The sequence below is a fragment of the Agelaius tricolor genome, unplaced genomic scaffold, assembly GCF_023055355.1.
Source record: "Agelaius tricolor isolate 1412-34295 unplaced genomic scaffold, bAgeTri1.0.p SCAF_8, whole genome shotgun sequence".
Classification (NCBI taxonomy): Eukaryota; Metazoa; Chordata; class Aves; order Passeriformes; family Icteridae; genus Agelaius; species Agelaius tricolor.
This window is the reverse complement of record NW_027269268.1, coordinates 495,775-639,953: the sequence shown is the minus strand read 5'-3', so window position 1 is coordinate 639,953 and position 144,179 is coordinate 495,775. Positions and strand designations below refer to the sequence as shown.

General features: G+C 42.2%; 1 protein-coding gene across 7 annotated transcripts; it reads right to left on the bottom strand.

The window, feature by feature from the left end:
- Nucleotides 1–38,995: 38,995 nt before the first annotated feature.
- On the bottom strand, nt 38,996–102,329 carry LOC139591958 (bifunctional heparan sulfate N-deacetylase/N-sulfotransferase 4-like). Of its 7 annotated transcripts, none has more exons than XM_071431166.1 (6): nt 101,231–102,326; nt 86,855–88,092; nt 67,405–67,488; nt 62,935–63,075; nt 59,046–60,558; nt 38,996–53,060 (listed from the first exon to the last, which is right to left on the bottom strand). In XM_071431166.1, the coding sequence occupies exons 2-4, from the start codon at nt 87,833–87,835 to the stop codon at nt 62,986–62,988; spliced, it is 1,155 nt and encodes a 384-aa protein (XP_071287267.1). In that variant the 5' UTR covers nt 87,836–88,092; nt 101,231–102,326; the 3' UTR covers nt 38,996–53,060; nt 59,046–60,558; nt 62,935–62,985. The 7 variants fall into 7 exon arrangements, with proteins under 7 accessions (XP_071287267.1, XP_071287268.1, XP_071287269.1 ...); XM_071431167.1 differs by lacking the exon at nt 38,996–53,060 and adding an exon at nt 54,404–54,949; XM_071431168.1 differs by lacking the exon at nt 38,996–53,060 and having other exon boundaries at nt 54,404–59,185; nt 60,412–60,558.
- Nucleotides 102,330–144,179: the final 41,850 nt, after the last annotated feature.

Sequence of the window (144,179 nt, the reverse complement as noted above, 5' to 3'; positions counted from 1 at the left end):
GAAGTATCAGTGTACCAGAATGAAGAGATTCATGGCGTTATTTACAAGCCTTTAAAAGACATCTTACAATCTCTTGATAAGGATTAAGAGGGACCTGTCCTTGTCACAAGCTTAAAAACAGAATTTTGGAAGTACGTATTCTCCATCAAACTGTTTTACCCAGATTTTGAAGCCAACTCTTCTGTTAGTCTCTTTCTTCTCCTGGAATCACAGTTCTGCTCAAGGGTAGGGACAGACGTAGGAATGGTTAGAAGAAATCCATGAGAATTTTTCACTCTCTGTCTGTTCTGTGTCCTAATTGTGCACAGAGTGGATTTAAGAGAGGAAAATGCCGTGTGACAGATGTGATGATTTTTGGAAATCCTGGAGAGGAAATCTCAGATGTTATTGGTAGCACAGGTAGATGGGATGGCAGACCAGAAGTTGACATCCAGTGGATCACCAGACATCCTGATTTCTCAGGACTGTGCAACACAGACACACCAGTGGCAGGCAGAGAAGCTTTGTGTTCCTGAAACTCTGTTCTGTTGTAGTTACTTGTTTGGTAGAGAATCAAAATACTGGGATGGTGGACTGCAGTTAGGTAAAATGATGGTAGATACTCAACTTCGATGGGAAATAGTCCCATATAAATTGTAGGTTGTATATTATGGGAGACACTTATGTTTGAAAACATGGCAATAGCTTCATATAAACCAAAACCTGATTGTATGTATTTTCTTATTTGTATATGTAATTTTGTAATTGTATTCCTATGTAGTCTAAGTGCACAGCAAAAATTTGGAAATTACCTGTATTGCTTATTTCTGTTTGGATCGACCATGACAAGGTACTGCAGTCCAAATTGAAATGGAATAGTAATGGTTAGGGAGGAAGAGCAAGTCATTATTTCAAGTGATTATTTTGGACTTGTACTAAGCAGAGAGGGTCCTTCCTTAAGGTCAGGTCAGCAAAACTGCTCAGAAATATCCTGAGATAATGCTACCAGTGCAAGTTGTACCAGGAAGGAATTTAATGCCTTGAAACAATTTGATATTTCCCTTCTGTAGAATAAAACAGCTGATGGGAATGAAAGTCTCAGGCATGCATTGTGCTCACACAATGAGCATTTGTGTGTGCTCACACACAAAAGGGAGCATTTCAGTTAGAATGTCAAATGAAAGCTAGTCAAGTTTTGGTATTTTTGGACTGTTTGCTGCTACATCGGTGTTCTATCCTTAGAGGAATTGACAATGAGGTAGTGGGATATGTTAAGCAAGCTCTCAAAGAGCTGGTTCAGATTTGTGAGAATGCCAGTTTTCCTTCACTTTGCTGTAAGCATGAGGGAGGGCTCAGGAGGGTAGGGTGCAGAAGTGCCTTTGTGGATTTGTTCTGTGTGTGTGCTTCACTCTCAACTCCAGAAGTTGGGAGTGGTTGGCCATCCTCATAAAGTCAGTTTTTACCTTCTCAGACTGTCTCCTAATGCTTTCCTACACTCACTTTAAAAGCAGTGACATTTACATTGGAAATCTCTCTGGAAAAATTTGACGGTTTGTCAAAATATTTTTCTTTGATGTGATGTGCTGTATTCCTTTTCTTATTTTTGCTATTACTGTAAATATAGAATAGAACACTAAATTCTTTATCTTCATCTCTCTGTGATTTTTCAGACTCAGGTCCTCTTTCTACTTAGCCATCATTTGCCAAATATGTCCCTGTTCTAATGGCTGTGGAATAATATTTTATTTCCATGTGGGCACACAGGGACCATTAGATCATCCCTGAAGTTCAGGGAGTGTTTATGACAGTCTGCCAGGCCAGGTACAGATCTGCATTGGGTGGCATGTGGTGAGCAGTCTCCTATGGAAAGGTATGAGAGATGGAATGCACATTGTGCTAGGAATGCAACTTACTGACAGTCAGTTTACATGAAAACACTTGGTGCTTTACATGCAAAAATTGCAACTTTCAATGTTCTTGGCTATCTTATGAGCAAAACTGTTATACTGGGTCCAGAGACAGAGGTGGTTCTAGTTCTGCTTTTTAGCCTCACACACAGTCTTAGGCTTTTTCTACCCTTTGGCTCCTTTTTCTGGTGTTTGCTTAAAGGTAGAGGCTACTGATGTGCAGCAGCTGTGCTTCTGTGGGATGGCTTCATCATCCTTGTACATCATGTTTTGTGATCTTTTTGTTGAAAAAATTAATCTCTTGTTTCATGGAGTTGGACTTCGAAAAGACCCACAAAGATCATCAAAGTCAGGATATTCTATTATTTAGTTGATTAAAACAAGGCTCACAGGCAATTCTTTTGCTATTAAATCAGATCATGTGTTAAAGCCACAGGGAAGGCCTGAGATGAGCAGGAAAGGAGAGTGGAAGTGCAGTTCACCTGCATACATTAGCATCTCATGGCCAGCAATCAAACCTATGACTATTTAGTATTTTATTCCAACTCTGAAGATAATGAGCTTGCTAATAAATCCAGCTGGAGATGATACCTGGTGTATTGTCCTCACCTGAGAATCTGTTCCAAAGTTTCAAGAGACTTAAGAACCTTGTGTGAATACTCTAGTAAAGTGTCTTGTAAAATTCCACTGTCAGTTATATTTAATAAAAGTAAAAATAAGAGTTAATGTCAGTATTAGCACTCCAAGATTTGGATTCACTAGTAGTTTGAAAAAATGCTGAAAACCTGACAGCTTGGAGGATAAGAGAATTTTCTCTTGAGTGCTACCCTGAAAATACAAATCGGGAGCACAAAGCTTTGTCTAAAATTTGCAATTTTAATTATTCCTTCTTCTCATGTCCAAATTCACATCCAATCAGTTAGCCATAGTAGACAAAGCTCACTTGCAAAATAAAGACTGTTTCTGTTAGAGGGCAGATTTACCACCACCAAAGCATAACACCTCTGGAATAATCCCAGAAATGGTCTATCACTTTTCTAGAAATGAGTCCTGATACAGAAACTGAGAGGGTCACAGAAAATAATTATCCCCCTAGAAAGAATAAACCCTTCAGGAAAAACCCTTTGCTACCATGAGAAGTCTGTTGAAAACAGCAGTGCTTCCATAAAAAGAGCCAGAGCACATGTTGTAAGTCTCCACTGAAATGGGAATGCTCTTTCAAGTGCCGTTGGCTTTGGGGGGGAGCAGAGCCGTGATGTCTTCTGGGAGCCTTTGCTTTCCTTCACTCATCTTTTGTGCAGTGTTTGAAACGTTCTCTCAGACACTGCAAACCTCTCCATTCTGCTTCTGAAAACGCAGGGTTTGCTTCTCAGTTCTGGGCAGTGCGCTTCAAAATGGATCAGGGCAGTGTTTGGAAGCACAAGGTATGTGATGATAAGGCTGAAAGCTTTCAGTCTTCCACTGCTCACAGGCAGTAAGCAAACTATTGTTGTTTTAGCCTTGATCCTCATTCTCTCTTTGCCATGGGAATTGCTTGAAAACACTGATTTAAAAAGGGAAATGCAAGAGCCATTTCATTAGCAGCCGTGACTCTTGGGGGACCTGCTGGTGACTCAGCAGCAATTAAACAGGTGCTATCCTGCAGTGGCTGGAGAAGGGTGGGTGCATAATCACAGTTTAATAGCTACAAAAATTGTGTAGAGTTTAAGGTTCTTTCTGAAATCCTGGAAATAAAAGCTTTGTACCCAGTCCTTCAAGGAGTTTCAGGTTTTGTCTCAGTACAGGTATTTTTATTGAATTCAAAACAAGGACCTACAAATGGCCAGCCAGCCATTTTCATTATGGTGCACTGAATCCATTCTGGGTACAAAAGTACTTTTTAATAAACTGCTCTGACTTAATACTACCAGGGTCTGAGATTAAACCTCAAGAAACCCAACAATTTTTGTTAAGCCCATAGCAAAAACCAACCAACCAAAAAAAAAATCTAACCTCAAAATGAAAAAAGTCATTACATTTTACTGTAAAAGTTCCCCATTTTCCCCTTCTGTTTGAGCTAGGGGTAAGAAATTAATTCCCTGTGCAAAACAGGAGTGAAATAAGTGTGGAGTGGAGGGAGAAATAGAAGAGGACTTACTCAGACCTGGAAAATAGCTTTTACAGAGAAAATTTAAAATGAAAGAAGAGGCAATATGTTATTGGAATAAGGAAAACACCTTTTCTTTGTCACAAAATTGGAAATAAGAGCTAAAAGTGCTCAACTTTGTAGATTGGATGCATGGCTGTGTATGGTCAGGCTGCTTTACCTCTTTTTTTCTGTATTGATAATAAATAAAGAAAATATATTTATTTGCATTGAAATCTGGGAGAGGCATCTTTAGCTGTTAACTCCTCTGTAAGGACTCAAAATAGTTCAATGCGAGGTGGCAGGTAAACCCTTGAATTCCATCTGAAGCAGCACCACAGGAGCTGGGTTGCTGTAATGGCTGTTTTTGAAGGAGCTGGTGTTTGTGTAGTGTGTTCCAGTACCCTGGGCCCCTGCAGGATTTCAGGTCTGCTGAGAGGACACGAGGGATGCAAAGAGCTGCCCCAGAACATCAGGTTCTCACTCCTGGGCGGCGCCCACAGCTCGGGGCAGTGTACTTGTTTAAAGAAAATACTGCTTTGTCCCCGCACTGCACCACCGGTGTAACTGCAAGGAACATCTTCTTACCAGAGTGCTAAGTGGAGCTTGGGTATTTTTATTTATGCAATGCAAGAGTGACTGCTGGAAATGCTCAGGGTGATGTGTGCCCTAACAACAGAATACATTTGACCTGAATGTGGACTGCACTGTGAGGTGCAGTATTGGTGCCAGATGATTTCCTCTGCTTTTCATGTTCTGCCCTCTTTTTAAAAGTATGTCCAGCACAATCAATGGGACACCCAGTGTGACACTGGAGTTTTTTCAGGCTTTTACAAGCTACAACTCTCCTGCTCAGCATCTCGGGGTATAGGCTGTCAGCATATGTAAATGTCCTGCAGGCATGATTTTAGTGGCAAACAGCATGGAAGCTTTCCCTTACTTCAGAGGTCGCTGGATATTTTGAGAAATACCAAGTCTGAAGGAAGAGGTCTGCATTCCTTCACAGGTTTGAGTCTTCCTCGGTAAATGTATGGGAGTGATTGGTGTGGTGAGCTGGCTGGAGTTTTTCATGTTTGGTGACTTTTCAGACATGAAAAACTAATTAATTGGCTCTTTTCACATGGACACTTTCTGAAATAATTTTCACATATTTTTCATGTACATGTGTTGTCTGCACACCTTAAGGAGATTTAAGAGGGCAGATTAATTATAGGGAGAATACAATTTGGCAATATCCACATCTTAATTTTTGCCTACTTTATCAGGGTAGAAAACTTGGTGTTTGTTAGAGGGACAACGAGGTAGAAGATTGGAAAAGTGCGCATCTAATGCAAAGAATATGCAGCTGTCTTTTATGTTTACCTCTTTATTGTCCATCTGAGTTTGGAAAGAAAACAAGTTACTGTGAATGTAAATGAAAAAGCATGTGAGGTGCTTTGTTTTTTCAACACGTGGCTTTATGGTCTGCAGAACACCCAAAACTGGAGTAAATATTTGAAAACAAGAGTTAGAGTATTGGCCCTAAAGTAGAACTCTGCTGTTGCGAGATATGTTGCATATTGTGATGTTGTGTCCACTCGGTGCTAGAGAAGTTAGGTGTTCAAATGAAGTTTGAATTTAACTTTGAAGACTAATTAGGAAGCTGCCACCTAATTAGGAAGCGGTCTCACCTTTGTGTTCATCCTGAGCACAGTAAACATCCTTGGGCAGGACTGGCTAGTCATGGTACTGTGTAAGTTACATCTACATGCAATAGTTCCTACATTAAAATGCGTGTTACTGTGCCATGCATGGAATTGAACTCTGGATCTCAACCCTCATTCAGAGTAGGTTCTGGAATGGGCAGTTTCAGTCCATTTTCTGAGGCAGAGATGCATGCTTTTTCTTGGCTTTTAAGTTTTGAGTAAATATATGCATCTCTATATACTTAGCACACTTTAGAAGTTCTTTTCACATTTGCTTAAGTTTTCCTGTCCTGTAGTTTGTCAGAAATTGGTTTCTTGAATATTATTTTGGATTGTGAAATATAATTCATATGCTACTTTAATTTATTCTTTTAAAGAATGCATTACTGCAGTATTAATACTGCTGAGTTATTTCTACTTCCCAATAAAACTAAAGGAATAAAACTGCTATTTGGAATATTTGTCAGTGCTCCTTTTGAGGTAGCATACCCACATCTCAATAGGGAAAGTTCCAGTAACAACTTGGAATTGCTATGGACTCCACTTCTGTATCAGTTACATTGGGGTTTATCCTGACTTTGGTGAACCCCTCTGATCAAAGCTGGAGCTTAAGGAGCAATTTGTATGGCCTAGTTACAACTGGATCTTAAAGCAAACTTATCTGGGATTATTTGTGCTCTTCCATGGCATGCAGAATGTGCTCTGACAGACTCCTGTGCCTAATGCAGGATTCTTCTCTTTAGGGTAAATTTACTGTGCTTATTAGTCTTAATTAGTTTGGCACAGGTGAAGAATCTTGCAGTGAATTAGACTCCATTCTCCTCTCACATGAGCTGTCCCTGTTGTGTTTCTCTTATTCCTGTTAAACCCTTCAAAGATGCCTTCCCTGAGCCACGAGCTGTGATGTGAGATTATCCAAGGGTCTTCACTTGATCCTGGCTTCTGGTCTTCGGGGCAGGAAACAGCCAGTGGATCAAAGAGAGGTGTTAAACCTTAATGTGGTCTGGCAGACAGATCCATGGCCCAGTGGAGACAAGCTGTACTGATATTGATACAACATGCAGCTATTTCAATAATCCATTCAGGCTAGCTTCTATTACTGCAACACAGAGCTGGGACCAAGTTTTCTTCTGGTCCCCAAGTTAGTTATCTAATTTCTGTAGGCACTGTGGGAGAGGATGCAGAGCTGATCAGAGCAGTAGATGGATAAATTAGATAAAGAGAAAAGTTCAGACAGATAATTAGGTCTTAGCAAAACCTAGTAGCAGAACTAATCAAATGCAGTGCATGTGTGCAGCTAGGAATGAGTTTAAGTAGCTGGATCCTAGGGCAGGTAAGGTGTTGGTGCAAAGCAATAACAATTTAGCAGAATGAAAACTGAGAGTTCAAGAAGTCAAGTGATGTCCTTGAAGCTATGCAGTGTGAAGTCAGTAGTTTTCAAGAAAACCAGGAACACCAGCTTTTAAAACCTTGTTCTGTCTATTAGGCCACTGGAGTATAGAGATGTCACTTCCAGGAAGAGCAGGGTTTGGTTGAAATTCAGCTCAACTCGTAGTGAAAATTGGTTGAAGAGTGGCAGATGTGAATGGATTTGCTCTTTGTGCCTTTGCTCTAAAGTGAAGCAATATTTTACATTTATTGTAATTTAGTGGCATAGAAAACTGCTGAAATACCCTCAAGTACTTTTGGAACTGTAACTCCAAAACATAGGTGGTCTTTTTTTGTGCCCTGCACTGTGAATTATGGAGCCATGCACAGAAAAAAACACTGCCTAATGGTGATCCATGGTCCAGACTGATCTCTGTAGAGCAGATGGAGTTTGACAAGGGAAGAGACAAGCTGACAGCTTTTCCTCAAATAAGAGTCATACAGTGTGTTTCCAGTGCCAAGCTGGATTTTGACATTTAATTAAAAATTTACCTCATAAAAAAAGACCAAAAAAACTCCACCTCCACAGCCCCCCAGAAATAGCCTTTCACACGCAGGCCCTGGTACAGCAAGAGAATCTGTTTGGTCTTATTTAAACCGGAGGCCTCAGTGCCCAGAAAGCCATCACTGGGGAGAGGGCAAACATGGAGATACTGTGGGAAATAGAGTCAGCATTAAAAATGGGTTTTGGCTGGTCACTGACCAAACTTGGCTTGAACATGCAGTGGTGCTCAATAAGCAAAATGAATGATGACAAATATTCAGCCTCAGCTACTGTAGTTAAAATATAATATGGATGGTATATATTCTGATAGGTTTCAGTACAGTTTTGTGTCTTTTTTTTTTTTTTTGTGGGTTTAAGTCAAGAATATCGAAGATATAAGAAGCTTAGTACTGGTGCAGGAAGTACTTGCAGTCACAAAGATGTTCCTGCATTTCAGTTTTCAGTTCAGGATCACCCCATGATGCAAACCCACAGCTGGCTCTTGTATCCTTTTGGTTCCCCACAGATTTTTAGGGTATATTCCTGACCATGAGCTGGTCCTGTGTTGCGCTCAGCTCTCCCCTGTTGCTGTTCTCTGCCTTGGCAGCAGCAGCTGCTAGCACTCACTTCCTTTCAGAAAATTTCTCACTCTCCAAGGGGAGAAAGAAACACAGGAATGGGTGTTAGAAAAGGCATGAGATTGTGAGGAGGGTGCCCTGAGTTCTCCCTGAGGAAACACCTTGGTTTTCCTCAGCTTCTTTTTTGTTGCCTGCTTATGCAGAGAACCTGAAGGTGATGAACCTAATGATGGCTATGTGAAAAAGGAACACAAACTAAGAATTCGGAGTTGTTTTTCCCTTTGCCGTTTGGCCTGGCTTATTATAATAACTGTTAGGTTTTGTGCTATTTTCTAAGGTTTAGATTCTGTGTTGAAAAACCTGATGGCTGGGGAGGGTGGAAGAAACACAACACGAAGATCCTTGATGTTTCCAGGTAAGTTGGCACATAAATATATAATGAAATTTGTTCTTTATGTGTGTACCTCATACTTACTGCTTTGGAAAGGAGAAGTGATGAGTTCATTTTCTAAAGTGTTTTTCAGTATGGATGAGAGATACACAGATAGTGAGAAAAACTATCAAGCTCTGACTTGGAGCGGTTTTCTTGTTTTCTTTTGTAGTAATTCCTGTAACCTCCTCACCATAGTAAGTTTAAGAAAAGATAGGTGCCTAATTTATGATTACAGTGGTAATGCAAACTACTGAAGTCCTACACTAATTGCTTCAATCTGGGTTGGAATGTAGAACTGGTGGTTATTCCTATTTCATAAAGGGATTTAATAACTTGAGTAAGAGTTTTTAAGTGTGGTGAGGTAGGCGCTTAATAATGCTAAGATTTTTTTTGAGGTGCTCAATAAAATCTGCATCATTATTTCCTAATGGAAATATTTGGAATTATCTGACTGATGTTTTTGGTGACTTTTTAAAGTCCTAGTAGCTGTTTATTGCTGGTTTTAGACATGAGTTTGTTTCAGCTTTTGTCTGTGTGGGGTGTGTACCTGTCACTCAGGGATGCACTCCAAGTGTGTGGATGTCCGGGTTCCTGCTGGCTCGGGAAGTCTGAGCAATTGAGCCCTCGGGCATCTCTGAGCACAAAGCAGGAGTTCCTCCTGCTGGAGCCCAGCAGGGTTTGCTGGAGGGATGGCTGAGTGCTGCAGGGCAGGGATGGGCTCTGAGCAGAGTGCAGGGAGATCCTGGGCCAGTGGTGGGAGGGCAAATTGTTCCCAGCACTGGCTGATCCCAGAGGTCAAGGGGGGGACTCAGGATCGGTGCCAGCATCCTCATTCTTGCTCTTGTGCGTTGAGTGCAGATCCTGAGCTCAGGCCCCTGGGATTCCCCCTGGGGACAGCAGTCCCAAAATGCTTTCAGTTGGCGCCATGCTCTGAGGAATTGGAATCCTTTCCTGGTGTTCTTTCCCTGGCTGCTTTTAAGCATCATAGTCCAAAGACTATTGTCTTTGCAGTCCTGCCTAACTTGGACTCTCTTGGAAACAAATTACACTTTTATTATTTGAGATGGCTGTTTCATAAATAAGTACCAGATTTCAGCTGTTTTGATAATTGTCTTAGCAGAAAGAAGCTTTTGGAGCTCTTGTTTCTACTTGGTTTAATCCAGGATGATAGCATTTCATACTGAGGAGGATTACTACTGGTTCTGGCTTTGCTGTCTCAAAGCACTAGGTGTATTGACATTTAACAAACCAACCACTAGCAACAATAATAACTAAAAATCTGCCATTTCTCTGGAGAGTCAAGATGAAGCATTAATATAATGTGCCCCTGAAAAACATTTGAGTCCCATTGAGCATATATCATGAACTTATTACAACACTTTTGACAAGAGCCAGTTAAGACAGTTTTTGTAGACAATTTTTTTCTCTTTTTATCATGTATTGAATTTAGTCCCTGTGGAATTTTAATAATTTTAGCTGCAGCAGGAACAGATACTTGTATCCAAGTAAAGGATAGGTTGTTTACAGTTCAGTGAGTCTTAAATTTATTAAAAGTTGAAATACTTTATAATGATAGTAAGATTATATGGAAACATTATTTATTGGGTCAAAGGCTGTGAACATATTGCCGGACGTTTGGCGAATGAGAATATCACAGCCTGTGCCCAAAACATGGATATACTTATATATAAAAAAGAACTTGAGCTGCTTTTACAGAAAGCAGTTTTGTTGGTAATCTGAAAATTGCATCAAATGGATTGGTGGGGTCTTTGCTGCGAAATAATTTAGGCACTTGTGTATTCATTGATACCTCTTGGTGTGGTAGCAGTGGTTGAATCAATGCTGGTCTGTAGTCCAAGCTCTGCGCTGGCCCAGGTGACCGTGCATCACAGCAGGGCGTCACTGGGAAGGAAATTGCTGCAACTGAAAAAGCACAGCTTCCTTTTGTTTTGTCCAGTGCTTCTATTCCCTGTGGATTAGTTGAAATAAGCTTCTTTCCAAGCTTGTATGAGACTTTAATTGGTAGCTTTATTTGTAAAGTGGAGCGGTGGCCGGTGGAAAGTAAAATGCCCAGGCTAGATAAGTGTCCAGCCAACCTCCAGCCACTAAGGCACTTCCCCAACCCTAAGTCAGGGCCTTGTGCCCAAGGCGATGTCAAGCCTTGCGGACGTGTGGCCGCAGTAGAGAGCTCCGAAGTCGCGGGATGAAATGAAGAGGCGACCCTCAGTTTCTTCAGGGAGGGTGGTTTTATTGGTAGGGAAACGTGGAGGTTCAGGTAGAAGGAGCTGAGGGCCCCGAGGCAGGGAAAGCCTCGGTTTTACAGAGGGTGGGAGGGGTGAAAGATAGCAAATCAGAGAAGGATACATTAAGGATTGGCATGATCGGAGAACCCATCAAACACAGTTGTGGGAGGGACCCTGGCCCCTAACCCAATCACTCGACACCCTGGCCCGAACTCTCTAGAAAAGGAGGCAGGGGTGTCGAGTGACAGGCAGGCTGCCAGGGGTGGGGAACAAGAAAGATAACCAAGACAACTGGGGAGGGGTTTGGGGATTGACACAAACTGGTAACAGGGCAGGACCTTCTGAGAGAACAATGGGGGGAAAACTGAACAAGCATAAAACACACCACAACAGTAAAGCGTTGAGAGTTTTGGGTTTTTTAATCTGTCCGAGAGACATAGCAAGGAAGAGTTCACAAAGGACCTTGAGGATTCCTATCAAAGATAGCAAGTTGTTATCAATAAAAGTGACAATGGAAAGCAGCACTGAAGTCATAAATAAAATCAGGACTGTCCTAAAATTCAGCAGTAACCTCTCTCTCTTTCCACACATGCTGTAAGGAATTGAAGTGATACAGTTCAGAGCATTTCTCTTATCTAAGCACTAAGTAGGAAAAGTATATCTTCCCAAAACCAAATGATGCTTGGATAATTGACAGCATTAGTGCAACCTCATGTAAACAGAAGATGAAAGGTGAGAAGAAGGAAGAAAATACCAGAATTTTTATGACTTTATCACTTCTCCTTGAGAACCTGGAGATATAACACTCATAAAACATTACAGACACCAAGAGTGCTAATGAACACGCATATAGCATCGTAAAGAGATGACATTTGCATTAAAGGGAACTTTATCTGTTGCATAACTGCACCTCAGCTAATATAGGAAGCTGAACATATGAGCTGCCAGCCTGACTCACTAAATCAGAGGGAGGTTATTCCGCAGGAACCCAATAATCGTGCCATGGTCGTGTTCTAATGGATCCAGGACATGGATTTGGCAGCAACAGCTGCTGAGATGGTGCAGTCTGGGGAGCCTGGCTTGCAGGAAGCTCCAGAGCTGTTCATCATCTACAAGGAAGAGAGAAGGGAGTAGGAGAATAACTTAGTAAGTGACAAATAATCTGTGTCTTCAAGGCAGTAATATACAAATAATTACGTATTTACCAGCTAGCTTTACATGACAGTCACAAATTGAAGAGCAAACGATTAATTCTTCGTTGGAGCTGTGATATGTATTGTGCAGTTCTCTTTTAGGTAGTGCTGGAATTGCTGCTCCTGGTTTTTCTGCTCTGGAAGAAAGCTGTTCTTTGTATGTGGAGATGACATCAGTGCTGCGAGGGGATTGTGCACCTCAGCAAACTGCACTGGCAGCCCCAAAATGTGGCACCATGCAGTTGGCTTGAGTCAATAATGTGCAGGAAGTGGCATTACTCACAATTCTGCCTACAGAAAATGTCAGAGAGCTTCAGATACGACACCATTTTTCTCACTGTAGAGTTGATAGGTTCTGTGGCATCTGCTGAGTGACAGTGCCCATTCTGTGCACTTAGAGCTAGCACTTGAATATGAATTCTTAACAAGGCAGTAATTTGTGTCTGTCTGTAGCTGCAGCTGACTTAGAGTGTAGCAGCAAATGGACTCCCTGTTGTGAAGGACCACAGTTGTCTGCTGCTTGTCTTCCTAGGGCTGTCTGCCTGTGTCCAAGTCATTTTTAAGATCTTGTTTTACTTAATTCAGATCTTTCTCAGACCGTGTCCTTGTCTCTGCTCAAATACATGGGTGATCTTGCCAATGCATTTCAGGCTGTTTGAATTAGATTCCCCTACTGTGACTTTGCATTTTGCTTCTCTGAAAGAAAACAACCCAGGGCTGTTATTCAGTCACTTCCTTTGCTGCTTACTCTGTCTTTGGGTCCTTCTGTTCAAGTAGATGTTTTGCTTTACTGTGGGGATCTGGGCTGGAGCTCACCAAGTTCAGGTTTGCAGTGAAAACTGGAAAGGAATATGCAGAAAGGCTTTGCTCTGAAAACATCCTCACTTTGTTTGGATTTCTCAAAGAAACATTTGTTTAAATAAGAAATATTCAAATCCTGGCATGTCTCTTTTCCTTATTTTAATATTAAATGGGCTCCCTCACTGAATTTCTGTTTTCTGTGTCACAGTTTTCTTGGCATGTGCTGAGCCATCTCCCAAAGGGACAATTCCCTTAATGTTATCAGAGATGTGAAAACCAACAGCAAGCTTTGCTCTTAGGGCTACTACAAGATACTTTGTGGGTATTCACTTGTTTTCAAGAATTTGTCTGTGCTTGCCAAACATCAAGCTTCTGTGGGAAGAAAAAAGTGGAAAATTCCTTGACACCTGATCTAATCTTTATATGCCTTTATATTTAATAAATTTTTATAATGGATGCTTACATGTGGGTGAGCAACCCAGCTTTACAAGCCAACGAACACCTGTAAAATTGTTTGTAAAGAAAATTCCTTTGCGTTTTGCAGTGTTTGGGTTGTGCTGCTCCCACGCGGTGGCAGCAGTGAGCAGCAGCTGCCCCTTAACCATCGCGACAGAGCCGTAATTCAGATTTTACTCAAGGCTGCGATAGAGCTAACTGACATCCCGCACACACACCTTGGAGTTGGATGTATGGGGAAGACATAAGGAGATAATAAGCCAAAAACTTCTTAAGCATTGCCATCTGAACCGTTCTTTCCAACTGAAAGAGAAATTGTATGAATGTAAACTGTGCTGAGAATCCAAGTGCTACAAACACAGTTTTGATGTAGTGTTAACTGTGTTAACAGTACTGATATTTGGCCCTGACAAGTTTGCTTAATTCAACTCCCTCTCATGATTTTTGGAAAGGTGGGGGTTTTTCAACTCCTTTTTCCTTGCTTTTTTTATTTAACCCTTTCTATATTCTAGGAAGAATTTGCTACCTGGAATTTGTATAGAATTGCAGGGAAGGGAAGAAGAGGTGAAGAGGCAATATCTATGTGCATGTTCAGTAACTCCTGCAGTTACTGCTTCCTTGGAATGCCTTGGAATGCGTTTCACTGTGCTTGGGATTTTAGTGCTTTGGATTATTGTAGTTAGAAAAAAGAAGGATCAGAGCTCTTTGTAGTCTTATGGGATGGGAGCCGGTCCTGTAAGCTCCGGAAGAGATCTGCCTTGTGATATCCTCACTGCAGGAAAAAAAGAACATTGAATGTTTAAAGTTTTGTTTTATTTGTGAACCTCTCTGAGTTGTTTTCAAATAATTTTGAAAGGGATTCTGTACCAATACTATTTTGACATGCTTTGAAAACACATGAACAGCAAAAAGGTTTTCTTTCCCCGTGGTCTTGTTCCTTTGCAGAAAGAATATGCTTGAAGCTTGCTGTTTTCACTTCCTGAAAGGACTTGGTCAGGATCACATTGGGGTGACTTGTTGGGTTTGGTTAGAGAAATGGCAGAATCCAGGCAAAGGACAGGATCCACCTCCAGTACTGCTGACTTGCCATATATGAGGATGAACCCCACATGTGTCAGTGGGACAAACAAACAAACATGTGTCACTGTTTGTAGCCCAATAAAGAAGGGATAGCTGATGGTAACAAAGAGGATTTAACATTTCAGTTATCAAGGTGCACATTATAATTGGGCATTGGGAAGCTTCACTCTTTTCACTTGTCATGAAGGACTTTCAGATAATGTGTTTTTTAAAATCATTTTCTTCCTTGAGGAACATTGGAGACCCAAATCTACTTTTGCTGTTACTTGGTTCGCACTGATTTGAGTATAAATTGAGTAACCATGGAAAACAGTCCTTTGTGGGTTTTTTTTTCCTTTTAGTACAATGATATCACTGTGGAATAGATAAGTGTGAGTAGAAACATGCAAAGCTCACAGTGGAAGCTACTCAGGTAAATAACTGCACATTAAATTTATTTGCTAGATTATATCTCTGGAGTTCAGTTAATCACTGAAGAACCTCTGCCTTGTGTCATCCTCATAATACACTCACAGAAGAGCTTCTCATTGTTTTGTAGTGCTGTTTGTATGACCCGGAGATGTTTGGGGTTTTTTTAACCTGGCAGAAAAGGTATCTGTTTGCTCTTAGTATAGTTGAAATCCAACAGGACCTGACTTCTGAATTTGGTTTTTTTTTTCCTTTACTTTGGGTTTTTTGCCCATAGTGTAAGAAATAAGACTTGATATTTATGGCTGTGTTCTCCTCTAAAATAAAATGAAAGTAAGTATTTTCTGCCTCATATCCCATACTGTAATAGTTTACTGCATCACGTTTGAGATGTTTTAGCTTCAGATGATGTGCTTCTTAAAGAAGAATTTCTTGTTAAGTCTCTGAGATTCCAGATATATTTCTGAGACATTGATTCAGTGGATGATGCATGATCTAATGTGTAAAACAACCTTGAACGTGAAAATCCAGCTTTGATGGGAAAGTTCTGTGGCTGTCATTGGACCGTTCTATGTGTCTTAAGAGTTGTTTCCAGACAGCTTGTCCAGGTCCTTGCCTAGGCTTTCCAGCCACTGTTTGGAGGTCTGGCTAAATTGCTAGAAAGATAGCAATTAAGAAAACATTAAATGGAAAACAATATAATAATAATTCTGATGTAGCCTTTGTCTCCCAGTGCAGACATTGTGGGCAGGGTTTGTAGTGTATTTTCTCCTACTGAAAAAAACCCAAAACCCCAAACTAAAACCTAGGGACTTTCCTGCCTAAAAGATAGTTTTAGTTGCTTGTAATTTTACCGCACAAGTCAGTTGGTTTAAAATTTTCTCTTTTAAGCTTTTCAAAATTCAAGCCTTTGTCTTTCTTGGCCCCTTACCCTTATGCCTGGTGCTGAGGTTAGTTGAGTATTTCACTCCTGCTGAGTGTTGTTTACCACTGTATGGCCACTGGGTAACCTCCTCTGCAGTCAGCCTCAGCAAGATACAAGAAGGAAACAGTCATCTCCAGAAATACAAAAGCATCAGTGGCTCCCTAATTTAGTGCAGTTACTTTGGTTCTGTTCAGCAGTGCCCCGGTTTGCACTGTGGTACCACAATCACAGGAGATGTGGGAGAACTACAGGCAGACATCCTACACTTGTGGCTACCAGATTTTTAGGAGATGCAATGGCAGGCATGGGGTGCTTCATGCATGTTCTGTAGCCTGCAGATAGGAGAAATCAAAAGTGCCAAGTTGTCAACTTAAACTTTGTCAAGTAAAAGATGAGGAATAGTTGTGTCACCCTGGGAGGTTCCCTCTTGTCTTCTGAGAGGCCAGCACATTATGAGAGAGGCATTAGGAAAATGTTTTTAATACGGCAGCTGTATGGTGTGACCAACATGGACTTACGAGGAGATGTTTTACTTAACTACCCTTTTTGACACCAGCTGTGTAACAGGAATTAATGTAAAATCTCTTCAGAGAGCAGAGGTGCTAAAATCCTTACTGAGCCAACCTGTTCTTGTTGGAGGAGAGTAGAATATGGAAAGATTTCCAGCTCTGCTCAGTTTTAGAGACATACTGAGTGGTGCTGGTTGATGTCAGAAATTGTTCTGTGCATTGTATTTTTCCCAATTAAAACATATGAAACAAACACAATCATGGTCATGAAAATACACAACTAGATGGTTGTCTTTTCTTTTTTTTCCTCTTTTCTCCCTTGGCATGATTTAAAATGAAAATCGTGAGGCTGGAGTCTAATAATTACTTAGTGTGTTGTGACTCTGAAGTAACTGCATTTGCATCAATGCTGAACATGAGTGATAAGAGAAATGAAAGGCTGACTCACTAGGCCCAGCATGGGCGGGTTGATTCTTACTTAGTTTCTTGTTCAGCAAAGTCAGAGAGAAATGGAAGCTTGCATTCAAGGAATGTAACCTCCCAATGCCCTTCATTAGCACTACAAAGAGCTCCCGTCTCTGTAGTTGACCTGTTACAGTCTGTAAGGGTTTGCAGCTATCAATGTTGTGGCTTATTAATGTGGTTTTGGTTTTGCCCAGAGATAAAGCAGGGAACATAACCAAGGAAAACTGGCAGCTAAGTAGGGAGACTGCTAGAGAGACTGCAAAACTGCTTGGATCCTTCCTTCTTTCTTTAGGTGGAAATGTGCTTCTCTAAGAAATCAAAGCACTGAGAGAAGTCACACATATGGCTGTTTTTGTACAATGGGTAATAGTTTCTAGAGGTCAGAAGCATTTGTGAGTAGAAAAGAACAGCTTTGTTCTTAGCTCTACTGGTGAAAAAATATGGGCACGATCTATCAAATTGGAATGGATTTCATTTATATCACTGTAGCTCAGATGCTCTGTCAAGCTGGAAAATTCCCTAGAATTGTCAGCCTGCTTTTGCTTAACTGTAAGCATTTATGTCTGCTAATTTGACCACTTAGCTAGAGGTAAAAGCTGTTCAGTTCTAGTTAGTTTTATAGTTAGTGATGATTTGAACTACCCATGACCATTTCTAGCCACAACCAACCTAAGGAGACAAAGATAAGTGGCTTACATAGGCACAGGTGGCTAAATGCAGATGGGATGGCTCCTGTATGCTTTAAAGTCCTGGTGAATGAATAAGCCAGACACAAAAATATTTGTGTGTAAGAGATCTGATGAGGCTTGGTTTAGATGAGGAAGGGAGATGCAGATGACTGTAATTTTCGCTTTGTTCACGCTTCTGCCAAGTGATGGTTTGGGCAACTTCTAAGGCCTGGGCTGTGTCCTCAAGATGCTTGTGCTTAAATGGCCCAACACCGGGGCTTCATTGTCCTTGTCTGTAAGACAAATGGGTACCATGGTTCCAGTTTTTTCCTTAGTGTCTTTTGTTCTTTGAAAAAGTCACCTGTGTTTTACCTGTGGCGCTTGGTGCTGATGTAGTCAGTCATGATTTCACATCACGTTTTGTGAACTGAAACTATAGAGGGGACAACCTCAAGTCTCTGATGGGCAAATTGGTTCTGAGGTACACCACTGGTAAGGCCACATTTTTTCCAGATACTGCGCTGCTTATTTATTTAGAGTGGAGGAAAAGTTTTGTATGTTGCCTAAGGCAGCCTACAGACCAAGTATGTGATGTAACCCATCCATGAGAGCCAACAGCCCTGAATTCCGTAGTTTTGACTAATTATTCAATCTGCGTCATTGTGAATAGACTATTTCTGTTGAGGTGAGAAATAAAACCAGCTTTCAGGGTAGGATTTTTGTTGGCTTCATAGGGAGTTGCGTGTCTAAACACTAATTGAGGTTCTGAGGTTTAGTGCTCATTTCCCAACAAACTCCTTTTGAAATTTCAGCTTTGGAATTCAAAGTTTCTGTACTGATTTGAAAAGCTCATCTGCATTTGTAATGCAGAAAAGTATGGATTTTTTTACATTCAAATTAATACTTTTCAGTTTCTGGCTATTCATCATAATTTCCTCTATACAGGCTTGTGCTCTCACTGGAAAAGTGATATTGGATGGAAACTTTGTGTTTGTGTCCAGACTGCTGCCTGAAAAGTAAAAAGTCAATCTGACTTTGCTCTGACCAGCCTCTGGGCTGGTCAATTCACTCTTAGGAGGCAATGGAGCTACCTCAGGGCCAGGCTAGATGAGAGATCCAGTCTGCAGTTTAGGTGTACCCAGATTACAGGACTGGGGCTTTCTTTGCCGCTTGAGGACTGAAATATTGACAACAGAAATGGCTGTGCACAGTCCTGGCTCTGATCCAGGAATTTCCTTAAAAGTTGGCATCCAGGATTGTTCCAAGTGTCAGCAATGACATGAGGAATAGAGAAACATAGATCTAAGTCTGTTTCTGCTTTTACCAGTAGATACCTAAGAGACAGGAATTAGTAATCTATCATCTTATTCAAGATTTTTTAAGAAAACCAACCTGAATCAATAGAAACTGATCTGCATAAGCTGGAAGTTCTCAGAACTTTTGCTGTGGAAATGGCATGATGTCATGGTTTAAAGAGTCAGAAAGGGTGGGGGCGGGGAGATGATTGTGAAGCAGTCCAGGTACTGCAAAAAGTGTCCTTTGGTTTCTTGGTGTGCAGTATTTGTCTCTACTGTTCCTTGATAAGGTAGACCTGAAGCTTGTAGAAAAACACGTTTCTGGTGGGACTCCATAGAATCACACCAGATTAGTGAATTTCATGTGACTTTGTAGAACAGTTTGGTTTGGAAGGGACCTTAAAGATTATCTCATTGTACTCCCTACCCTGGGCAGGGACACCTTCCTCTAGACCAGGTTGCTCAGAGCCCCATCCAACCAGCCTGTGGCCACTTTCAGGGATGGGGCAGCCACAGCTTCTCTGGGCAACCTGTGCTGGAGCCTCACTAGCCTCACAGGGAACAATTTCTTACTAATACCTAATCTTACACTTATTTTCCTCTCTGGCAATTGGAAGCCATTCCCCATTGTCCAGTCACTACATTTTTTTTCTGTTGGCAGAACCATAAATTACATGAAGAGGTATTTTCCATAGTCTAATGTTGCCTTGTATTTCTCACGTAGCTTTTGAAAGTATTGAGGAAGAGTATAAACAGGAAAGGGAGTACTGACTGTACTCTGAACAGCATGAGACACGAGTATGTTTTTTCTTTCTGGAGTGAAGGCATATAATTTTGCAGAGCAAAAGCTGCTGAACTAGGTTTATTTTTATTATGTATTTATCTTCTGAAATTTTAAAACTTCCTAGGAAAATGTCAGTTTATCAAATTAAATTATGCAACCTTCAGACTTACTAAAACCTTGTACTTTTCTACTTCCCACATGCTTTCTATATTGAAGAGGAGCCTTTTTTGCAGTAACTAGCCTTGACAGAGATAATTAGGAAAGCAGTTTGCTTTCTTCCTACCTCCTTAATCTATATTTTTTTACTTTTTAAACTTGTTCCTCACTTCAAGACAAAACACCTCCATCTTGAGAATATTTCAGTGGTCACAAGTGCTTCCTGCAGGAGCAATTGTTTAAGAGCGGTTTGAGTCTAGTCTGCAATTCATTACAATTCCAATGCTAGGTTGGTTTTAATGGCTTATTTTAATACACTACAACAGCAGTGATAAATACTGAGGAGGCATATCAGCCAATCCTCTTTTCATTTGTAAGGATTTTACACAGCTCTTTTCAGTGGTTTGTAGTTGCTTTAGTCAACTTGTCTCGCAGCATGAGGCTGTGTTCTTCCTTTTAAGTAAGGTAGTAACTGAGTGTGCTGGGAGGTGTTTGGCATTGTGAGAAGCACAATGGATGAATAATTATGACACAGTGTGGCACCTGCTGCAGGTGTTTGGACAGGTTTGAGGACTCTCTCACTGCTTTTATGCTTTGTGATTCAAATGGGATGGCCTTTGGTCAGAGGGTTTGATCTGGAATGCCTGCACATTGCTGGTTTGCTGTGAGGAATGTTATTTCAACATTGTCAGTTAGAAGGAAAGGTTTTACTTCAATTTGTTCCCAGAAAAGATAATGCAATTATAACTCATTGATAGTTTTACACTTAAATATAGACTTTAGTAACTGAGTTTTCCTTTTTCCTTCAGAAGGGCCCACTGCTATCAGTAGGATTGTAGGATTGGACATGACATAAATGTTGTATGTTTAGGGACTGTTTTAAGTAGTTTCACAAGAAAATACTACTGCAGATTTTGTAGGGCTTTCCATTTATGTCCTTTTGTATCAAAAATATACCTTTCTGTTTTATTTTTCACATGCTACTTCTAAGTACATTTGGACCAGCATACTTCAACATGGTATCTCCTAGACTACTTGGAGAAATTTGAAGTAAATGGATTTTTAAATATTTTTTCAGAATGAAGGAGATTAATAAACAACTACCATTATGCAATAAAATTCTGTCAGGAAATCTGAACTTTGATTAGCTGCTATTTAGAACTGAACTGTCATGATAGTAGAAAATTATTTCAATCATTCATTCATGTATATAAGTGCAATGTAGAATATTATGCATCTGACATTGCCTGTTCCTCCTTTGAAGACACAGGTGGACAACGGCCTTTGCAAAACATCACAAGGCTGTAAAAATACCAGATGATGGCAGTGGCAGAGACCAAGGTGGCAATGGCTGGAAACAACAAAGGCATCCTGAACTTTTGTTTGCTTTGGTCCTCGCAGCAGCTGTAATCTTGTACTGAGGAGGAGTGTCACAGCAGGGCAGCTCAGTGGCTGTAGAGCATTTCCTTAACATAAAAGGAATAGGCTAAGAAGGACATGTATTAATCCTTTCCTTCTCCAGAAGTTAAGTTAATAATTTGATTGTAGGAAAAGGAGCCCAGAATTCTGATGTCAGACCAGAATTCACAGCTGGGTGCATTTCATACAGTAACTGGTGAATATGAAATGTGCTGTCAGTCCTTAGGAGCAGGGCCAAGCTGAGCTCTAGTTCAGATCTCCTCTCCATTGGGTTACCTGTGTGATCACTGGGCTGCAGTGTCAAGCCCACCTGTGCTCTCACATATTGCTTCAATGAAGGATTCCTTTTAAATAGGGACCCAGAAAGGCCTCTCTTGCAGCAGAAGTGTAGACAGTGTCTTCCTGAGGCCAAGACAAATTACGTTTGCATGTGTGAAGCAATCAGTTAAGATGTCCTAATTTCAATGCTTTTGGATCAAAGAGAACAGTGTGGCTTTTCTGCATTCACTGTGGGTGCTTTATGCACTGGTGAAAGGGAGTACTCAAGGGCTGTGCTTTTTATTTGGGTGTGTATTCTGCAGGTGGGAAGGGTATCTGTGTGTTTGATTGGACTTAGAGGAAGACAAGCAGGTGGGCATCTGTGTTGATACCCACCAGGCTGCTCCAGGTCCATGAAGATGGAGTCAGCTCTCGGTATAGCATGCAAATTATCATTTTAGTCACACATGCAAGAACACTTAGGGACTGCTAAAAACATTGACCTGTAGAGGATTGATGATGGTTGGAGATTTACCTGCTGGGATATTGATGTCTTATTCCCTTTTAGCTTCTTTTCAGCATTTTAGTCTTCTTGTAGATCTGGGTCTAAGATATCAAAGTAATTGAATGAACTCCAGAATGCAGTTTTTTAAAGTTTAGGTTATTTTTCCATGGGCATGTTTTCAGAAATCTGCTCAAAGTGAAAAACCTGTCTTTGATGTAATCACCTGCAACAAAATAGTAAGTTGGGATATATTCAGATGTCATTGGTCCTTTGACATTCATTTATGTTTATCCTAAAGAAAACATTGTTACCAGTCTTTGTAAGAATATATTGATTTTACAAGGCTCTCTGAAGCAGCATTTTAATAACCCTGTCATTAACTTTGTAATTATTAGGCAATGAGTAGAAGTGCTTTAGTGAAACTGGGCCCCACATTGGAACTTTTCCCGAAAAAGAGAAACATAGAATCTTCAACAATCACATGACAAACATTTTCTGTGGCCACTTAACGAACTGTGTATTATTGTCATATATACTGAATTCTTAATAGTATTTACTGAGCTTTTCTAGAAATCAGCAGGACTTAAAATGAAGCACCTGAGCTCTTTGACCACACTTGATGAAATATGGCAAGCTTCACTTCCAGCTTTGAAGATACCTGCTGTTTCAGGGTCTCATTTTCCATCCTGGTTGCTGGGGAGAGGACATGCAGACTAGGACATGGCCATGGGATGTCCCTGTGCGTCTGAGTCAGGGTCCACACAGCTTTTGACCGATCCCATCCAGAGAGAGTTTGCAGGAGCACCTGATGCAGTTGGGCTCAAATTCATAGATGTTAAATGGCTGCATCAGCGCATGAGTCAGACTATAACTTGGGATGAATATTAGGTCCCTATCTGTTCCATTATGTAGTGGTTCATGTCATGTACCTCCCACTTTGCAGTCAGTACAATCTTGTTGTAACCAAAAGCAAGTTGGCTCTGGTTTCTGTTAAATTTTAGGAGATGCCCCGTCTCTCAACCTTTGTTTCACCGAAAGGCCAAATCAAGAGTTTTCTTGTTTGGTTTTTCCTTAAAAAAAAACAAGCCTTTCAAACGTGGAGGAAAGGGAAACGTTTGATGAGCGACCTGACACTGTAAAATCTCTGCTCATATTGTAAACTTGTCTCATTTTTCAAAATACAAAATAGGGAAAAGTAGTTTCAAGAGGCATAGAAAAACATATTCTAGGCAGAGTGGTACCATTTTCATTTTTCATTAAACCTAGCCCTTCTTTTTTTAATAAATTCTATCTAGAATTATGCTGTATTCAATTATGCATTTCAGCTTCAGGCTAATGAAAATCTAACATTTGTGATTGTATCAAATTAGTCCTGAAGACCGAGAAAGTATTTAGTAATCTATGCAGCTTGGCTTATATTCAGTGCTGATTGATTTAATGTATTAATACATTTTATAAATTGAATAAAATAGCAAGCCAAAACCTAAAATATATGAATAATATATTATCATAGATTGTATATTGTAATTACAGTTTGTGCTTTTTTGGAAATATATGTGGACTCTAAACATTTAGAAATCATCTGGGATTCTATCTTTCACCATTTCTGCCATCCTTTTTTCAGCTCATGATTTAGTTTCCTCCTTCTGTGGTTTGTCTGTCAGGTGTTTGTCACATGGAGCATGTTGATGCTGTTGGGGCAGCCGCATCCAGGAAAATTATCTGTGTGTGACTTGTGGATTTTCTTCTCACAGGCGTTTCTAGTTGGCCAAATCTTCTGTTTGTTACTGTGAAGTTTGTCAGTTGGATAAAACAATTATAAGAAGAGTAATAGAGAACCAAGTTGGTGACTTGAAAATAAGTTTCAAGTCTTTTGGGGTACATTAACTCAAGCTTGATTTTCAGCCATGTGAATTTCTTTGTATTATTAAGGAGTGTGTGTCCAAGCTGCTTCTGAACTCGAGAGCATTTACTGTAAAGAACTTGGGAACAGTTTAGGGCCTACCAGGCTGGCAGAGATCAAAGATTAAGGATGAGGACCTGAAGAGTCAAGTCTAGGTGTAAATAACTGGGTAATTCAGACAGGTACCATGTTACATTTGGCAACATTTGGTTTCTGTGCCTCAACAACTGGAACAAGGTTGTGAAGAATAATCAGCACAGATTTGCAGAGCACAAACCACATCAAACAAATCTAGTTTCTTCTTTAGATCAAAAAGGCAGCAGAACAGATAAACAGGAAGAAGGAAATGTGTTTTGAATTAGGAAGCTTACTGAAATTTCTCAGACAAAGAGTTGAATTTTCTAATCTTGAGACTAAATTAACCTCTCATTCTCAATTCAGTTCTATTCACCAGTTTCCTTGAAAAGGTCAAATGCCATAATGTTGGGGAAAACAAAGTGGGGGTCCTTCAGAGGGGACAGTCAGATTTTGGTGCCCCTTGGAGCATGACAAGGAGTATTTAGGAAAATTAGGGAGAATGTCTAAATATAACTATATTCAGAAGCACATATATATATATATATATATAATTAATCTATAATATAATTAATATAATTAATCTATATATAATTAATCTATATATAATTAATATATATATATATATGTAATTAATCTTGTCTTAGAGCTTCCAGCCATACATTTCCATGATTGTGTCACCAGTATTTAAAGCTCTTACATGACTGTGTTACTGCCTATCCAAAACCTTGCAATATATAAACAAAAAATAGCTCTATATCCTTCTCCATTAGAATTTGGAAGCACAGCTTTCCTAGCCTGCAGCAATGCAGACCAAAGCATTCTTCACAAACAGCACGATTAAACTACTCTGTGTGGCACAAAAAGATGTACTAAAACAAATACAGCGTATCGTTATCTGTCTAGATGAGGCATTGAAGGAGAAGGAATGCCCTGAGCAACACAGCCCTTTGTCAATCCCATTCAGTCCAAAAAAATAACCAGAGAGGAGAAACTGCCTCTTGCACATAAATGCATTTGACACTTTTCTAAATAGAATCTTTATGCCGACAGCTGAAATGAAAGCCAGGCCATAAAAAGGCTTTACCGAGAGCAATCTCCTGAAAGTCACAGCATATTAGAGAAATTTTAAAAATCACTGAACCTATGTTCAGGCCCTGGCATCTTGGAGTCTTAAAATTTATGACTTCTTTTTGGTGGAAAAAGGGAGAAGGAAGTATTTCTTGTACTGGGTTTGCTTTTCTCAATCCTCAAGTATAATCCATGCCTGTAATGCTTCAGTCAGATTTCAAAGTGGGATCTGAACTGTCCTTTGGGTTCCTTAGCTTAGGATAGATCAATATATTCATTTAATAGCATAAGTAAGGAGAGAGCCCCCAAATTATAGCAGACGTGAAATCAGATAGTGGGGAGAAGCTTACACAGACACAAGTTCTCTGTATGGAAAAAAACCCAATGTTCTTGCTGTTTTTTTCCCTTGGTTTCAGAAGTACTGAAATCAGACAATACCCATAAAGCAGTTTTTGCAAAGCGTTTCAATTTCCCGGCAAAACACAAAGCAGGAGCACCTTCTAAAACAAAGTCCTTATTCGCTTGGAATTAAACTTTGGCTCCAAGTGAGAATACCAGCATGAAGCCCGTTTTAGTCTTAAAACCAGTCAGAAAGGAATTTGGTGGAGCCAGAAGATGCTCATTGTGTTCTGCTACTCCTGCCTGTGGGAGAGGGAGCGTCCAGAACGACCTGCTCACAAGTTCCCAGGTGCTAAACCAAAGCCTGACCTTGCTTTGTACTCTGAGGCAATTTTGGTTACAGGAATGCTATTGCCACTTCATATTGCATATAGGGAAAGAACTTGCTGTGTAACATTTTTCAGTTATTAGAAGTGTTTAAACCAAAATGCAATCGAGTACTTAATGGAAAGAAATATATGTACAACTTGTCGTGTCTAAATACTGCAGCAGGCAGTTTGAGTGTTTGGAAGACTTAGTAGAGCTACTCTAAATTAAGACTGGGATAGTGAACACAGAACCAGTCAGTTGATCCAAAGAAGTGAGAGCTCTAGGAATTTTTTACATAGAAAAGGCAAACAGTGTTGGTATATACCACATGGGATTTGGCTAATCATAGTCCTAAATGCAAAACACAGCACTGCACCAGCTACTAGGAAGAAAACGAATTTTATCCCAGCCAAAACCAGGCCAAGTAGTCAAAATTCAAGTAGTGCTTATCAAGCCTAAGAAAGTCCTTCAGCATTTGCTTTATTCCATTCTTCTTGTAGAAAATGTCAAGTGCCACTTGAAATGGAGATGAAGTTTGAAACACCCAAATTAGGTTCCATTTTGTCCTAACTGTAGATCAGCTAGTAGGGAGTTACAGTGTTCTGGATTTCAGACAAGACTGTATCCTCTGGACAGAGTGTCTGCTGAACTCCCACCTGAAGTACAGTTTATGAAAAACCTAAATCCAGACTAGGGACTGTTTCAGCAGCTCAAATATGATCCAGTGCAAAAGTGGTGTTTGCAGTTTGTGGGAGAAAAAACAGCCTGTGTGGATCTGTTCTCTTTGCTATAGAGCACCTACCAAGTACTGGTGGCATTATAACAAATTGGGTTATTTCTGACTGTAGAGCAACATGCTGACCTTTTTGTTAAGTGTACTGTGGTGTGCTGCAGATGGGCAAGAGACATCTGCTTTCTCTTGCTCTTTCCATTTTCAGAAGGGAGGCCAAGTGCAGGGGCATTTGTTGTGTGTTTCTGGATCAGTGATGAGCATCACGCTGCCTTTCTGCCCCCGTGCTGGTTGTGCAGAGTTTGCCACCTGCGGCGTGTGGCCGGTGCCGTGTGTACAGACACACAGCTCCAGCCTTACCCAGTGTGCAAGAGCAGCTGCAGTGATGGGCTGGAGGAGTCAGTGAGCTGTGCTGCTTCCCTCCCAGCCCCTGTGCCTTTCCAGAAGGCAAAACATCCAGTCTGTGTTTCTTACTTGGTGCTGCTGTTTGCTGATCATGTTAGTTGAGCTAATTAATTATTGGTGGCACAATTGCACACATGCCTGTTACAGTTTTACCACTGGTCTTGTCCACAGACCATTTCTTCAGAGTCACTGAAGCATTTACAAGCACGATCTGACTTGTCATGAGATTTCATATCCTAGGGCTCTTGGTTGCTGTTGGATTGCACGTTTACAGACAGGTGTTGGTAGAGAGGAGCAAAGGGGGCAAGTTAAAATGTGTTGCTATATGTGTGTACAGACAAGTGCAAGGCACTAAAATTCAATGTGACTTGTTTCTATGAAGGCCAGTGAGTACATTCAGTGTCTTAAAAAGCTGAATAAGTAAACTGGGCTGTGTTCTGCTGACTCCTGTGGGGATAGGAATGGATCTCATGGATGCCCAGTTAGCAGCATCAATAAGAAAATTCCTTCTGCACCTCTGAGGCTGAGTTCTTGGGGGCCGTCTTCATCTCTTACGTGGCCCGCAGGAGGGAATAAGGATGCCCTCGTGTTTATTAAATGTCCACAGTGTTTTAATGTGTTTGCATTTATAATTAAAGCTTCTGTTCCTTAGTATTCCTCTGATGCCTGGAAAAATTAGCAGCCTGCCAGTGCATTTCTGCTGGAAAAAAATGTGCTATTGGGGTTTGCTGCACTTAACAGAGCTTGGACAGAATCAGATTAATTCATAATTATTATCATTTTTAGTTTGGCTTTTGGTTCTTGTTTTCTTGATTTTAGGTGATGATGGGTGCACATCATGTCCTGCACCTTGTTGTTCCTTAGAAAGTCTTTGAGCTGTTGATCAACAGGTTTGTGTTGTACAGAGAACACTTAATTCCATTACATTAGTTTTGCTAGAAAATGTATTTGGCTGTGTGAGGGAGAAGAGATTTTTAAAGCTTAAAGGATGAAAATAAATTTTGATGAGATTCATCTTCAAATCTCACATTTTGTGAGTGTTTACTTTTTATATCAGGTTAGTCTGTTTTGTTTAATTCCTTGATCAAAGCAGAAATAAGCTGACAAGAAGTGAAATCAGTGGAAAAGTTAGATCCAGAAGGAAAAAAATACTAACCAAGGAGCTGTCAAAGGTGAAAACTCTTGGGCTCCAGGCTGTTGGTGCTGTGGTTCCTGGAGAGGCAGAGAAGGTTCCCATTCCCTAGGGTGGGAAGTGAAATCAGAGTTAGGCTGCCTCAGGGGTGGATTAGAGAGCCCTCATGTGAAAAAGTGTTTGAGATTTGCTGATCTAAGGAAGCTGCTACGCTTTGGCTTTTTCCTACCTCTGTGCATGAAAGGTAACCTGTAGTGACTTTCCCTGTCAAGTGCTTCCCATTCTCTAGTCCAGATCCTACTCTGTGCTTTCCATTGTGGTACTGAATTGGGCCTCCAGCTGACCAGCACTTGAGAGTAAAGGCTTGTCAGCTTTTTGATCCAGTCCTGCTGCTGACTGCGATCGTGTTCTGTACTACTCACAGTAGTAAACAACAGCTTTGTGGAAATCAAAAACTTAGAAGGAGCAGTCACAGCAAGGAGAGAACTTGATTTAATAAATGAACAACACTGCACCAAAATAGATCAGACTGGCTCAGAGGGTCAGAACATTTCTTTCCCCTAAGGCAGTAATTTGTAAGTAAGGAAAAGAAGCAAACTCAAATAAACTGGGAGCAGAGTAGAAGAGAACCAATAACATCCATGATGCCAGTGATATAGAAAAGTCAGTAGCAGGAGGAGGGATGAGCTAATTAGAAGAAGCAGAGGAGGAAGGAGATGAAGGGTCCCAGCTTATTACAGCTGCTGGTGCTGCTCTGTCTCCGCTTGGCAAACTCACAGCGCGGCTCTGGGGCACCAGGAGCCCTGGTGGTGTTCTCAGTGCACACACACTGCTACAGCCCTGTGGCTTGGAATGCTTGGTGAGCTCAGAAGGAGCGTGTCAGAAAGGGGAAGGACAGCAGAGGAAACACCTCTGTTGTCCCTATAGGTGATTTTGGTTCCACTGTTCACCAGGAAGAAACAGATTCATCTTCCCAGAAACGCTCCTGGCGGATTTGGATGAGTTTATAAGACATGATAGGATTTTGTCAGCAGCGATGAGATCTTTCAGGGAGACTGGTGATTAGTGTAACAAGATTGCTGTTATTAGGAGTTGGCTGGCAAAATTACAGAATTACATGGGAAAAACTAATAGGAATTATTGATGTTACTTTCAAAGATGCTAAATTCCTCAACCAAGACAAATAAAACCTCAATATTTGATTGCTGGTTTTTTCTGTGGTGAAAACCATCTAAAACAGAATCACAAGTGATTAAGGAAAATTGACATCAGTGAAGGGAAAAATGGAAGCACATCGTAGGGATAGAGGCAGAAGGAAAATCCAGTGAGGAACAACTCTATTATCTCAAGGTTTAGATTTAGCCCTGAGATTTTTAGGGCTTTCAGATTCTCTAACAGTTTTGACATTTTAGTAACAATTACTGAAATTATTGGTGAGTTGCATGAAGAGACCACTGATAGAGGAGGATCCGGACTCCATGGTCGCAAATGTACATTCACAGTGACAAACACTTAAATTTTTCTTGTTCTGTCCTTGCCAGTGCCTTATCAGCACTCCACGTGACTACATCACTGTTCTTACTCCCTCACTGGAGTTATTTCCATAGTGATGTTTTCCATGGGATTTTTTTCCTCTCTGGTAGATGTCAAGCAGATATCCATCATCTGGAAAGGGACATCCCAGGTTTGGAAAAGAGTGTGTCGGAAAGGATGTGGGAAGTGTTTGCTCTTGGCAGTGCTGTAGTTATTTGTAAGTTGTAATTTATAGCAGGGAGACGCAGAATGCCATCTGGTCATGCCAGGGCCATTTGAAAGGAAGCACAGAAAGGCACGTTTGAGTTGGCCATCTGTCCTTGTGTCTGTAACTTCATAGAGGGAGGTGTTGGCATGGCCAAGGCAGGGAGCTGAGGCTTTGTTGCTTTCAGAGAGCATGGAAGTAGGGTCAGCCCTCTCGTGCTGCAGCTCCTTGGATTTTTTCAAACTTGATTGTGTAAGGTAGAAGGGGAAAAATGCCAGCTGTAGCCTGAGTCTTGGGTTTCTCACTCACATTTCCCAGCAAGAGCATGAGTTTGGGGGCGTGTGGATAGGTATATCCAGTTCTGGAATCACTGTCTTGGGAGTAGTTGCTTTCTCACTTGAGGCAAGGTTGTAACACAGAGTTAACAGTTCTGAGTGGTGAAGATACTTCTGTGGTTTCATCTGTTTTTTTAAGGAGTTTGGGGTTTTTTTTGGGGGGGAGAGCACTGGTTTGGGATTATTTGTGGGGCAGGGTTTAGGGCATGGAACTTTGTGTCAAGCCACTTTCTGTGAAGCCAAAGAACAATTTTGGCTGCCTACTGCAGAGCTTTGGTGCTTATACTGAGTTCTTAGTAGCAATTAGAGTTTGATGGATGAGTCCATCCATTTGTTACATTTACTACTAATAAACCAGTGCTAATCTCGTAATTCATTTATGTAGAAAGCACAGCGTGTGTATTTTGTATGAACTCTTTACACAGCCTTCATAGTTCAGGAAAAATGAATACAATTCTCGGACATCTTCCCTACCAATAGGTGGTTCTGCCTGCTAGGATAAAGGGTTTGGTTCCCTTTTATTTCACATCCTGAGTTGTCTGGTGGCCAGATAGCCACAGAAACTGCCCAAAATCCACCAACTGCAAAGGGTTCTCCAGAACACCAGAGGCTGAGAACTTCTTCAAGGGCTCCTGCTGGTTGTGGTGTGCAGAGCACATCTCCCACATCCTGCACAGTGCTCTGGGCGGGAGGTTGGGACCTGAGCTGAGCTGGGTTTGCTCCTAGGCTCGTTCAGCCCCGAGCTGCAGTGCATCAGGTGTGTTGTACTTGGAGGGCATGCCCGGCACACCGAGCTGGTTCATGGCTCCAAGGCTCTGGTGCTTCAGTTTGGGTTCAGCCAGCTGGTGGCAGTGGTTGGTACCTGGGCAGTTCAGTGCCTGCTGGGACAGCCTGGGAGCGCCTTTGTGTGTGTGTTGCATCTAGACAGGCTCAAGTGGGGCTTCTTTCAATGCTCTTCCAAGCTTGGTGTTTAAGAGCTGAAGGCTTGCTTTGATCTTTCTTCTGTTTGATGCTGCATCAGCAAAGTAAATGTGAGTTCTGTTCAGTGAACTCAGTGCTGAATCAGACTTGACTGAATTGAATCCTGGTAATACTGCTGTTGAGGCATGGATCTGGTAAATACTTTGTTTAGTAAAAGAATGCCTTAAATTCTTACCCATATCTCTCAATTACAGTCCTCAATTAGCACAGGGAAAATATGATGCATGTTTTTGTGATGGGGGTATGGGAAGGGGAAAGGAGGGAGACAGCATATTTTAGCCGAGAGCCTTTTTCATTTTTTTTTTATATATATTTCTACAGAAAGTAGAAATAGGTAGAAAGAAAATAAATTATAATATAGCCAATTGTGAATTCTGTACTCGTGGAGAGCAGGAGACTGTCCTGGCCTTTTGGGAAGCAAACTTGGGGAAATACAAAGTGCAGATCACAGCAGTAGTTCCCAGTGTGCTGTTTGATATGCAGCAACTCCAACATGCAAAGTCCTAAGCAGCAATCTTTGGAATCCATTACATTTGTTCCACAAAGTCACTCTAAACCCATTTAATCTCCTTTATCAGTGCTGCTGACATCTGCAACTTAGGCACCGAGGAGATGACTGAAGGAGGAAATTGATCAGGCAGCTCTGTCAATTGGTTCTTAGCAGGCCAGTTTCTGCGCTTTAAGAAGGGCAGTGCTTCATTTTACTTTAGCTTTGGCTTTGACCATCTTCCCCCATAGTGTAGAACACTGCTACTGCTGACCTAGCAACGCTTGCAGGTTTTATGAACAGAAATTAAATGGTGATTATCAATGCCACCTTCCCAGGGATTACCTTGCGCAGAACATAGGCCCCCTTCTCCACGTGTAATGTGGAAAGGCTTGGAGCACAAAAATGGTGAGGGACTATGGCTTTTGTGTTTATTCAAAGGCTTTTTCAAACCAAGTATTTAATAGCAGATTGGTCTTTTTTTCCAAATCCTTTTGAGGGCACAGCTGTGGTAGAAATCCTGAATGCAGCAGAAGGAGCAGCTTGTGTCACACACTAGTGCTGGCACCAGTAAATGGATATTGGCAGGGTGACTGAGTGAGGGACTCTGGACTGGGAAGTAAATCAGCAGCTTTTCTCTGGTTTATTTTCTCTTGCTTAAAAGGCCAGTGCAAAGGAAAGGGAGGCAGAGAAGATCGTAAACTTGCTGTGGAATTTTTAAAAGCTTTCAGTATTGATCTGACACCCTGAATTTACAGAAGCCTCTATCTGGAGTCAAAGAGTTAAGCCAATGCTTTGTGCTTAAGTTAAGAAATCTTTTAACTGGAGATTATATTTGGCTGAGTAAGGCAGACTCTTAAGGCAGGCAAATTCCCAGGAGCAGAGGCAGTTTGTCCCTGCATTAGGGTGTGAGCTGGATTTGCAGGAAGATCAGTATCACATCCCACTGCAAATCTGCTGGCGCAGCAGCAGCATTGAAGGTCTGTCTGTCCATGGCAGTGTCACAGCAATGGGGATTGCTTTACCCCGCTTTCACAGGGAATGGCTCATTCTCTGGAGGCACATGGGAGCTGGGAGTCACACTGGTCAAGAGCTATTAGCTCTTTCCTCAAGACCTTCTACAGTACAGAGGTCAAAAGTACAGGAAACTGAAACTGTCTAAAAATGCTATTGGAAGGCTAAGCAAAATTATCCCAGAGCATAAAGGATGTTGGAAGACATTTTGTAGAGAGAAACAAAATTGGACTGAGCTCTTAGTTCTCAGTAAATACTGCTAATGAAGTAGTTCAAGCCACTTAGACCCAGCTCTCTCACCTAGTTGTATATTGTTGTGAAAAGCAGTATTTCATCAGTTTAATAATGATCATAAATTATAAAGTTGCTCTAAAACTGTTAGTTGTTTCCCAGGTAAGTGATATTTGGGCTTCTTCAGCTGATATTGCATGCTAATCAGAGTAAGGAATCCAGTAGGTAGATGGTGTTAAATTAATTAGTAATTCCCACTTGGCTTTTCTTGCTAAAATCTTGACTTTTAACACGCATCCTTCACAATTCAAAATAGAAATGTGTCTCTGAGAGATCTGGGAGAGGTCAAATAGAATCTTAGTCACAGGCTTTGTGGGTCTATAATTAAATATGTTTCTGAAACATGGCATAATGTGCAAAAACTTGCCCAGTTGCTGTTCTTTGGAATTCCTTCTCAACAGAGAGCTCTATTGCTGTCTTGGAGGTTTCTGACTGCAACAAATTAAATACCATCTGCTAAAAGAACTGTGGCAATACTGTCATCTAGAGTACTTCCCTTCTGGTTACTGTGGGCCAAATACAGGGAATATTCAGAGAAAACAACAAAACAAAGACCAGTGTCATCCTTACTTTATTGTATCGTGGCCACAGAGATAGCCTTCATAAAGATCTGGGAACCCACCGTGTTAAATGTGAATTTGGTATGGCTGGATTGAGGTGAATTTGTGGCTGAGACAATTATGTGACCTTATTGAGGCAATTAGGGTTGTGAGAGTAGCTTTTCTACTTGTCAAGTAGTTCACTTTTATTTTTATCATACAAAAGAAATTAAGAGAGGGATGAGAAATGTGGAAGGGGATGAATGAAAGCTGAGAATTTGTGGAAATAAAAGGATGGATTGGAAAGTAGGTTACTGTCCCAGCAGATGTGAGGGAAGGAGCCAGGGAGCAGCCGAGGTACTACAGCATGAGTCGTGTTCAAGGGTTTGAAGGAGATCAAGTGATGCTGTCAACTCTGCTGGTGAGCTCTGGGTGGTACCTGCCATGAAGGCCCTGGAGATGAGCTCCAGTTTCTAGATCCCAGAACCAAAGACCAGGAGGCAAGAGGAGGGTACCAATAGCTGGGAAAATGCACAGGAACACAAATTGTCAAGGACAGCCTTTAGCTTCCGGAGAACAGTGAATATCTGCTAGATGCTTTGCTAGCTTGGGAGCTGCTCTGTCATTTCTGCAGCACTGTTTTCATTTAGGCCAGTCCTCGTCTGTTTACCCTAACTCATCAGGCAAACATGGCAAATATCTTCCGAGGAATATTCTCTCCAGAAGAATGAAATCTGAAGGCGCATGGAAGTCCCAGCTGATCTGTGTTAGTTTTGTTTATTCTCTTGTTCCAGACAGTAAACTAAACAATTTGTGTCTTCCATTAACTGGTTTCTCTTGTACGGAACAGCACACTTATTGAATAATTTCTATCACACAAGTTTCTTTTAATGAAAAGCTTTGAAAGCCCTTCCTTCTTTAACTGCCCCAGTAAGAGAATCAAAAAGGCTGCCCAGAATTATAATGAATTACAAAGGTACATACATAAAATAGTGCTTTTCTTTTTCGTCTTTGTCTAAAATTAATGGGCTTAAGGTTAAGATATACATTTTACCCTTCAGCACTATCCCTATATTGAAGATGCAGACAGAGAGCTTTCTCTTTCCCTGATCAGAGAATGAATGCTTTGACTCTATCTGCAGTTTTCTCAGGAAGCACCTGATTCTTACACTATTTTTCCAGTTGAAGACCCTCCTGAGGTGTGCATGGAGTAGCTCCAGAGGTGTGGGTTTCTGTATACGCTGCGATGCTCTTCCTCAAAGGCAAATGGATTTATTTTTTTTTTTTAATCATGTTTGCATGTCTGGTTGATAGCTGAAGAAACCTGCTTGAGACGTTTGTAATTGAATCAACAGATGTTTATATAAAGAAAGGAGATGTAAGTTTGGAGAAATAGTGGCTCATATCTATCTGTACTGCTTAAGAAGTTCAATTTGGGCTAAAGTAAAAAAGCCTTGACAATTGGACATCTTCTGTTTGGCTGGACTTGGTGTCTCAGCACAAAACAAGAAATAACACAGGTACAGGTATGAATATAAACATTGGGAGGCATCCTAGATAGAAGTATTTAAGCTATTTTTTAATACATTAATATATTATTGTAATCACTTCGCCTGGTTTAATCATTCCCTTTTGGCTGCCAGGAAAAATAAATTTGTAGTGTACAATAGGTCAAGGATCTGGTAGGGAACAGAATGTGCAGTCAATAAATCTGTACAAGCATGCAAGAAGCTCAGCCACAGCTGTAAGTGCAGCAGTGGCCCCAGCCTTTGCCTAAGGATGACATTTTAAGAAATTGTGACTACTTTCAGGGCATGGGTTGTTAGACTGGACTGCATTCATTTCTATGTGCTGCCTGTATGGACAGAAAGAATTGACTCTCTTCAGCCAGCTGGCACACTGCATTGGCAGGCTGGTGTTCTGGGCTGCTCAGGTGCAGTGATGACACTGCTCCATCAAAGAGGGAAAAAACCCCTGTGGTTCAATAACACTCAGGGATTGGGCTGGCAAAGGCAAGCCCTCAAGAGTTGAAGTACAGAGTCACAGTTTTGAATCTCTGAATTTAGTCTGGCACTTCTGTGTATGAAATTTACCAAACCCTTATTTCTGTCTCCTGTATCAGTATGTACCTCTTCTTTCTATGGTGCTCCTTCTAGGCAGCCCACAGATACCTGCCAGTGAATGTGGGGAAATCCAGTCATTTTTTAGTGTTCAATGTGAGGTGTACAGTTCTATTTACTATGCAGTGCCCTAATATCACACTTAGTTACAGATTTAATCCTGGTCTCAGGGGCTTTCTGTGCAGTTCCTTATCGCAGCATCAGAGTGTTTCTCAAATGTTAACAGGTTTATCTTCACAACTCATTCTGAGTGCTGGTATCATTACGGGCTCATCTGAGAATTTCCTTGCCAGTCTTTAATTATTTATCACTGAATATTTGCAAATGGCAGCTTCAGAGACTGCAATTCAGTGAAAATTGGGCAGATTTGTTGGACGTCAATAAGCATCCATAATTCCTGAATCTTTGCCAGTAATTTAGCAATAAAAAGTAATCCACTGCACATTGCAAAAGTATGAATGCTGGAAAGCTCCTTAACTAAGCACTTGTAAGTTTGTTTCCTTGTTTGTAATTGTTAAACTTAGATATTTTCTCTGGTTTTGTTTTTGGAAAAAGCTGAACCTTTTATTTTTTAAACTTCCTAAACCAGTTTTTGTGGACTGTTGCCCAAGCTGTTCAAAGCCTGCAGAATGTTAAGCAATTTATAATGAATTTTTTTTAAAGGTATGCCAGAAAAAACAACTGTAATTAATACTTATAAACATCATGCAGTTCAGTAGCTTCAATTTGTTATAACCCAATTATTAAAATAAGTCATGGTGTTTTAATATGATATAAAGTACATAGAAATTAGGACATATATATAACTTGTAATAAATGTTTCTAACTGCCTAGTGTTAAGTCAGCTCTAACTGAGGAGTTTCTCCAGGGTGTTGGTGTGAACCCGTTGTGTCTCTGTGAGCCCTCCCATTGCTCTCATCATGGTGCTGACAGCTGGTCTCCAAGGGACACCTCCTTTTTCTCTGGACTGCAAGTAGATCACCACTGCAGCAGTATGGGAAGTGGAAGGTAGAAAAAACAGAAAACAAAGAAAAGCAGCCAGGAAACTGGGAAAGGTCTGTTCAGATTGATAGAACCGGAATCATTTGTCAATGGGAAATCCAAAAGTACTTGGAGAACCACATTTTAACCCACATTATAAAAAGCTGTACACTGCACAGCCATAGTATAGTCTTTGCAAGAACAACTTAGTCCTTCATGCATAATTTTCTACTTCATTTCCATGCTGATTATTTTTTTTCCTTTTTTCGTTCTATAGAGTGGAGAACCTTGATTAAAAAGATATAAATTACTAGTGTATTAGGTAGATGAAGAGCAAGGACCGGATTTAAAGAACTTTAAAGGATCCTGTGACAGTGCATTTTAGCACATATCCACACACGTTTTTATGTGCTTTTACACTTAGTTATTGATGTGAAATGTAATTCCTCTTAGGTGTCACCTTGGAGGTGCTTAAATGGCTGTGAAAATCCCTTGGCACTGGTTAGCAGAATTAATGTGTGTAAAAGATAACATATCATGACATGACATGAGGCAGTCAGCTAGCCTCAGCTTTTTGTGTTGTAAAGCCCCCTGCAGGTCCTTCACTTCGAAACATGTTCTATTTTGCCTGTGTTTAAATGAGTTTTGTTTTTATTATTATTTATTGGTTGTTTCAGCTTCTGAAATGAAAAATCCTGTATATCCTCTATGTGTTGCCTTCAGAAATGCTGCTGACCTCTGGGGCCAGAGCTCCAATGTAATTTTTACCTGAGCATGCAACAGTTTTATGGGATTTGAATTGGGTGTGAAGAGGTGAGATAGATACAGTTTTAGAAATAGATGCTTGCACTTCTGATTTGTGCTTGAAAGGGCTTTGCAGGGTGTCAGGAAGAGGATTCTTCTGCCAAAGCACCACATGTGGGGAAGGGCAGCAGGCGTGCCATGCTGCATGCCCAGCCCTGGTGCGCTGGGCCAGACATGTTGTCATTGCCCTCTACCAAGTTTAGAATGGGGAATTGAATGTTAGCAAGAATGATGCTTATAGAAGTGGGAACACCACAGCTGCATTATCTCTAAAGCTGCTCTTGTGTGTACCTGTTTCCTTCTCTTTCTCTTTGCCTTAACATTTTGCTGATGCTCTCCTGCTCCATGTCCTGGGACTATTCTATTCAAGCAATGTGCCAGAAATTATCACATTTACTGAGGAAATTCCTGTGTTCTCTATTGAATCCTCACCATTTTCTCATTACAATGTTCAGTGGGATATTATGATCTTAAATGAGTCAGAATGGTTGTTAAATCTAATTTCTAATGCATATGTGTAAGTCTTATATATTTAAAATTTCACAGTGACCACTTCTTCCTGATTTACACCTTCTTACAAATGAATTTTTTTTATGCAACAGGAAGATGATCCTTGTGTAAAAAGGTTCACTTCCTGAAAGCAGAGGGAAGACACTTTAGGGGTGGTGTTACTCCTACCCATCATTGTCCCAAACAGTGGAATTAAATTGAGTTAGATAAGGGTCTATGGCATAAGCTGAACATGGGAAAGTGTGACTGTGGTCACAAGGGTTTTCAGGATGAAGAAGAGACGAGAATGTTGACTCCATGATCAGAAGGCCTGATTTATTATTTTATGATACATGTTACATTAGACTATACTAAAAAGCAATAGAAAGGAAAGGTTTCTTCAGCAGCTAGCTAAGCTAAGAATAGAAAAGAATGAATAACAAAGATCTGTGTCTCAGACAGAGCAAGAGCCAGCTCTGCCATGAGTGGTCAAGAAATCCAAACACCCACAGGAGACCAATCACCTGTTGCATTCCACAGCAGCAGATAACCATTGTTTACTTTGGTTACTGAAACTGCAGCTTCTCACAAGGAAAAATCCTAAGAAAGGATTTTTCATGAAAGATGTCTGCGACAGGAAAGATAAAAGGCTGTTGATGTTTCTGCAGAAGTGTATGATAAACTTTAAAATAATTTAGAGTTACTTAATGAGAGGAAGGAAATTAGGTTAAAAGAAAAATAATGTACATTTATACTTACGTACATGTATGTTTTGGCCATGTGTTTGTCATCTGAGGGACAAGAACAATTAAAGCATGGTGATGGATAAATGACACAAGAATGCAGGCAGATGCAGAGGAATAAATGTTCTGCTCTTGAAGTTAGTAAAAGTTTGGTCCCTCACATCAGCTTGGCTTTACCCAGCACATTCAGAAATACTCAGCGTCTAAATTCCCCATCCATTTGTGTAAGAAATTAGACACTGCTCCCTCATTTCACTACAAGCAGGTAGCAGATAAAGATGCTATTGAGGCATCTTTATCTCAGAATATTTCAGGAACTAAGTGGCTCTTGCCTTAAGAACCCCCTGGGCTGTATGTAACATAAATATAGCTGGTTCTCTCTGAATGGGTCTTTATAGCTTTGTTGGAAGTCTGTGAGCATGGGGATGTTAGACAGCTATTGATATGTTCTAATAATGAGGATAAAACAGCCAGAAGTGGCAGAAAGTAGCCTAGAAAGCCTCCCATAAGTTGGATTGCAAGCCTTTGAGCAATTACCACATTGTAGTCTACTTATGTTAAACTGTGGATACTTAAACCCATACTGCAACTACAAAAATCATGTGTACTACCTTGTTCTGAGCTCCAGGTTACTGTTACTGTAACAGAATGGTAATGTCATGGACTGGGACCAGAAATTATATTTATTTGGGGGGACTGAGAAGAAAATCCGCTAGTTGTGAACCCCCTTGAATGGTAGGGCAGTATACCGAGTTGTTCAATGTCAACGCAATTGGATGTGCAGATGCTGTTACTAACTGGGCATTCTGTTCATTGAGTTCTCATCAAACTGTGGTGCAAGGGAAGTTCTTTCAACCTCTGCTTTGAGGTTTGTGCAGCACACTTCCTTTGAAGTTTCTTAACTTCTTACTTAATTTTTCTTTTGGTTTGGTTACTAACCTCTGTCAAATAAAAGAGGAAAATCTCAGGTTTTGGGATAAGACAGCACAAGTTGATACAAATCTTCACTAGCTCTTTTCGTTCATCACATATTTTGTTCCTTTGAACATTATTGTGAGAGTCTGCTGGCTTTAATTCCCCTGCAAAGCTAAATCCCTGTTTATTATTTAATTCTGAAAAAGTCCCATTGATGAATAACACTTGTGGAGGAGTAAGATTCAAATTAGAAATTATTCTTAAATGTTTTTGAAAGGTATTTGGGTGACTCTTAAGTTGTGACCTGGATAAGTTCCTGTTTTCTTAGATGTCTTCAGATCTTGAATCAGTAACTGTCAATACCATTTCATTCAGCCAGAGAGTTGTCTGACTGTACCAGAAATTCCAGCTTTCTCCAACCAGCTGCCAACACATGGAGCCCGACCCCTGACAAGATCTAATAGTACATATATAGTGTAAAGGGAAAATTCACAATCCAACATCTGCAGTCCACAGGCATTTGGAAGCCAAGTAAGGTTGCCTGTGCTGAATATCAAGTTAAGGGAGATGACACAGAATATGTAACAGTTGTTTTGGAAGGAAATTTAGAGAATTTATTTTAAATGGATGGGGAAATATGTGAATATTGGGGCCCAGATTCTGACTGGGACCATTCAGAGCTAGTTCAGTTGCAAGCAAATTACAGCTTCCAAATACCTGAGCTGCTTTTGTTTTCTGTAATTTGCGGATCTCAGAGCTAAAACATGCACCTCAGTATGGAGTTTCAGTTATAATGAGCCAAACAGATTTTCAGGTTCTTCAATGAAGTAGCTTTTATCTCTCTAATGGCAACTATGATCTAAAAGGACAACCTCAGTTTCTGTTCAGTTCAATAAAATACTTCCTTTCTCCTTTAGTTTGGTTTGTAGGTTTCTCACAGTTTCCATCCCTCACCTTAGAACTATATGCAAAACTGAGTTATTAAACTTCAGAATCCTAGAGAGGATTTGCAAGTATTTGTGGTGTAGTGGTTGATTCTCCTGTGGCTGAAGCAGCTGATGCCCATCTGGGTTTGTGTTTCATCACAGCTTTATTACTCCTTTCTCACTCTATCATTTAGTTCCAACTCAGCACTCCATTGGCACTTATTTTTTCTAGAGCCATCAGCAAATCTATGGACCACATTAGGCCTGAGATGCTAAAAAATACAGATAGCTTTGGTAATCTTCAGCTTGGAATTTTTGCTGCAAGTGAAGTAATGGTTTCAGTATTTGGGTTCATTTGAGATTTCCAAAGCTTTGGAAGAAGATAATAGCCTATTATTCAAACTAGTTTTAACAACTTCATTAGTGCAGAACTCCAGCTTAGCAGGTCCCTGGAGCATTTATCTCAAATGGCATATTTTGAGATTTTTAATGTTGTTCTGTTGTCACTGAGTTGATGGCATAAATGGCCCATCTTAACAGCTTTGTTTGCAACCAGCAGTTTGAGAGCATTCTTCCGTGGTCTGTATTGAGTACTTTCTGCTTAAAAAATGTTGTTTAAATTTTAGCAAGTGTTATGCGAAACAAACCCATACCAGTTCAAATAAATAAATTATGAATTAAAGGTGAGTTTTAATTTTTTGAGTTGTTCAAAGTTGAGCTCTAAAGTAAAGTGTTTCTCAGTTTTGGCACAAGGGCAATTTGGAATAGGTTTTATGTATTTATGATTTTAGTGTTTGGCTGAAAATCAGTAAGAGGGATTAATGATGTCTATTACTGAAAGGCAAAGGAGTATTTTTAAAGGAAAAGTTTGTTATAATTTGTTGATTTCACATTTACCATCTCCTTGACCTTGCTTAAAAAAAAAACCAAAAAAAACAAAAACCAAAAACCCCCACAAACAGATCTAAAAATCAGCAGAATGGGAACAGCTTCAAACAACCACTTTGTAAAATCATGGTCTCTTCTGACTGAAATTGTTGATGTGAATGTATTTACGTGAATGTTTTGTTTTACCAAGGAGAATAAACTAGATCATCATCTGAAGTAAATAATTTGTTGTCCACTTCTCTCCCATGGGATTACAGTGATCAGAAAAATTCTTTCAGTAGCAGACCAGTAATAAATATAACTGTATGGAACATAGTCTTAAGTGTAGAGTAGAATAAAGGGTAAGGTGACCTAGCAACTCTGTCATCTCTCATTTTTATTGCTCCTTGGGGTAGGAAAGAAAAAGTCTTTTGAGCTAACTATGTTCGTTGTAGCAAAATTACTGTGAAAGATTCCTGTGGGACACTTGCATAACTGACCATTAGGAAAAAAATAGTCAATCAGGAGAATAGAGCAGATACATTTTCTGTTCTCACCATTATCTGCATATTTTTCTAATGCCTATATAGTTAACAACTACCTCACACAAACAATACTGCCTACCTTACATGATCATCCTAGGGAAAAGGTAATTAAGTTACCTTGCAGAGATTGGTGCTTAATTCAAGGTCAAACTAAATTGTACTTGGAAACCTCAGCAACATGCTCATGTTTATTCCTGTGCCAGAAAGTTGCTATTAAATGTGGCTCCCATTGCGGGTTTTACCACTTTTCATAATCCTCACCTGCTGCTGACCATTTAATCATCACATTTCTCAGCTGAATTTGACATTAATTGACACACCTTTTTCCACCACCACACTTTAACAACACAACTCAAAAAGTGAATTATTATTGTTAGCTAGCAATGCAATAGAAAATGAGAATAGGAAAAGACTGCAGTTCTTGCAAAACGAACCATGGTACGTATGTTTGCTTATACGTCACTCACTGTATTGTATGGACACTTACTAGCAGTTATTCTCATACTAAATTATGTTGATGTTGCTGACATGCAAGAATGATTTAGCTTTTGTGTTATATGTGGCTAAATATTGTGCATTCTTTGTACTAGAGCCTAAAGAAATATACATCACTACAAAAGAAAAAGCCTCAAATAGTAACCCTTGAATAAGTCAGGACAGGCTCTGTTAGCCAGAAGACTGCTTAGGAAATGTAAGTTTGTGTGTACTTACTTTCACAGCTATAAGGGAGTGTAAAATAGAGCATGGGCCCTGAGGTTCTCTGTGCATTTCAGGCTCTGCACGCATCCCACCTGATGCACTGGAGGACAGGGTATGTTCAGGTAAAGATGCAGTGAACCAAAACAAAAGTACAAAGGAAACCTCAGTTTTTTCTCTGAGAGATCAGGGAGGGACTATTAGAAATATCAAAGAAATGCTTGTGCTTTGGTGAAAAGGATTTACAAGCTGCAGTCTGTCTCATGCAGCCGAGCTTTGTTTGTCAACTTGCTGTTGTAAAATGAAGACAGAGAAGAGATTAAATGAGACTTAGGAGCTGGGGGAAGCTCCTGGCCTAGCCTTTTGTTTCAGTCATTTGCTGTTTACCTTTGCATACTAAGACAGTGAAACCGGGGCCCACGAGTAGGTCTCTGTGTCCTTTGTCCAGCTGGGAAGAAAAGAGATTGAAGTGAACTGATGAGTTTCTGTTGTTTTCCTGAATGTATATGCTGTGCTGGACTTTTCTGATGATTCAAACATTTCTATATCTGCATCTGATTGACCTCTGCTGTTACATTGACAAAAAGACTCAGCCTGGCTTAGACCTGACAAACACCTTCCCAAACAATTTTGAAGTGTGACTTGGGCATGCGTCAGCTTTCTTTTCAACGCCAACACAAGATGATAAATGGAAAGGATGTATCACTTAGGCTGTCACACGTTTTTCTTTTGAGCCTAGGTTTTCCTCTCCTCTCAGAGAGCAAAAGGAGCAACCTTGCTTCCACTTGCACTGTGTTGTGCATATTGTGAGTATGTATATGTGAGTGAAAGGTGTAGAAACACTGAAAAGCAGATGTGAAGAGCATCTTGGTAGTGTGAAGATGGTGGATATCACCAGTTAGAGCTTCTCTAGTACTGAAGAAATGTTTTTAAGGCAGACATAACCTGAGCTCTTGGCCAGGTTATTTCCACACACAGTGAAAGCCTCGCCATCCATTGTCCTGGCTTTGTTGAGGGGACTTGGTGAAAGGTTCAGATAGTGGAGGAAAAAAATGGATTGTGTGTGTGGTTGATCACTGCTTGTGGGATTTTGTGTGAACTTGCAAGTGATGAATAGGAACAGGTCAGACAGGGAGGCTGTGGCAGCAGCCCAGCTATTCTGCAAGGACTGCTCCCCCTGTCAGGGAAAAGATATGCCAAGCAGAAACCCACTTTGGGAATTGGCCAATCTGGATGCTTTAATTTCCCGGATATCTTTTAAGAAACTGTCTCCATTCCGCTCAATATGCCCCAAATTTGTTCCATGAAATAAAAACAAAGAGAGCTTTCTCCTGAAACATTCCTATGAAGCATCTGTTTTCAGTTAGACACAAAATTTTGCTTGGAAACATCCTGCTGGAGATGAACACCAAACTTGTTTAATAAATCATTGCCAAGAACCATCTGAAGAGACCTTAGTCAATAATTGGCTTGGCAAGATTCTTCTCCAGCATATTTGCCAAGCATTAGGGGCTGCTGATTCCCCTGCCTGGAGCAGTGGGGCCCTTTGCCCCTGTGCTGGCCCCTGTGGGGACCTGTGCTGGCAGGCACAGAGAGCCAGGCATGCCTGAGTGACACCTGCATGCTGATGAGCCTGGCTCTGCTTTTCCCTGGGCTCTGGGGTAATCAGCATTCAGGGGCATGGGCTTGTGCAGCCACCCCTGCCATAGTCTGCATATGGAAATGGGCACTTCTGCCTCGTCTCAGCTGCTTTTGGGAAGCGGCAACAAAAGGGCTCTTGATCAAGTGTACTTATTTATTTAACTGGATCAAATGAAACAATGTGCTTGAGAGCAAGACAAAGCCTTAGTGGTCTGTACAAGTTTTCTTATTTTCAAACATGCTTATGCTAGCTGTCTGACTAGTGTGCTGTAATCTGCAGTGTCAGGTAATCAGGATGGAAATACTTCAGGGTTTTTGCCCTTTTAACATTATTGTTTTCCCCATCAGGAGAGGTTGCCAGCCAGGATGGCACAATAGAAAAGCCTAGGGAAGCGCCTCTTGGCTGGCATTCTTCTACAGCAGCACTAGCTATGCAGTCATCATGTTTCATCACTTCTGAATTTTCACATTTTCATCTGAATCACTTCATGGCCCAAAGACATTAAATTGGAAGATTTTAACCATTTTGAAATAGAAGAGTCTTTCAACATTGATGGGGATGAACAAGAGCCCTGACTGTTGAATTCTATTTAGAAAATGCCTTGAAATATCCATGATCTGGAGTTAGCTGACAAAATGCGTCTTCTGAATACTGAAGGAAACCTCTTCTTAGCTTCTACCAGAGTTTTTTAAAGGCAGAAAAGTAAGAAAAAAAACCCCAACTGATTTTTCTCCTCAAAATATGGAGGAAGGAAAGTAAATTTGATTAAAGGGTTTTACTTTACTTATGATCATCTTCACTAAATATCATTCCTTACATTTTGTGCAATTAGCCAGCTCAGTTTTCTCAAATAAATGCAACGTTAACAACATGTTCATTAGAGCTGATATATCCTGGGTAAGGAAGTGGGTTTAGGTTTTCTTTTTCATCAGCAGCATTTTTTTTAGTGTCACTGACGCAGTTAACCTTTTAAGAGGCAGTTAGGATTTTAGCTGGCAAGTTATGCTCACTGGAGCTGTGCCGCTCTGTGGGACACAAAAATATGTCTGTGAGGTGATGACACAGGAGGAGGTTTGTTCTGGCCACACAGTGGGCAGTGTTGTGGTGAGTGCTGCTTCAGCTCTCTTTCCTAGTGCAGTGTAATACCGTGCTTCAATGGAACTATAGCAGAGATAAAAAATCCCTGTCTCACTTTACATCACCATTGGCTTACCTAACAACCAATTGCTGATTTCACAATTTCTTTTGAGCTTGATTGTGTGGTGCATTTGTTTTTCATGGAACAATTCTTTTCTGAAATGGCTTCTAATGACACATGGGCAAGCTATGGAAGAAATACGAGTTTTGGTGCCATTTTCCCAGCAAGACTCACTCACAGTAGCAGAACACTTGTGCATATAGTTCTTCCAGACGCATCATCTTTAGTAGAACTGAATGTTGCGCTGTATTTATAGAACTCCTCTTAAGCTAGAAAATTACAATCATCTACTTTTCAAATATGTGTGGGTAGAGGCTGCGGATCCAAACTGAAGCATCCTTTCTGCAGAGAGAAAATCAGTGACATGTTAAAATGCACAGCCAGCCTGGCTCCAGGGATTCAAATTCTTACAAACAAGCACCCTGAGCTTATGAACTTGGCAAGTCTCACTTCAAATTATTTTGAAAGACAGTTTCAAATTTTACTGTTTAATTCCCATATGATAATAGCAATTTCTGAAATTCCCAATGATAAGAGCAAGGACTTTTGAAGTACTGACTACAGTAGTTGGATTGCTAGCACAGGTAGAGCAATGAGGAAATAATAACACAGTGGGCTCTGCTTAACCAATATGTTAATGGACTGAATGTCAGCATACTTTAAAAAAAAAACATTGAAATTTGTAACATCACAGCCTACTGGTCAGGCGCCAGTATCTCAGATGCACATGACCAGTAACTAAGCACTGTCTTTAGAAAGGAAGATGATGCAGTGTGTAGAATTCATTGCTTATGGAGCTGTTAATTGGCAAAGTTTGAATTAGGCCTGGAAAACTTTCAAAATAGACTAAAATCAGATGGAAAACTTGGTTAGTCATTATGGATCATGTAGTCATTCTGTTTTATCTAGTGTGCAGCTTATTAAAGTTGACAAAACCCTCATAAAACTGCTGAGAAATTTCATCAGAACCTAGTTGTTAAAAAAACATTGAGATTAAGTGTCATAATTTGCTCTTCTAAGTCATAGTAACAACTTCCTTAGAACCCAAGGCAACTTGTCAGGTGTAGCCAGGCTCTGGAGAGCAGACTGTTAGCTCTTTGTGGTTTGTATAATGTGTATGTGTCTGTAGCATAAAATTGCATTAACTTTTCAGACTTACACACCCCACGACGAATAGAGCCCTAATTATCTTTCCCCTGTCACCCTAAGGTTTATTTCAAAATTACTGATTTCCAAATTTTCACATCTCTTGAATTACCCTTATATTGGATTTTGATTCTCCAGCTATTAGCTTGCATGTATTCCAGTCTGAATCATATTTTCCTGGGGGAACTCTTGCCTATTTTCTTTCATTTCCCTAATAATGTTTCCTTTAATCCACATTAGACTTTCAATTTCACTGAAACTTAATATTATGAGCAGATTGGTTGAAATAGTATTGCTGCTTATTTCCAGCTGCCTAGTGACAAAATTAATCACAACCAGGTATGTGGGCTGTTCCAGGTTCCATGTCCCTTCTTGCTCCATGCCTGGTATTCAGCCACAGTCTTAATTTATGGCCTCCAAACTGTTTTTAATCCAAACCCATGCTAACAATTTTTTTATAATTAGAATTATTTGAATATATGAAAGCTATCCCTTCAACAACCAATTCTGATTGTATATCAAGGCAAACCATGAAATCTCAGTGGTATAAATGTAAAGGCAAAAAATCTTGATTATACACTTTTTCCAAAACTTTTTGCAACATTAAGACAGGATTCAGCTGCCCAAGTGTAGGCATGTATTATATCAATATCTGAGCTTGTCATCTACATTCCTTTTATAGTAAATGAAGCAAAGGAAGCAGTTGCAGGCTGTCATTGATGGCATCCTATAAGGAAGCCTCAGTCTATGAAGCAGAGTCCTTCCAGTATCTGCCTCTTCACTAACCAAACAAAGCTCATGTAGACAACACTCTGACTTCTGTCCTTAATACCACATTATTAATCTCATTTATTAAATTAGGCTTCTAACCTCTTGCATTAACATTAGTAGCCTTTTCCATATGAATTTGAGGAATTAGAATCCCTTATTGTAATATGCCAGCTAGAGCCATCTCATGTACCATTTGCTAACACTGAAACAGAGATTTAGGCTTTTCTGTGTGCATCCATGATAAGGTTCTAAAAAAAACAACCAGAAGGTTTGCAACTGACTCTTCACATCAAAATCTTAACTTTAATCTACTGAAGTTCAGATACACAAGAGGTGTTTTTCAGTGGCAGCAGCTTCTGGATGTCACATTAGTCATTTGGGGTCGAGTTTTGTAGCTTTTCGTTAAGCCTTGTTAGCAAGTTGTTCCACCCCCACACTGGGGTCAAAAGGGAGTAAGTAACAGGATTGTTAAAGGTGTTGTTTTCTTCCAAGTGCACTTGATTCTGCTTCTTAGACCAGTTGGAATAAACAAGTGATCAGTGTGTTGTTTATCCCAGCAGCATAACCTCCACAATTCAGCCAGGGTTTTTGCAGACACTGCCTTCCACAATAAGCTCCAGGATAGGATGCTGGAGAAATCTATAAAAGTGTGTTAGGGAACTAAATTCTCACAGAAAATACCTTACATAATAAGGGTTAGGGTGACAAATCTGAGTTCTACCTCTGAGGATAAGTATCATGATAGCCTCATAAGCCCGATACATTGGTATAGCATAGAAAGCTGGAAATCAAGAGTCACTATTAATGTTGAAACTAATTTCATTGTCCCAGTAACGCTATTTAAAGGTTGGTGTATAAAGAGAAGTTTTTTCTGTGGTATTGAACTTCTCTGCATATCTTCCTTGTCCTTTTTGCAACCTTTGGGGACCAACAGGGAGCAATCTCAAAGGGTTTCTGCTGTGCTGTCTTTGCTATTCCAAGTGACAGACTTTGTTAGCACTGGAGTTTGGTCAGAGCTTGTTGGAACTGTGACCAGCTCTCCCAGAGGTCCCTGACCTGATTTGCAACATGTACATTGAGCAGATTGGAATCTTGCCCTGGAGGATTGCTGTGCCTAAATATCACTTGTGCGTGTCTAACTGCAAATAGAAAAGGGAATTATACCTTTTCATTGATTAGGAAGTCTGTCCATGTATTTTATGAACAATAAAAAACCCCAACAAACCTAGACACACGGGGTTGAATACTTACTCATTCCAGCTTCCCTTTCATTGATTGGCAAGTAGGAGGTAGATGGAGAATTTTGCAAGTCTATGACCAACAAAGAGGGCTGCAGCAGATAACTATGTAAAAACAGAAACCAAACAAACCACAACAAGCAGGAAAAAATCATCTGGAAAAAACCCTGGAGTTTTCACTTATCAGTTGTCTAAAGCTGAGGAGATTCTTCAGGGGATTCTGGAGTCTCTGGTCTGTTTGTGCCCTCGCTCGGGATGTGTGGTGCAAGTCCAGTGACATCAGTGGGATTTCCCTGCTAACACTGACAGAACCCATGACTGTGAGTGCGTCATAGGGTTCAGAGCTGGACTGCAATGAGGATAGACCCTGGCAACTTTTGGACTGTGAAGGGTCTTCTACCATTTCATCTTGTCATGTCATACCCTGTTGTTCATTCCAAGGCAGGATAACAGGTCAGAGCTACAGGGAGCCATTCCATCAGCTTGTCTGTGTAGGAGGTACTGGAAATGCAGGGAGACAAATGTGTAGCTGAGGCAGCCACACAGGAGAGTAGAACAAAAGGTGCAGCAGAATCAGGATGCTTTTGTAGCCATTGAATGTTGTAAAAAGCCTTGCAGAGAGCCTGCCTGCTTGAAGCTACTCAGAAAATGGGAGATAGAGTTCTCTCTGCTTTCTCATTTTTAACACTACATGATCTGCTGTTTCTGTGCATTCTTGAGGAGTCATTTTGGAACATACTATGTTGAAACCAGTAAAATATGTGCTTTGATTTTTATCTTCCTAATGTTTACTGGAGTCATTACACTGGCCTAAAGTCCACTGAGTGCTGTTTGGTGTCTTTTATTGGAAGAAAGCCCTGTGTTGAAAGTGCAAAAAGCATTTAAGCTTCCCTTTTCCTCATTCAGGATGGACTTAGGTGTTCTTGTCTTTTGGTTACGTGGTAAAGAGGTGGTGTGGCACATGGAATTCTTAGGCAGAGACACCAAGCCTAAATGATTGATGTCTGGTGCTGCTGTATACTGGTCCAAACAGCATTCCAAATATCTGCTGGCTTCAAAGTACAGGTTGTCTGTGTTTCTGAGCCCATTATTACCTCATTTTGCCAAAAGGAACATTCCCAGCCCTGCATTTGCTGTCTCCACAACTGAGCTCCCCCCTTGGCTGCTGCCCACATGCTCTGGGCACTTCATTGCACAAGTTTTGCTTTTCTGCACACCCGTCTGGGACCCTGTGCAACTCACTGAGCTGGCAGGAAGATAAAGCAATGTGTGTGTAAATAATTTTCCAGGGAGTTTTTTTCCTGCAGACTTGGGAAATTGAAACAAGTCAGTGGGGGATGCGAGAAGCCCCAAAGCTGGTGTAAGGGGAAGGAGGTTGGATATAAGGAACAGGATGGGATCATCAAAGCATAGGGTCAAGAAGCAAAAGGAAGGGAGGCAGAATAGCATAGGAGGGAGGGGAATGGAGATGCTTTCTTGGGGAAGCTTTTCCACCAGTCTTTCAGAATGGTTAGGTTATTGATAGGACAAGTAGCTGTTGACAAAAGCTGTTGTTGAGCAAAGGCCTGTGACTACTTTGAGGAATGAGAGGCATCTCCTCTTGTCACAGTATATGCCCTTGGGTTGTATGTTCTTAGAAGTATGAGTTTCTGAAGGTAAGTGCCCAGTGTAAATGCACACGACTCCAGTGAGCTCAGACAAAGCTGACCTGGAATCTTTTATCCTTGGCTAAACCATGTGCTGTGGCTAGCATTGTTCCCTGGCTCTGAAAGGAGTATTCCTGCTCCCAGTCCTCAGGCCAACTCCCTTCCTTGTGCTGGCTCCAGGCTGTTGCGCCCTGCTGAGCCACTTCAGCTGGCTACAGCTGGAAAAACCGAATTCCAGCTTTACTCACAGTCTAAAGCCAACTCAGTGCTTTTTCAGAGATGTGGAAACTGGTATAGAAGTGAATGTGTCACTTAATAGCAGTCTGTTTTAGTTCTGTAACATTAGGTCAGAGCCACTTTGAAAGCACAGATGTTTTTATATTTTATTAGACATCGGAGAGTTTAGTTTCCAAAAAGATTTCTGGTGATGTTGAGTTCTGGGGTAGCAATAATCTCATTTATTATGTAAGTGTTCATGCACAGACAGTTTCTTTAGAATCAAAGCTCTCTGTGCCTTTAACATGAAGGCTTCTGATAAGAAGATGTAAACTTAAACTGGTTTAAATGAGATCTTTCTCATATTTAGTAAGGATTAAATAAGATTTTTCCAGTTATGTATGATAGAACTGCGTAATGAGAACTAATGAAACAGCCAACAGAAAGTAATTTTGTTCCTGCTACAAAATGCTGTACGATAGAATCTGAAATTCACAGCGCTTCTATCAGTTTGATTAAAGCACATTTCGTTCTCTAAATAAAGCTTCTTAGGTGCTGGATATTGAAACTGAGAACTGGCATCTCTGGAGTATTTCCTAAGGATTGTTTAAAACCATTATCTGAATCAGTTACTATTACATTAATCAGCACTGAATTCAAAAAGGAAAAGAAACAAAAACCAAGCAAACAAAAATGCTTTGTGGGTTGCAACAATGCAACCTACAAAGCAGCCAAAACAGCCCAGGGAAAATGAGAATTTCACTTCATATAAACTTGAAATTCTGTAAAATTCCAGGACAACTGGATGTCATGCTGTAACTGATACAATGACTCTCTCTACATATAAGAAAATTCTGCAGTTTGTAGTCTCTGTAGACACTCTGTGTATAGCCTTGCCATCTAATTGGCAATTTATTTTGTTCAAAATGAAAGTTTCCTTCACCTAAAGAAATGTGTAAGTAGCTCCTGCTGGTGCAAAGTGTTACACCAGACTTGGGCCTCTTGCTGCTTGACTGCTCAGCCAGTCTGCTGGTGCTCGGCCTCAATTCTCTAGAGACAGTTTAGTTGTAACCATGGGACTTATTATGTAAAATAACTGATTTGGTGGAATTAAAAGTACATTTCTGAGCTAATAATTGGATAGCATGCAAGGTATATGGTTTGGTCTCTATTTGGGGACTGAGAAAGCAAATTGTAAGGTCATCTGAACTTAGAATCTATGACACTTAAAGGCTGGGCATGCAGGTTAGTAGTACAAATATTTGTTTAATGCATTTCTTTAAAATAATACCGTAATTCTCTGATACCCATGTTGTAAATCTAGGAACTGCAGGTGATGATACAGAATAATCAATATTATTCATTTGGATGACTTATGCATCCTTGAGAGAGGGTAAGTCATCTACTGTGTGGGGATTTTTCAGCTGCTGATAATGAGACTTCCAAAAAACCCAGTGCTTGGTGGAGAAAGAATTCAGGTATTGCAGTGAAGGACTGCAGGCTGTACTTCTGGTAATGAAAGTATCCAAAGGTGCTGTGCCATCTCTTTCAATTCACTAAGATTGTTTCTAGCTGTTGTAATCATTATGTTAGTCTCAGTTATTCTGTGTAAAAAGGTTTTGATAATGCTTTTCTCTCTCAGCCCTAAAAAAATAGTCCTTCAGTCTACAAAAGGATGCTGTCCTTTGTGCCATGAGAGCACATACCCAAGATTTGAAGCTGTGCATAATCAGACTTCTAAGTGCATTCGTTCATGTTCACCTTATGAGCATGTGAAGTAGGGATTATCTTTTTCTGATGAAGCCTCACTTCCTTCCAATTTAGGTTTCTTTCCTTGATAAAAATGCCACTACCATTCACACCACAAAATACATTTTCTGTGGCTCTACAGCAGATAATCAGAGAAATGAAGCTCCTGCAGTCCAATAGTCTTGGCCATATATGTGAAAAGTTTATTTTATAAAGGCTTTAGGTTTAAAGGGTTTGGCTGCTGAAATGAGCTTCTAGGCATTGAGTAAGAGTTTGATCTGATGGTGGAATGGTCCCAATTTCAAGAGTCTTTTCTTCATCGTGTTGCAGACTTCTTCAGTGTCTGCTAAAGGCCAGTGTCATGGTTCAGGCTGCCCTGCTGCTCTGAAGGCTAACAAGCAGAGGTGGTTCGGCTGGAAGCTTTGCCTGCTTCCCGCTCTTGGAAGTTAGCTCAGATGCCAGCCCTTGTTTGCTGGTGGAGAATCTTTTGCTGCCTATCATCATGAAAGAATTCATCCAGAACTTACTGGAAGTACAAATAAATTGGTGCTACCAAGAATTTCCTCTGTTAGCAGAAATCCAGGGTGCTTCTCCAGCACTGTCATTCTTCGGCTTCCAGCAACTGCGCAAGCACTGGCTGCTCCAAAATTGTTTCCAGTCTTGGTCTCAAGGTTCTAGCTCAGGTTGTGTCCCTGAGCCCCAACCTACTCAGAAACCTTCCCAGAAAAATCTAACCCTCCTCTCCAGCAAGGCCTTAAATTTCCTGCCAACTCACTGGATTGCCAAGGCTCAGAGGGTGAACAGCTGAGGGTTTTTCACTGTTAATTATGCAAATTAGGATCCACAAAATTTCCTTGGACTCTGCTCATTCATAAAAGACTCAAATGATCTCATTTATTTTAAGTGCTGAAAAGCACTTAAAGCTCTGTGTGTTTCAGCATTGCTTCCGTGGCCTCTTGGCTGGCCCCAGGAAAAGGAATGGAATGCAAAGAGCATTTCTCTGGAATCACAGTGCTCCTGAGCAGCCTGGTAACTCTGGTAAAACATGTGCTTCATGGTGCCTGGTGCCAGGGCTTCAGGAACTCTTCTCTGCCATGAGAAGTGACCTGGCTGTCTCCAGGCCACAGGTCTGCCCCTGCCCTGGGAAAAGGGCACAGAGGAAGCACTGGAAGAAACTGAAAAAAATTAGAGATTTTACCACTTTAAGTGAAGAAATCAGTCATTACTGATGCACATTAAAAAAGGTCAGGTTAGTACTGGGCATATACATTGTACTGCCTTTGTTTATCTTTCTTGTTGTTTCAGTCATTTCTCTAATTTTCTCTTAGGCCAGAAATAGACCTGGAGTTTAAAGGTGTTGGCTGTTGTGATTTTATGACCATACTAGCCACTATTTTTATTACATTTAGTGGCTTTGTATATTAGTTGATTGAATTGTTCAGTAGATTTGGTCTTGGTCTGTAAAAAAGCATCTTTTAATCTGAAATATAATTGAATATGAAGATATGTCTTCATATCTTTCATGTAAGAACTTGATGTTATTTGTTACCCATTATTTTCCAAGTAAAATGAGCATAATTCAATTCTTAATTAGCTGAAGCATATTTTTTATTTAATTGTGTCTTAATTCCTCAAAGAATTGCATATTGTCCATTTGGGGAATTGCTCCCAAAAGATTAGCATTTCTCATACTGGAAAACCCATTTTAATTGATTATTCAGGTGGCTGGTGGCCAGTTTGTATTATTAATGCTCTTACAAATGCTAAGGCCTGCATGCTAGAGAAGTATCTATGGGAGGTGGACTTGGATGTCAGAAACCCAAAAGTTTTTTGGTTTTTTTCAGTTTAAAGTTTTTTTATGACTGTATTTAGATAGGGTCTTTTTTGCGCATAGGAAATGCTTATTTCTGAAAACAAATGAAACTTTATGTAGGTAAGAATATTAGCATGAAATCTTGTAGATGTAAAAATAAAGAAAAATATGTTTATGTCCCTTAGGTTATATGAATCATTGCTAATTATTTTAATTAATAAATAATTAATAACAAATTCCAATTGGAAGGTGCTGGTGTAATACAAGCTGTTATCACTGGTTGTTTTGGTACATAAGTACCAATTAATATTGCCTACATCTAGGACTAATTGCTTGAAAAGATGTATTAATTAAAGGAAACAACCCTGCAATTTGTATAGATGCTTTTCCCTTCCAATAGGCTTCTGCTCCTACTGCACATAATGGGGGAAAGTGCAGGATCAGGCCAAAAATAGGGTTCTGTGCTTTTTTTCATTTCATTTGTATGTTTTTAGTCTCTGGTTGGCCAATGTTCACCAAAATGTTATGTAACATTCCCTCTTTGATTTCCAGAACAGTAATATAACCAAAAGAACGCCCCCCCCCCCCCCCCCCCCAAAAAAAAAAAAAAAGTTTTAGGATGTTTGTAGCAATATTTCATCAGGAGAAAGCTGTAATGGGGAGTAAAGAACTGTTAAAACCTAATCCATGACTCAATTTCCATGATTATGCTAAAGGAAATGAAATTGTCAACTTTAATTACCTTTACATTTAGAATATAACAATGATTTTGCATGAGCAGAACATTGTAATGTCTTTTCCTTGTGTATAATTATTACAATTAGAAGGAGTAGGGAGGAAGAGGTACATGGCGTTTAAGAGATGAGGACAGAGAAAAAAGCAAAATGAGATGGTATCAGGGACTACTGGAAAAACTTCCTTATGTCAGAGTAACATTTTTGGATATTGTGAAGATGGGAGGATTTCTCACATGGCTTTAAGGGAAGGTACATACTCAGGACAGCATTTGAGGAAAGCATAGATCATCATCTCTAAAGATTTACTGTCCTTTGAAGAGCCCTGGCATAGCAATTCTGTGGCCTCTGCCACACCTGTTACCCTTTCATGAGCTGAGATGGAGCTGGCCCACAGAACACAGTGATTTTGGATGAGGTCAGAAATTACTCTTTGTTCTCACAGGGGGCTATCATTCAAGGGCTGCTGAAATCTCAGTTACTCCTTAAACTCTGTGTGTTGATGGCAGCCAGAACTCTGAGTAAGGGAATAAAGAATAAATAGGTAATTGAAGGAAAATTCCTTGCCTCCGGCTGGATTTTTCTGGAGAATCTTTCACTTTACTGTGAACTTGAGTTTTTCCTTCTGCCCCTCAAACACCTCATTTACTGTTAGCTGGGCCAGTGTGAGAACAGTTGCTTCTCTAGGCCAGCCATTTCTTCATATCTAATTTATTTTTCTATGTGTTATGCCTTACTATTGTTTTTTGTGCCTTTCTGTATATAGATTACAGTAATTATAGAGAAATACCAAACCAGATCTCCCACAGGCTAGAGATGCAAGGTCTTGAAAACATTTCCTTGTGATGTTTCTCAGCAGGATCCATTTCATCATTACAAAATTATTGCAGGAAACCACAACTTTTTGCCCATGGCTATAGACAATAATATGTGATGAATACTCTGGTAAAAAAAAACCAGTGAGTTAAGACTGGTAAGGCAAAGTCTGCAGCTATGAAAAACAAAAATTGTGGTTTTCAATATTTTGGTTAGAATAGTAACTTGCTCTGTGCCAAATACAGGATAAAGCAAAGAATCAGATTAAACCTAAGAACATCAGTGTGTTTGCAATGGCAAAAGATGCACAAGGAGATAATTCATTTCTGAATTGCTTGATTTAAAAGGTACTTCATCTTCATATCAGAAACTTTGCTTTATGTAATGAAAAATCACACCATTTTCAAAGCAGAAAAAATAGGAAGGAGACACAGGTGTGCTGTTTATTTTGAGATATAAAAGCTATGGAAGGGACATTGAGATTGATGGGAAAGCAGAACAAGCTTTTATTCAAGAAAAGGTATTTTTCCTTGTCACACATCAAGGGTTTGTATTTATTTCTCCATTAAAACCAAAAAGACGGGACATTTAGTGGTAGAACAAAATAAGTGATACAGAGAAGATGTGATCTTGCTTTATGTGAATTTTCATTGTGTAGAAGTTCAGGCAGTGACAACACTTCTTCAGATTTTTTCAAAATTCATGTTTCATATTTGCCTTTAATCTGATGTCAACAGCGTGATTTCATTTGCTCTTTATCCAGGTAATAGGCTATTTAATATTTAAGCGTTTGCTTGTTGCTTTTTCCTTATAGAAAGCTCCAAATCTGATTCCAGATCCCTGTCTCAATTTTTGACACAAAGAGAAGCAGATTGTAAAAATAACAAATGAGCTTTCAGGAGTGTAAGAGTTTGAATGGTCAGAGAGGTGGGGTTTCCTTCTCCCATCTGATGTGTAACCTGTTGCTTAGCCTCACACTTTAAACTTTACCTGGTAAACCAGAGTGAATTATCCCAATTTCTATTTATTGGGACTTTACAGTTCCCATCTTGAGTGTTTGCATCATTCACTTATCTGTCCTGGCTGTATTTGTACATAAATCTGCCCGGGATTTGGTGTGCGTTTTGGGCAAAGTCTGCTTTTGATAAAAGGTATCTTTTGTTTGTGTTGTCTGGCAGACTTGAGTGCTAATAAGCTTAAGGATGAGGTATTTAATGAGTCCTGTGTATAGAAATAACGATGGATGGCTTATTTGGAATTCTAAGACACAACGTGGCCAGGCATGCTGAGGAGTGCCTGGAACTGCACCAGCCTTACAGTGGGAAGCTTATTGATTACACAGAGACAGGGTACATTTTAATAATTTTTGGAACACTATACTGCCTCAGGTTCTGAAATACATTAAAGGAGGACTATGAACTTCGTTTTAACCTGGATCCTAAATTATTTCTTGATGTACAGTCAACAGCAGCTCTGTGAGATCAATCACAGTTACTAAGGTGTATTAAAATCAACATGTTTCATTTTAATTGCTGGTATGCCTGATTCTCTGAGGCAGCTGTTCATAAAGTTAAATTGCTTTTTTGCCAGACAGGAGTTTCATTTCACTTCATGGTAGATTTTTGCCTTATGCACTTAACCAGCATTTTGCTTTCCTTTCCTCCTCCTTCCTCCTCGCCCATGATTTTCATTTGTCTCCAGATAATTTTCTCAGTTTTGCCTTCTGTCCTCATTAGCAGAAACTTCAGCCTTGCCAATGAGTCAGCTTTAATAAAGTAGTTGGATTGTTTGAATTATTAGTTGATGTAAAGGTGCAGACCTGGAGCTCTTTTTGGTAGTCTCTGTTAACCTGTGCTATATGAGTCTGCAGACTCCTAATCAGCTCATAAAATCTGCTGGCTCTGTTGATGGATATATTGTGAAGAGATACATTTATTTTCAAGTTGTATCCTATTTTCTGTTTAGCTGCCTGCATTTTCATTTTCTGTGCTCTGGTTTTGTTGGGGTTTTTTTGGTTGTTTTTTTGTTTTGTTTTGTTTTGTTTTGTTTTTTTTTGGTTTTTTGTAGGGGAATGCTATAAAGCCATTTAGTAATTTCATTCCTGGTTTTGCATCTCCTGTCACTCTGTGTTTTGATAGGGAAAAATGCATGTTTGTAACAAGTTATTTCCTTGCTCCAGTCCCTGAAGTTAATCATAGACTTTAGTATCAGAAAAGGAGGAACACACCTGAGTCTTGACCTCCTACATAATGTATTAAACATGGCTGTAGCTCTCATTTTGTTTCAGTAGAATGGGCTTATAAATAAACTTGCTGCTGCCCAGCATGGACACAAGATGCTGCTCTATTCTGAAGAGTATTAGATGCTTTCCCATTTCCAGTCAATTTGAGGATTTTCTCTGTCCTTTGAGAGGCAATTGAAGTTTCTATATCAGGTCAATACTTTCAGGCTCATAATAAATGCAGGGAGATAAGAATAAAATTACTGGTTTTCATTTATTTAAAGGCACACTTTTTGGAAAGAGAACAGGTGGATGCAAGAGACAGGTGAGCAAAAGCAGAACACTGAATTTTGGGAAAAGAGCAATGGTTCCAGCACAGCAGTTGTACAAGTGCTGAATTTGTGCATGGCATTACGGTAATGGCCTATTAGGGCAGTAAGTGGCAGCAGTTAGGGAGATTTGGACACGATGTCTGTGATTCTGGAGGCAAAGGCAGTCAGTGGTGCTGGAGCAAAGATACACGGCTTTCAAACTTGAACACAACATAGAAAGTAATGTGATATTATCAAGGGCAATTCCAGGAGTACACAGCACTGAGTAATTCTGTATTTAGATATGTTACTAAAATTTTTACCCTTGTGATATCCTTGACCCTGTAGATTTTAGATTTTAGCATGCTCTGTGGATTTTCCAACAGTTTCACTCCTGTGAAATAATGAAGGAGTTTTTTTTCATACGGATGATTCCCATAATTTCATGACTTAAGTTCAGATGTTACTTGTCTGTTTCTGCTTCGTTTCTCATTTTTCATTCGTGTATATTCTGTGCCCCTTCTGTAGCAGATTTTAAAATGCAGGTTGCAGGTGGAGAGGGGCAGAGGGACAGCACACACTGCTGGTGCTGGAAAGCTTAATACAAAGGGAGCTCTTCAGAACTCCCTTTTGCTTTTCTCCTGTCTGTATATAATAATTTGCACTGAATTTGGATTTTTGGGGGTTTTTAAGTCAATAAGAAAAGCATTCTACAAATACAGCCATATTGCAGATCTCTTGAGATATTCTGGAGGCCGCAGTCCACTTTAGTAGGCCTCAGCAATTCACATAAAGCCCATCCCTTGCAGCTGCCCTGTTTCTCCTTAAGCTCCTCTTGTCAAGGCTTCCATGAAAGCAGACAAAACCCAAAGTCGCCTCCCGTGGCCTCCTGTCTACTTCAAAAGGTTGTTAAAGCCACATTTCTCTGTTTCCATGCTGAATTTCTGGAGATATCATCACTTAGCAATGCAGAGCGTGCCTTAGCTTGTCCTTTTCTCACTTGCATGCCTGCTGAACACCTTCTTCTGCTGGGTCTGCCTTCAAAGGCAAAGAAAGTTTGCAAAATAGAGCCAGTTTACAGGAGAGCCTGCTGTTTGCAGAGATTGTTCTCTGGGGCTGTGGAATGCACTCCCTAGCTGATCTCAAATAGCCTGAATTTGGTTACATGGTTTTGGGATAAATAAATGGCTATCTCAGTGCAACTTAGCTCTTAATTACCTGGAAGGACAGAATTGTAAACCAGAGGTGTGTTGAGATTAACTTACCCTCTAAATAAAGTGCCAATTTTCTTCCTTTAAAAATGCCCGACAAGTGACTGGTGGTATTTAGGTAGATCTCTCCACAGAATTGCCAGATAGTAAAACAAAGACGTGATTTAACAGTTTTTCTCTGACTGGGCCAAACTCTGGAAAAGATATTTTGCAGTAAGAAGGGGAGCAAGAATTCCTTCTCTGTACATGTAATCTGGGAGTCGTTGTTATGAATAACGAGCCATCTGAATTGGAAGAGCCCCGTGGCTCCCATATATCAACCAGCTACCATGGTGATGGACATTGTGTAAAAATCTCAGTAAAACAGAACCCTAGGACATTCTCCCTAGTCTTTATTATAAGTCCCAGGCAAACACTCCCAGAAATGAAAATCCTCTAGGCAATGTTAAATGTAACTCAACCTTGACTTGCAGGAATTCATCTTCGGAATGGAAAAATTGTTTGTCTCTGTGTCCAATTAATTCTTGGCTTTCATTTGAAACTGCCAGAGACTTTGCCAACCCAGTTTTGATGAGTTTTATTTATGCAATATAAATCCTTGTCAGCTGAGAATTAGTCTCATATATTCATTGGAAAGGGATTTTTTTTATTCATCAGCAACCTGGATGTTGTACACAGGAGACCTGCAAATGCAAGACTCTGTCTCACCTTATGAGTCAGAGCTAAACCCTCTTTGAAGAGCTGCTGACCCAGCATGCCCCATACAGGCAGCAGATAAACCAATGAAACATTGATTATTAATAGAAAACAGATACATTTTCATCTTCCTGCCTAAAACCCCTGCTAAAAAATAAGCTTCCTGAGTTCCTCAGCCTTATTTATATGAGGGAGAGTTTTCAATTTTTCCTGCTTGCAAGGTCTCTCAATTTTTTCTCCAAACGAGAAACAGTAATGACTGTAATGCTTTTGATCAAACACTTAAGACATATTGATGAGTGTTTTGAGAGTTATTGCAAGTTTCCTTTGCAGATTTTTCTTGGATTCATTCCAACATTTGGATTAGATCTGTGGTTTCTTGCTGTTGTCAATTTTGTTGTTATGTGCCAGTACAGATTTCCCCACTCCTAGTTTTTCTTTAGCATGGAGGAAGATGGGGTGCTGTTCCCACTTGCAGCATGTGGACATCAATCCTACCTAGATTGTTTTGCTGCTGTCTGAACCTCATTCTGCGCTCTCAACTCTCTAGTGATTTGGCCAAGCCTATAATAAACAGAGTTCTCAGGAGCTGGAACCTGCTGGTTCACCATGTGCTTTGCCAGTATGTTGACCTTCCACAGCAGCCTCAGGCGTTTGCTTTGACAGAGTGCCTGGGAAAGGTTATGTGTGTCCAGCAGGAGTCAGCAGTGGCTCGAGCAGCTACCTTTTCTTAGAGACCATTTCATTTTTCTCATTGTAAGCATGTGACCTGCACTCTTCCCTGTTGCATGCCCTTCAAGAGTTGCATGCATTCCAGCTCGGGATTTTCACTGATGCGATGTGTCCGTGTCCTCCAGGAGACCTCTTAACTCTGTGGAAAAAATCAGGACCAAATCCATAAAAATCCATAGAAATCAGTGTTGTTAGGAATGTGTCTTGGTCATGCTTAAGGAGAGATTTGAGAGAAATTTGATTGATCAAAACCTCTTTAATGTTTTGCTTACTTATACAGAATTCTCCATTTTGCCTACCTGTTTAACTGCTTCCAAATAATTCTTTCCAAAACCAGTTGTAGAGTAGAAAATGTACATCAAAAAACTGTGAACTGCAGAAAAAAATGATGCTGACCTTTCAGTCTTCCCTGAACATAATTTGTATTTCTGCATTAATGTGCTTTATAGAAAGTGAATGTGGAAGAGAACTATAATTTAGTATATAGAAAACTTTAAATTCATTTGCATAATTCTATATGTACAGGCTTCTGAAGGACAAATATGGGCAAGCACAGCTAGCTGCCTCTTTCTGCAAATACACAAGTATCTGAATGTGTATAATCATATAATGTACTATATAGTTTTCCCATAATGCATAAAATACCTTAGAAGCATAAAATTGTTTGTATTTTTAATGCAAACTAATATCATCAATTGTAGCATGAAAATAATGGAAAGTTTAAAAGAAAGCTCTTATAATCTACAAATTACTGAACAAGCAAAAATAAAAGTTAAGCAATCAAAATGATAACATGAAGATTTTTAATTCTGAATCTTCAGTTTAAGACTTTATCCACAGGTTGTATGAAGTCTGCCCTGAAATAATGGAGCTGAATTTCCAGGATTCCCTTCATTAGAATAGGGTGTGGGAGTTTGAGCCCTCCTAAGGAGCCAGAGCAGGCTGTGACCAGTTGTTGCAGGGGGAATTATCTGGTAGGCAGTGCCCCTCAGAAAAGGTGTGCACTAATTCCTTTGCTCTGCTCAGTGTGGGCAGGATCTCATCCAGAGTCCCTGGGCAGAGTCAGGACACTGCACTGCAAGGCAAAGTCTGTGCAGAATGAAAGGAAGCCATAGGAGACCAGGAAGAACAAAGAGCTCCAAAATCAGCCCTCTGGGGAAAGACTTCTGGAGCTACTTCACAGAGAGAAGATAAAGGGATGGTACATGAAAGGTAGTTTCAGCGTGGTAAGGGAGAAATTATGATATGCATTATGCATTACGGATAGGAAAAAAAATACACTTAAAACACAATTAAATTTATCTTGTACATTATGAAAACTTCCTAGTGGAGATGTTAATTAAACATCGGAACAAGGTGGAGTTGAAATGAAAACAAGCCATTCCAAATAATGAAACAGCAGTGGTAAAATCATAGAAACAGCAAATCAGCTTCTTTTTGGTGTCCACACCAGGCAAATTCTTTGGCTGAAAAACAGGGGTCTGCACCTGACTTCCCCTTCTCCAGCCCTTGCTTTGAGGAATGCTTTTGTGAGCTTAAGCAGTGGGAAGGGTGGCAGGGAGGACCTAGAGCTCCTCCTCTGGCTCTCTGCTCTGGCTTGCAGCACCTTGTTCAGTCCAGACTGCTGTCACAGACCAGACACTGTGGCAAGTCAAGAGCAGACCACACTTGTCCCCCCAGGCAGGTTCTCATGGCCACATTGTTGGTATAATCCTAATGGATTTAATTAACTCCCACCCTGGAGAATTTGTGGCTACACGTGTCGTACCAAGTGTGGGAGATGCTGGGTTGTTTATTGAGATGCTCTCAAGTAGTTGATACCAGGCTAATAAGATTTGTTTTACATAAATAGCTGTATGGGTCATTAATGAAGAACCGAAACAGATGATTACTGAAAATAATTGATTTTCAAACTACAGTTCTTTTTCAATTAAAATTATCCTGAGGCACTCAAAAGCTATAATATAAAGTTGTAATAGAAATACAAGCAAGTCCTCACTTGATATTTTAGATTCAATAACCATTTTGAGTCACGTGAGCTGTAAAAAACTATCCCTTTTATAGTAAGTTGTCCAACTTTATTTTTTTTATTGGATTAGGATTGATTTTGATTTGGTTTTCAAATGTGTTCCAGATAGGAAATTGGAGGCCATTTTTCTTACTGGGGGAAAAATGGATAAAGAGCCCCACTGTGGTGTCATCAGCTCTAACTTTACCATTGGCTTGGATGACATCCAGTCTTATCTAGTGCCCTATATCTGAGATTTCACCTTAGAATGAGGGAAAAAAATATCAGCCCTGGCTCTCATGAGCTTACTGTGGGCAACTAGACTGGTCACTTTAGCTCCAGAGTGCTTTGTGCAGACCTGCTTTGTCAGTAGGAATAAGTCAGTATCTCTAATGAAGAATTTTAATGCTATGGGCATGGGGATTATCTTTTAAAACAAATCTGTTACACAGCAGCAATATCCACAGTATATGTGTGCTGGGAGACATTTCACCCAGGCTCTCTTACCCTCTGTAGCCCTTCTGCTTTGGATCCCTGTAGGATCATTCCAGCCCACTTTTAAGACTCCCACTTCTGTTCACTCTTCAGTCTCTTCTCTTTCCAACTTTGCATCTGACTTGGTGCAAAATTTTGTGTGGGCTTTATTTTCTGAAATGGAATTTGTAAAGGGTTGTAGTTATTTGACATGAGAACTTGAGAGAGAAAATTCATGTTTGTGACAGAAATAAATTCTTACCCGAGAAGCTCCCCCCCCTCAAATCTTTGCTGTGGGCTACATTGATAGAGTAACTTTGGTATCCCTATATCTCCTCAGTGCTTTGACTTGAACAGAAAATATAGATCTGTACCATGATCTGTCCAAGGGCAACAGCATCATTAATTGCTAAGTGATCTGCAAACAATTAGAGACCTCCTGGCTGGTGTACAGAGAGATGAATGGAGCTGTCTGCCTAATCAGATGGAGTTGTATCTATCTGTGGACCTAACTGTGTTGTTCCAAAATGCCAGCAACATCTGTCACTTCCTCCTTCTCACAGTAACATATGCTGTGCTCTGCTCTGCAGGGTCCTGCTCAGAAGCCTTTGAGGGGAATTTTATTGGGCTGGGACAGAATGGTTAGAGTTTTTAAGGAATTTTTTATCCCCTGTTTACCTGTTCAGATGTGCTTTGTGAGAGAAGAGCAGAATTAAGCTAGAGGTTCTACGCATTGAAGAAGCTGTAATTCATATCTGCATTAACAGCATGAAGGCAGGACAAATGTATTAGAAATTAATTGAGCCTGAATGCAGTGAATTTAGCACTTAAAGAAACAGAGAAGATCAATGGTTTTTGAGGCTGTGTTCTTCAGCACCTTGTGTTTCAAAAACTAACATAAGCACTGCATGCCACACATGGATGGTGCTTGTGTGTGATACTCAGTTTAGTGCCTCAATATTAATATCTGATTTCATTTGCTTTCTCTGTTTACATGTGTTACTGCTTGAAAGCTCTTTTTTAATCTGGTGATGAGATTTGTTAGAAAAGTTCCCGTGGCAGTCACTCCATCATTCCAGCTCCAATTTGAAGTTGGTTTTGGTTGAAATTCTATACAAGTTTTAGGGAGTTTGCCTCTCCGTGATACTGGTTTAACACAAAGCTAATGAGAAATATACCCAGTCGGTAGCTTCCAATATTTTTGTTGCTGTATCTGGCCTAATTTTGCCAGTAGAATTCTGCAGAAAAGCTTTTATTTCTTTCAGTACAGGCCTTGCTGTGTTCAGCACAAGGGCCAGAAGATGAGCAGGAGCAGGAGAGCTCATACTGGAGAGTGTAATCTGCTGCTTTATGTGGGATTTAGCACCTGCTTCTTTTAAGGAGTGGTTAATCTTTGTAAATTAGCAGCAGATCCATTGACCATCCTTCCAATCCCTCAGAAGGAAAAGGGATGAGGGAGTCCCTGCAGTGAGTGATTGAGTGCAATCCCCATTATTGTGTCTCTGGGCAAGGCACTAGGAAAAAGCCAAGAGGATTTATCTGGTAGATGGAAGGGTTGGAGAGGGAGAGTGAGCCTTCTAAAACCAGCTGAAACTCACCCTGCTTTTTGTTCCTTTAAGAAGCAGTTCATAAAAAACTTGAGCTTTTCTGTAAAAGAGGCTGGATGTTTCCTGTTCTTATTTTGTCTTATCAGTATTCCACGCATGTGTTCTAAATGATCAAATCGGTAGCCAAGTTTATGAAAAATTTAACAAAGATTTATTGGATTGATAACAAAAAATAGAATTTTGAAAAACCACCACAGCCAAGACAGCGTCAGCCCCGGGTGCAGACACTGGGTGAACCAAGGGTCCGACTGACAAAGTGACAGCGTTTCCCCAGGGGTTCACCCCGAGTGCTTCCAGCAGCTAGCTTATATACAGTTTGTTCTGCCTGAGACAGGGATGACCGCACCTTTCTTTGTGTCTCTTCACATGTAGAGCTGGCTCCATACATGTACAGGAACGGACAAAGACGAATCTGGAGATCCAGACAAACTAACCAACTAACGAACTAAGGCAGAAGCTGTATTCATATGTAGTAGGGTGATACCAGTTCCTGAACACAGCAGATGTAATCATTCCAGGTGCAGGTCTTGTGAGTATCTGAGACATTCCATTAATCATCTTCCAGGAAGGTCTAGATGCTATCTCCCAGGTGCAGACGCCAGCGAAATCATTGATGATGGCCCAGGACTGTCCCATTCATAGGGTAACAGACCTGATATTATCTTAACGCTGTCCAGGAACTGGTTGAATGAAAATAGAACTCTGTTCCCAGCTGGAGCGGTCAAAGACATAACTTTGGATCTTCACAATATTTTATACACACATATATATACACCTATATAGCATGAATTATCTCTACCATATACTACATGTGGAATACAATCAATGCTATTTTTACAAAAATGTTCCCAGTTTTGGTAGAATGGTTTTGTGATGCTTTCATTGACATCACATCAGGGGTTAGGTGGTGTAACAGAATAATAAACTGGCTTTCCACTTGTGCAGACAGGTGTTCACTTACACCACAGATCACATGTAAAAAGGAGTCTGGCACTCCTGTCCCTATTGCTCTGCTTTATAGCCCAAAAGGGGGAGGAAGAACACGAAAAATACTTAACTCTTAGCAAACTCCCAATTTAATTTTCATCTATATGTTCTGCTGCCCTCCATTCAAATTGAAAAAAAAAAAAAAACCAAAACAACACAGTTCCTAATGCTGCTCACAAAAAAAGGTACCAGAAAGTCTGAGACAACAGCCTAAACAGCAGTGAGGAAATTTTCTAACAGTGCTGTGCTGCAAAGGGGAGGTGTTTGTAGCAGGGGAGATTTGATCTTTATTCATGTATGATTTTAGTTTCCACAGTTACTGGCATGCTTGGAGGAGTTGGTGCTTGAGGAGACTCCCACAACTCAGCTGTGCTTTTCCTAGCACTGCTCTTGTGTTACTGGTTCTGGTGCATTTTGGAGCTGCAGCTCCAAAAGCATCAGTATGGGGACTTAGACATAACACAAGAATTTTTCTGGAGTACAGGGTGTAGGAATGGAGGGTTTTTAGTCAGTGTATTTTAGTCAGAATTGAGCAGAGATGTTACAGTCTGTGTAGAGATTCTCTGTAGGTCAGGCTCTGGATCCAGCCTGTGCCTCATGCAAAGCACTGGAAATAATCTCTCTCCTTGTGTCTATCCCAGCAGTCCAGAGCAGTGTTTGCTGTTGAGATCCCAACCCAGAAATGCAAGAGGTTTTCTGTAACCCTGTGTCATCACATCTTAGTGTAAAAAATCAAAACCAGATAACTCTACATTTTCAGTGCCCTTCCCATGGCATGATCTTTGCAGCAAGACCCCAGAAAGTCCCAGCCCTGGAGCTTTTCCTCTGGAACATCGGTGATTTGTCTGATGCTGACACAGTCAGGGCTTGGTCCTGCCACCCTTAGTGATGTTCTGTAGGCTTTTCCTATGTGAGTGAGCTGGGCTGTCTGTGGATTTCTGGTACTTACTCAGAAGCTGGGAATTCAAAACTTGGTAGTGGATCTAAAGTTTTAACTTTTAGAAACTTTTTTTAACTTTTTGAAACTTTTAGTTTCAAAACTTGGTAGTGGATCTAAAGTTTTAACTTAAACTAAACAAGAAGCCTCTGAACCTGCCTGGGGCTGTCCAGAGTTGTGTGCAGCAGCGTTTAGTAAGAACTCATTTCTTTTCTCACAATGATATATTTTATTGTAATTTGTACTAAATACTGTTTTCCTTTTTCAAAAATATTAATATCTGCCTTTGTACTTTACCATTTCTTAGGAGTCTGTGGAGTTTTCTTCCTCTCTCACACTCATTCCATTATCCTGGGCTCAAAACTACTCCTGCTACACTCAGTTACTCTATTTACATCTGAGGGATGAGGAAGGAGGAAGAAATCTCTATGCTAAAAAACTTTAAAATGGTTTTAAAAGTAAATCAGGCATCTGTTGTCCTTCAGGATTTTGCCATTCTGTCACTCCAGAACAGCTCTTTACCTCTCCACATTTTCCAACACACTTTAGGGGAAAGGGTGGGAATAATCTTGGAAACATTGACTTTGCACTTGTACTATAACAAAACCCAAACAAGATGAAGCATAATGCTTTCAGTTTTAAAGAAGAATAAATAGAGGTTCCACCATTTCAGTGTCCAAAGGGGTAAAGACACACTATGTATAAGCTGCTCAGGTACACAAGGATGCCCTTGGTGTTTTCCTGAAAGATGTGTGGTGGTAAATGTTAGTGTTATAAGGGAGGCAAAGTGATTGCAGAGATCTCTCTAATTCCTCAGGAGACAGAGTAAGGTTTTTCAGGTGTGATAGGTATGCTGAAATATAAAAGATTGGGAAGATCATGTCTCAGAGCCCCTGAATATTTAGAAAGGGAATGTTTAAAGCTACATTTTAAATTCTGTCACCTATTTAACTGCATGAAGTTCCTTCTTACCTGTGTGGTAAAATTTTCCTGAAAATCCAAGGTTGAAGGTAAATTTTGCAACCTGAGTGTGCAGTAAATTTTGAGTAGTAAAGCCTGAAATAAATAAGAAATTAAAATTTACTCTCTAGTAAAGCCTGAAATAAATAAGAAATTAACGTGGATTAAAAAAAATTAATATTATTTTGGGCTCATCTTTTTTTTATAGGACTATTACAGAGAGCTTAATTTGTTCCATGAGAGTTTGATGGGCTAGGAAAGGTAGTGGGAGTGCCTGAGTGTCCAAGGAGGTAATGGTTCTGTGCCTTGGCCCAGGATGTTTTCCCCTGGAGCACTGATCCATGGCAGGACTTGAATCCAGCCACTCAGAGGCAGCAATATACTGGCTCACTTCATTAGTGAAGCTTGAGAAAATATGCTTAAACCCCAAAATAAAATTAGGAGTACTACTCATCATCTAGGCATGAAGGTGTTGGGATTTACTTACCTGCAGCACCATTTTGGGCTTCGTCTGAATAGCAAATTCAGGCTTAGGTGGAAATGAGCAAAGCTTCAGGTTTGGCCTGTGGTAGAAGTTGTGTCCATGTCATAAATGCATTTTAAATTTAATTAATGTTTATGTTTAGTCTCTCATCCAAGCTAAGATAAGCCCACTGGAAATTAAAGGAAGGAAAGGGTGCTGCTTATGGAAGAAATAGTCTTGGCCACTTGTCTAATTTTTGTTCTGGACATATATTCCAGCTCCTAGGAAAAAGGAGATGCTTAAGCCTGTGTGAGCTTTACTTGATGTTTACTACTGGTTGTTAGCTCTGCACTGCTCCTGGAGCTGCTCCTTGTGTGCAGATCTGCTTTGGGTTCCCAGCCCCTGGAATTTGGGGTGCTGCATGTGAGATGGGGAGTGCATTTCTCTCCCTATTGGCCTTGCCAATGCTGAATAGGTTATAAATTCTGTTTCCATCAATTTTCTGTGCCTCCATTATGTGGCCCTTGAGAACTTTTCCTATTATCTATTAATAACACTCCTATTGATTGGACCTTCATGTTCTTGTAGAGTTCAAAGATAAAATGGTTGCAGTGGTTTACACCCTACCCCAGCCCAGCTAATATCCTTCATTTGAAAAAATTACATTCTGTCTGGCCGTAATTTCCCTTAATTTTGTAGGAAAATAGTTTTTTGGTCTAATTTAAGCAAGGACCAGCACCCCCTACTTGGGACCAGAACCCAAAAGTATCTCCAGTGCAGGATAAACCATGAAAGCAGGGTTTAAGCAGCTGAGGTGTGTGAGTGTAATACAAGAGACTTCCAGGCAGGGTGCGTCTGCCTTGATTTTTTAAAATAGAAACATGCTTAGGGTGGCAAGGAAGATGTAAAATTGAGATGGTGTTTCTCAGCTGCAACAGTCACCAAGCAAATTCCTCTCCTTGCTGAAGGAAATAAAGCAATCTTATGACAGTAAATCTTGTGCTTTAGCATTAAATATTAAGGTGGTTGTATGGTTTCCAGCCTATTTTGCCAGACATTTAGTAAGTTGATTATTTCAATCCTGTGACAATTTCACATGTGGGACTATATTTACACAATGTATAACAAGTAAACATTCACTAAAATGCAAAACCTCGGAGATGAACACCACTGTTAGCTGAGACATTGAGGAAAATCCCCAGCTGGTAAAAACCACCACTAAATTGACACCATTAAAGTCAGAAGCGTAGAATCAGAGTCGTTATATCTTAGAACATAACTTTCCAAGCTATCTAGAGCCTTTTAGATATGTTGAGAAAGACTTATGGGCTGAGCAAAATCAATTTAATTTTCCTTTGAGGGAAGAACATCTTGAGAAATTATCATCGCTTAAGGTGCAGTAGGAGAAGGGGCAGGGAACAAACATCATTTCATCACCTGGGCTCCTCTCCTGCTCCCCTCACATCTCAGCAAGATGACAGAGCTGCAGGATAGGCAGAGCCTTCCAGCCCAGCCAGGCTCATTAAAAACACAGAGCGAGGATTAAGATGTAAATCCTGGAACCTGCAGCGTGTCAAGCTTTTTCCTCTGTCTAAAGGGCAAATCTGTCACTCAAACTGGCTTTGGCTTGGTCCTAAAGGCTTTTTTCTTGCCATTTCAATTTCCATATATGCATATTAATTTATATAATATGCAGCTCAATTTTGCTATCATGACCTCCCCTCCTTTTAATGCTAAGAAGATATTGTCAACTAAGGCAGTCGAAACTTATTTTGTCACTGCTTGTCTGTGTGGAGGAAGGGCACTCATTTATTCCACACCCTTAATATGGAATAACTTTTTAGGTGATTAGGGTTTGCCTTCCCTATCTTTAATGAAAGAGTGCAGAAGCTGCATATCCCTGGCACCCAGAGCCAGAAACCTTCCTGGGATTTGCACAGGCTCCATGGGAGGCAGAAGGTATATATTTTATTTGATTCTGAAGGCTCTGCAAGGTGGAGAAGGGCTATTGAATTTTAACAGCTGGAAAGCTGTTCCCTTTCCAAGGCCAGGTGCCACACAGCTATTCCCACTCTGCCTGCTGTCCTTGGCTTCACAGGTATCCCCCCCTTCCCTGGGGGCTCAGTGCCCTCCATCCCACCCCTGTCGCCACTGCATGCCTGTGGAAGTAAAACCAGCATTCCCTGTTGAACCACAGGTGGTTATTTTTGGACAGCTGAATAGATCATGCTTACTAATTATCACTTTCCAGGGAAAGAGCCACGGAGTACACAGTGCAGGGACAAACAGGCACGTCTCTGTGCCTGGCTAAACAAAGACAGGGCTTTTTTTAAGGTAATCTAAGCTGCACTTTCAAATACAAGCCCTTAATTGCCTGGAATCTCTCAAAACTCATGGATTTAACTTGATTAATTGATTCTTTGCTTTGTCAGTGAAGCTTTTCTCTGACACTCACAAAATACAGTTTCTTCATTATATTGCATTCAGTAGCTTTTTACATTAATCCATATAATTACCTTTTCTAAATTTGAAGTTGCTGTGTCTTTATTCCTCATAACTGGTGCGTCTATTAGGAAGAAGTTGATATTTCCCTGCTATGTCCTTGTTAATTCTAACTCTATCCCTCATTTACGTAATAAACTTTTTGGGGCGATTTCTGCAGGAACATTTCATGCCTAATAAGAAGCAATTTGCTTTCCTTCATTAAGTACATTAAAACTTCATGCCCCAGACATTATTGACTGTAAACATTTGATTCTGCTCAAATTTAATGCACCAAGGCATTTTGCTCTGCCAAATTAAGTTTATTTACGTGCTATGTTCTGGATTGTTAGCTGCTAATGAGACTTTGGCTCTTATTGCTCTAAGGCCTGAACAGTAACCTCATTTTAATGAGTTCATTATTTGCTGCCTTCTGAGTGGAAGACAACAAATTTTCCTTTTAATTAAAGGTCAAAACACCTCTGGCTGAGGGAAGTGTAGAGGTTATCAAATCCTAAGAGAAGGCAAATGAATGACACTGTGTGATTTTGATGCCAAGCATGGGCTGGCCAGGCTGAGGTAGAAGGTGCCTCTCTAGGGAGCAAAACTCCAAATCTAAGTTAAGCGATAACAATGCTAAAATGCATACTGGATTTCTGAAGATATTGTTAAGGCAAAACAGAACTTGAAAATCAGCCAAAGTAATTAAAGAGGTTTTCCTCCCCACCCGAAGGTCTGAGTGGATCAATAGAGCTGCTAAAGCACGAGCCCTTCCTTGCATGGGCAGTGGTGTTTGGGGTGAGGGGGACAGATGCCACATGGATTGAGTTAGCACAATGGAATCTCATATTTTTATTGGGGAAAGTGAGGCAGATATTGGGGCTCCATGTTGGGGCTGTTTGTAGGGAGACAGATGTACATGCAGCTGTGGGCTGGTGTGTGTGCAACTGCACAGACAGGGACTGGTGCTCGCTGAAACTTCAGTTAAACCAAAAAAGGATTCATTATGGGAATTGATGCACAGATCCTTGTCCTTCTTCTAGTATTCTATTAGCCAGTATTGTTTCATATGCCTTTCATTCTGTTCCCACAGCAGGTAACAGCATTAGAGACAAGAAAGGCTCTTGGGAAAGAAAGGATCAGTGCCTGTGAGATCAGCTGGTGAAAACTTAGTCTAGTTTTGGGGGTAAAATCCTGAAAGTCTCTGAGATGTAGACATTGTTTAGCTTGAAAACTGCAGCTGTCAGAACATCTTTATGACACCTCTAAACATTATTTCTGCAAAGTAGAACCAAATTCCTGACACTCAGAGGTGTCTCAGGAACATTGCCAGAAACTGAGAGCATCAGGAAAAGCACAGGACGAATATAAGATTTGCAGGACTGAACATTTCCCCAGCGTGGAGCAGCCAGCCTGGCATTTCATTAGGGCTCCTGCTCATACCTGTGCCCTTCCAGAGACAATGCTGTGAATGTGAATTTTGGGAAGCAGCAAAACCTCCAGATCTTGGAGGTCCATGGCAGGATCTGTGTGGTTGTGGTGCTCTGGGGCACTCACGAGGGAGAGCTGCCCAAGGAAACCCCATCCCAATTTACTGCAGAGTCTCCTGGTGAGGATGCACAATGGGTAAGGCAGGTGAGGAAGTTCTTCACTCAGTCTGGAAGGAGATCTAGGCAAGGAGGGGAAGTTGGATATCCCTGCTTTGCAGTGTATCTGTAATTTGCTGTCATCCTGAGTTATTTGACTTGCACAGACTGTTTGGGGGAAGTGTTTCTGGCACAGGAGGATGTGCCAGTGCCTGGCTTCCCAGGGGTGCTGGCCAAGGTTACGCTGTCCCATCGCCTTCTGAGGGGTATGACTGAGAGTCTTGTCAAAAATGGGCTCTCTTGCCATTACTCAAAGTCGTTATTCATTTGGGAGCAGATCCTAGTGCTGGATAGTGATTGCACTGCTGCAAGTTTCTGCTCTTTGGTCTGTGTGTATAAAATATGGATATGCTCACCATATACACAATACTTTTTATTTATCAATACTGTGGGCAGAAAATACGTGCAAATATTTGCACATACATAACTTTAACATTACCTCTGCTTTGAGCTGGGGCTTAGATTAGATCACCTCCAGAAATTCCTTCCAACCAAAATTGGAACTTCCAGACAGTTTTCTCAGGCTTCTGTGGCACATAGTTGTTACTAATACCAAGAACATGGTATTAATAACAACTTTTTAATGCATTTATTCATTTTTGTCCCTAACATGTCCTTAATGTTTGTGCAGCTACATAGCCCTGTGGTTCATTCCCAAGCTGTTCTGTGCAGCAATTTGCTGCTGGTCTGTGCAAAGCTGGAGGGCTACAAAGTAATAGTTTTTACTCTAAATTTCCAGCTGAAATTTTTGGAAGGAAAAAAGAAAAAGCAAAGAGTACTTCCAGCAATATTTCATTGCACTGCAAGCAGCTGCTGTCAGGATGTGATTTTTTGATTGCCTCTTCCTGCTCTTGCTCCCTCCCTGAAATCTATGCTAGGATAAAAAAATCTGACTAAGTGTGCTGTGGTCTTGGCAATTTTCAAAGCTGGTGGAATTGGAATTGATAGGAATACCACAACGCAGTTAAAATCATAGTAATGACTGTAAGGAAGGTGTGAAATAACTAGCCACTGCTATTTTCCGACAGGAAAGCTGTCAGTAAAAAAGTGATGTCTAGCCTGACATTACTGATGGGGTCACTGCAAGACCGGGATTTTAAGTTCCATATTTTCAGCTTTGAGATTGGACCATAAATTTCTGTCATAAGGGGGACAATCAACTCAGCTGTATCTGCACTTGTTAAAACTCAGCTTGCTGAGGAATTTTTAAGCCCAGGGAAGCTGAGTTGATGATTTCTGTGTGGTGAGGATTTTAGCCAACTTCCCATGCTTATAGCAGATAATACCAGAGTGTAGGAATTAGCAAGAATCCACATTACTGACTTAGTGGCTAGAGTTTGAAAGCAGTTTAGGCATTGGTGTTAGTAAAATCTTTAATGGGATTTTGAAATCACTTGTCCTGTACCCTATGCCAAACCTGACTGGAATTGCAGGGCCTGGATCAGAGGGAAACTGCCAAACCTCACAGACCTGGAGACGCTTCTCACCCCGTCCTTCCTGCAAATGGTGCCACTCCCAGTGCTGGCTGCAGAGCACTGGGCACAGCCAGGGCTTTGGCCCTGCCTTCCCTAGGGCTGGGACTGCATTTCCTTCTGTTTTTATTCCTGTGAAGCAGCCTGCTAATCCACAGTGCCATATAAATAATTAACAGGGAGCTCTCAGCTGGGGCTGAACACAGCCAGCTCTGGCTGCAGATCTATTTTTCATTGTAGAGCTATTACCTGAGCCTGTTCAGCATTTCCCTGGAGTTTGCTGCCTTTGTGTGAGGTCTGACAGGATAGGTGGGTTTCTTTGAAGCAAGAAACAGGTGATGATTTGCAAATACTTGTGTAGTATGTTTATTGGAAACAGGAAAAAAGATGTTTTTACTTCTTGAATGGAATAACCCACTTTATCAGATCTGTTTCTGCTGCTGTGCTGTAACTCTGTCCTGAAGTCAGAAAACTGTCAGGAGCCTACCTGCATTTAATTTGACCTAGAGGAGTGCATCTGTCCCAGTAGAGGTTCAACCAGTTGCAGCAGAAGGAGATGAATGGGGGGATCCTGCAGCAAATTTACTACTTGCTGATGACTAAGTGGTGAATAACATCCCTGAGAACTCAGGAGGTGGCTCTTGATTTAGTATTAGAAGAGATGATGCTGAGTGTGACACAGCCTGACAGTGAGAGCACCTTGACCAACTGCTCAAGTGTGGGTGCACAGATATATAAAAATATCCATGGCAATCATCCAGTCTCTCTTCTTGGAAAAAGGATTTCCTGGCCTTGTTAACGCATCTAGCAGCAAAAAGCTCAAATGAAGAGCAGGGGGACAGTCTAACAGGGCAGAAAGTATGAATGGAAAATAGGGAGCATGACTAAGAAGCAGGGTTTATTTTAACAGGGCCACACAGATGAATTAAGGCAATTGCTCTCATTCTGGGGAGGATCAAAGGCATTAGGCCTGGCTGGGAGCATCCACAGGAGCTGCTGCAGGAGCTGCAGGAGCAGGGAGTGGCTGCAGTGGCTCCCTGCCAGCAGTGATTGCTGCTCTGTGTCAGAAGAGAGAAGATTTACAGCCTGTTTGGGGCAGCACTGAGGGTCTCCAGTATCAATCACTGCTGATGCTGAAGGATTTTCTAGGAATACTAACCAAATGTGCTGCCAAGTGCTCGGAGGGGAAAAGCCAGCCTGTGCCCAAGCTGAGAGCAGGGGGCAATCCCCTGGGCTCTGGGGAGCTGCTGGCACAAGCCCAGGGCTGAGCAGGATCCCTCCCTGCAGGTCCATGCAGCAGGGCCAGGAGCTGGTGGCACTTGGAGCAGAGCAGCGAGGGGGCTTAGAGATTATTTCTTATCAGTTCTGACTTTTGAGAAGTTTAAGCATCTCCAGTGATAGAAATCTCTTGAGGAATGGCTCTTCAGGCAGGAGAATCAGGGGAAGGCAATCTGCCAGTGGGAGATCAAGGATTATTGGTCCAGTTTTTGAAACAACATGATCAGGAATGCTTGTTTTGATTTCAGTGGCTCTGCTCCCTGTGGCTGCAGTTCAGCCTGGCCAGCACAACAGCTCTATGAAATAAAGAAGAGATGCTCTATTTCCCCATATCCAATCTGCACAAGGCAGGTGGGGTTTGTCTCTCTCTAATTCCACTGTAGAGCTCCCAAGAAAGAGGCCCAAAAGGCAGGGACAGAGTCCTCACGTCAGCTCTGATCAATCACAAAATTAATCCCTAAAATACAAATTGAATGGCAAAACCATCTCAAGGCTTTACAGGGACAACATCAAGGTCTAAAGTAGTACGTTAATAAAAAATGGTTGCTGAGCCATAGTGGTCCTGTGGCAGAAAATTGTGCTGGTGTCAGTCACTGTGCTGCATGTCACCCACCTAAAACCCACACTGCTCATTAGTTAGCTCAGGTCATGATTAGGCCATGCCCAAAAAAAAGGATCAAAGTCTCTCTCTCTCCTTGGCACAGTACAAATATAGGGTAAAAGACAAGTAACAGCAACAACTGCATTTTGGTTGAGTTGTATATTCTTTCTTTTTCTTGTGTTTTGGTGCTTCAGACTTGTTTTCTTAAGCAAAAAAAAAAAAAAAAAATTACAAATAAGCTCTACAATCTGTTACAGGTGGGTACTCAGTTGCTATAAATTATTTAAAGGCCAGACTAATGGAGGCTACCTTATTTATCTTCTTTAATTTATGGACTTGGATCTACTAAGGTTTAATCAGAGTGGTTTTCTGTTCCTTCACTGCCCTTGGAAATCATTCACTTGGATAGCTTGTCACAAAAATAAAACTTTCTTCAAGTTCTCATCATGTACATTCATCTCAAAATTCTGAGCACCTACCAGCAATGTCAAATCCCTGCCTTAAATTTACTGCTCAAAAACTACCTGCTGTATATGCTTTGTGGTGGGGAATTAAGGGGTTTTTTCTGCACACATTCAATCATAGAGGAGAGATTGGAGCAGGTGATACATCCTGAACTGAGGTGTGTCCTTCAGGGCTCAGAATGGGCATGCTGGCACAAGGATGGATGTGCCCTGTGGCTTTAAGAGAGTGCCTCCATGTTTGGGGCTTTTCCCTGTGTGAGTCTGCCCATTGCCCACCCTCTCCATAAAAATCAGCATCCAGGGAAGTCTGGAGAACTGTTTTCCTTGGTTATTGTGAAACTTTCATTTTGCAGAATCTTGATGAGTAAGGGTGTGCTTTAAAAACCACTAGGATTAAGTGTTGCTTTTTAATATTTTTGAGATGCTTGATACTTGTCTGGCAGAGCTTAACTTCTCTGACCTTTCTTCCTTCTTTGTGATGCTGCCTTCCATTATCCAGGGAGCTGGCTTCAGTGTTTTGATAACTAGAATTGGATGTTTCTGTGGAACGAAAAGGGAATTTCCAGGCAAATGTTCTTGCTTTACACTGCATCTCTTTCACCAGAGATCAGAGTGCTTCTGCCACCCCCTGCTCCATCAGGTTCAGTGCAGAGGGAACTAAAGCCTTTATTGTCCTTCAGGATAGGTTTAAAATCCCTCCATCCCAGAAAATCCTCCTGCTTACCACTGCTTTATTATCCTTCCCAGCATGAAGACAGCATAGTGAGCTGTCCAGAGGAGGAGGCTGGAAGATCCAAAGTTAAATGGCAATGCCCATGTTACACTTCCACTCAGTTCTCTTGAACCAGAAACATGAAAGGCCGGTATGTTGTCCAACAAAATCAACCCAGACCACCAGCTGAGGCTGGCACATTTGAAATGAGCAATTGCAGAACTTTCAGTAGGCTACTTCTTCATAAAATTAGGTGATTTCAGGTAAAATTGAGAACAAATCTCTTTAACAGTCAAAAAAATGTTTCAGGTTCAAAAGTATCACCACACCTTTCCTATATGTGGGAAAATTATACTCAGAGAAAAACTGAAGTACTGCTGCTCCTCAGATCACTCTGGAATAGAATCTGGCAAAAAACTCAAACCTGTGCCTTGAGAAATTCAAGTGGTGCAATGTAATTGTGGAAAAGTGATGGAATCTTTCAGTCCTTGCGGTAGCTTCCTAGGGAGGAAACTCCTGCTAACAGGAAGCCCTTCTACATGGCTTTTGCAGCCTTTTTCTGTGTGTACTGGAATGCTCTTCCCAGGGAGGTGGTGGAATCACCATCCCTGGATGTGTTTAAAAAAAGACTGACATGGCACTTGGTGCTATAGTCTAGTTGAGGTGTTAGGGCATAGGTTGGACTCGATGATCTTAGAGGTCTCTTCCAACCTCATTATTCTGTGATTCTGTGTGAGTGCCCACAGCAAGCCAGCTGCTCCCAAGCTCCCTGAGCACACCCTAGAGGAGCAGTATGTCTTCCAAGAGTAATAATGGCTGATGGCAATAATAACCCAGTGAAAAATCAGTGTTTGTGATCCTTTCCTAAGTCTCCTAATAGTTGAAACTCATGGCTTTTCTCTGAATTCACATCCAGGAGCACCCTGGTTGTGAGCCCTTGTGGTGATAGGTCTCCAGCACGTGGGAACAGGGCGGAGAGCTGATCTCACCAGCACATGGAATACTTGTATGGCATTGTCTTAAAAAAGACAATGCACATCATTTGAATAATGCCAAGAGTGCTAAATTGAGACAGAAAGGTTGGGGGGGAAGATTTGGTTTTTGCTTACAACAGATTGCTGTTTCAGAGCCATTCATATGCATTTTGGTGGCAGCCAGAAAGTGGCTGAGGCAGTTAACTTTTAAATCTACTTGCTTTTGATCTTAATGATTAAAGGCAGCACTTTTCCCTCTTAAATATTCCCATTGAAAACTGTAGCTACTTACAGTGTAAAGTATGAATTCATGTAACACAGGATCATTAAACTGGGAAAAATATGTTCCGCAAACTATCAAGCTTTTAATTATAGTTGTTACACTAAATTTCCACTCATTTCTGAAGTGAGAGATTCTGTTACTCTCACAGCTGAAGGGTAATGCCATAATTTTATTTTATATGGGAATAGCTGTTTAGAAATGAGAAATACTGAATTGCTGTGACAGGCTTTGCTTGGGTAATGCTCTGCTAGCCCAACAGGTCTATTTGGCAAGGTGTACATCCAGAGCCTGGATATAATTTGCACCTGTAAAATGAGAAAGAGCTAAAAGCTGGGTGCTTTTTTTCCATAGTGGAAAACCTTCCTTACACCTCAAGCTCTCCTTTGAACTGTGCATTCCCCTTGTTTGCCCCCTCTCTGCTCTGCTGGGGTTCAGCACACCCATGTGTTAGGTCACCAGTGAAATGAATAATCCAGAATATTTCTGTGGGTGCAATCTCAGCTGGCTTTGAGCAGTTGAAGACAGAAAGGTGGTTTTAACCATCCTACAGTGGGCTCTTCCCAGGCACAGGTTTCCTGCCCAAAATTTCCTCTGGTCTTTAACACTCACCTTGCAATATTTACATCAGGGATGGGTGGGTTTTGTTTCCTGATAATGTACTGGGAGCCTGTGCCCAGATACAGCAGAAATAAGAGGGAAAGCATATGGGAAACCATATTCCCTTTCCTAATAACAAATACAGAGGAATTACACTTGATAATACCACAGACATGTTTGTTTATGATGCACATAAATCTTGGGATGTGTTACTAGGAAGAGACATGCAGAGGTTTTTTATTAAAGAATTCACATTCTACAGATGAACCTATTTTTTAAATGTAATGCATTATTGTTGTTATTGTTACTATTAACCATGCAGAGCATAGCCTCAGCAGTTCACACTTGTCCCTGGAACTCCTAAATTAATAAGATTATAGAGTATTTAATCTCTATTAATTGTAGATTCATATAGATTAATGCTTATTTATGCATGTATATTCAATTAATTCCCAAACATGTGTGCTAATTTGTTGAAAAACCTACAGTAAATATTATTACAAAGGAGGTCTCCAGTCTTGTGACCCTCAGGGATTAAATATTACTGGAAAATGGACAAAGCACTTTGATCCTCATCCCCTGAGCCTGTCTCCCTTGTCCTGCTCTTCACCAGGCTGCTTTTCCCCAGGTACAACTTGCTGCCCTTGAAGAACAATTGGGTCTCCACCAAAAAACGCACTTGTGCTATCAAGAATCACTGACAGCTTGAAGAGCCAATATTTCATCAGGTTTGGGCCAGGCAGGCAAATACAGTCTGCTGTCAAAAATGTGAATTCCATCATTTTTTATACCATTTTTTACTAGAAGGGCTGAGGTTTTGGGGTGAAAAACACACAGGTGCTGAAGCCAATGGCTTTAGTGGAGTCTGATTCATCCCAGCAGTTCAAGTGGAATATTGAGACAACTTTTAGGAATTGCCTCAGTGTTGCTATTTTAGATTTAATATGTAATGTAAAAGCTGCGTTAATAATTCTGTCTTTCAAGTAAAATGAAGAGGCAGCAAAAACCTGAAATATCCATTTCCTGGGAAATTCTTGTATTAAAGGAGTGTCTCAGCAAAGCGTGAATTACTTGCATTTTTTAATTTCTGGAAGATCAGCAAGTCCAAGGCTACATTTAATTATGATCTTTGGATTTTTTTTTTTTTTTTATATTCTACAAATTGCCCCCTTTTCCTTTAGTCTGCCAGAGCAGAGGAGCTGGCAGAACACAATTTTGTTTGAATCAAATTCCAGTGAAACATTGTGCATTTCATAAATCAATATTTTGCCACGGGAAGCTGTTTCACTGGAGCAATCCAAGTTGATCAAGTAAAAGGAATATGAACTTAATTTTCCTCTGCCTTGTCACTTTGACATTAAATGGCTAAACAAGTAGGATGGAGGGAAAATTAAAATCCTAACCTCTAACTCTTTGAATTTTTCCATACCTTTGTCAGAAAGTATTGGGAGGGTGGTATTAGCTTTAATAGATTTAGTTTGTGTTTTTTCAAAACTAAATGCTAAAATTCAAATTAAATGATGGCATCAATTAAAAAATTAAACTCTGATATAAGGGATTCATCCTTTCCAATCAGAAGTGTTAAAAATAGCAGGGATATGATGTGCCAGAGAAGCTGAGTGTGTCCCACACCACAGATCCCACTTGTGTTTGCATGTTGTCTGGATGAAAAATGGGAACAGCAGACTAAGAAAGTGCTGGTACTTAGCAGAAAGAACAGAAACACAGACAAGAGGAAGGCTTACAAATATTTAGAGAAAATTTTCATGGCTTGGTAAGGGACATGTAAAATTTGCTTCTGAAGAGGAAAAAAATACTTGATCAATGGCTTTGTTTCCTAAAGAAAGCCATGAAGTGTTTTAACTAATACACTGGTTTGCAGGAAATTCTTATTAGCTTGTCCTTTAATTTTCTTGTAAGTACTGAAAATTAAATTCTTAATGGAATTGAATAAAAATGGTTTTGTTTTCTCCCTGACATTTCTGGAGAGAAATTGTTAACTAACTTAACTTTATATCTTAAGACATTATCTCTAAAATGGGTGTGACTATTTAAGTTATAAATTACCATATTTAACATTAGAAATTTTGTTGACACAAAATGACAAAGTTAAATTACTAAATAGTCTTATATTAGAATTTCCCATGAGGTGAAAAAAACTCTGTAGTACTTTTTTGGGGTTTTTTTCTGCCTGGATGGAAAGAAGACAGGTGGAGGTGTAGAACACTGGGAGTAAAAGCAGTCACTGAAGGGATCTTTGGCCATATTCACAGAAAAGACAAAGACTCTAAGACTTAATTTCTGTGACGATATGTATGTAAAGCTATAGAGGTGGGTGGATATGTCTAAGGATTTGAAGCCAGACATAGTCAAATATTTGGTTTTATACTTCATTGTGACACAGAGGTTGACAGAAAACTCCTGGTTAATTATTGCTAAGTAATTGGAGTCTCAAATTTCTCATTTTCTCTGGGAGATTTTCTCAGTTTCTCACCTGTTTGTCCATCCCTCCCTGTCCCCACCCTTTTCCTGGGCACTGCCACTTGCACATCATTTGAATAATGCCAAGAGTGCTAAATTGAGCTTTTGCTCCAAGTGTTCCTCCTGCTCCCATTTGGATGACAAAGGCTTATTTAAAGTCACTTAAGTAACGCTGCTCCTGAAGGAGCTGCATTATGGATGGGCTCCTGCTAATGTGTTTATTGCTGCTTCAAGTGCTTTTAAGGCAATAATTATGACTGCTCTTGCAGTCTGCACTGCCTGGCTCTTCTACAAGGCCATTCCATCATTGCAGAGTGTTGTTTTCTGCAGGAAGCAGCTGCTAGGGCTCCTTTTTAACTAATATGTGTTGTTTTAAAGCTCAGGTTAATGCAGGTCTCTGGAGGGGCTGATATTAAGCAGATGTGTTTTTTGGCTCCTGTGGATTCCCTAACTGAGGCTAAATTAAATAGAGTACCACGTGTATCCTGGAAATATATTCCATTTTGATATAACCTATGACTTCAGAATTGGTTTGGAGAAAGGATTCAAGAAATGAGTACAAATCCAGGAAATCAGTGCAAGTGTAGAAGAGCAATGTGACACAAGTCAGCTTGGCACAGGATGTGAGCACCAGAAATCTGAATTTGACCTGGAAGACCTGCCATTTCTATATTATTAAAAGGATTGTGATGTTTTTAAAAACATCAAATTTTAAAATGCTTTTCAAAATGAAGTTCTCTTGAGTTCTTATAGCCAGAATGAAGGATGATTTATCTCACTTTTTAAAATAATTCATTTGTTGTTTTGTGGAATATTAGACTTTTTTCCTTGGGGGAAAAACCCCAAACATCGGAGATTAATTCTGTGTTTAACAGATTATTCTGAGATTAATTGCTTGTACAAACAATACCAAATTGAACCCTACAGATCAAAAACCAATGTGTTCCCTGCGACAGAAGAATACCAAGTGAGTTTTTAAACATTGAGGAAAATCTTGCTAGGGAGATAATTGTTTAATAAATTCAAGACGTGGAAAATTTGAGCCACCAGAATGTGTTTTCTGGCAAGACTCTATAAAACACTCAGAAGACCACCTAATTTTGAGTGGGAAGCTGGCAGACGAGAGAACCCCAAATCTATTAGAATTCAGGAGGGTCCTTGGATAGACAGTCAATCCATCAGGCTGCCACGGAGAAGAATACAGGTTCTGCTGGTGCCAAGGGAATTGTGGTGTTTAACTACACTGCTACTGAAGTTCTGAATGAAAGCACAGGCCCTGTTGAAACAAAAGAAGTATGAAACATTCTGTCTGATGTGTCTTGACAAGGCACTTGAGCAGTATTCAACACTCAAATTATTACAGAAAGAATTGGGTGATTCAAGAGACCTGAACAAGGAAAATACTGAATTAACTGTCATCTCTGATGAAGCAGAATGGAGCAGGCACTCCCATTTAAAAAAAATATTATTAAAGTTTTCATGTAATGCCTCTCAGCTGCTTTTTGAATTCATTTTTAAGGACTTGGAGACTGTCCAAAAATGGGAGCTGCAGACTCCACTTCATTGTGTCACTCTCAAGTGCTTCAGAAGGTGACAGAAGTGTCACCCAGCCTCAGTGACTAATGCTTGGCTCTGCTCTGGGTTCCTGGGCTCAGCTTCTCCCTGGGCTGGCCATGGCCATGGCTACTTTACTGCAAGGGGCTTATTATGATTAAAAGGGTATCAGGGTGAGTGTTTTATCTCAGGACTGACCATGCTGCCATGCCTGGTGACGGGGCCCAGACATTTCCAGTAGTTCCACCCGAAAGCAGCTGTCCTTGCACAAAAATCAGGGATAATCATATGCTGGAGAGATGGAGTGGTTGAGCTCAGCTCCCTGCTGTGCCAGTACTTTTTAATTTGGAATTGCCAGGAAGGATGCAACTCCAACATGATTTTTTGTCTTGAAAACACTAAAACGAGCCAGAATTCACAGGCTTTAAGTGTTCCAGGCATTTTAATGATGGTGAAGGTCCAAGACAAAGAGCAGACTGTGGCAGTGAGGGGGTGTCAGAGACAAATTGTTATTTCCACTGAAGGAAGTGGAGCTCAGAGGGGGAGGCAGCAGGAGAAGGCAGACAGGCTGCAGGGAGAAGGGAGGCCTGCAGTCAGCACTAACAGAAATTACATTCCCAAGCATGGCTCCATCACTTTACTGCAGCTCAGAAAGTCCCAGGATCCTCCCATCCCTACAGTGACAATTAGAGGGGTTACAGAAAGGGGAAATGGAGCTTTTAGAGAAGGGGGCTCTGGGATATGGTGGTGCTGGGACAGGCAATTTCTCCTTGATTATCTCATCAGCTCCAGCTGGAAGAGTGGGATAAGACAGGGGAACAGGTAGTTCTGACTCCCCCTGGAAGAAGGCTTGTTGCAGTCTAAATCCTGGAGCTGAGAGGAGGGTACCAAGTGAAAAGCTCAAGATTTTTTCTTCATTTAGAGTAGTTTTTTGTTTGTTTTATTTATTGAAGGGTAAATGCCTTAGCTTGCACTGTGCTCTTGCAGGGCTTTTGGGTTAACAATAGGAAGTGTATTTGTGAAAGGTGCTGGAAAACCCTGGTGGCTGCGTGGAGCTCTTCCTGGGTGAGTAAATATTGTACTGGCTCATACTATGGCAACAGGAAAAATAGCAATACTTCAGCAAGCTCTTACTCCTTGTTTGGGAAATGCAGCCCTCTTTGTGCTCAGTTAAAAGCAAACTTTAAAGGTGAAAGCTTTGTATTTTTTCTGTGTGGCTCTCCCAGAGACAGCATAAAAAGACATTTCCAGGGTTTTTTTGCCAAATCACTGATGCCAGTGATACTGGACTCATGTAGCTGGGAAGCAGGATCATTTACAAGAGCACAAATTCACTGTTTCTGCAAATTAACTGAAGAATTCTTTTGCCTTTGAAAATCAAGCACTGAGATAATATATTGGCAGGAAAGGGAGAAATTCATTTGCAGAGGCTCGCTAGGCTCAAGATAGAACTCCACAAAGCTGGGAAAAACAGGTTTCTGTGGCTCTGCTGAGTTCCTGTTAATTACTTAGCCAGACATGACCTTGCACAACTTCTTCAACACCAGGGATTAGGAGATCTTCTGTGGTAAACAGAGCCCATAATAACCCTGTTCTCTAATCTCTGTTTCTGTAGCTGATGCCACCCTTTATAAAAGTGTGTGTGTGTCTATATATATATAAATATATACACACACACATATACGCGCACGCACACGCATGCACGCACGCACACGCATGCACGCACGCACACACATACACGCACACACATATACACACACACATATATATATATACGTATATATATATCCCTGAGGCACCTAATTGAGAAATGGCTTTGTGAGGGAATAAGAACATTTAGGTTGCAGGAAGTAATTACACAGGCACAGGTTGACTTGTTTGATTACTGTTACATGCCAATATTGTTATCAGGAGACTGGCTGGGTATTAAAGCGTTTCTGAGGGATTTGGGTGGGCATGGCACATTTGGAGAGCCTAGCAGAGAGTCCCTAAATCTCTGCTCTCTGTGAGCAGCCACAGCCCCGTCTCCCAAAGGCAGGGCAAGGCTTTGCCATCACTGAAATATCAGCCTCCTAAGTAGTTATTTTTGCCTCTCAAGAAAAGCTGCTGTGCCTTAGAGGGTGAAGGCAGGTCTGCTGATTCTTAATTGCCTCCTTCCCCAGTGACTTGGGAGATTGTTCTCTAACTGGTTGTAATTACCCTTTTCTGTAAGCTAACCAAAGTGCACTCTGCTTTCAGTGTTATGCTCATTATGTTATGCTCATTAACAGGATTCTGTTCAGTGGGTTAATGTATGCTGAGAATGTCCAGTCTGTAGGAACAGACTGATTTGTGTAGCAAGTGTTTGTGAGATACTCTGTCCTCAACATTATAGATTTCATTTAAAACCTGGCAGAGATTTGTTCCTCAGGGTATCTGTGGGTGCTCAAGTTGCAGGGTGGATTTATGTGTGAAACATTCACCTAAAAAGGGGAGATCAACTTTATATTGTCCCCAAAAGAGAGCTTGAGGAGAAGGTTGGTTCTAAGCCTGTGCCTGCAGAAGATTTCTCCCTGTGGTTGGTGTTTGTGGCGTGATTAATTGTGTAAGGTGAGGAGGGGATTTATCCTGTGAGTGGCACTTCTGCTGTTTTTGTGAGGAAAGTGGGCTGCTAATTTGGCTCTGGAGAAGTGTGGGAAAAATGAAAGCTTCCCTTTGTACCCTGACTCAAACATAATGAATGAAAGAAGGCTCACCATGCCTTGCTTGAAAAAAAAAGCAATTAAAAAGGTCTGAATCCCAGGCAGATGTTTTTCCTTGTTATTGTCTAGATATTCAGCAGTGTGGACTGGTTGGTTTTCAGATGGATAAAGGCAAGCAGCACATAAATATGATTCTGAATGCTTTTAACAGCATCCAGCTCTTTCTGCAGCCCCTGGATGTGGAGTTTTCTGCTGTGTCTCCTGTAATGAGCACAGAAGCGTGGCTGCTGTGCCAAGCACAGCTGGAAAGGTTTGCCTGGCAATGTTGTTGACTGCTGGATAGTAATGGGGGTGACTTGGGTTTTTTCCTGCATAATGAGGTGATTCCAGTGAGAGCTCAGCTCTGAATCTCCAAGTGTCCCTGTGTGGACACTGCTCTGCTGGTAGTGTGGGCTCTTGAACTGCTGTGGAACAGTACCATTAAGGCTTCCTTAGTGCAGCAAACCATGTCAGAAAGACTCTCTCAAAAAGGTGCAGGCAGGAAGCTATTGCTGAAAAACTTGCTTCACAAGTGCCTTTGGAGTGAATTTTCTCCTGTGTATGAGCCCTTGCTCAGAGCATTTCCCCATGTATTTCCAGAGAGAAAGCACTTTATTGCTGGGCTTGTGCACAGTGCTCCGATTTCTAAGGCACCAGGCACTCCACGTTCTTGGTGCTCAGAATCAGCCCTGAGGAGCATTCATACACCTGGTGTGGCTAATGCAATTACCCCAAGTGTTCTGATGTACAAAATTGTTTCAGTTGTATGTGAGACTACTGCTCTTGCTGGGTATTTGGCTACTGCAACAGTCTGGAGAGGAGGCAAATGAATATAGAAATTGTAGAAATGGAAATAAGGGTTTGGAAATTAAAAAGAAATCTGCTTTTAAAAACAAAAGGCTTGCTTATTGTTCCTGAAAGCATTGGGTATTTGCAGGAAAAACCCTCCAGAATAAAGGCTGGAGAATGTGATAGTGCATGCTTAGGGATTCAATTAATGTCTGAATATGATTCCCACATGTGGAAAATGACAAGAACTAACTGTCATGCTGCTGAGCTCTGTCTATTCTTTCCAAGCTCCACACATCTTTGAGAATTACTCTGAACAAATTTAATGGTGTCCCTGGATACAACAAATCAAGAAAATAAATGTAGAGGAGCCCCCAGTGAGTAGTCTGTGGGCCTTTCACTCTGTCAGATGGTTATGTCACTTGTTCAAGTGCATGCTTCCACCCTGTAACTGGTAACTTTAAATGCTTACCTGCTAGTCTGGTAATGAAAATTATCCTGCTAACTCTTAGGAGTCATGCTGGGGCTGTGACTTCTTCAGGCTCTTTTTTTCCTTTGGCTCTTTTTGGTTTTTGTAAATGCAGTGATGGTGAGGTTTTAAAAGGCAACCGTCTTGTACTGTTCTGGCTACTTGACAGCAATAGTGAGAGAAATAATACAGAACAGGCCTCTAGAAGATATTATATATGTGCAAGATATTATATATGTGCAACATACATGTGTATGCCCCTACATGTACACATCCATAAGTGTATCTCTCTGCATGTATGTGGGAAAAATGGCTTTTAATCTCAGGCTGTGGTTTATGTATCTGCTGGCTGCACTTGTGCACTTCCAGCCCTTACCAGGAAAAAGAGCTGCTGAGCTTTTTCAAGCTTTGCCTCCTTTTAAAACCCCCATTAGCACACACCCATGTTTGGGATGGTAGCCTCCAGTTCTTGCCTTACCTTCACGTTGTTGACGTTCATCCTCGTCCCCTCCTTCCCCATGAAGATGTCATCAATGTCCACCAGAATGTACCTCTCCAAGGACAGCATCAGCTTCTTCCCTGACAGGAAGGAGATGGCGTCAATGAAGATGAGCTTGTGGAGCCAGAAGGTCAGGTTGTTCCCAAAGAGGACTCTCTGGATGCCATCGTGCAGGCCCAGGTCCTGGATGACGGTCGCATGGAGAGCAGCGTGGGGCAGCGAGGCCGGGGTGGGCCTGGCGGGCTGCAGCTCACCCAGCAGCACGGGCTGGTAGGTGGAGTGGTTGAACTGGAACACCGTCCAGTCCTGGCCAGGCAGGGGGCCCTGCTCCAGCCTGGGCGCTTTTGTGATGCGCAGCAGGGGCGAGCGAGGGTTCACCACGCAGTCTCGCAGCGCCACGTTGTTGTACAGCTGCAAGGGCAGCCCTTTCAGCCTGCTGCTGGGGGAGCTGTTCTTGTTGGCTTTATGAAAACCAATTATGCTAACACTGTATTCCACACAGTATTTTTCCAGAAGCTCTCTATTCCATGAGTCCATGGACATGTACTTTAAAATATTCTCGTATATAACAATGGTGTACTTCCCTCTCCCGTTGTCTGTGAGAGGGGGAATGTCCCCCTTGGCTGGTGCAATGACCATGTGGTACTGAAACTTGCTGGACTCGAGGATGACTATGATGTCTTGCCCCAGCTGGGAGTACTGGCTTTCCACAAACAGGAGCACAGTGGGATCAGTCCTAGAGGGATCAATTGGCTTAGGTGTTCTCAGCTCCGCAGACCTGTAGGGCAGAAGTTTGAGGTCCTCGCACTCTGCTTGCCCAGTGCTTTCCACGAGGGCCATTTCCTGCTTGTAGCCAGTGTAGAGGAAATAGGCGGAGATGACAATACTTGCCAAGCAGAAGGTGGCCAGGAGAATGACCAGCATTCGGAAGCTTCTGCAGAGCTTCCCGATGAGATTCATCTTTGGCAGGGCTTCCAGCTCCTGCTGGACTTAGCACTCTTCCAGATGCGCCTCCTAATGTGCCATGGGAATGAGGAGTTGCAGAGGTGCCCTTTCCAAGGTGTTCATGTGACCATTGCAGTGCATTTATGGGGCGTTCGGGGAGGCTGTAAGGCTGTCAGAGCGGGAAGTCAAAGGATCCAGAAAGACAAATTGGCAGAGGTTTTCTCAAAGAGCAGCAGCTGCCAATAATCAATGAAGAGGACTCTTAACATTATCTGCAACAAGAAGTAAAAGAAGAGTAAGTAAAACAAAATCCATAAAGTAATTAAAACCAACATTAATAAGGCCGGTGATTGGTATTGGTAATGTGAGTAAAGAGGGAAGTTCCTGAGTAGTTCAAGGAGCACTCAGTGTCACTTTCTTTCTTGGTGCATTAAGATAAGCTGCATTAAACAGTTCCTCCGTGTTCTTAGGATACAGAAATTAATTCTGAAGAAAACTTGTTGAGGATGTGCATCTCCTTATCTGCTTTTCTTATCTAAAATGCATCATTGCTATTGCAGATGGGAACAATGGAAGATTTTAGGGGCAAAATTTGGACCAAGTCAATCTTTGATAAATCTGGGACCATATTGTACACTAAATTCAAACCGCATAAGAGATAAATTCTGTGTTGGGTTGGAAAACTAATGTGACCAAAGTGAAAGACATGACAGGAGCTTGAGGAGAGATTTGTAGGGCTTTCTCTGCCATTTCCATTCTGCAATTGGAGCAAGCAGAGTTCATGGTCCGGTTTAGGAACTATAAAGATTCTGTGGGGATTTTCCAAGTGAATGAGCAGGCTGCTACTAATGGGGTGCAGCTGTGCTTGGCTCTGCCTCCCCCAGGGATCAATGGGAGGTGCTGTGTAGCAGGAGATGTACCTCAAGGAAGCTGTTTTAGTGCTAGGTGGGCAAGTAGGTGCTGTGTGTGCTGGTCCATGGCACCTCTGGCTGAAGCCCTCAGCCTCTGGTCTGCCCCTGTGTGCATGAAGTATAGGGTACCTAAACCTCATTGCTCTGAAGCCCTTGTGCAATTCCGCCTATGTTCATGAGAAATTGCCACTGGTAACAGTAAACCAAATGACTCAGAGACAGTTAAAGCTAACTAAATAAATAGCCCATGCTTCTCTATGGATTTAAGCAGGAATTAACATCTTTGTGAATTATTGATATTGTTTGTCTGTTGGAACAATGTGAGACAGTAAACAAGGAACGATTTTGGAACTGCTGGGAAGAAATGCTTTTTCCAGGCAGATCCTTCCAGTTGACGTGTCCTCTTCCATTAACTCAGATTACACTTTTGACTTGTGTTCTGAAAACTATTCATTCATCCTAAGGTTTGTACCTGAAACTGGGAAATGCTTGTAAGAAGCATTTAGAAAGAAGGCGTTGTTTTCTGAGACTATTTGTGACTCTGGCAGGTTCAAGCTCTTATCTGATTTACCTTCCTCAGTTGGCAGCTTGGAAGGAGATATTGATACCCCTGGACTGTGGGGTGTTCCAGAAGTGATCCTGTTGTGTCACACAACTGGCCAAGAGGGGAGTGAGGTAGGGACAGAAATAGGAAACCTCTTCTGCATTTACTCATTTCTTATGTGTGAGAGAACAAATGTAAGAGGAATCACAGCTACCATTAGGAAATTGAAGTTGTCCTGATAATCTTAAGAGTATTTGCCCTGCTTTGGTGCTTCCCCTGTTCTACAATTGTCTGCCTGCTGGGATTTCACTTTTTATTAAACCTCCAATTAAGATTCCTTCAAAAGATAACACTGGATCGAGTGAAGCATCCTCTGCAAGACAGTGTTGGAGTTTGGGTGACATTGAGGACTCACTCAGGGCTTTATCAGATCAGGACTCCTGCTGTCCGTGAGAGGGGCAGCCTCCAGGGCTGGGTCATGTGTCCCCCCTCAAAGAGGTGACTGCAAAAAGCCTGTTCGGTCAGCACCAGACAGGCAGGTGACTGGGAAAGAATCTTGAACTCCCGCTCGCCGGGCTGTGCATCCTCGGCTTGCTTTGGGCACTAGAGGGCAATCGCTTCTTGCTTTTGCGAGGCAGCACCGGCTCTCCCCTCGCTCCGCAGCCCTCCCTGCCTGCGGCCACGCTCCCGCCAAAAGGCTTCGCAAATCCTCAGGGCACGTAAAACACCTTAATTAAGACTCCCATGTTTAAAATTAAATAAAAGCCAGGAGTTCTGCCCGAAGAAATGTGCCGCTGGATCACCCTGAATGCTTTGCAAATCTTCCAGCCTCCACCTGTGGCACAAGGGAATAGCTTGTGAGAAGACCTAAAATGGCACGGTTTTTCTTCAGTGTTTGGCCCTGCCGGATCTCCTGGGTACTGGTATTGCAAGCTGTCAAAACAATAAACTTCACGAATATTACAGCTTGTGTTACTAAAACAGGAGAAGCCCCTGACTTTATACTAGTCAAAACAAAACTATGGTCTTCATCCCTAATTATTTCCTCCCAATAACACTGGTAAAATCTCATTGAGATAAAATATTAATAATCAGATTTCATGTTAGCTACTATCTGTTGTATGTAGACATTGTAATTAAGTGCAAGTATTCCCACTTATTGAGATGTATTATTACATAAAATTGATAAAGAATTTAAACCTGCATAAGGAAACCTGGCACTGGAGCAGACCATGTTCCGTCTGCGCATTGTTTTTCAGCTGATCTGTTGAACTGATTATACTGTTCAGTAAAAAAAAGAATGGTGTGAGGTAATTAAAGGTTATGAAAATAAATCAGCTAAAATAGCCATTAGTGGAACTTTCTCCAAGACATAATTGGAAGTTAAGTGCCATTTGTGCCTTTGAAACTCTCCTCCTAAAAGTTCAGCAGCTTTACATTCACTCCAGAATTCAACTATCTTCGAGAGTTCCTGTGCTAGATGAATTTGAGCAACATGAAAATAGGCCATATTTCATAATTAGTGTTACTTACGGAGTTTCATTTTGGTAACTGGTATTTGAGGTCCTGTGCTCCTGTGGTCACTGATGAGCATCCACTGACTCTCCAGGAAGGTAAAGGCCAAAGCTGGGCACATTTGGTTGAGGAATCAAGGCTGCACTCATCCAGGGCTGGTCCTTCAGTAGATCTTGTCCATTCAGCTGATTTCCTCCATGTGGGGCCTTGGCCCAGCAAGAGCAGAGCACTGTGGTACAGCTCTGTTGTGATGTCAGACACATCTGCAGGGACTCTTAATTAATTTTTCTTTAATTCAGGCAGCTGAAGAAAAATGGAGGTTTAAAAATTGCTGCCTCCTTGCTAAATAACACTTCCTGCTTGCCCGCAGAAAGGCGTTTGATGGATGACTAAAGCGTGCTGCTTCTGAAGATGATTGATTGGGAGATTAGGACTTGACTATTTAAAACTGATGGCACAACAGCCAGGAGAAGCAGCCCTCTGGTAATGCCATGTGGTAGCTGTGCAGCAGGAATTCAAGCTGGCTCCTCGTAGGCCAGCTCCCACAGGCACAGCTTCCCCCAGAGCTCGGTGCCTGAGCCAGCACACTTGGTGTGTGGGCTGGGGGAGCTCCTCTTACCTCTGATCATGGTAGGCAGAGGATCTCTGAGCTCCTTGAGCTTGTGGGAAGTAGAAATATGGATATGAAGCCATCAGCTGTGCTGGCTCACCCTGAGGATGGAGCTAATGGGCTTGACATCTGCAGTGGGTTCAGAGTGTGGCAGTGCTGGCACTGCCCAGCAGAGCAGCAGGACCCTGGTTGTTCCACAGCACTGTGGCCATTCCCAATCTCCTGTCTGCACCACGGTGCACTGCTGGGAGCAATTGACCTGGAGGCAGGCCAGAGCTTTCCCTTCCTTATTCTGTCATAAATCAGAAGTCAGAATGTCTTTATTGTCTATATATAACACTTCCCTTTAGGCTAAAAACCTAATGTAAAGCCTTTCCTTTTTCTTTTCTTTCTAAGCTTGTATGACTCCTGTCATTTACTACCAGCCCAATGAATTATGACAGCTGCCTTGCTGCTCCTTGCATGGGACTCCTCATTTATTACAGCAACAAGCAGCCTAATTTGAGTGATAAATGACTCCTGGTGACCATTTACAAAAACTCAGGGTTTCTGTTCACTGAGGAAGGAGAAAAAGAGCATTTTTCTTTTCTTTCTCTCAGCAAAGTTTCCAGGAGATTTTTTGGCTGAGCTCACAAAACTGACATCCTCTTTGAAAGTAAATTTTTTTTTTTTTCAGATTTAACCAAGCTGCAATGTGTTTTGTGTTTGTAAATGTGGCTTTGCCTGAGAGGGGTGTCGGTACCAGCTTCTCATAGCCCATCACAAGGTATTAGAAAACTCTTTTTGCCTAGGATAAGGCCAGTTTTTCAGCTGATGAGGGCTGTTGCCGACCTTCTGACTTTTATTTTATCATTTCTGAGTGGAGAGGCTGCTCAGTACTTTCACCTCTTTTGTTTCTTTTCAATGCATAATCATGTGTAAGTTAAACGCCCAATTTTTTGGTGTTTTCATCTGCTTGATCAAGTCTATATTGCACACGTAATCTTGTGTGATTTCAGAAAGCTAAATGATGCCAGAGGGTGAAGTCAATAATCAATGAATATAAAGCAAAGAGTTTGAAATACTTCAACTTGTGCACTTGATGAAAGCTGGTGTGATTTTTTAGCATGAAACAGTACTTGGAAGGGAGCTGTTTGACCCTTCTGACTTCTGTTTCTCTTTGGCTTTGAGCTTTTCCAGATGATTTCAGAAGGTGGTGAAAAGGCTCCCTGGTGGAGCAGTGGTTGGAGGGTGATTTGCAGATGAGTTTTGCCCATAGGGATCTTCTCACACCTGTGCACATCCTTTGGTTCCCCAGCCCAAATGTGACATTTCATGTGGCTTAGCTCCTTGCAGAAATGTGTTTTAAGGCTGAGCCAGACCACCCTTGTGCTGAGTGTTGCCTGATGTTCAGCCTCACCACTTCCTTCTTGTGACCCATTAACTTCCAGCAGTCCCACAGTCATTTGGACCACCCCGAAATCCCATAAATATCCCATCTGGGATGTTTCAGTGAGGCTTCCTCCAAATGGAACCATTTATGGGTCTCTAATGAGTTGGTAGTTCTGAACATAACGAGTAGTTGCAATATTTCCTCAGGAATTTCTGACTCATGCTTTCTCTGGAGTGTCAGGTGTGGAAGCTCCCAGAAATCAGTAATTAAGGTATAGTCTGAGGAGAACGATGCATGAAGAGAGAACCTATATATGTGTTTTCTGTTTTTTGACAGAGTGGGTCTAGTGATCATCACAACAGATAAGTGTTAGTGACCACACTCACCCTCTGAGCAGCTCCAGATGTTGTGTGGTGGTACCAAAATTATCACAATACACATGATATTTTGATGTCACAGGCAAAGCATCTTAACTCTCAGGGCAGACTTAATTTCATGATTATTTTAAATATACCTTCTCAATGCATTTTCTAATGAATGTCTCTCTAGCATGAGTGATGGTGTTAAGATCTACCACTTCTCACCAGTAACTCACCAAAAATTCAGAAAGCTAAACAGCATTAAAGGGATCAAGCCTGGCTTTCCCAAGGTCACTCAGACACCCCGTGGCTGAGCTGGAAACAGCAGCCCCTTGCATGATGCCCTTCAGCAGCTGTTTCTTGATGTGTGTAGGACAGCAAAAGGCTGAGAAGGTGGTGTTGAGAGATGATCTGAAGGGCAGCAGCTTACAGCCAAAGCCACGATGACAGAACCAAAATGCCAGGGCAGGGAGTTGGGGCTGCAATCACAGATGTGTGTGCCCTGCAGGATTGAGTCCTTGCTTTGCTTTCCTGGTGGAATTACTGGAGAGAGCAGTGGAATCACCACACTGTCAGTGCCCCAGCCCAGGGAAGCACAGGTGAATAAAAGCAGGCTTTGCGTGGTGCTCTGAAGCAGCCCACAAAACATTGCCCTGCTTGATGCAGCAAATCTCCTGCTCTCACTTGGTTAATGGCTCTTCATCACTTTTCAGTTCATAGTTTAATGCTCCAATGGAAGCCAATTTGAATTCATTTAACTCTTCAAATAAAACTTCTGTGAGACGCTGTATCAGATGTTTTATTATAGTCCATCTATTCTGGTACTGTTTTCCCCTTTCCTAAGGCTGTCAATTAGCTATCCAGTTCCAAGAGAATGATTTGTGCTGTGAACTCAGCTGAGACACAACATTTGTGCAGTAGAATGGTTGCCTAACTAGGACTCCTAAAAGTCAATTAATGCAGTAGCCAAACTCTGTATGTGTTGCTTGATTGGGTAGACAAGCTAAGCCATTTAAAAAAAAATTGCTAAAAACCTTTCTTATAGTTCTATTAGAACCAAGTAGCTGCAGATTTTCTGTATTGATTTTGAAAATTTACTAAGGATTACAGGTTTATGGGTGATTACTAAAACTTTACTTTTACAAAAAAAAGAGATATAGTCCCAGGCTCTGGAACAGCCTGTTAGAAGCTGAACTATTTGGTCTTTATGGCTTTTTTTCTTTTAGTAGTTAATTGTTTCCCACACTTTGTTGTCCTATTGCTTTTCTGGGAGCTAAAAATGTTTGCCACCATGTGAGATAATTAAAATGTGTCCACTCTTATACCAATGCCAATATATTTCACTGAATAACGTGTTTTGTGGTATCTGTATCCTGTCACAGGGACTATTTGTGAGCAAGTCAGATGTGGTCTCATCTGTGCTAGGAATTAAAAGGAGGCCACTAACTTATTTCAGAGGGACTACTGCTGTCACATAGTAGTGATCTATTGCTACTGCAGAGGAAGTCTATTTAAACCCAGATAACAAAGACTTTGTACTTAAATCTCTCATACAGCACGTTTGCCACATGAAATTTAAACAGGGCTTTATTCTGAGTTTGCTCAAGCCCAGTTCCAGCCAGTCAGACACAGTTTTCAAGCTCTGTGTACATTGATTCTCATTAGAACAGCTTCCCTTTTTTATTCTTTGAGTAGTTTCTGCTAGGAGTCCCCTATCCCTATCTTTGTCCTCACTGGCTGAAGGATTTGGTTATTGTTGAGAGGATTTGGTAGAAAAAGAGGGAGAAGACACAGAGTTTGGTCCCACCAATCTCTGATCAGAGCAGATGTGAGGGCTGGAGCATCATCCAAGCCCCCAGTCCTGGTGACAACCTGGCAGGGCTTGGCAAGTAGTGGCTTCCAAGCAAAATGAAGCAAGGAGAGTAAATGAAGCCAGGGTGACCCACCACGTGTGCCTACTTTTTTTGTGTGTGTGTGTGCTTCTTGGACTTCCAAACACCTTCTAAAGGGGAAAATTCAGTCTCTTCCACCTTGCTCATAAATACTTGCATTTAGCACTGCTTCAATTGCATGGCAATTGGGGAGTGGCAACTTAAGTTTATAATATCTCTCCTGTCTCTTCCTAGTCTTGGTTCTACACTAGGTTCTAGGCAGTCCTCCAAGAAAATTTTGAGTCTTAGGACCAGTTCTTTACAGGCAAGATCAGCTTTTTATGGGGACCACTTAGGGCTGCACACATGACTGCTGTCAGTAAACCTAATCTAGACAGAGAAATGTGGTCATGTAACAAAAATACTACAGTATCCAAGAGACTTTCCCTTTAATGTTCTTAAGTGTTGCAGACAAGACAGTCAGAGGAAGTTTTATGTAAGATAATGAACACAAATTGAAATTCTTACCTTGAAATGACTGGAGGAGTACTGTTTGCCTATCAAGAGGAAAAATGTTTTATGGTGAAAAAATAAGGCAGGGAGTAGAACCTTTGATTTCTGTCTCTGCCACTATCATGCTTTGCCCTCTGGAGGCCAATGATTTTTTTCAGTATTTCATTTTCCCTGTCTTTGTTGAGGGAATAGTAGTCTTTTCTATCATTACATGGGCATTAGCTGTAAAATGCTCTAAGATTATTTATGTTTGGTTTGGATGTGTATAGCAGGGATATTGCAAAGTGTGCTTTTGGGAAAGCCAGTGCAAAATTCATGATGTGCAGGCAAATGTATTTGCTGTGCTTGCTTCCTGTTTCTTCTTTTTTGTTGTACCCTGGTTAAATTCCTTTGTGTTTATTCCTGCCACTGCTTTATGGGGTTTCTCTGAGAGGAGCCACTTTGTCAGCCAAATGAAAGATCTCTGTGGAGATTTCTGGTGTGTCATCTGTGACCTATAGATACTGTTTTGCTCTTGGTTCAAAATACAAACAAATGTTTCCTTTTGAAAGATCTATTCTTTGTTTTGTCTAGATAAAGTTCAATTTGGAAATGCCACTAGTAGGATAAGGGTCCTGCTTGGGAATTGAAGGGATTTTTTTGTTGAGTCACGCTCAGCTCAGAGACTGGAACTAGAACTAATGCCATTAGAGCTCTGTGATGGAATAGAGAGGCATTGATTAACCTCTTGCTTTCGTGAAAAAATCTGTTTATTGAACTACTGAGGCATTAACTGATGGTTGAAGGGGCAGAGTGTGGAATAAAAAAAAAATCCAAATGGTTGCCAGTCTTTCTGAACATAGTGCCCCTGAATCAGGCTGGAATTGTCTTTATATCCTTGTCCTCCTCTCCTGGGGGCTGAATGTATAACTCCACTTGGTTTTCAAAAACAATCTCCAGGGCGTATCATGGACAAGGAAATCCAGCCTGGCTTTCTGGGTTATGGAAGGGGCTGAGAAAATTGTGTCTTATCATTTGACACAATATCTTGTAATCCATAAAGCTCAGTTTTAGGTAACTCTATATACGTAGAGACTTTATTTTCTGCCTGAACACAAATATGTTTTTCCATGGGGGAGAAAGCCTTTTGGGAGGTCCTTCAGTTAAAAATCTGAGTGTGCGGAATGATTGCCTGTGGTTGATGCAGGCACATGGAGCTTGCACCAAGGCTGATGGGGAGTTAGTCTGATGGGAGCCTGTCAGGTGTTTGGAGGCATGCATGGCTCACTTTGCTTGCTGTGTGCACGTTAGATATGCCAGAATTCTCTTAGTCTTTAATTGTGATTTTTGAGGTACAAACAATGGTACCATGCCCTTCTGCAGGTGATTAATTCACCAGGACTCTGATGCATAGTTCCACTCTAAACGGCAGGACACTAAGGGGGCAGAGTAGTGGAGCCATTTAAAATTGCACCCCAAATAAGGTCTACAGAGTAGTAATAACTAAAAATGCCCTATAGTTATACCAGCTATTTAGGGGGTGGAGGGCAAGTAGTCTGGCAAAATATCAAGGCAGTGGGCCCTGCTTTTTTTTTTTTTTGATTTAAATTAAAAAACCCCGAGAAGCTCTGAGGGCTTTAAAATCAAATGTGATCAATAAGTCTAATTTCTGTATCTTACCTAGAAGCCTAGAAGAGTGCACTTTTCTCTCATTTCCAAACATTTCTCTGTGAATCACTGACCACCTGCCCTCCCTTCTGGTGCTTTTAGGGTGTGATCTATACCCCAGTGAGAGAGATTAAATTCAGGAATACCCTGAGGGTCTGGACCTTGAACTCTGGCCTCCTCCTTGCACAATATGGTCCCATGGAAAAGGACAAGATGTTGGCTGGAACATCCCCTGGAAGTAGAGCACAGAGGAGATGGGTGCATATTTCATGACAGACTGCTTTAACCTTCCAAACAGCCACCTCTTTTACGGCCAGCAGCTACCATTAATTATTTATTAGGACACTTATTTATACACTAAAAGCTAAATTCAGTCCTTTCAGCGGAGCCTGGCAGAGTGTGTAATAAGTAGCTGTGGATAGTCTTTCAGGAGGGGAGGTTTCGTGCAGAGCTCTGCTCATGGGAGAGCCTGTCCACATGATTCTCTCTGCTGTTTGTGCCTAGTACTGATATTTACATGTGGGAGATGAAAACCCAGCCATTAGTAAGAGTCTGGAGCTGTGGGGCATCAGCCTGATCCCCCTTGGCCAGGTTTAGTAAGGAGAGTTCTTATGCCACCAGCATCCAAGGAAGAAGAGGGAATCCCTTCCTTTGTGCTTCCTTCCTCATGAAGGAAGCCCACCCTGCTCTGGCTTCTCCTTCTGTGTTTGCTCTGGCTCTGTAAAACCCATCCTTGCAGCAGAGGAGGGAGGATGAATTTGCTCCCTTTGCCTCCACTTGGGGAGAGCAGCTGTGACCCCTTCTATAGCCAGAGGGAAGGGAATAGGTTTTAATATTTCTCTGTTCCTTTTGAATTGAGTTCAAATGACCATCCATGACTTGTGGTGCCAATGCATTTTCCTCATCAAATACTGACATGGTTTCTACACTGGTGTGCTGTTGCCATGTAATTCTGCTGGCATTGCTGTTTAGGTAATATATTATTATTTTTCTATAGCAACTGTTAGTTTCAGTAGGAATTCCAATTCCATTGTAATTATTAGAGACAGTGGTTGTAATAAATGTTTAGGATTGACTTGCATGATTTTCATTTTCTTCCAGCACCTGATGCTTTTAATGGCTCAATTTTTCTAATTTGAATGTTGACATAGATGGAGAATTGATTCTGAATTTCTATCTAGCGCTCTTCTGGGTGGCTTACCTTGGTGGGGGGCATTGCTTTAGCATCTCAATAGGAGAGAGAGACTTGTTGCTGGGAGCTGTGCCTTCTTCAGCCTATCTCAACGTGGGAGACAGGACTCTTTGATGTTCCACCCAATTTCCAGCAGAGACCCTTCTTCTCCCCAAGAGTCCAGCCCTTCTGCCTGCTCTAATGGTCCTCAACTGCATCCCAGGCAAGGGATGAGAACAAGGGATCTGATGGGCTGCCCCCATACACTGTGCTCCTTTACATGTGCAAACGGTTTCAACCCAGGCTCCCCTCCCTTTGGGAGGTGTGGAGAGCTCTTGGCTCTCACCCTAAGCTCAATGCCCTGTTCCTGAAAGACTCCCCAGGCTGGGCCAAGTGCAGCTTCCTGCACAATTCCAAGGTAACCTTTCCTTCAGTCATCCGGACCCCGGCTTCAGTGCCTTGCTGCTCTCAGCCCAGGGCTTGCTTTGTCCAGAAAAGCCAATGATGCAGGTATGGAAAGCAGTTTCTTGGATGCACCTATGGAGCTGCAGAAAGAGGGCTGGGATTGGATACTCTTTTAGGTCCCTCCCAACCCAAACCATTCTTAGATTCTGGGATTATGGAAGCTTTGCAAAGCAAACACTTGATGGAAGCAAACAGCAGATTATTCATGCAGCTGAAGCTCAGCCATCCCTATGGTCATAGAGGCAGTCAAAGCAAAATTGTTTGTGGGCAAATCAGGATGATTTGGAACAGAAATGATACTTTTTTTTTTTGGTAGAAGTTCATGATATGGCTTCCTTTACTGCTTGTAGAAAAATGATCAATCTTTCTGGGGACATAGAGTTAAATGCAGTTTTTTGTTTATCTAACTGAAAACTCATAGTCAGAATAATAGGAACTCATCAGCATTTTCTGTGCTCAGTATTGCCATGGGTTTGCAATATATGGTCACATTTTCCTTAAAGTATTTCATTACACTGCTGGGATAATTCCTGTACTGCAACCTTAAAAAAGCCCATCTTTACTATTAGCATATTTTTATCCTGCTCATAGTGAGTATGGCAGTTGAACTCTAGAGCAGCTCATGATTCCTGCATGGTGCTAAGGCTGATCATGGCCATTACAGAGAGTGATACAGCAGATATCACAGCCTCTGAACACCCATAAAGTTTTAATAGGACTTGCAGAACTTGATAGTGTGAGTTAATAGGGTGTTCAGGCTGAAAAGGACTTGTATGTGGGGTGTGTGTGTGTGCAAGTGGTCAGTCACTGAAGCACCCTGCTCTCTGCTGAAATGTAACCCTTTGAATTTGATTTACTCTCATAAAAGGCAAGTTACAGGAGCATTTCCCCAGCCTTGGAGAAGAGAGTGGTATCAACAAGGCATGAAGATACTCTGCTTTCAATTCTGAGGCTTTCAGACATTAGGCATCTATTATGAATCCAAAAAAAAGGGCCGTGTTCTGGGGAAATGGCACAAAACCTGAGAGACAGTTGTAGATTTGTGCACAGAGCAATGGCATGAGGAACATCAACCCAACTGAGCAGATATCAGAGGATCTGATTGATAAGATTCAGGGGGGAACTCAAAGCCAAGAATTTCCTTAGTTAAATGGACTTGGCAGTTCACAGCCCACCGCAGCCCCTCCTTTAGAGCAGCATTCCCAAAAGCAAGGCAGGCAGTGCAGCTTTAGGGAGGGGAAAAGGTGCATGGGGAGAGTGCACAGACAGGATGGGGCAAGACAGGGAGCCACCTGGAAATGTGGCCAGCTATTAAAACTTTGTGAACAAGGAGATCCTGCTGTCCTTGCACAGGCTGAACATTTATGGCAGGTGGATCGTGGTTCAAGCTACTCAAGAAATGGGGTGAAAATGAGTTACTTCTCTTTTTACCTTGTTCTCTGAGAGCATTCACAGCTAGGAGAGGGGGAGTAACCTGCTACAGGGGGTAGGCCAGATTCTGCAGCATTGATTCACACAGAGGGAAGGAGGGAGGCTTCAGCCAATATGAATGAGAATGTAGAAAACTAATGTTTTACTAACAGGAGTTAGTAAAAAATGACCTGGTAAATTCCCTGGGGAAAAGAGAACTTCCTGAGTGTGGGGTTTTGTTGGTATGTGTGGTTAGGACAGTGCAGGGCTTGTGGGAAGAGACTTCACCTTTGAGCATTTTCCTGTGTGTGAAAGGAAAGGAGTGACTTAGAGCACCCAGCAGCCGTGACTTAGAGCCCCTGTGCCAGCTGTGGGATAAAACCCCTGGGCTGCTGCTGGACTGGGCTCTGGAGCATCTGAAGAGCCTTACTGCCTCTAACAATCCTTGCTTCCACTCTATAAATGATCATGCTATTTAAAAAAAAAGTTTCAGACAGATATAGTTTGCTATCAAAGTGCTGGAAGAGAGCAAATCTGTAGGTTTTGGCTTCCTCACAGTACAATTACTCTTACTTTGGTGCAGATTTAATGTATCTCCTGGAAAGTTTCTACCAGGTCATTTTAGTCCAGTAGTTCTGCTGGACTTTACTGGATGGTAGCAAAAAAGGCAAAGGATGTGGAGAAGACTAAAGAAGCAACTGTATCTTCTTTTCCCCCTCACCTAACTTCCCGTGCTCTCCCTTCTGTGGTCTTTCATGCATGTAGGCCGACAGCTGTTCCCCTTGGGAACAACATCCCTTTGAATCAGGGGCACTTGCATGGCAAAGACTATCTCATCCCAAACTTCCAAATAATCCTTGGGATGCCAGGCTCCAGGCAGCTTTTGGAAGCACTGTGCAGAGGTTCCAGGCAGATCATTGGGCACACTCTGGGTATTTGTACCTGCTCTGAGTGTAGGCACTGTCTGTGTGCTGGTATGAGTGTATGCCCACAAGCAGAGGTTGAGAAGCTGAACAGCTTACCTAGAGAAGAATTTCTTTCCTGGTGTGCAGCAGACTCCTGCTATTCAAAGCTCTTCACAGGGCTCCAGGTGAACCAGGCAGAGTTCTCAGTTGCCAGCAGCTCTCAGCAGCATCCCAGGAAGGCTCCTCTTGCTCCAGCCCCAGCCACTGAACTCCACCGGCACAATCACATCTCATTTGTACGCAGCCTGTCCTTTCAGAGCGAGCAGCCAGCTGGAACGATTCAAACCTCTGCTCAGCACAGCGTTCCAAATGCAGCTTCCTTCCTGGGCACGGGGATGACGCCGGGGAGCCGCCAGGCTCCGGCAGAAAGGCTGCGAGAACTCTGGGATCAGCCCCGGAGCCGCTGCTCGCGGTCCTGCCGCCGGCGCCGCGCTCCGAGTGCCGGAGCCAGCCTCCGGCTCCCGCGGATCTCCGGCAGCAGCGAGGCGGCTTCGCGGGGCTGCGATTGGCAGCAGCGGCCGATTCCTGCCGCTACTCAGCCCGCAGACTTGCAGGGACTCGGAGCTGCTCTGATGTCATTCCGGCCGAGGGGGGGATGCTCGGCGAGGACGCCGCGGCGGAGGCTGGTTCGGAGATGAGCTGCGTTCCTCTCCCGCCGCCCCGATGGATTCCGCGCTCCGCGAGGATTTGCATCATCTGTCATCGTGCGGCTGGACCACCTCCCCTCCTGCCCGCCCCAAATGCGGGAGGGAAGTGCCTCTTCCAGCTCCAGGTTTTACACCTGGAGCCTGCAGCGGAAAGCCTTGGAGCAAGGCAAAGTTGGCAGAGTCATTTTTCTGGCAGGAGGATGCTTGTGCCCCCAGTGCCCCCCATCACTTCTCACTGTCTCCAGGCACTAAAAAAAGAGGCTTAACAAAATCCCAGCGCTGGAAGGTTTTTGGTTCCTACTCTTGTTAGGTCACTGATAAGATCACCTGGTACAATAAAAGGTGGGTTTTAGTGCATGACCAAAATCAAGGAGGAGTCACTCAGCAAATATTCCCTGGCACCAGCAAATATTCAGTGCCTGGAGATGAAAAGTATTTTCTTGCTCTATGTGACACAAGTTCCACCTATTTGTTGCATAATTTCTCATTAAAATCCTTCATTTCATCCAGCTAGAGACAAAACCAACCTCCACAGCCAAGAAACATGATTGCTATGTGACTTCAAATTATATTACAGAGGCAAAACTAAACACTTTCTATATTAAAAGAATTAGATTTCATTCCAATCTAATTTTCAATTTTTGCCAGCTTGACGTCTTTCACTCCAAAACTGTTCTTTGTACAATACACCTTGGAATTGAAATTCAGCCAGTTCTGTGCAGCAAATGTGAGGAGAAAACAGTTTTGTTCAAGGAGACGGGAACAGACCCATTCTGAGATGATGAATGATGCTGTAAACTCAGATTTGAATCATAGGAGGGTCAGCTCAACCTTTTGTGTTTCCAAAGCAGCGTGAATAAATGGTGTTCCACGCAGTTCAGCATTTACATCTTTCAGCTGGGACCTTCTACATGAAGAGCTGTTTGCTCTCTGTGAATATCCAAGTTTCAGAGATGGTAGAGATTCTGAACTGGGGACTAATTGATTCCTTCTGGCTAAATTGGAAACTGAGGGAAAATTAAGATTCAAACCACTGAGTAATTTCCTGCAATTCCTAATTACAAAGCACTTGCTGAGAGATCTTTAAAAAATGCCTTGCACCTATGGCCCGGCTCTGGATTTGGGATTTGTTTTCCAAAGACTGTTGGGAATGCTGGGCATGGAGATCCCATTGCAGCTGGGTGGTGAGCAGGTGCCTCCTTGCATTCTATGTGAAGGCCAGAGCTTTGGTCAGGCTGCAAACTAAAACAGCCAAACTGAGTTACAGAGTCTCTTCCCAACACGAGGAAATCTTCTGGTGCAGGTTGTCTGAAAAGTGCCAGAGCTTCCATTGCTTATCTGATGGTGTGAAAAGTCCAGTTTGTTGCTCTTGGTACTGCTGTCCTTGGCTCCTGGCTGCACTTGGAGCACTGCAGAGGTGCCTGTGAGCAGGAGGGTTTGGCTGAGGGACAGCTGTGCTGATCCAGATATGGTGAGAGCAGCACTCTGCCCCCCGGAAGCCACCGCTGCACCGCTGCGCTGTGGATGTTCCTGGGTGGGCCAGCGGCCAAGTGCTTGCACAAACTGTTGAGAGTGTTTTAATTCAGATGCTAAAGTCACTCTTTGAACTGAAATCCTTGGCTTAAGCCCTGCTGTGCTGGGTGAATTCAGCATGAAGGGACAGGGCTGCCTCTAGAGCTGTTTGCTCTGCTGGTGATTCATTTCAAGTGCAGGATCAGGAGAATGACTGTGCCAGGGTCTGCCCTCATGAGAAACATGTGGGAATCTGTTGGTGGAATTGCTCCAACTCAGTGTAGCAGAAAGAGCTCACCAACCCTTGGGAGACAAGAGTGCAGTTTGAATTTTCACTTCCCTCTCCTTTGGGTAGTAGAGAGAATTGAACTCTTCCAGCTCGATCATAGATGCACTCGTGGTACCTGGAATGTCCTGATCATGACATAATTCTCAAGCTCTGCTTGAGGGGAAAATAGACAAGAAAGAAAACAGGACAGCAAGAAAGAGAAATTGAGTGTGGATGAAGAGAAACAAGAAAATAAGAGAAATCCTAGTAATAAAACACTCTATTAATGAAGCAGCATACTTATGCTGAGATCCTTGCCCCAGGATATAAGTTTTTCTGGCTCTTACCCTGCAGCACAGATTTTGCATTGGGTGATGTACATTATTCTGTAGCTGTTAATCCTCATGTGGTTTGTTTCCTCCCTGTACAGGCAGGCAATTACAACAGCTTATTCTACTTATTTTGGTAGCGCAAAACCTAGAGATGGAATCTACCACTGCTTTGCCCAAAACTTTGTGGAAAACGTGACTTTCTGGTTCTGAACTGTGGGTTTGACAGTGGTTGGGTTTTTTGGGTTTTGGTGGGGTTGTTTTAGGTGGTTGGTTGTTTGTTGTTGTGCTTTGTTGGTCAGGTGAAAGTCAGTGTTGCTGTCTTGTGTCCAAATCTTCTTGCAGTTTACACACCTCTCACTGCCATGTCTGTACATATTTTAAAGTATTCATCTTCACATCAGCAGATGTGGAAAACACAATTCCTGCAGTTCTGTGGTTGGAAACACAGAATCCTAGGACCATTTAGGTTGGAATACACCTTTAAGGTTATGGAGTCCAGCTATTAACCCAGTACTGCCAAGCCTACCACTAAATGATGTTCCTAAATGTGCTGCAGAGTGGGCGAATCCTCTCAAAAGTCAGTGTGTGAAGATGTGGCATCTCCCTGGTTCACTCTCAAGACTGTCTGAAAACTGTCACAGGAATGTCTGGATTGATGCTCTGTTGCTTCTATGTTGAGTTTCTGTGGTCTGGCTGCTCCCAGTCTCTCCACCTGTTATTCCAGTGCTCTGAGGACACTGGAATAGGCACTCCCTTCTTCTGCTTTCAAAAACCCCCTCACAGCACCAAGGCCACACTTCAAAGCTGCCTGCAGGATACAGAACCTTTTCTTTCAGCTCAAGACACATCTATGGTCTTTAGTGAAAGAAAGATGACTTTTGACACTGAAGTTCATAATAAGGTTAAGAGAACAAGAAAAATTACTCTTCCTGGCAGAACCAAAATTATTCTTCCTGGCAGAACCAGGTTTTTCTGGAGCTGTGGAGATTCTTTCTGAACCTGCCTGTAATTAAATAGCAGTGTGCCTTATTAGACACACAGAGCAGTTCCTCAGATGGTATAAATTGTCAAAACCTCCCTTGATTTCAGAGGAACTATGACAACTTAGAAAAGTTATAGATTAGTCTTAGTTCTCCAGCAGCAGTTTGAGATATGCAGAACTTAATTAACATCAAAAGTGCAAGAAACACAAAGGCATACTGGAATGTGGTTTGGGTTTCTTTGAGTATTCATATATTTCATTAAGAAAAGTCTATTTTGTTGTCTTGATGTCTTAATAAATTGTTAGGGTTTTTCATCTGAATATTTTGGCTCTGGCTCAAAACATGTCAGAGGTTTTACAGAAGCAGAAATGTAGGGATGAAATATGGATACTCTTGGAGCTGAGGTTTGTGCATTAGAACTCGGTTAAGGCATTCATGTTTCTACTGGCCAGTGCCTGCCTTGTCCTAGACTGCTCTTGTTTCCCAGATGTCAGGGCAGAACATGCTGCTGGTGGTGCATTTAAGCATGAAGTGCTGATTTGCAACAACATCAACAACCAAAATGCTGCTCAGTCCTCAAGTAAAATTAAAGAATGTAAAAAATAGGTGGATTCCCTGACTGTTGACTTTCTCCAGCTACACAATCTCTTTTCCAGCTTCTATGATCCCCTCTTTTTGTCTGGACACACTTGTACAGATGATAAAGGCAAATCAGTGCATACCAGTTCTGTAATGACCTTTATCTTATGCTTTTATTCCTCTGTAAGATAACTTTGATATCCTAGTGTGGCTTTGTTTCTGTATGGCTTTGGGTGTATTAGTTTCAGAGAGGGTGCTGATAGAAACTGATGTGGAAATATCTGTTAAACCAATGCACATTCATTTACATCCAGCATTAGAGCTCTCCACATATCTCTAATTACAGTACTGTTTTATGTCTTAGGTGCTTATTCAGCTATGAAAATATAAACTGCAGTTTTAAGTGCTTCTATTGAGATACCATCAAAGCAAAAATTGGGTTTGTGCTTAATTCACAGCCTGACCTTTGTCACCACTTGTGACACTGAGCCAAGGGCTCCTGATGTGTGAGAGAGATGGATGTCTGTGTGCATCCATGGAGCCTTCTGGGCTCTGCCCCACAATTTCCTAACAGAATCCTTCCCAGGATCTGCTTTGGCCTGAAGGAGCTGACAGCTCCTGGGAAGTGAAAGGGGGCAGGACTGGAGCTTGGAGAGAGAAGAGCTTTTTTCCCAGGCCACACTTGAGTGTAGCAGCAGAGACTAAAGCAGCGAGCAGGTTTAAGCTCTGCTCAGCCCCCTTGGATTTGTTGTTTTTCCCTGTAGCATGTGACACTGTCTAAGAGCTGTGTCCCCTTTGCTCTGTTTCCATGATGACTCTTTTTGTGACCTCCCTGCTGGTAAGCAAGTCAGTCTGGTTTTGTAAATCCTTGCAAGAACAAGACTAAAAGCAGGTGCAGGTCCCATTCACCTCACTGCCTCACCCAGAAAAGCTGGCTGCTGTCCCCCTGCATGGCAAACTGTCACAAAACCAGATCTAGGAACTTTGGCTGTGCCCCCATGTCCCCTTCCTGTGAAAGCTCAGGGAATCATTTGCTGTGTGACTCACAAAGGTTTTGCTTCACCAGGGACCACCACAGGGTTTCTCTGGTCCCCAGTGCTGCAGACAGAAGTGGGGTCACCCCGTTGTACAGCTGCTCCCAGCCCCAGCTCAGGCTGGCCAGGGGCTGGCTTGGGTGGTGACACATTTTGTACAGCTCTGCCCCCAGCACTGCAAGGGGCTCCTGACAGGGTGGGCAGGGCTCTGCTGTTCCCTGCAGGAACTTCAGCAAGGCCATTCCAGCTCCTGCTGATCTCCAGCCAAGCCAGCACCAAAATCTGACTGATGATCTCCATGGGTCGGGTCAATGATCTCTGTGTGACAGCAGCACTCTGCTGCCATGTCTGAGCTGAGGAGGGCTGCTGAGGAGGGCAGGGGAAAGGGGACTGCTGACAGACAGCAATGCAGGCCAGCTGCTGGCACAGCAATTATCATAGAGAGTGTCATCCATAACATGAAGTGATGGCTTACAAATCTCAAACATTTCTTCTTTGATTCTTAAAAACAAAGGGGCTTGAACTCTCAGTTTGATGTATTAAGTCATTACTTTTTAAAAGAAATTGAGTTAGTCAAACTGGAATGATTCATAAAGTAGCTTAATTAGACCAGAGCTCCGGTGGGAGTCCCCTTTAACTTGTCTACAGAGACTCTTTTAATACTCTAATCCACCTCTGAATTAAAGGTGAAACCAGGAATGGTAGTTTCAAAGGAGGAACTAAAAGAACATTTATCTTTCTCTTTTTGCTCTTCTGTCCTTACCATCTAGATATCAAGCTCCCATTGCATTCTAAGGATGACTCTTTTCTAGGTTAGCTTGCACAAGCAGAGCTTTTTATATCCCATCATTTAAAACCTAAAAAACCCTCAAAGTGAAAAATCCATTACTGACACACTCTCAAACTGGTATTCTAGAATTGCTGTAATAAATGATCCTGTTGTGCAGGGTTTTGTTTCACCTCCTAGCCATGTTTAATTTTTAATTTTTTAGGTCATCCTATTATAATTTGTTTTCTGCTTTATCTGGTGCTATAGGAGGAGGCCTCGTGCTCATGCTCCAGTAGGGTGGGAAATCCTCAAATGGAAGTGTCTCTTTTTAGACTGATGTGACTAGGCTGTGCTTCAAAATAAAATTTAAAAAACGCACACAAACCTGTGTTCAGCAAAAGGGAGGCTAAAGACTTGAAAATGCTCTAGTCTGACAAGGGAAATCAAGATCACAATGTTATATTTACTTTGAACTGGCCTTCTCTAGAGATGTGAAATCTCTCTGCAACATCTGCTAGAACAGAGTTAATAAGCTAAAGAAATGCTTTTAATGTCTCCCTGCTATTGATTCCCTTTGCTGGAGGTAGGAATTGCTTACAGACTTGCAGCACTAACCCTAAAATGTCAGGATGGTAGCAGAAGGAATGGTTGGGTTTTTGTTTTGGATATGCAATACAGTTCAGTGTGAACAAGGTCCAGTGATCATTGCTCTCCAGCCATCTCTTGACTGAGGTTTCTTTTTAAAATATATTTTTCTCATGGAAAGAAAACAAAGGTGACTTCATTAAAATAAGCAAAGGAAAATATGGATGGAATAGTCCAGAGAACACTTCAAGTGAATAAGAGCTTGATACTTAACCATTGTACTAGTTAATCATGCTCATTCCTACTTTACTCATGGCACTTATGTTCAGCAGGTTACATTTGAAAATATCTGCAATGTATTCTGAAGTTACATCTTGTCTCTCTGAAGAGTTTGAAAGCACTTTAGAAATAATATTCCAAGTGTTGTTTGCCTGTTCATGCCAGTGATGAAGCTACTGCCTTGTGTGCACTTGGGTTTAAGTTTTGTTTATTTATTAAATGTGACAGAAATGCTGACACACTTGGAGCAGGGCTTCTGTGAACTGAAATTATCACATAAAAGCTAAATACCAGTAATGGAGATATCTGTTACAATTTGAAGGGTAGGCTTGAAAGAAATAAATTACATGATGAGATGATAGTAGGTTGATTTCTCCTGGTGGCATAAAGCTTTTATGTTCAAGAGAAGTGTTTTAGGAAAGTAGATACTATGCTAAAAAAATGAACAGGACCAGAGAGCAGCAGCGTGGTGTTTCTGTTGTAAATCTGTTACACCTTGGGCTCCCATAGAGGGCAATGTTGTATCACAGATGGTTTTAAGCCCTGGATTAGGGGTCTGCCAATTCATCTGTGCTGATGTACCTTAAGGAAAATCGCTGTTACAGTAAATTTGATGGTGCATTTCCCTTCAGCCAGGCTGTGACTAACACACACAGTAATGCACGCCAAACCACATCACAGAGCCTCGTTAGACATGAAGGAGATTAATTTTGTAGATTCCCTAATTGTAGGTTGTAGGGGGAAAAGTCCCATTTTAGCTTACAGTGTTCTGTTCAGTAACCAGGTCACAGCAAGTGTGAGCCCTCCTTTAATACAGGTGCTTGGACAAAGCCATAAGAAAAAGGACCCAAGTTTGTGGTGTCTGTCCTGGACACAGCATTTGTAGACATGTGTCTGGGGTGCATGGAATCCTCTGCATTTCTGATTGTATCCCCTGTTCCCTTCCTGTGGGACACATGAGCACAGTTATAGTTATGCTTTCCTTTTGTGCTTCTCTGGTTTTGTTGTGTTGTTCAGCACAAGGCTCTGATTTCCATCTGTCTCAACCCCCTGGGTAGTTGGAACACTGAAAGATCCATGCCCCTTTAAAACAAGTTCATATCCTAAATTTCTCTCCTATACTTATTTACTGCCTGAAATCTCTCCTATGTTATCCTGCCTAAGCTGTGGAAGTACAGAGATGGTTAAATTATTTTTATTACATCTCTATTCCAGCAGTGACACTAAGGACAAGCCCCACTGTAAATGTTGTACTCAGCCCTGGAGCTCAGTCAGTGAGGCTGAAATCCGTGGCACTCCCTGTTTCACTGTTTCCCAACAGAACTGATCCAGGGAGCCTCACAGCAGCTTCTTGTTGCTGGTATCTTGGAATTCTTCACAGAATAGGAAAGAAAAGTAACCAACAGGAGCAGAAACCAGAGATACAAAAAGGAGTAGAAAAAACCCCCTTTGTCCAAGACGTGAATATGGGCTATCAAATAGTTGGGTGTATGAGTGAGTTTGGGTTTTTACTCTGAATTCAATTTTCCATCCAGGTTTTTTACCTGAAGCCAGGTCCCCTCCTGGGCATCTAGATGCATCCCTAGGGGCTCTCCTGTTGCTGATGTGGCAGTCTGTGCTGGCAGCCTAGGCCTCCTTTCTGGAGCCATATGTCTCATTTTCTGCTCTCTGCTACTTCAGGAATCTGGAGAGAGTGGGAAAGAGCAGGTTGTGGCTGGCTGTACTAGCCAGGGTCTCAAAATAGGTGGATGCAATGAAAGAGAAGAATTACAGGAAACTCACAGTTAATGCAGGGGTCTGTGCTCTGTAAATGACCATTTCCAGCTCTTAACTAATGTGAGATTTGGCAGAGTGGGTTTCTCTGAACTTCTGTGCAGTTTACATCTCATTAATTCACACATTCAGGGGTTATTTAAAAATGAGTTAATGACACCTCATGGCATTTGTAGCCATCAATCTGTATGATCCTGATTTAATATGGAGCATAGAGTAGGGAAAAGCAACACTTCCCAACACACCCCTATATTGGTGAATACAAGAATACCTATATTAGACCCAAAAGAACAGTTAGAAGGGAGCTCTGATAAATTTATTTGAGGCTTTCTAGAATGACATGGACACTTGACATTTTTAATAACACATTTTTCAATAATCAGTAACTATCCAACACAGCTGTTCTTTTTTGCTGTTGTTATTTTGCTGCTAATAAGTCATTGGCAATGACATTCCAATGCAGAATGTTTATGGAAAATGAAGATGAGTAAGCAGCATATATTGAAAGCTGATGTCAGTCATAAATAGGAGCACTGATTATGGCAGTGGATCTGTTTCCTGTCAGACAGGAATGAGGTGTGGAGTAAGGACATGAGTATGTTCTCCAGAGCTCTGCTCTGCATAACTACAGCCAATTTGCATAACCTCGGGGGTTTGGATAATCCCCTGTAACCCTGATGTAAGAATTTTAGGTTCTTTCTAAAGCTCCATAATTTGAGAGGCTTTGCACATGTTGATGAGAAGAATTATAACACCATTTCTAGAACTATTGAAATGCTGCCAACAGAGTTATTATTGGAAGAGGAAAACTGAATGTTTGAGTGACAAGTGGAAGATTCCATAGTAAAGGGCATCCTAGAAGCTTAGTCATGCAAAAGATTGACTGGAGTTTTAAGGTTTTATGTCTAAGTGGTAGCAGCTTGCTGCTTCTCAGTGGTGGGGTTCTCTTGAAGAACTTCTCATTTTGACTTTTTGTGGAAAACTGGGTACGGAACAGGCAGGAGAGGAAGTGAAGATTTGCATGCAGGGTGTAAGAGTAGGGAATTATTTCATTGTGCACAAGCCTGGAGGTGGAAGCTCGTTTGAGTGCACTCCAGCAGCTCTCCATCCTGCCTCGTGGCCCTGCCATCCAACCCTTGCCTTTCCCAGGCACCGCAGTGGGACTGACAGGATCCAGGTGCCCTGGACACGTCTGTGCCACCTCTGGCATTCCCAGAGGATCACACCCAGCTGCACCATCTGCACTGGTGTGTTGGGAACCAATTTTGGCTATTAGAGGTTTAGAGTCTTCCTGTGTGTGTCTGTGGGGCTGACTGCTCAGGAGAGAGCAGGTGAAAATGCACTGACCCAAGATCCCCTGTCAGTAACTGCACTGTGGGGATAGGGAGATTGCAGTGGGGTAGAAATCATTTCATTCCAGGATGAATCCAGGCTGGAGGGTGTGCCTGGTGTGAGATACCTCCCAGGGGATCTTCTGTGTCCATTGCAGTTAATACATCAGCAGGAAAAATCACCCTCATTAGAAAAAATAATGGAGAAGGCAAAAGGCTTCAAGCCTAACAAAGATGCAAAACTGGAGTTCAAAAGTGTTCATTGATTATTATCCACTGCTTTTCTGGCTGTGTGCCTGCATGGGCATGCAGATGTTACCAGCTGGAGATGCTCTTTAAATCAGCATTTCACATCCACTTCTCCAGGCACCAAGATGTTTTCAAACAAAGATGCAAAGCCAAGACCAGTCATGGTTTTAAACTCAGGTTCAGGTGAACAGGAAAAGTCACCAAGGTGCCAAAACTCTGAACTCTTGGTCCCTCAGCTGTTCTGACAGAGTTCATGTTATTGTGCAGACAGGGCACATGTATAACCTCAAAACTGATTTTTAAAATCACAGTGGTGAATGTTTGGGTTTATTTGGTTTTCCTGAGTCAGCAGGAAAAAGTAGGTTTATTCTTGTGCCCACTCTGGGAACAAATTCTGCTTCATGCACAAAACCACCCTTCTTCTGTTTCAAGGAAATGATAATTTAATTTAAAAACTAAATTAGTTCCTCACCATTGACAATTCAGTTTTCTGTTTGTCCATGACCAAAGAATATTCACATAAACCAGGTTCATTTAATTGCAGTTCAGTAATGCCATGCAGCTTTCTCTACTGATAGAATGAAGCCCAGTCAGCTGAGATAGATACAGGTGTTTCAAAGCCAACAAGAAGATATGAATATGAAAGCTCTGCTATTAGAAAGCTAAAAGCTCATTTTCTCAGTGTTTAAACTCACTTTGTGGTGGTTGCTATGCTACCATCTCTGCACCTACTTTATGGAGCTTTGAACTATAGCAAAAGAAGCCTTTGAAAATGACAGACCTGAACTAAACTCAAATCCAACGTGAGATTTTATAGTGTTTTTTTAAGTTTTTATAGTGGATAAAACTTTATATTTAGCAATATTTAAATTGGTTACTCTGAGGATTCAGCTAGCCTTTTCTTCCAAACCTACTGGACTTTTTTTATTTTTCCAACACTTTTTGGTAAGTTTTATCTGTTACTAAGCTTATACTACCAGCATTAACAGTGTTAGTTTCAGGATATGTCTAAGTTACAGCTACTGATAAGAGCACTAGCTGTTATACTCTTTAATGTACATGGAAATAGATCAAATTCTCAGTAAAAAATATATTTCCATAATGGGAAAAAAGAGCCTGCATTCAGATGATCCATCAGAAAACTGCTAGGCAGGTACTATGGTGTTCAGGAGGCAGAAAGGTAATACCAGGTAAAGGGTCTGAAGATATTCAAAAGCTGTGACAAGGAGATTGGTGAGAGAAGGAACATGGCAAAGAGAGTTTTCTTTTTGGAAAACCAGGAAATGCAGTCAGCTGTGAGTGTAAAACATTGTGGTAGATTTCTTTCAAGATCACATCTGCAAAGTCCTTTCAGGGAAAACACAGGTACCATTACACCAGGAGGAAGCAGGGCCACGTGTGGATGATAAATTCCACCTAAGGGAAGTGGTGGTGGATAACGTGGGTGCTGCAGCTGCAGAAGACCTAGAGGGGAAGGGGATGAAGCTCCTGCTGGGCACTGGCAGGTCTCTGCTCCTGGTCCAGCCAGTAAGGAAGCATGGCATGGCTAAACCTCAGGTGCTAATGCAGGAAGCAAGGAGAGCCTGTTGTTTAAGGCTTGGGCAGCTGAATTCAGGAAACATGAGGCATTATTCTGCAGGGCCTAATGGCAAAGAGATGGGTGGGATCCCCTCATGTGACTTATTTCACCCCCAGAGTGATTGTTTCTGTGAAGTGGAAAGAGATGAAATTGCATCCCAAGAGATCCATCTGACTGCTCTGAAAGCACCTTAGGAGAGCCATTCCTGGAGGAGGAATATTGGTCATGCAGCAAATCCCTGCTCTCTCTGCTTCTGCCTTGGCACACCTGTGTGTGCACACATGCTGGCACTGGGGATTGATAATTCCTCTTCATGGCTCTGAAAGGCTCCCACGTGGTTCCTCAGCTTGGCTGTTTGTTACATGGCTGTCACTTCTGTGCCTCCATACTGGAGCAGAGAGGGAGGGATGTGCTTGTCTATAAATACCTGCACTGTAGTGACTCTAAAGATGCTGAAGAATTATTGGGTATTTAAAAGATGGACGGAAACCAGAACAAAGAAAGTTCTTTTTATGCTTTAGGAGAAAAAGGCCCTCTTGAGGGAAGGTCAGTCTGACAATTACCTAGCTAGAGAAAGTTCACTGTGAAACTGTAGAGGTGATGATGTGAGTAGTTGATAAGGTACAGGAGAAAATAGAGAGGCATAGAAAAGTAAATAGGAAGTAGTTTGTTGTAGTAAATATCTTGTAGAAAATGTTAATGCACTAATGAGCAGCTGGAGGGGAGAGCCTGGCATTCCTTCCCCATCCCTGGGCTGTTTAGGATTCTGCTCCAGTGACAGCAGCAGCTCTTCATGGCCAGGGGAAGGGAGGCACACCAAGATGATCTAGGAGGCCCCTCTCAGCTTTAACATCCCCAGGATTCATTTGGCTCCCTCTTGGCACAGGAGTGAACTCGCCCTACTCTGATTTATATATCCAAAGTTTTCATTTTAATACTCTTGCATGGAGGGGAAAATATTGCAGCCTGACAGGAACTTGAAAAAGTTACTTGCCATGGGAAGAAGTGCATTTCTGCTGTTGTCACCAGGGATTGCTCATTTTCTGCCCACTGGCCACAAGTGCATTAAAGGCTCAGGAATAGTAGCACCAGTAATAAATAATTACCCTAAGCTGCAATATGTGCTATGCAGAGACTTTCAGCCATCATAAAGATTCCTTTCTGTACTGTCAGATTTCTGTACTGTGGAATTACAAGGATGTGTTTTACTGAAAAGAAAAAGCTGTCTGCTGATAAGATCACATATCAAAAATATGCAAAAATGTTCCCTTTACATTGACTAAGGCAGGGACTGCATTCTTTTTTTGCATCCTAATTTGGAGACCCAGAAAGTGTAGTGCTAATATTGAGTGTCTCAGCAGTGTTTTCCTTCTGTTCAACCACACAGCCCCCACATCTCATTCCTCCATTCAGGAAGTACCAAGAGAAGGGGGGGTTGTTCTGTAGGAGCAGAGTGCAATCTCTGTAAGGCTGGTGTGCAGTCCTAGGTACTTGCTCCTCTCTGGAACTTCAGGAAGGAATAGAACTCGGCCTCTTTTCTTACTGATGTGCACAGAGAGCCCTATACAGCAGGGAGGGAGGTGGAGAGCACGTGGTGCATCCCTCTGCCTTTCCTTGAACAGCTGGAGGTACTTGTTCTCACTCAGACTTCAGCAATATATAAATGGAGTGGACAATTTCCTTGCTCTCCTCTTTTTAAGATTGCCATATCTGGGAAAAGCTGAGCTTTGATCACCAGGGAAGGCATCTCATCAGGGGTTCTAAGTGATCACAGCTTTGTTGAGTACACTCCATGAAAAGGAGGGGAATGCTCTGAGGTTTATGATCTCACTCCCCTGCTTTCCTGGCTTTCCCCTAGGATGGTAAACAGCAATTATTTGTCCAGGGCAGACAGATGCATCCAAGATGTTCAATTTCCAACTGCAAGGCAGCAGGTGGGGGTAATTTTTTTCTGTTTATTTCTTGATTTCAGTCTTTATTTTTCCCAGAAGAACTTTGTTTTGTGCTTTGATTTCCTCAGTGATACGCAACATTTTGGGAGCTTTATCTGTACAAAACAGACTGGAGTCTATTCCACATTGCAACTTGAGTGAGCGAGCTTCTCTTCCCTTTTAGAACTGAGATAGCCAAGAAAGCACCCAATACAGAGTTGGCAAGATCCTTGCACAGGGACCTTTATATCCTAACTCTTCATCCACCCCTCTCTAATTTTTAAACTCTCTGCTGTTGAGTTGCTTTATTATGTGTTCCTTTCAAGTCTGTGCAGGCTGGTCTGTGCAGGCTGCTCAGACTTCCTCCCAAGCATTCTATAGAAAAGCACAGCAAATACTCTCAGTCTTAATTTCTTGCATCACTGACTAAACTTGGGACTATATTTTCTTTTTGGCTTTTCCCCTGCTTTTGACCCCAGGTTTTAGGGCTGCTGCATTTCAGGTGACCTGGCTGCTTTCTGAACTCCCAGTCCCCATCTTTGAACCTTCTCTTCCTCTTCCAAAGCCCTTAGTATAGATGGATTCAGGCAGGAGATCCCATGACACCTGTACATAATTTATCCTGAGGTTTCTCTGCAAACAGGACTCCTGTTTGTTTGGTGCTCTCGATGACAGCACCTTCCTGCCTAGAGCCGTGCCCAGGTAATTAATTCCAGCAGTCTGCGGCCAGGGAGGGATGCTGCTGTGCTGTGCTGAGGAGGTCACTCCCAAGCAAGCTCCTCCTCTGTCAGTCCTGCTCCTCTCAGCTGATGATTTGGATTGGAGAAATTTAAGAGCCAGTCAGGAGAAATGGTGGAACAATTGAACACCAAAGAGGGATGAGTAAGGCAGAGGATTTGATTTTTTATTCTTAGGCCCTACTTCACTTATTCCACATTGCATGAAAGAATCCCAGGCCAGGCCCAGAGTCAGGAAAATCCTTCTGAATCTCTGGGGTTTGTTCCCATTTTTCTTTGTAATATCTTTCAGTCAATTAGAACAGAATTGTCAGATGAAGTAAAAATCTTGTCTTCATTATAATGACCTCAGCAAGAAACAGCAAACAAAGAAGGAAAAATCTCCAGCGCTGTGGGAGCATCCTGCAGCACCTGTGATCTAGCCTTTGATGAACACAGAGAGAATCTGAGGTGCTAATGATACATTGGACACAGAAAACAGGTGCCAGCAGGGGATTTTTTTTACCTGTGTTTTTCCCACAGAACTTTTGAAAATAATTATGCCTTTTTATACTATTTCAATTGCTCCTCACGCCTACTTGTATTCCAGTTGCACAATTCCAACTATGAAATCACTAATTAAAATGTATTCACAGCAAGGTCATTTATTGCAGTGAAATAGTTGGGGTGGACACAGAACACTCTTGAGACTGAATTAGCCTTTCACCTATCAATAAAGCACAATGAAGAGAAAGGGAGGAAAAAGAAAATAAAAATAAGGGATCTCTGTTCCAATACTTCTGCTTTACTTGCATGTCTGAATAGTGATGGGTGGGAGAAGTGTGGTTGATTGCCATCCAGCAAAATTATTTATTGGTATTTCACTTTTCCAGTAGCCAACAGGAGTCCTGTTCATATTGGAAATCTCACAATGCAGGAAAGGTAGATGGAAAAAAGGTGGAAACAGAGTTGAAAAGCTGTTAAGCAGAGAAGCTGCTGCTGTCCCAGCCATGAGACAGAGCAGCTCCCAGTGCAGAAGGACAGATGATCAGTTGGTGCCTTCCCTGCCTGAGCAAAAGATGCTCACAAGTGGGAAACAGAGTGAGAGCAAAGTGCAGGGGGTGCACTGCAGGGGAGATGAGCCTGTCCTTGGAGCTGTGGGAGGGAATTTCCTGTGCCAGCCCTGGTGCCTGTGACCCTTGGACTTTGATTGAAGAAACCTGACATGAAAATGGATGGAGAGAGCTTTTGTCCCTCCTGCTCCATACCAAGGTCTTTTGTATTTGAACTGTATTAGTTCACCTTGTGAGACTATGAGCATTGGTCAAACCAGAGCCTTTAAAGCAACAATTGCAGAACAGTTTCAGCAATTAAATTTGGAATTGTGAATACAAGCAGCATGGCTCTGATTTTCTAAGGGCTTGCATACAATCAAGAAGCTACCTATATTGAGAGCACCAAATGTTCCATCAAAATGTTCTTCGTGTCAAATGTTGGTTGCTCAGGAATAATCTGAATCCAAGAAATTAAAAGTTTTATCCAACAAATAAGACAGAATATTAAATATCTAACTTTAAATGAGCCTGGAAATACTAGAGATGCTGTGTTTTCTCAGTGTGTGATTTAGCACAGCTTACACACGGAGTAAATCAGGGCTTGGGTTTTAGCTGGTTTCTGTGTTCTACAGGCTCTCCAAATATAACAGAAAAAATCCTTGTAAAGACTGGAAAAGCTTTGTGTTTGACATTCTCCATGACAAACCTGATGTGTTAAGACAGGTGTGGTTTTGGCTCCTCAATTTGGAGCACTTTCCAAGTAGCTGGTTTTCAAGAAATGAGCACTCAGCACTTGGGAAAGGCTTCTCCAGCATCAATACCTGTGGGACTCCAAGCCATCCCTTGCTGCAGGCAGTGTTGGTTCTGTAAAATGAGCCAGAACATGTCACAGCAGTGGGGAAATGCTGAGTGTCTGTAAGGAGGGCTGTGCTTTCATTGGCAGGGTCTCTCTCCTTTGGCCCGGCACTCCTTGGGAAGCTCATTCCTGGCTCAGTTAGCTGCAGTAGGATGCACTAAGGTCTGCTCAGTCTGTAGGTGCCCTTGCCGTAAAGGCAGTTTACTCATCCATTTTTCCCAGAGAAACTGGGACTACAGTAAAAGTCCTCTGGTGTAGGAGGAGCTCCAGCTTTAATTCCAGCTGAGGCAACAGCTTCAACTCAGCCAATGCTGTTATTTTGGATGAACCAGTGTTTTAAACAGCTTGAGGCACAGAGCTAGATGGGAGGGGTTCCTGACAGCTCACAGCTCCAGCAATTAAGGAAATGCTAATCCAAACCTTCAGTGTTTTCTTGGACACGTTTTAAACCTGTTACAACATCCTGTTCTTCTGCTCATGTGTTTTCTGGTGACAGTGGCTCTCATAATTAATCTGAATAGGTCCCTAAAAGTGGATAAAAATTGCCTTGGTCATACTCATAATCTGTTATAGGTAATGCATCACTTCTGACCTTCCATTTCAATTTGTTCTAGCTAATAAATTTTTGATGGGCACTGTGAAATTTTTTTGGAGACTACCAAGGCATTTCAGGTAACAATGATGTTTTTCAAGTGTCCCTTACCGACTCTGGTGAGCAAAAACAAGGAGTCACTCTTTGTACACTACATAGTATCCTTTGCGTGTAGGTGTTTTGCCAGGCACTCATAACAAAATCCCCTTCCCACCTCCAAACCTCATGTGAAACAAGGACTGAGATGAAATCCCTTACAGCACATCACTCTTTTGGACAGGCTTGTTCAAAAAATAATTGATATCAAATAGGATCCAAAGGGGCTGTGCTTTCTTCCCACCACATTTTTATATTTCCATTAACCACATGCTGATAACCACAGGATCCAGCAGTCTCATCCCATGGCAGCAAATCAACATCCCTGAATACAAATACCTGTGTGCATGAACAAAACTTCAGGGCAAGTGTTCAAAGATTGAAATTGAAAGACTACTTTTTGTCATCAGAATTTCTGAGCAGTAGCTGTGTTGTTTACAATGATTGAGATGTTTTGGCTACCTGCAATAATTTTTTTACACCAGAAATTTTGGTCCTTGACCTTAACAAAAGGAAAATTGTAGTCAGTGTCCCACATCTGTTCAGGCAATTGTGCTTCTGCCCAGGCACAGGGTGCTGTTACCAAGCATCACCCGAAATGGCAGCTGAAAAGCTGCTCCTGGAGAATTTGTATCCACACTTAGGGCTGCACACATCCATTTAGCAGGTAAATGGGCATTCCCATGGATGCTTTAATACCCTATTATTCTGCAAAACCAGACACCACAGTGCTTTCATGGGGGAAGCTCAGAGTGGCTCCTTAATTATTTTGCTGGATGCTCACATAAAGTCCTGTAAACTTCAAGAAATATGTATAATGTTCAATCATGTGGCAGTAATCCTGGTGTTCTGCAGACAGAAAAGGCTATTGGTATCCATCTGGGAATGTAATTTTCAGCTTATTTATTGGCACAGAGCAAACTCTCTTCTTTTCTCTCCTTCTCATTTTCTCTCTCCTGCCTTTGTTTCTTCTTTATGGGTATTAATTTGCCCTTTGGTGCTTGAACTCTTTGTCTGCGTCCACCCTTCTACTGCTCTTGCTTTGAATATGTTCTTAATTAGCATTCCTAAATGTGCATTTATGGGTATGCCATGGTAGGTGGGGAGGACTGAGGGAAAAAGGGCATAGTTCTTTCCAAAGGAAAGAAAAAGTGAAACTTCAAATCTTGCACTTTCCATTCGGTTTTACCATTGATTTCTGCATTAGCTCATTCATAGTGATCCTGAGTGTAAAGTTAAATTATGTTGTCCATTAGAAGTAGGGAGCTTTAGACCCCAGTTCAGCAAAACAAGGCCACTTAAATGTTTACAGCTAAGCCTGGGCTAAATTTTGCATTCAGCTGGGATTTTAATAGGCTTATAGAATTTCCACCTTTGTTTCCAGCCTGTCATGGCTTTCCCTGGCCTGAATCAAGAGTGTCTTGTCTTACAAAAAACTGGAAGGAATCAGCAAGCAAAACTGTAGGCAGGAATATTTCCCTTTTGGAGCTGGTTTTGGAGTCAAGAGTGCAAAGGGCTGAGTGGCTGTGCCACTAAAGCATTCTAAACTTGGAAAATAAGGGAAAATAAATGCAGCATAAAGGAATATCAAAAAAGCACAGCATGTACCAAATTCTGATTTGGATAATGGGAATTTGCTCTGACACTACAAAAAAGCAGAAAGATAGAAGAGAAAGTGTCTGTGGTTTACTGGCTGTCCTGCCTAAATATAAACTTTAGTTAATTTTTAATTTGATATTTGGAGCAGAAATATTCTGAACATTTCACGAAGTAAACCCTACAGGAATCCAGGTGGTAGCTGGATTTCAATATGGATGTGATGAAAGACTGATAAATTTAGATGTCCAGAGTAGGCTGGAATGTGATGTCTCCTAGACAGAAACATATTTAATGTGGGTGTTGACAGAAGCACTAATACAATTGATGCTGCTAACTTACCTTCCAGCAAAAGCAGGAACATCACAAGAAACAAGCCTGCTGCTTTGAGTCAGTTGAAGGAACGAATCTTATTATTACCAGATACTAAGGCTAAGAGGAAAAAATAACAGATGTGTCTTATTTTATCTTTCTGGGCCTAAAGCTGTTATTTAAACAACATAACTTTTCACAAAGGGATGTTTGAGAAAGAATTCCTTGGTTACTTAGGCTCTGGCATAGAAACAAGGCAGAGTGTAGACAGCCTCTTGTCCAGCTGCAGGTGTGGGGTTCCATTCACTTTAGAATCCCTGATGAGCCTTGGCTTAGAAATCATAAAAAAGGCTTAATAACAGAGTTAGGCTGAGCTGGAAAGTTTTATCACCTAGCACTTTCATCACAGTCAGTGTAGAGCAAGTTCTCAGCTGACAGGTTCCACAGTTTAGAGATCTGCAGCATTGAAGGTTATTGATGCTGCCAGAAGGAAGTCTCTGACTGGCCAATATGGACTACTAAAACTCAAAACCTTGTCCTTTGAAATCTGGAACTTTCTAGAGCAGCACTGTCTGTGTTCATTAGGAGACAGGGCGATACAATGAAATTATCTGGTGATTTTCTTTTCAGTTAAAGAAACTATTCACAACCACCAAAATTAGATCAGGGCCTGGACTCCAAAAGCTGAATGCAGCTAGGAGTGAGAAATAATAAATCCTGTAGTTCATGGATTCTTTGTGAGAGCAAATTTAAAGACAAAAGAGCGCAAAGGAAGATCTATTGCAAACCTGTGGACTTGAACTTCTCAGAAGGATTTAGAGCTCATCTTTCCAGTCATGTACATGCTGACAGTGCTGTGTGGATGTAATGGAAGGCAGATCTGATTTCAGGTGACAAAAATTGCAGTGTTTGGAGAAGGTCAGATATTCTTTCCTTCTCCCTCATAATCCTATTTTTCAGTTCATGACCAGGAAAACAAAACACATCTTGTTGCAAACACCCAAATGCTTGTAAGGCCTGAGGAGTACTAAAACAATTCCACCCCCCTTGAAATCTTTAACTCTTTATGAACAGATGCATCAAATTTTAAGGAAGTCTGATCTTTCCTAACACTTTAGGGGCACATTCAAGGGTTAACTGCAGGAATGATGCAAACAGAGAAATGAAGAATGTGGGCTTACCTTGCATTAGGCACTGCCTGTGTGAGAATCCTTGCTCAGGGGTAGATATGAGGTTGTACAGATCATTTTGGAGAACCTTATTGCCTGTGAGATTAAAATTGTTGTATGAAAGCAAAATCATAAAATATTTATAAACTTCTTTTAAAAGCATAACTTAAACCAACATATTTCCAAAAGCTATAATTACTTAATAATGAGAATTCATGAGAAAAAGGCCAAGAGATAGTTTCTGTTTACCCATGTCAGTCCCTTGGGAAGGTCACAGAGTCACAGAATGGTTTGGGGTGGAAGGGACCATTAGAGGGCACCTGGAGCAGCTCCCTGCACTGAGCAGGGACATCTGCAGCCACATCAGGGTGCTCAGAACTCTGCCCAGCCTGGAATGGTTCCAGGGTGGGACATCTGCCACCTGCCAGGCAGCCTCTCAGGCAGGCAGGGCAAGAGGAGAGCACCACATCTATTTGCTTTGACAGTCAGCTGGTTCCAAACTGACCTAAATACAATTTGTAGTTATTTTGTAGGGAACTTTTGTCTGAACTTTGGCTGACTTATGGCTCATTTATACATTCCTATTGGGAAAAACAACATTGGACTTGTTGATTTGCTGCAGACATTTCTTTTCAGGAACCCCTCATGTGTCCTTTATGCCCCTAAATGATTATCTGGGAGAAGTGTATGCACATGGGACAAGTTGAAACAAAGCACAATATTTGTGTCTTTGCAAAGTAGGGGGGTTATTTGCTGGATAAACCTGTGAGGTCATGCAATGCTCAAAATAAACTCTCCCTACAGCATTAAATAGAATTGTTATGTGGCTGATACAATATCCTAATCAACATCTTATTTTGGGTTTATAGAGATGTTGTTATAAACAGGCAGCTTTAACCTTCATTGATTTCAAGGACTCTGTCATTATCCATTTTCCAGGGTGAGGTCTCTAATTACTGAGCATTCTGGTGCTTAATTTCATGTGATAGGCCTGAAACTCATGGATAAATGGTCTCACATCATTCTGAGGGCAAAATCCTTTCTAGAGAAAACACTTTTGAAAGGAATATCTACAGGTAATAGCTAAAAACACACATTTCACATGGCAAAATATCATTTAAGCAAGGCTTGCCTACTATTAGGCCACCAAGAAATTTCTTCTGTCTCATTTGTCCAGTACTGTGCTAATACAGCTCCACCAAAGGAGGTGATTTTTTCACCCTTTCAGCCAAACCTCTGAACACAAGGCACACTGCACTACAGGAGTTCATGATTCACTGAGGAGTTTTCTTTGTGCCCTTGGCTGTTTGCTTTGAAGAAAGCATGTGGGCTGTAATTTCCAAATGCCATTTTTCTCTGTAAGAGCACTGCACCTGCTAATGAGAGCTTCTCACCTGGTCACAGAATGAATACTTGGGGTTTTGCAGCTCACATCAAACTTGTCTCATATCTTTTTTTTTTTTTTTTTTTTTTTTTTTTTTTTTTTTTTTTTTTTCCCAATACTTTTCTTGGTGTATAAGCTAAGTGGCTTTCCCACTCTGGAAAGATTAGGCAGGGGCAGACATCCCTACAACTGGGCTCTTAGTGGGGAAATGGGCAGGAAATAAGTCTTCATCTCATTGAAAACACATGCAAACTCTCATTTTTTCATAATCAAGAGGATCTTCCAAACATTTATTTATTCCTGGTTCCATTTTGGAGCACATGCACAGCCAGAAAAGCACTCTGTCCATTAATTTATCAATGAGGTAGTTCCCCTCCACCAGGTGTCAGGTTCTTGGCTCAGGCACTACTTGTCACTCCCAAGCACAGATTTCCACCAGTGAGAAGTGGTGGAAATGGAAAGAAGTGGAGCCAGAGGAACAACCAGCAAGGCTTTTTTGTGGCACTTATAAAACTCCTTTTCTTCATTGCCCTGTGCCTGTGAGCAGCTGTGTTTGCAGCAGCTGGTCAGCCCCAGCCTAAAGAGCTTTGAGGGCCATTTATGTCCCTGCTGTTCATTCTCACCTTTCAGCAAGAGGACTCAGTTGCAAAACTGGGGATGCCAAATCAGAAGTAAGTTTCTGTTTTGACCTTTCTCCAAAGGTCAGCCCTTAAAAAGCTGCACTCACACCTGGCCACTCCTCAGGGGTACCCTGTAACCAGGAGGGTGTTACTGCTCTCTGTCCCAGCCCAGCACACCCCCTGTGACATTGCACAGGCACAGTCTGTAGTGCCACGGTGTGACAGGGGCAAAGGGAAAAGGAGCGTGTGGGAAAATATGAAACAAAGAGTTTTGACCTATGAATTGTGCACTCAGTTGTGCATGAAGTTAAGATAAAAATCTTACAGGAAAATGCTCTGACAGTGCATCAAGCTGAGAAATCTCCTTGCCTGGGAGAAATATCTTCTTAAATGGACTTTGGTTCTGGAAGTCAGGCTTTGTCTATGTATTCATCTGATATCTTTGTTAATTCATCTTTATGAAGATGCTTTCATGGTGTATTGCAGTGTAATTGGGCAGGTTTCTTAAAACTAGTGGAAATCCAACCTCTTGGATCATGTACAAAAGTACAAAAGGATCTCTGATTCCAGAAACAGCAATTTAGCATTTAGGAACTCCCGAAAGATGTAGCAACATTTTACCTGCTGATAAAAAATGTATGAGCTGGAAAAAGTCCATAGGTATGACAGGTATCACTGAACTGTCTAGATGAATCAAACCCACTTGAAATTCCTTTAGTAAGGACAACAATGCAGCCTTTCTGACAAGAAAAATTCTTTGATACCAGTGGTTTTTATCCTTTCCCTCTTGTTCTTGCATCAAGAGAGAACAGAAACTACTCTTAGATGCCGCAAAGATTTGTGGTTCTGTTCCTTCCCAGTTAGCAAGTGTTTCCTGGTTTTTTAATATTTTTTTTCCTATTAATGGTGTAGGGCACAGGCTTTATGATCAAGATCAGATGTTTTGCTTCAGAGAGAGAGAGAGGGGGCTGTGATTTTCTGACAGCTAGCAGGAAATTACTGTTTTGTAAGTTAGTTACTGCTCTAGCTTGAGGGGCTCAAAAAGAGACAGATTGATTCCTCTGTGAGTGTCCCCTGACATTCCAGGCATCTGTCCAGGGTCCTGCCATTCCTTACAGAAAAAAGCCTACTGTGGAACTGGAAGTGTTGGGTCCTAAAAGCTCAAAAATAACTTGTCTGGCAAATGACATGATGCTGAGTATGCTGCTAACAGTGCCCCACTGGTGTCTGACCTGTGCCCACAAATAGGAATGCGGGCAATGGATCTGTGTGGGATTGTTCCTTCAGGAGCTGCCATGTGCCTTTGCAGAGGTGCAGCTGATGTCACAGAAATGCAGAGCCCTCCCAGCAGCAGCAGCAGCCACGGGCAGGGCCCTTTCCCCATCAGTATGGGAGAGAGGGGAGGGCTGTGCATCAGCAGAACCTGGAGCATGGCTGGGGTTTGCTGTTAATCATTGATCCCTGCACAGAATCCCAAACAGGCTCAGGCTGCAGTGTGCCTGGGTTTGGGGGCAGCCCTGGCACCAGCACTCAGAGCCCGGGTGGGCTGGCTCAGGTTTCACGCAGGGCAGGGTGACAGCAAAGCTGTGCCTGGGCTGTGTCCCATGGCCATGGCAGCAGCAGCCAGCTCAGCACAGGCAGCATTGAGAGAGGCCCTGAACCCAGGCTGGCCATGCTCACCCACTGGGGGCTGCCAGAGCTACAGCACAGGGTGGCTCTGCTGTGCTGGAACTCCTCCTCAGGAAAGTGCCACCTTCCCTTGGCTGAGCCTGGAAGTCACCTCCAGAGGGCTGAGGTGGCTTCACCAAGCTCTTGGCAAAGCACATCTGCCACAGGGAGAGGACACGTCACAGAACTCTCCTCTGCCACCTCTCTCTTTACAGCATCTCAGTAATCACTCACAGAAAAGTTCAATTATTTTCATTTTCTGCTTTAGGTTTTTAAAATCTTTCTTGTTCCCCACACTCTAAGCACAAGGGGCCAGGGTCAGTGTGGGAAAAAGGATCCAATACCTTGCCCCAGGTAGTTTTACTTCAAAAAGATGATGCAAATAACTGGGACAGAGGGACTCCATGGGCAATGTAGTGTTTAGAGGTTCTGGCAGAATTATGGATGGACTGCAGAGCAGTTGGGTGAGAGCTCTTTTCATTGACTCTGTGTTGTAATAAGGAGCCATAGATTCAGCAGCACATCCATCCTTTTAAATTAGAAGATGCATTACTTTTGAAAATGTGTTATTCTGCTTGCATACATACAGCAAGCAAGTCCTGGCTCTGCATTTCAGTCTGACTGAAGTGATTCCTGTGTATGATATTTTTAAGAGACACATATCAGCTGTTACAGACCTGGGGGATATTTGAGAGGAGAAACAGTAACTAATAATGTACTGCTGGTAAACACTTGGTCCGCTAATGCCATTTGTTCCATGCTGGCATTCCAGCCATGCCTTTCATTTCCCATTGTGATTAAAACGAGGAGAGTGTTTAGCTGCAAACAGGCACGGTGCTAATGCTCAGCACTGTTTACCTAAACATGCATGTGCATTTCATTCCTGTAATGTGCCAGCCAGAGAGTGATCAGAGCCTCGGTCCTGGACTGCAGGCTCTGATTGCGATTAGTGGCACTTACACACTGAGGCAGAGACATTTCTTATTATGTGAGCTACGTTTCAACTCCATTTGGCATAAAGGTAAAATCATTTTTCCATGCATAAAAACTGTAAATCAGATAAGAATTGATTGTATTTGTTGGTTTAATGAAGTAAGATAGTGGATTTCTGACTAATGCATTGCAAAGTATTTATACAATAGAGTGTTCTGCCATCATAAATCACTTTGTGGCAAATGCAACCATTTCTTATTGGAGGTCACCAGAGTTAGCAGCAAAATCAATTCAAATCAAATCACAGAGCTGCTGTATACATCAGGAGACTGCAAAGGAATTAATGCACTCATGTGTTTGCTCACTGGGCACACCTAAATTAAACATTAGCAGTGTGCATGAGGATGAAGGTGTCTTGCCTTACAGCCAGGCCACGTGCTCTCATGCCAGGCAGTCCAGGGGTCCTGCTCCATGGAGACTGGAGGAGTTTGCATTGAGAAAATCAGAGCATGTCCCTTTGGCCAGAGAACACATGGATGGTGTTTGTCCACTGCACCGACCAGGAGTTGGTTTTGGAAATGTGAGGAATTGCTCTCACAGTTAAATTCCTTCCTTGGGCCAGAGAAGCTCAGCCCTGAACTTTTCAGCATTTTTTTCATGTTGTCTAATTAATACCCACAGAGCAAAATTGCTGCAGTGGGTGTTGTCAAAGCCATTTCTGCTTCCTCTACAGCTCAGGTTCAGAGTCTGCTATCTCATAATTCTGGTTAATGAGCAAATCTAAAATACAAGGATATTTTCCCTCTTTAGTGGAACCAAAACCTGGCAGAAGGATAAGTTGCACGGAGGCATAGAATGATTGCTCTTAAACTTCCTTTCCTCAGTAAAAACAGGATCAGTTCTCTGAAACTGAAAAGTCAAATGTAGTTGGGAGGCAAACACTAAATAAGCCTGTTTCTCCTGAGATCCTTTTTCCATTTGGGAAAAATAAAGGGACATTTGCTCCTCTGCCCATCCATGAACAAGGACCATCAGGTGAGTTCAGCACAGACTCACACCTTGGTGTGCTTGTGCTGCTGAAGAGACTCAGTGCCCTGCAGTACCTGAATTACCAGCCCTTAATTGCCAGTTCATGGATCAGCAGTGCTGCAGAGCTTCTGAGCCACAGCCCTGCCTGGCAGGAAGGTTTCTGAGCAGGGATTTCTCTGGAGTGCTCTGCTCCAAGGAGAAGCTGTAAACTCGGTGACAGGAGGAATTATCATGTCAAACAGATCAACGCTAAGTCAGTTCCTGGCCATACAACTACAGGATGTATTTAACGAGCCAGTGATCTAAATTTAAAAGCAGAAACTCCAGTCACAGGGACTACATGTCAGTCTTTTCCTAGGTTCTGCAATTACATAAATGTAATTAAAGAACAGGATAGTTACTAGGGGAATTAAATAAGGCAGGAGCTCAGTCCACTTTTTCCTTTCTCTTACGAGTTAGGCTTCAAGTCCTGCACGAGGGACACTGGGAACCAAATCTGCTCTTTATTTACACCTGTGCAGCTCCATTTGGCCTTAAGCCTGGAATGCCACGAGCAGAACAGAACCACTTTCCCCTGAGCTGTGGCCCCTTGAGCACGTAACACCATACAAGGGGAAGAAGCTACACAAAATTGGATCAAGAAAGCCTTAAACCAATTCCTGAGACCCATGGACTTGCATGAATTAAACAAAACCACTTTGAGGTGTGCTGGATCCTTCCTTGCACTCCACATCTCAGGGGACACTTGCTGCCATCCACTCATTCCATAACCAAGCTGAGTCAGAGTGGATCAGGCTAATCTAAGCATTCCCGTATTTCTGGTAGGTGCCTGGTAAAAATGTAAATGAATTGTTCATTTCAGAAGTTAAACTTGATTATATCATTATATAGTATGAATTATAAATGCATATACTTTATACACGTCTAAATATAGGCATTAAGTATAGAGCTATATATTCTGAATTATATAGAGGCACACAAATAATGTTTCACTATTAATGGGTGATTAGAGTGAAACAAACCCCCATTTAACAACTACAATGGGTGAACCTTTTCCTCCAATTACTGTTAACCCCTAAACTCCTGCTTTGCTTGCAAGTTTGGATTGCTCTGAAGGCTGGGAGAAAGCTGTGCTTAGGAACAGGCTGTTAGAAATTGTTTAACACAGGGATAAGGCAGAGGCCTGCTGGGAGCTGACTGATGGAATGTTTCCTTGCACGTCCCCACAGCCAGGGCAGGGCAGGCTGAAACTGACTGTGGTGCCTCATACAACAAAAAGCTGATTATTACTGCTGCAATTAACCCGACCTGTGTGAAACATTCATGAGCTGCAGCCTCCTGCACGGTGTTCTGCTGGAAAAGCCATGCCTGGTGTCTTCTGCTGTAACACATTGAGCTCAGTGTGACTGAACTGGGCTCTGCAGAGTGGGTGGGCAGCATTTCTGTGCTGAATTTACCTCTGACAGAGAGGGTACTCAGACTCAGCCAATATAACTCCTCATATGATGCATTATTCACAGTAATGGATTTATTCTTAATCCTATCAGCTTTATCGCCAAAGAAATGGGATGGGCCTTTTGAGGGAAGCTAATCTTCAAGTTGTTCACAAAAACTGTGCTGGTAATGGCCATGAAAAGCATCAATGGAATCAATGGAAGGCTTGGTAAAGCCTTCCTTCAAAACTGGGCCTAATTTTTCTAATCTTCACATAACACATTTCTCTCGGTTTTATTTTGGCCTACGTAACCCTGTTTAGCTTTTCCACCACTGATTTCCAAGATGGAAGTTTTGGAAACTGGTAAACATTTTGCTCCTCTCCAAGGTTTTGTACTCTGTATTTTGCAGCACTTTGCGAAATACAGAGTACAAAATATACTGGGTTTAGCACTGGTGCAAAAACCCTTCTATGTTCCCCAAACTTTCTCTGCTAAAGCTATGAGCTGTTTTGCTGCACGGAGACTTTTTGAATTTTTGTGGGTTATCAATTCTTTTGCAATCAGCTGCCACTTACCAAACTTTAATTAGAGATTGCTCACACTTCCAGGTCATATAGGTGAGGTTACAGGTACTAAGATTTGGATTACTGTTATTACTAATTACCACATGGTATAACAGTCTAGGAAATATGATTTTAAATCTATCTGGGATTTAATGGAACAGTTTGGTGGTATTTCCTGTGATCTACAATTAGAATCTCAAAGACCTAGTGGCAGCCTGCCCACCACACCTGCTAAGTCCCAGGGACAGCGCTCTTGGAAATCAACCTGAGCCAGCAGCTCCTCACCAGGTACGGCCTGAGCGGGAACAGTTCGGCTACAGCCGACAGCGGGGGCTCAGGGACGGGGCTCCCTCACCTCCATCTCGGGTCACCGCTGCTGCCTCTGGTCTTCGATCGCTCTCCTTTGCCCAGCTCCTGTCACCGACCTGCCCACTTGTGCCCCTGAGGGGAGCGGGGCCGGGCCCGCCGGGCTGGGAGCACCTGAGGGAGAGCCCCCACGCGCGGCGCCTGAGGGCGGGAATTGGTGGTTCGCGCGCGAGGGTGGCTGAGGGCTGGGGCGGGGGGCGAGCGGGAGGAGCGGTGTAAATTCGAATTATTTCCTTGTAAGAGCCTCCGGGGTAAGAGATGGACACGAGGCGGCTCGGGGCAGGCGAGTATTAAACTGCGCCAATGACCTTCGCCAGGTCTTGGTGAGCTCTGGCCTTCGATAGGGCGGCGTGAAGGACGCTGAGGGCGGGGCGAGGTGCGAAGGCGGCGGGACCGGGCGCTGAGGCGGAGCCCCTCGGGGGTCGGGGCTCTTCCAACCCGGGGAAAGGGAACTGATCCGAGGAAAGACATGGATGGACGGGACTTTTTGCAGTGCTGAAGGTAGATGTGTTTGATTAGCCTGATGGGCGAGTTCTGTCGGTGTTGAGCGAAGGAGGTTGCTGTGGGGAGGCCATGAGGGCTCGGCAGTCTCTCTGGCGGGCACAGCCTGGTGGTACCGCAGGGCAGGGCCCCACAGGGCTGCCAGGGTGGTGAGGACAGGTCTCTTGCGGTTGTGTTATAAAATTGACTCAAAACGAGCAATTTCCAATCAAAGAATTTATTAATTATTGAAGCAGTTATACTACGTAAGCAAAGGCTCAGCGCTGGGCGACAGGGGAGTCTCAGCTCCACCTACTGCCGCACCAACTAGTTTCTGATTCAGTCCTTTTATCCTCTCCATCCTTCAGGAGTCCATGTTATCTCGGAGTTCTCTGCGCCTGTGCTGGTTGTTGCTAGGGGTTCATCCTTCTGTCTCCTGGTGGTCGGTGATAAAAGGCCGCGGAGTCTTCCTCAGCCGCGTCCTCCTCACCCTATGTCTTCATTTGGTGACTTCTCCGTGGAAAATTACCAAAATCTTATGATTAACGCAATATGTGCCCTATCAAGTTTCAGCAAGCAAATATCCTGCCTTGCAGACTGTTTATCTCCCCCTGCCCCTTCCCCAGCTTTTCCCTGGTCGTTATCTCTGTGAGTTATCTGCTTGTACCATTTGTCAGCGGGAAAGGTTTCCCTGCTGGGTGTTAATCTGCCCCTGCCCTTTCCCCAGCCTTTCCCTGGTCGTTATTTCTGTTAGTTATCTGTTTGTACCATTTTCTGGGTGGGACTATGTGTGGGCTCCTGCAACCCCTTCCCTGGTATCCTTGTAGCTCATATCTCATGAAGTAGTACAGAAATAGTCAGCAGAGAACTCTTGTAACACACTGGTCTCTTTTTCGTGATGAACAAAATGTAGTCCTTCATCTCAATCCCCCCTTTGTTTTGATACTCAATTTTGTTCATCAAAACGCTCTAATTCCCTTTTGCTAAGCTCCAGAGATTCTTCTGGATCATCCATCTTCAAGGTTTCGTATTTTGCTCGTATGAGCATAAGGTGAGCAGCTTCTAATCTGCCTTTTACAATGCTAATCAATTTATTAAAAATACAAGGGCCAAACGTGAGTCCCAATAGTAAGAGAAGTAGTGGACCCGCTATCGTTGATAATAAAGTTGTAAGCCAAGGAGAATAGTTAAACCAAGATTCATACCAGCTTTGGTGTTCTTCCCTTTCTCTTTGTCTTCTTTCTAGCCCCTCCCGTAGTTTTGCCATTGAGTCCCGTATAATTCCGCTCTTGTTTACATATGTGCAGCATTCTTCTCTTAAAGCAGCACATAGTCCTCCTTGTTGCAGGAATAATAGATTTAACCCCCTTCGATTTTGTAAGGCTACCTCTGCTAGGGAATCTAATGATTCTGTGAGGTCTTTGATGGAGGTTTCGATCCTCCTGAGGTCTTCATCTACAGAGGCTCTTAGTTCTTGGAATCCTCGGTGTTGCTGTATGAGTGAGGCTATTCCTGTTCCTGTCCCGGCTGCACCTATTCCTAGTAACATTGCTACAGTGAAGGTTGTGAATATTTCCCGTTTCACTATGTGGGGTCCTATATTTTGATATTGTTCATAAACGTACTCTACGGGGTGGTAAAGGACTCTGGGTACTATCAATACTTGAATACAAAAGTCACTGGATTCATTAAATCGGTCTATATTTATACATGGGGTGACTCCGAGAGTGTTACAGACCCATTTAGTATTTGCTGCTGGCAGTATCCAGCTGGCAGGTTTCTTAGGGTCACTCAAATTCCCCATAACCTGACATAGATGTCGTTTTTCCACTGGTACTCGTCCTATACATCTTCCTCTCCCCGTTACCCTTGCCAAGGTTATCCCTCTTGATTCTTCTCCTCCTTTTTCCATAGGCACCTAGCTGGGTTGGTCCCATTTACTCGTCTGCTTTTTGCTGTTACCCCTATGGCTTCATAGAACGGGGGGTTTACGGTGTAACACAGCCAACATTCCTTAGTTAGATTTGGATGGGTCTCATTCAGGACTAGGAAAGTGGCCTGTAATATTTTCCACAAGTCCCCTTCTCCCGGGTTTTCAGGTCCTCAGGTCAAATTAGTAAAGTTTTGCTTATACATTTCTGGAAGACTAGTGGTTGGGGCTGTTTCTGATTAATTTCCATTATTTTCTCCTAGCGTTTGTTCTCCAGCTATCGCCTGGTTTGGTCCAATTGGTTCAGGGTCGTGTGGCACGGTTGTCTTTTGGATTATAAAGTGCCCCCCTCTGTCTGTCCCTGGTTCCCATAATCGGGCTCCCCACATTTTCCCTAATAACCAGACTTGGTCATGTGGTTTTGTCACATTAATGTAAATCATATTGCATGTTCCATCTAACCCTCCTTCTTTCTGGGTATATGTGGAAGTGGGCTGTGTACACCCGTATGGACCCCATCCAGTTCTGATAAACCCGTCCTCGTTCCCCCCCAAAGGAGCTTACTGATACACAGTCCCAATAAGCACAGTAAAAGTGTCCTGGATAGTTACAATACCCTTTTCCTGGGTTTGAGCTTGGACAAAAATAATATCCAAACTGATTTAAACATGGATTTACAGGTATTAAATCACACAAAGTACATAAAAAGCTGGGTGCGCCAGATGTGATTTTGGTCTGGATAACATACTGGTCTTCCCATCTAATCAGTGACCATTTGAAGGGTTGATGTGAATACCCTTCTGCCCCTGAACTTGTTACAATGCACCAGAAAAGAATTAAGGCTTGTAATTTGGGGCTGTCATTGTCGGAGCTCAGGTTAAATTTTACCTTTGGTTTCCCCAGTGGTGGGTTACCAATCCTGGGGCAGGACAGCCAACATTTCCTGGACATCCCATATGGGGGTCGAGGCTTCCGACGGACTCCACTGGTTATTACCTCTCTGCCTCGCCCGACGACTCGGTTGCTGCGAGCCTCGGGGTTTATCATCTTCTCGGCAGCAGAGGTATTCTTCAGGAGCCGGATAAACCTCCCGTTTCCACTTTTTAGCACTGGCGGCCCAGTTATCAGCTTTTATTAATGAGAGGTCACGCCGCAAATTGGGGGCTTTCTTCCGACACACCACTTCCAGGATGTCCAGGAGAAAGGGGATCGGTTCGTTAGGGTGGTAGCAGAACCGATCAGGATTTACCCCTTTGGAAAAGGTTTCCCACCACTCGTCAGATCCAAGCTTTACCTCCTCCCGTAGCAACTCTGCTACTAAGAATGACAGAAGTTAGTCTCCTCTCTTTCTCATAGCACGGCATGCAAATTCCCCTAGGTGTTCTACCACTCCGACAATGAGACCACCAAGGTTCGTGACACAATTTATAGGAAAAGCATACAAGGGGGTGACAGTCACAATCTAACCAGTTACACTTTAACCTTATATCTTTGTTTTGTGCTTTTTCCCCCTTCCATGGGTGCCCTTTATGTTCTAATCTCGGGGACTTAAAGTAGGGCTTTCTTAACTCGTCCTCTAAGAGTTTGCAATATCCAAGAGCCTCCTGATTCCCTATTAGCTGGGTTTGGAGATAATGGTTATCTCCAACCCAGATTACTATCCAAATCATTTATCAGTTCGTTTCAGCTTTAATTTGGTTTCTCCCGGGAGACTGCAAACCTCCCAGCTGTGAGGGGGTTTTACCGGTCCTTTTATGCGACTAGCATGAGTCCATCCTTTTTCAGCGGTTCGTATGGCTGCTTCTGTGCTGAGGAGTACTTGGAACGGTCCTTCCCACCTTGGAGTCAAGGGGTTTTCTTTACAGTTTTGTGTTTGTTTTTTTTTTTTTTTTTTGTTGGTTTTTTTTTTTTTTTGTTTTTTGTTTTTTTTTTTTTTTTTCACAAGCACCCAATCTCCTGGCTGTACCTGGTGTAAGATAAAATCTAAAGGAGGCCGTTGTGCTAACATACCTTTTTCCCATAATGCCTTTCTGTACTTTGTCAATTCCACCAAATATTTTTGTGTACATGTGTCATTAATGACAGGATGTTCGTTAGGATTTTCTAGGTTATATGGCATCCCATACATCATTTCAAAGGGTGATACCCCTAAATCAGCTCTAGGTCTTGTTCTTATATTTAGCAACGCTAGAGGAATACATTTAACCCAGGTCAAATTGGTTTCTGCTACCAGTTTGGTCAATTGCTTTTTTATTTCTCCATTCATTCGTTCAACTCGTCCAGAGCTCTGGGGATGCCAGGGGGCATGTTGTTCCCACCGTATGCCCAGAGCTGTTGCTAAGTTTTGGGTAATTTGGGAAATAAAATGCGGCCCTCTATCTGAGTCAATGACTTCTGGGACCCCATATCTCGGGATTATCTCTTCCATCAATATTTTCGTAACTACTTTGGCTGTTTCTCTTACGGTTGGGAAGGCTTCCACAAAATGTGTTAGGTGGTCCACCAAGACCAATAAATATTTGGTTCTCCCTACTTTGGGGAGCTCGGTGAAATCTATCTGAATGTGGGAGAAAGGCCTTTTTGCTAGCGGTCAGCCTCCCTCCGGTAATTTTCTCAAAAATTTTTTTTTTTTTTTTTTTTTTTTTTTTTCCTATTTACTTGTAAGCAAATTAGGCATCCTCTGGTTACTTGTTTGGCAATGTCCCAGATTCCCACACTCACATACTTTGCAGCAAAATAATCTACCAGTCCCTGTGATCCCCAATGTGTTTTTTTTTTTTTTTTTTTTTGATGTATCTTAGTCAGTAATCTATGTGCCGCATTTTGGTGGTCCCAATGGGGGTTCTGTAGGGGCCATTTAGTGTCCGCAGCCGGGCCTTGGACATGCTGCGTGTCCCAAATACGCATTCCTTCCCTTCTTATCATATTCCGTTCTTCAGTAGAGAACAGAATGCCCAAAATGGACTGCATTTCTTCCCAGGTATAGATGTTTGGTCCTAAGAACTGGTCGACCCTCTTGGCTACCCCAAAAGGGTCCTCTAATAAATGTCCCATGTCCTTCTTAAAGTCTCGTACATCTGCCGAACTCAAGGGGACAGTAATAAATCCTATACCCGCCTGTGGTCCACCCATAGGCATCTCCCGTAGAGGGAATAGCCCCGTCTCAACCCTACTGCGGCTCCTTGTAATCGGGCCTTGGTAACCGGTTTGGTTAACCTCCCCTTGGTTACCCTCTTCATCATTGTTTGGTGCAGGTGGTTGTGGAGGTGGTGGGGCATTGGGTGCTAGCGGTGGGACATATGGGGGGGGTGCTATAATTAAGTCGCCCAAATGATTGTCCCTCTTCCCCTTTTTGTCCGGATCCCCTTTCCCTTCTCTTAATTGGAAAACATACACTTCGGGTCTTGCTACCCATATTTTGGCATAATCACTCTCCTCTTGCGAGAAGGGCTCTTTAGAATTTACCCATAGGTTCAAGTCCTGTCGAACCCAGTCTTCAGATGATCCAAACATGGGCCAAAAAACTTTTTTTTTTTTTTTTTTTTTTTTTTTTTTTTTTTTGGAAATCTCTTTCCCACCCCATACTTCCATACAATGATGTATCATTCTGGCCCTATCCTTAGTCTCGGTCCCTGGGTAATGCTTCCAATTACTAAGCATAAATCCTAGGGGATTGTCCCTTGGAATGGGGGGGAGTTTCCCTTGGGTTGGGGTCTTGCTTTTCCCCTGCCCCATTCATCCGGAGTGCCTTCTTTCACTCTCAAATTCCTTTCACTTCCCCTTTTTCGTGGCCCGAGCCCTCGCGGGTCTGCAGGAACCGCACTACTCAAGGGTCCACACTCACTTGGAGAGTCCGGCTGCCGGCCCTCCTCTCATTCACACTTGTCCACCGCCACACTCCGGGATCCCAACCCCGCCCGAACGGATTCCCTTTTATACTTACGCGTCCTGCGTCTTCGTCCGGACTCCGTGCACAGATAATTAAGGGGTTCACCGGTATAATTTGTCCCGTTTGCTTACTAGTATATATTTTAGGGTCGTCGGTGAGAGTGGCGGAGGTTCTCCCAGAGGGGCCACCCAGAAAGCACTGGATGAGGCGCCCCCCACTCTGGGTAGATCCTACCCGATCCAAACTCTCATCCGAGTCGCGGCACCAAATTGTTATAAAATTGACTCAAAACGAGCAATTTCCAATCAAAGAATTTATTAATTATTGAAGCAGTTATACTACGTAAGCAAAGGCTCAGCGCTGGGCGACAGGGGAGTCTCAGCTCCACCTACTGCCGCACCAACTAGTTTCTGATTCAGTCCTTTTATCCTCTCCATCCTTCAGGAGTCCATGTTATCTCGGAGTTCTCTGCGCCTGTGCTGGTTGTTGCTAGGGGTTCATCCTTCTGTCTCCTGGTGGTCGGTGATAAAAGGCCGCGGAGTCTTCCTCAGCCGCGTCCTCCTCACCCTATGTCTTCATTTGGTGACTTCTCCGTGGAAAATTACCAAAATCTTATGATTAACGCAATATGTGCCCTATCAAGTTTCAGCAAGCAAATATCCTGCCTTGCAGACTGTTTATCTCCCCCTGCCCCTTCCCCAGCTTTTCCCTGGTCGTTATCTCTGTGAGTTATCTGCTTGTACCATTTGTCAGCGGGAAAGGTTTCCCTGCTGGGTGTTAATCTGCCCCTACCCTTTCCCCAGCCTTTCCCTGGTCGTTATTTCTGTTAGTTATCTGTTTGTACCATTTTCTGGGTGGGACTATGTGTGGGCTCCTGCAACCCCTTCCCTGGTATCCTTGTAGCTCATATCTCATGAAGTAGTACAGAAATAGTCAGCAGAGAACTCTTGTAACACACTGGTCTCTTTTTCGTGATGAACAAAATGTAGTCCTTCATCTCAGTTGTCTGGGCTGATATGGTTTCTGTCCCCTTCCCTGGGGGCTAAAGTGAATTTTTTGGCCTCGTACTGTAATTTCCATTCCCACTTTCTCACTTTAACACATCCTAATGGCAGAATAGCTATGTCAGAAATGTGGCTATGTGTGTATGAGATGTAAAATATATATGTTTTAATATTAACATATTATATTTTACAATATATATATTGTAAAATATAATATGTTAATATTAAAACATATTAATTCATATGTTTGAACAGCCTGGTTGGTTCTCCTTCCACTTCTAGCTAACACTGGTGTGTCTTCCAGCCATGGGGAGCCTGACATCTCCTATTCCAATATACTGTGCTCCCTGAACTATATGTGCTACGTGTCATTGTATGTGTTAGGTATTGTTGCAGTGTGTCACCATTTCCTGTCTCACCTATCCCATCCCCCTCAAGGATGCCAACCTTTCCCCCTCCCCCTTTGCCCTCCTGCCTGGCACCTTCCAGCAAGATGTCGAGTGATTGGCAGATGCCCCCCCAGGCCTGGGCTCATTGGTTTGTCCTAGCGTCCACATCCCCTGACCCTTCCCCTGCTCACACCTGGTTGGCCCTCACCTATCCGTCCCCTCCCCCTGTTCCCGGGGCTTAAAAAGGACACGAGACCATGCGGCGGGGTGTCTGCCGTTGTCTCTGCCGTGGTTCGGTCTCTGCCTGTGGCTGGAGCGGATACCACATTCAGAGATCTACCATGCTACAATAAACTCTGGATCTAAGCTACATGGCAGAACCCGCTCCTTTTCTCTTCACCGTCTGAACCTTTTCCACCAAAGGTAAACTGAGTTCCTATTCTGAGCGCCCAGCTGCAGCACCTAGCCAGCCAAAGGTATCTCTGGGGTGAAAAACGCCACAGCTGCCACCTTTGGTCCAGCAGCAAGGCCAGACGAAGCCAGGCAGGACACACCCCGAAACATTCAGGGCTTAATATTTAATAAGGTATATTTCACAACAGCGACAGAAAGTATAGTTCATGTCTTGACTTATTTGAAGTTGGCAGTACTATGTAAATTCTAGTGTGTATGTCCAAGTTTGGCATCTTTAGCTTCAATGCTGAAATGCTTGGGCCGCTGTGAAGGCAAGAGATGAAATGCCTTCGAGTGCCCACCAGGTGTTTCAGGTGAACCTAAGAGAAAAGAAGGCCCATGTGTTCACTCAGGCTGCCATTCCAGCTGTAAGGGCACAGGGCTAATTAGGAATTCCTTTTTCCTGGCTTTTTGGTTACCATTATCTCGATTCTTATCAGATAAACTTGCATGGTGGTATTGACATCTTTTCTTAGAGAGCCTTTTGTTCCTAAAGTAAAAACTAAAATGTTCTTGAGAGAGGCTTACTATGTTAAATAAATAATGGCATTTTAGCTGTATTGCTTTTAACCTCTTACCACTCTTTTGGGTAATTGTGCAGCAGCTTTGGGCTGTTACTTTTCCAGCTGATTTCAAGGTTACTCTGTATAAAATCCATGTTTGTTTTTTCAGCACAAACTTTCTGAATTGCATGTATCTTAACTAAGTTACATTTTTGCCTAGTCCTATCTCTAATGGAAGCAAATACTTGTAAGTTCTTTGGGAGGTTCTGTGTTTTCTGTAAACTGGCAAACATCTGCTTGGAAATACCTTGATGTTAATGTTGCCTCAAGCAGAAGGGATAAGGATTAGGTCCAACGCTATACCTACAGCAAATGAGGAGAAAAGGAAATGGAAGGTGTAAGTATAGACAAGGCTTTGGTGTCGGTAGCAGGAAGACACAGTATTTTTGTGATGGCTGTGAAACTGTTTCTGTCTGAAACAAGATGTTGATACAGTATTTAAAGTGCAGGGTAACTGCAGGGGGCTGAGTCACTGCAGTGTGTAACGGGGGAAAGGAATGAATGCAGGAATTTACTGCAGGCTTTGAAAACCTTTAAAGCTTTTTGTACAAGACATTTTCTTTTATGCCAGCCAGCCTCTATCTTGGGGCCTTGAAATGTCTGGGCCCTGGCTGCTGTGACGCCATTTCACATCCCCTAAAGGATTATTGCTGGCTTTGTGAATGCATGCTGGGGACTTTTCAAGTCAGACTTGTAAAGCAGTTCAGAAGATGTTGGGGAGGAGCCTTTAAGAGTTTGGCATCTCGGGCTCACAGCCTCCCAAATCCAAGGGTCCCTGTGGAAGCAGCCTGGCCTCCCCGTGGTCAGATCGGGTTACAAACCCCCCTTTGTGCCGAGCCTCAGATCTGTGCACAGCAAGACAGGGCCTCGGGTGTGACGCAGCAAATGAATCTTTATCTAAAGAGAGCATATTTCTCCCTTTGGGTACAGCTTGGAGAGCCAGAGTACAAAGTACTGACTGAGCCCAACCAGTCATGGGTGGTGACAAAATGCTCCAAACCCCTGCCTGGGAAAGTTGCTGGAGGAAACCTGTGTGTGCTTCTGACCCTTTCCTTTCTCTCTCCTGGTGAAAGGAGATGCTCCAAGCAGAGTGCAGCAGAAATGCTCCTCTGGTGAGAGCTGACAGCTCCTTGACCACATTCCCTGAACAGTGCCCATAACAGAGAAAGGCATGGCATGTCATTCTGAGTATTTCCCATCCTAAACAGCGCTGAAGCTCAAGACTTTTCTGAATTGCCAAAATGACAATGGTTTCTGTTGTGCAGGGACATCCCCTTCAGAAACTCTTACACTGGTGTTTGTCAATGCCTGACTGTGAACAGTAAATGCACACAAGGCCACACAGAATGACTGTCCTAAGAGTTCCCTCCTGTGACAAGGAGTCTGAAAGCTACAGGAGCTGAGAATTCAGTGTCCATTATAGTGGGAGAGACTGGCTTCCAATTAAACCAGGTGCAGCATTTGATGGAAGGTTTAAAGGGGGAGAGTTTTCCTCATGACTTTTGTGCAGATGTGTGTGGAGGACTCTGCAGTGCTGTTGGTGTTCCCCAGTTTGTTGCTCCAAGGGGCTGTGGCTTGGCCCCATCCCTGGGTGTGTTTGAGGCCAGGCTGGATGGAGCTTGGAGTAGCCTGGGCTGGTGGAAGGTGTCCCTGCCCCTGGCAGAGGGGTGGACTGGATGGTCTTTAAGGTCCCTTCCAATTCAAACCATTCTGTCATTTGTTTCTGCATGCCACAAAGGAGAAATCCAGCACATTTTCTGGTGGAATATAAGGTTTTTTGCTTGTGGCAAGGTTTTAATGAAAATCTTCAGATACTTTTCATTCAGTTTCTCTGAGAAAACATAGTAAAAATCTGCAATCTTTCCCATAATTAATACATGTGGGGGCTGCAGAAAAGCCTTTTTCACAAGGCCAGAGTCTGCTTCAGACAGTGGGTGTGAAAGAAGCACAAACCCAGTGCAGTGAGGGAGCTCCTACATAGGCTGAACAGCAATCCTACAGGAAAAGAGTGTGGCTGGCTGTTGGATTTCTGACTTAGCTCTCAACTTCTTCACCTTCAGGGATCCTGAAGTTGCTCCTAAAAGGGGCAGAGGGACACTGAGGAGTCTGTGTGGAGTCAGCACGTTCCCAGTGCAGAATTATCAGGTGTGTCTGTTCCTGGATTTGGGTACAGTGTGGGAGGGTGAAATGAGCAGGGGTGTGAGGGCAGGGAAAAGAGAGAGAAGAGGAACAGAGCTGTGAGCACCCATTGCTCTGCAGCATTGCACAGGCTGCAGCCACAGCTGAGTTTTTCCAGGGCTCCTCAAGTCACACAGGGTTGGACTGAATCACTGACACACATCTAGGTGGGAGCTGTGAGCTGCTGTGTTACTGTGCGCTGCAAGTGCAGCTCTGCTTGGTTCTGTTGTCATGCAGAAGTTCTTTCTGTAAGACCCTCCCTCATTTCCTGGGAGAATCGAGTGCAAATAATGTTGATTAACCTCAAGGTGTTGTATGTTCAGTGCATGTGAATTTTGTTTAAAAGCTTAGTGTTTTGGGAAATCAGTGACAGTAGACTTCAAACTTCTAATCAAACAAAAAAACCCCACTTGGCATTTCTGTGTGTAGGTGGATGCTCATAGACATAAAATCGAGTTGCATGTGCAGCTGGATGACCTTTAGCATCACCATCAAACCCCAGTGCCTTGAGCAGGTGTATGGAAATCTGATGACAGCTGAATAAAAATAGCCTATTTCAGCATGGATTAAACAAAGTCTTCCAGGGGGGAGGAAGGAGAGAAGGTGAAGAGAAAATGATAATGTTTCTTGGAAATGACAGGCAGCTCTAGCAGGAACTTCCAGCTGCAATCCTGGCCCGAGGCACTTGTGGAGCATGGACTGTGGCACTGCAGCCAGTTTGGGGTTTGCAGAGCACCAGCAGGGAGCACTGAGGAGTGTCAGTCAGCATCAGCCAAGGGAGCAGTGAGTGCTCCAGCTGAAACCCTGCACTCCATCCTCTGTGTGGGGATGGCACAGCAAACATGGCCCTGGAACAGCTCCTTCAGGCACAGGCAGGATGGGAATGGGCACACTGCCTGGCAGCCCTAAACCCTAGGGTCATGAAATAAAAACTTATATTTATTATTTTGTTTTATTACCTGCCCTGCTGTCTTTGCTGCGAGGTTTCTTCTGGTTTTCCTGTTGATGTCCACAGTTAGACATCAGCCAAGTGTTTGCAATGAGATTAAATGAGGAACACGGGATTAACCTTATTCCTCGTGCATGGCTGGTTCAGTGTAGAGTGTCTGGTTGATGACGTGTTCAAATTTGTGTGCATATCATGTTTTCCTATGTCATTTTTTGAAGGACAGAAAAGCTGTGTTCCTGCTACAGAAACTTGGCTTTCCTGCTTCTGAAGCCGAGCTAAACGGGTGGGAATCCTGTGGAGCTTTTTTCATGGTGAGGTGCTGAAAGGTGAGTCCTGCTTGTTGAAGACTATCAATTTTCTCAATAATCTGAAAAGCATTTCAATGTTTTTGTGCTTGGCTTAGCACAAAAAAAAAATTGAGCATCACATGAGCTTTGAGCACATTCTAACCTTCAGAATTTTTAACAAAGTATTCTTCAGGGCAAACACAATTCTGCACAATTGTACAAAAGCTTCCACAGGAGTCTCCCGTGATTTCAGAGCTTCTGCTGGGGCATTTGGAAAGCGTGAAGACAGTCTGGTTCCATGGATGGAAAAAGGGGGAAAATGTGAGACAAGAGAACCTAGATAATTTGGCATAAAAAATCTGAATCTGGGATAATAGGAGGAAAATCAAATAAAGAAAAAAACACACCAAAAAACCCCAAACCAACTAAATAAATTTTCTGAAAAAATAAATGAACTGATCAAGGAAAGAAACAAAACAAAACCCCTAAACTTCCCCTAAAATCAACTTGTTCAAGTGCTTGAACAAGATTAGAGAGCAGCATAAAAGCAGGCATTTTATAGAAATGATATATCAAAGAATGAACAAGAATGAAGAAGAAAATGCTTTAAACTTTAAGGAGAAGCATTTTTTTCAGAAATCTGAGTGTGTTTCTCCACCAGTGCAGAACCAGTGAGTATCTTCAGGCAGAGCACTGTGGGCAAATATGCATGCAGCATTCTCCAGTGCAGTGAAAACGGAGTATAGAGAGTATTAAAATGGTCAACACAATCATTTCTAGGGATTTATACAGTATTTAGTCTTTTATGAAATGACAGACTGATAAAACTACTTCTGACAAGAGTGCTTAATGTACTTTGGTAACTCTGGGGGATGTAATTGCAAGGGTGCAATCCCGCTTCTTCTTGGGAAAGAAATCTGCTTTACTTGGAGAGAATAGGATTACATTTCCACAGAGCAAAGAGTATCTGGTGTGTACTAAATGAATCTGCAACACAGCATAATGGGGAAAGAAAATAGTTCATGGAGCATCAAAGAACATTGAAGTCATTGTTCAAGTTTTACTTGTTCCTACATCGGTTTTCAGTTGAAAAACTTTCACTTCTCTCTGCTCTGAATGCACTGTTACCTTTCTGCAAGTCTTGTGAGTAAATAAAGCTTGTTTGCCTCTGAGCTTCTTTGCAAAGGAAGTTTTCATCCTGGCCTAAGGCTGAATGTTATCAGGTGAGGAGCAGCCTCCAGGTTTTTACAGGTAAGAGTGTGCCTGCTCAGACATGCAGAAGCCTTCAAGGTAAAACCCACAATGCTTGATATCTCACTGCTGTTAATGCTGAAGGAAAACTGAAGGGAGCTGTAAATAAACGTGCAAGTGTGGGACTGTTGGTGTGTTTTTGTATCTGCATAGGAATAAGGGGTTCTGGCTGGAGGGCGCTGTACAGCAGTGCTTGGCTGCAGTGAATTAAGAGCTCACCCAGGGACAAATGAGAAGTTCAGGGGTTGTGTGGGTACAGCTTTATTCTGCAGCAGTTTGAAAAAGCTCATTTTTAACTGGAGAGGAGCTTTGCTCGTAGCAGAAATCAGAAGCAACAGGAAAGCCTCACCTGAGGTGCTGCTCAGCCACTTCCTTCCCCTCCTCTGACACTTTCCCTCTCCCTTCCTCTCCCCTCTCTTGGTTCTTTGCAGCAGTTTTTCTTCTGTGCTCCCCTCTGGCCTCCTATACACCTGCCCCTGTATTCTCACTGTTTTGTCCTGTTTATTCATTTGCCTCTCTGACTGAGATGGTCAAAAGCAGAACAGGAATTACTGCAACATTCAGCTTCCCCAGAAAATCAGCTGCAGGGGATGGGAAGGGGTTAGGTGGTGTTCCGGCAGGAGCTCTGCTGTGGTGCTTGTAGAAGGGGCAGAGTGTGCAGATTTATGGAGAGAGAGTTTGGGTGAAGAACAAGGAGTTCAGTGTTGTGCAGTTTGGGGCAGGACCTTCCCTGGGACACTGCTCAGGTGTGCGGGCAGCAGCTCTGATAGCACAGAAGACAGGCTTGGAGTTCTGATAGGCAAGGCACTGGGAAACTCCTTTGGAGCCCTCCTGGTGTTCCCCTGCCCAGCTCAGGAAATGCTCAGCAGCCAGAGCAGCACTGGTGCTGCTGTGCAGGGAAATTGGGTTCCAGAGCCTTGGGGCTTTGTGACAGAGCTGGAGGAGCTGCTGTAATACAAGTGACATTCAAGGTCAACCTTTTTGCCCTTGTTTCGTTTGAAAGAGAAAAGTGTGAGCAATTCTTCTCCCCAGGTTATTCTAGTGGAAGAGCATTGCTGCTTTAAAGACAGAGTTCCTCACACTGGATATCCATGGATATTTTGCTACAGAATCATTTTCCTTTGTAATGAGAGAAAGTTATTTAGCCATTATCAGTAAATAGTGCATCTTAGAAAACGTGCTGCTTTTCCTGACACTTTAATCTCTTTTTATATCCCAGAAAGCAAATAGCATCATGATTTCTCCCAAAGTATTAGTGAGATTTATTTTAAACCCACACAACCAAGCCTTGTAAACGGGTGTTAAGTCTTTTGGTGATGACTCTAAAGCAATGTTAATTTTTTTTTTCTGTCAAATTGCTTTTCATCTTACACTAGGATTATGTGACTTTC

What these genes read in the sequence shown, in the direction of transcription:
- LOC139591958 (XM_071431169.1), bottom strand. Translation starts at nt 87,835, where the DNA reads ATGAATCTCATCGGGAAGCTCTGCAGAAGCTTCCGAATGCTGGTCATT. An exon ending in TGAACGTCAACAACGTGAAG is followed by an intron (nt 67,489 to 86,854) that starts GTAAGGCAAGAA and finishes TATTTATTTCAG; the next exon opens with GCTTTACTACTCAAAATTTA. An exon ending in AGGAAAATTTTACCACACAG is followed by an intron (nt 63,076 to 67,404) that starts GTAAGAAGGAAC and finishes ATTCCATTTCAG; the next exon opens with AAAATAAAGCCCACACAAAA.